This window comes from Diadema antillarum, unplaced genomic scaffold, assembly GCF_040938485.1.
Source record: "Diadema antillarum isolate AM-2024a unplaced genomic scaffold, OU_Dant_1.0 seq00000657_RagTag, whole genome shotgun sequence".
Taxonomy (NCBI): domain Eukaryota; kingdom Metazoa; phylum Echinodermata; class Echinoidea; order Diadematoida; family Diadematidae; genus Diadema; species Diadema antillarum.
Window position 1 is genome coordinate 954,164 of NW_027271569.1, and position 144,179 is coordinate 1,098,342.

At 39.4% G+C, this 144,179-nt stretch overlaps 4 protein-coding genes across 7 annotated transcripts; 1 reads left to right on the forward strand and 3 right to left on the reverse strand.

Annotated features, from left to right (window-relative positions):
- Positions 1–15,640: 15,640 nt before the first annotated feature.
- LOC139736590 (hydroxyacyl-thioester dehydratase type 2, mitochondrial-like) lies at positions 15,641–22,742 on the reverse strand. Its single transcript, XM_071647336.1, has 5 exons — positions 22,738–22,742; positions 20,052–20,228; positions 17,994–18,076; positions 16,580–16,680; positions 15,641–15,917 (listed from the first exon to the last, which is right to left on the reverse strand). Exons 1-5 carry the CDS (start codon positions 22,740–22,742, stop codon positions 15,837–15,839), a joined length of 447 nt encoding a protein of 148 aa, XP_071503437.1. The 3' UTR covers positions 15,641–15,836.
- Positions 22,743–27,058: 4,316 nt separating this feature from the next.
- LOC139736605 (uncharacterized) lies at positions 27,059–35,941 on the forward strand. The gene is made up of 3 exons (XM_071647352.1): positions 27,059–28,269; positions 33,615–33,791; positions 34,748–35,941. The coding sequence occupies exons 1-3, from the start codon at positions 27,412–27,414 to the stop codon at positions 35,666–35,668; spliced, it is 1,956 nt and encodes a 651-aa protein (XP_071503453.1). The 5' UTR covers positions 27,059–27,411; the 3' UTR covers positions 35,669–35,941.
- Positions 35,942–39,141: 3,200 nt separating this feature from the next.
- Positions 39,142–120,610, reverse strand: LOC139736595 (alpha-actinin-like). 4 transcript variants are annotated; one of them, XR_011711267.1, is made up of 23 exons: positions 120,455–120,610; positions 119,633–119,979; positions 82,496–82,730; positions 81,207–81,293; positions 75,890–75,977; positions 71,587–71,665; positions 63,844–63,925; positions 61,950–62,035; positions 59,004–59,096; positions 57,965–58,042; positions 55,761–55,916; positions 55,074–55,150; positions 53,986–54,115; positions 52,606–52,697; positions 51,890–51,998; positions 50,990–51,130; positions 49,787–49,945; positions 48,771–48,855; positions 46,695–46,948; positions 45,642–45,788; positions 44,093–44,332; positions 39,900–43,356; positions 39,142–39,311 (listed from the first exon to the last, which is right to left on the reverse strand). XR_011711267.1 is itself a non-coding variant. In XM_071647340.1 (22 exons), the coding sequence occupies exons 2-22, from the start codon at positions 119,750–119,752 to the stop codon at positions 43,198–43,200; spliced, it is 2,697 nt and encodes an 898-aa protein (XP_071503441.1). In that variant the 5' UTR covers positions 119,753–119,979; positions 120,455–120,610; the 3' UTR covers positions 39,142–43,197. The 4 variants fall into 4 exon arrangements, 3 of the variants coding, with proteins under 3 accessions (XP_071503441.1, XP_071503443.1, XP_071503442.1); XM_071647340.1 differs by having other exon boundaries at positions 39,142–43,356; XM_071647342.1 differs by lacking the exon at positions 75,890–75,977 and adding an exon at positions 76,480–76,567 and having other exon boundaries at positions 39,142–43,356.
- Positions 120,611–131,677: 11,067 nt separating this feature from the next.
- LOC139736606 (uncharacterized) lies at positions 131,678–140,449 on the reverse strand (the record flags this gene model as incomplete). The annotated part of the gene is made up of 7 exons (XM_071647353.1): positions 131,678–133,394; positions 134,525–134,643; positions 135,215–135,281; positions 136,165–136,378; positions 137,127–137,256; positions 137,930–138,069; positions 140,265–140,449. Coding segments are annotated over 7 exons (2,394 nt in total), but the record flags the coding sequence as incomplete, so codon positions are not given.
- Between the last annotated feature and the right edge of the window lie 3,730 nt (positions 140,450–144,179).

Consider the following 144,179-nt stretch of genomic DNA (forward strand, 5'->3'; position numbering starts at 1 on the left):
AACTACGCGCTATAGATACTGTCAGGTGCGGACCAACTGCGGAGAGCTCCGCGGAGTAAATTTGTTTCCCCTCAAGTCAAGCCGCAGAAGTTCCCCCGTACGGTATGACAAGGCATGAATGAAAATTGCAAACATTCTTGTTCGCCCGCTGAAAATCTTCTACGTGCTGGAAACTACTTCCTCGCCACAAGCCCGCGTAGCTTGCCCGGAATGGTGTGACACGGCCTTTAGACACGATGTACAGCCCATCATAGATCATCGTGGTGTAAGACAAGACGTATCGGCATCAAAGCAAGATGTACAGCCCATCACAGATCATCGTGGTGTAAGACAAAATGTATCGGCATCAAGACAAGATGTACAGCCCACCACAGATCTTCGTGTGTAAGACAAGATGAACAGCCCATCACAGATCATCGTGGTGTAAGACAAGATGTATCGGCTTCAAGACAAGATGTACAGCCCATCACAGATCATCGTGGTGTAAGACAAGACGTATCGGCTTCAAGACAAGATGAACAGCCCATCACAGATCAACGTGGTGTAAGACAAGACGTATCGGCATCAAGACAAGATATACAGCCCGTCACAGATCATCGTGGTGTAAGACAAGACGTCCAAAATCTCGAAACGTTGTTGTGAAAAGATGCAGAAACAGAGGGGAGGAATATGTAACTGAAAAAAACGAGCAAGAAAATACCAGCAAAGGAAAAATGCCCCTTTCTCTACAAGCTGCTTGACCTGTAAGATTCGAAATCTCAGTTGTGATAAAGTTACACTAGATCAACGTAAATACATACGAAAGTCATTCTACGAATTAGCCGACCTTCAGAAACAAAGAGACTGGATATCATGACACGTTGATATTTCGAGTACCAATGACAGCAGGTTTTCGTACTTCCTCCCTGCAAGCGATGATCCTTTATAGAGACGAAGAGTGTGTAAAAAACGGTTCCTATCTACACTGGGCATAGCTATCGTCAAGTTCGCACAGTTATTGCCAAGAAACGACCCTGCGGAATCATGGAAGAAGAAGGCAGAGGCAGAGGGGCATCTCTTAAAGCTAGAGACAAAAAAAAAACACAACAACTCAGAGATGAAGCCATTGCTTACATTAACAGGTACCCAAGAGTCGATTCACATTACTGTAGATCATCTACATCACGTCAATATCTATCTTGCGACCTGAATGCTTCCATCATGTACCGCATGTACAAGAAGGATCATCCAAACGGTGCGTCGTACTCGTTCTACAGATCTATGCTGGACATGCAAAAGTTGAAGTTCCACCCTAAGAAGGAGTTATGTGGGTTATGTGACGCCTATACGCGCGGTTCACCAACTGAAAAGGAAACACTCGAAGGAGAATATCGTCAGCACATTACGGAGAAGGAAAAGGCCAGCAAAGGACACAGCTGAGAGAGAACCTGAATTCTGCGCTGCTGTTTTCGACTTGCAGCAGGTGCTTTACCTTCCGCAGTCAGCAAGATCCGAGCTATTCAACAAGAGACGTTTAGCGAACTATAACTTTACGATCTACAACTTAGGGACGAAGGAAGGTACATGCTTTTTCAGTCATGAAGGTCAAACCAAGAGAGGGGCTTGCGAGGTAGCATCGCATGTTCATTCTTTTCTACTTCAACAAGAGGTCAAAGGAGTAAAGGAAGTAGAGTTGCTTGCAGATGAATGTACGGGCCAGAACAAAAATTCAGTTGTTTCAGCCATGATGTTGTACACGATCAGCAAATCAAGCTCCTTGCAGAGGATAACCCTCCATTTCTTCGAAACCAATCATGGGCAGTCGGGGGGAGACGTGATGCACAGTGTCATCGAGCGACGAATGAAACAACAAAGCGAAATCTTCTTGCCTGCACAGCTAGCCACCCTGTGTAGGATGGCTAAAGACAAGCCTCCATCGTACAAGGTCATTCCAATCACGTCAAAAGATGTGACTGACTGGAAAACCTACAGCGCTCAGAAAGGCATTTTCAGAGAGCGATCATCTGAGGATGGTCTTATCATCGACTGGACAAAATTCAAATCAATTTGTGTCATTCAAGGTCACGATGAGAGCATTTTTTCAGGTACTCCCACACGGATGACTCCTTCCACAGAATAAGGATTGATGGGACAAGACGAAGCACACCTACTGATGTAGAACCACATTGCTTGTATGAGGGTGGCCCTCCCAAAATCTCCCAAAGCAAATCGTCGCTCGTTTCACGAAGTGACCGGAGAGGCAAAAAATGAGGATTTTTGTGAATTTGAGATAATGACATATTGTGATTATACTGACGTATATCTACAACCACACAAGTCATGAAATCGTAATTCTGCTTTATTACGTAATTCCAGACGTGATGACATACCATTTTCTTCAATCATCTCGAAATATCCTTTTCACGAAGTGACTGCTCAGTCGCGTAGCCACAGCTGTCAGTTCGTGAAAAGATTCACGCAGACAAGACTACTTTTCGCCTCCACGAAATGACTGCTCTGTTGATATAAGCCAGAAGGCGCAAGTCTACCGGCGGAAGGAAAGTTTGGGTAAAGATTTATACTTTGAAAAAAAAAAATAGATGTTTTATTGGAAGACTTAATTATAGATAGTTAAATATACATTTTTTGTTATCCCACAATAATTGGACTCTATATACTGGAAGGGAGAAATATTCACGTCTATATAACCTGAAACAGCTTCCCTTTAATCTAGGCACAATGTTCGGTCCCATTCATTCGATTTCATGTTTGTTATCTAACCATCATTCTATAGGCCTATATGAATAAAACTTGATTAGTCTCAAATCGACAAATGAACTTCAGGTTTCAGTATGTCTTTAATCTCATTTACAGAGGTGGATTTGATTTGTAGATATTTCAATCCAGGTAAACTTGTATGACACGGGTAAGAGAGTTCTAACTTGGTTAGACCTAATTTAGATCTAACTTAGATTTGAAGTTACTGTGGTAGGCCTATATCCCGTGTAAAATGGTGCCATGGTATCCAAGGTAATTTGACCAAATTACCACCAAATCTTGCAAAGTACCATCAAATTACCATGATTTGGTCATAATTTGGTCAAATTACTATCAAATTAACATGGGTACTTTGGACTATGGTACTTTTTACAAGGGTTAACCGTACCATAAAGTCCAAAGTCAAATAAAGACAAAGTAGATCTAACGTTACATCTGGTTTAGACAAGATTCTAGCTTTAGGTTAGTCTGGAGTGGTAACGGTTGGAATTCAAATGTGGACTAACCCCTCCAGACTAAGCTAAAGCTGGATTCTAATCTAGATTGAATCTAGAATCTAGATTGAACGTTGAATTGAATTAGATTCTACATGCTGTAGACCAGAACCCGCCTTCTTTAAACAGTTCCTTATTTAACTTAGGCACGTAAAAATGTGGATATCGCTTGAAGTTGAACATCTGGTAAAAATGACTGTTAATGCACAATTGCACAAGCTCAGTATACTACAGGATGTTTGAAGTTTTAATCATTATTTTCCCCTTTTAATTTAAATCAGATCCAACATTAACATGAGTCTACAGAGCCTGGTGCCATTCCTTATGCTTTTATAGTTCTTGCAGTCCTAGGAATAAAGGCTTACACATTTATGTAGAATATTTAAGACATTGAATAGCAAGCTATTATGCTAAATCCCACTACTGCAGGCTTGAGGCTTTCTATGTGTATTCGAAAGTGAGAGCAGTCATCTCAGAAGTTGCCCTGCCACGGATATCTTAATCTTTATTCTGTTTCCTGAATAATCTATTCAATTTGATTTGAAAATATGATTCAGTCAGGACTTGCGTAGTACCAGCAAGTGGTTGTCTTAACTATTATCAAACAGCAAGGTGTCCTTGGATGTAAAAAAAAAAAAAAAAAAAAAAAATCAGACTGGGGGTGTAAGGGGGAGGGGGTGGTTCTTCAGATGATACGAAATATAGCTCGGGTCTATTACTATTAAAAATATCCAGGAGGGTGACTGCTAATGTAAAGTACTCTCTTGAAATGCGGAATCATGTTATGATAATATAGCCTTCAACAGAGTGTAATTCAATCATTAATACAATCATTTCAAAATATCAAAACAAATGTACTCCTTTTATGTTCCACAGTTTCGACTTTAGAGGCAGTCTAGCTTGTGACATGACGCCAAAAAGAAAATGCAAGAAAAAACACGGCGAGATATACGATTCACTGTGTGAAAGTGTAATCTCTTAACTTTCATTGTCATTTTTAGGCAGAATTGCAACATGTATCATAACCTTTATGAACGGCGACGACTTCAGTAAAATGTGAACTTTCATAGGAGATTGCATGATTCAGGTTTTGGTCATATTGGTAAATCTGTATGTGTCTTCTTGGATTCTCCAAGTAAATGGGAAAATATGTTATGTAGTGGATCAGTTTAAGTATCGGTGCTGTGATAGGGAACAATGAAATGAGGAGAATCTTTGACAGATTATACGAATCACAGTTTATAAAATTATTTACATGTCGGATGAACTTCATTAAATGCAGTACAGTTGTACTTTACTATTATAGAAATAAGATGATTACTTTTTCACCCATTCGAATAATCAGTGCTGACATGTTTCCTTCTTCATTTGTGTGTGTTCAGTTTAGATTCACAATCATTAAGATCCTGACACAGACGTGCTGGTTGAGTGGGCACTGGGTGGACAAAATGTTGTGGCTGACAAAGATCTGGAATGGGAAGGGAATCTGCATAAACGCAGCTTTGTCATGAGATGGGAGGGCGTTCCTTGGTACGGCCTAGTCAAGGACTACGAGTACGATTCTGAAGACGAAGATGAAGAACAGGATTCATCAGATGATAAACTGCCCCTGTCCGTGTTGATCACTAGAGGAAAAGGTTAGATGTTTCATTTTGCTCAACCGACCAAAATTTCCATCTAACACCACCAAAAACTATAATGTTTTTCATTATCACGCAGTTTGTAACGTTTTACATTAAATATGTTCTTACTTTGCCTGTATGAAAATTTTACTTCATATCCTACCTTTTAAGGCTGTATTTCTGCGAAAAGAATCGGTGTATTATGTTCTATTTTTACTTTTGTTTAAGTTGTTATGTTTATGAGTTTTGTTCATTATATATTTCATTTTATATATTTATAATATATATATTATATATATATATATATATATATTATATTTTAGTTCATGTAATGTTCTTTTATAGAATAAAATTATTTCACAATTCTTTTTTTTAGGTCTTCTATTTTCTGTTTCTGTTTTTGTTTCCCATATGAAGAGACTACGTCAGAGCCAAGTCAGAAGGCCCCAGAAGGACCGATGAGATGTAACAACTTCCTGTGCGAGCGAGAAGTTTGGTCTGCAGCTTGTCACAAATGCTTCTGCTATTTATGCTTCGACCATGCAGAGCTGAATGACGACTGCATGTTACAAAATGTTGCTTTTGTTATTAATCAGGTTAATAATGTGAGTGAAATGTCAACAACAAACACATGTACATCAAGGCAACTTTCTCCTAACAGGAAACAACGGTTTTGATAGTTGTTTTGAAAATAAGAGAAATAAAGCTGTTGCTTATTTAGTAAGTGATTCATTTGTTGCTTATTGTACGATGAGATTGATATCCAACTTGCAGAAAATTACATAACCAATTTGAATGCATCTTACACTCGTCATCTACTACTTCAAGAATACTAATAAATGTGAAACTAATATGCTTCTCCGTGTTTCCAACACGTAAAGGTTTATCTCAAACCAGCCCTGTAACTAGTCATGTATTTTGTAGGTTTAGAAAAATATTTCACTGCCTGACTTTGATAAGATTAGATGGGCAAACAAAACTCATTGCCTTGTTGAATAACTATTAATCAAAATGTCATGTCTTGGACTAGTGTATTTTTTTTTCTTTCTTTCTCCTTTGTTGTGCAAGTTTATTCTGATTCAATATAGTATTATAGTATTATATCGTATTATTAAATGTCATCTTTTATTTGAACATTTTGAATAATTTTCCTGTATCTGCAGTGGAATTCTTTTACAATGCTCAGTGTATCTGTCAATATTTTCAAATCTTTGAACTGCTTATGAACCTGTCGGTCACCAGTGGTAGTCGAATAATATTTCCTTGTATTGGGGGCAATATGACAGTATGATCTATTTGAATGGAGGTGTGTCATAATGGAATGTTTGAATAGGACAACGGAAATCATACAAGTGACATCGATCTTTAAAGAAGTAGTTGGATGCAGAGAAAGAGAAATAAGAGAGAGAGAGAGAGAGAGAAGGAGAGAGAAAGAAAGAGAGAGATAGAAGAAAGATAGATGCGAAAGTAATAGGAGCATGTTTGATGTAAAAAAAAGTGAAGGAAGGAGAAGGGGAGGGTAATGAACAAGGGAGAAATTTGAATAAGCACAAGCTGCAAAAAAGCTGCAAGAACATATTAACATAAATCAACCCCCGTCATTCTTTAAAGAAAAATTCACACCAAAATAAGAAGGTTGGCGAGTTGTTACGCGTAGAAACCAGCGGATGAATATTGTCTATGTCCCCTCACTCCGGGACGTAGATAGGGGGGGGGGGGGAGGATTCCCCCCCCCCTACTTTCTGAAGTGTATGCACATGCGTGTGTATATAAATATGTATCAATTGAGAATCATCCCCCCGGTATGAGGACCTATCTACACAAATGCCCTCGCTTTCTCCACCTCTACCTCTTTACTGAGCAGCATTTCCGGATAAACATCTGAAATTGAATTTCTGATCTGGTTTTCTTTTTCCTCTCTCAACAGATCTGTCCTCCCTCTCTCTCCTACCACTCTCCCTCTCTCTCTCTTCCCAACCCTCTATCCATACCTCTCCCTCTTTCTGCCTCTTTCGCATCTCTTTCTCTTTTCCTTTCTTTCCCTCCTCTGCATGCTTACACTCGTACTCCTCTAGTTTTCTTTTTCCTTCTCTATTGATCCCCTTTCTCTCCTTTATATTTTTAACTCTCTTCAGCGCTGAATGTTCTTTTAATAAACCGAACGAAAGAATGAAGTATTGACTGCTAATTTATTCTTGTTTATTTGGATTTTTAAAATGTATGTATATATTTACAGGTACGTCTCAGTGATGTAAGTTCGTCCCCCCCCCCCCCCCCCCACCGTGGACATAAAAGTACATGCGCGACCATAAACCATGTAGAGCGGTCACTTCGTGAAAAATTCTCCCAGCGCACTGTTGCATTATGGGCGTTTCACGAAGTGACCGCTATGTTCATAGTGAGTTTTTACAGGTTCATGTTGACAGGTCTTCATAGTAGAATGATCAGTAGATGCTGAACTGTTAACTGCTCCTTTGTTTCTCTGCAGTATAAAAATAATTAAATTCTAGGCTCATTTAAAAAATGAAAGTGCTGTTTTTGTACGTGTGGGTATCATTAGCACGTGTGCGCCTCTAAGTCGTATAGAGCTATAACTTCGTGAAAAATTCTTCCAGCGCGCTGTTGCATTATAAGCGTTTCACGAAGTGACCGCTATTTCATAGTTCATTTTCTGAATTTTTACTGGTTCATGTTGACAGGTTTTAAACAGAAGGATCAGTAGATGCTGAACTGTTAACTGCCCCTTTGTTTCTCTGTAGTATAATAACAATTAAATTCTAGACTCATTTATATAATGAAAGTGCTGTTTCTATACGTGTGGATATCATTAGCACGTGTGCGCCCATGAGCCGTATAGAGCGGTCACTTCGTGAAAAGTTCGCTCAGCGTGAAGTTGCATTATGAGCGTTTCCGAAGTGACCGCTGTGTTTAGTGATTATTTGTGAAAGAAATACTCACTCTTCCACAATAAAGTATTGAGCATATGAAACTGCAGAATATTCCGAATTTCATTATTAAAACAATTTACATATTTTGAGGCTAAACGTAACTGATTTTATAAGTTGAATATTCAAAAGCGATTTTTCTCAAGAAGTTGGTTTTACGCATAATTTATAAAGCGCTCAGCGGTCACTTCATGAAACGAGCGACGAAAATATGCAGATTTGCTGGATCTGTGCTCTGGGCGTACCCCCGTCATCAGTCACCCAGATTATTACGCCTTTTTCAGGCAGCTTCCACACAAAGCAGATGGAACTCGTACAGCAGCACATAAACTTATGGTTTAACCATCATGAAATCAAATTTCCGTTACAGTTAATCTCAGAGTTTATGACTAAACACTTCTCTTTAGATTATTATGTTGTTAATCTTCAACTGGAAAATTATTATCATCATAACACAGTTTATTTAGTCATATACAATGTATGTTTTGTCATTAGATCATGTTGGCTGCAGTACAGTCATATTTCGCCCATTTTTTTTTTCACCCTGCACAGGTCATGCAAGTGGTAATCATAGTGTAAATGACCTGAATTGCCTGGCGAACATGAAGCTAAATTTCAGTTACAATTATTCTCACAGTTTGTAAGCGAATATTTCTTCTAAGTTATTGTATGCGTAATATGATATGAGAAACATCTTTAACCAAGTTTTGAGAGTTAATAATGTTTTGAAATCATACATGTTATGGCACTGATTTTCGTTCCTGTAATGTTTTCATGTTATACTTCCTAATGCCCTCATTGAGCCTCAGCAATGTATACAATACGAATATGTTTTCGAAAGTTTTTTATGTGTCGCATATGTTTTCAGTGATGTACTATTTCAACTCGTTAATTGACAGTGATTAAGAAGAATATTCCTTGTCACGCAGATCAAAAAAAAAAGAAAAAAAAAGAAAAGAAGAAAATGTCATGAGAAACCTCTATGAGACTGGTATGAAAACGGGAAAGCCCATGTGAAATGACATGCACATAAGTGTAACTGAGTGTACGTTTGCATATTGACCGTGCAGAATTGCTGTTTTGTCAGATTGTTTCCATTTATTATTTGAATTGCATTTAGAAACGTTCTATTCCTGTAATTTTGTATTGTATTACGCTCTATTGCTTTGTATACAATAAGGAGACTCTTTTTTCTTAGGATAGTGTATATGGGTTACCAGCTAACGAGGTTCAACAGCATAAGAGACAAAGATCAAAGTTAGGAGCAAACTCAATTTAATAAATTAAGGTGATACCTTCTTTTGTACCTTGTCACTAAAGACATGCTGAAAATGTTGTGTTACAATTTGAATCTGAGAAAACATCGAGTTGGGAAAATATTCCTTTGATACTAGAACAACTCTTTGACAATATCCTAATAGCCTCAATTGTCGTTTGCTGTTAATGTTCATGGCTTGGATATTGTTTTTAATATTCAAATCACTTTCGAAACAAAAGGTCAACCAGGCTGAATACAATTATCCAAGGGTTCCTGCAGGATAAGAGGGTTAAGCTTGTAGATCTAATAATCACCGGATGAATTCATAGACAAGGACTATTAAGAAAATGTGCTGGCACTGACTTACCAATTACTAATTCACGAATCTTTGACTGCCATCATTTTTTTTTTTGCGTATTTTTCGACTCTCACTTTCACATTTTCTGAAACTGTGGTGTGCATATGTATACAGCGTGTCCCACAAAAAAAAAAAATGCTAATGGCACTCTAAATGAGTATAATTTGAAAATTACCAAATCATATTGCATATGATTTTATGATTGCAAACTAGCATTCATTTTATACAACTGGCTTAAATTTTATGCGATATGGTTCTTTGAACACAGAGATATGAGCCTTCATTCAGCATTCATCAGAAAAGCTCTCATTCCAAGTTTCGTTATTACATTGATTAAGTACATAGTCCAATCACGTGTGGAACGTTGTTTCTCCTGCAACTTTGTCGGGGTTCTTAAATGAGGTTTTGCCTCACGTGGTCCATGTGAATGTTTTCTTGTGTTCGAACTATTACTCTTCTCCCCGAACGATCTCCTTGTTAAGGTTTTTGTTTTCCCGATCCCCCCGTCACTGTACAGGCATGCTAACCTGGAAACATTAAACTGCAAATTACTTGAATATGAGACCATTCTGAAGCAAATTTTTTATATATAATGTACTCTTAAATGAATCCCACAAGGATTGGAACAATCTTCCCCCATCCAGCATTCCCACTGATTCCCACTGATCAGTTACTAGCCATCCCCTTTAAGGATGGATTATGAAAAAAGATAATGTTCGTTCATGGCCTTTCAATGTCTTGATTCAAGCAACTGACAATGTCGTTTGTTAATTACCTGTCAAATTACATTCATTCATATTCATTATGTGCTTGAATATCAAATATTTTAAATTGCTGTGTTCACCAACAAAAATGTAATATCTCACTTACAATAAACTTTAAGAATAAAGTCAAATATGAAGATATCCAACACTTGCCTGTAGAATGATTTGTGATGGTGTTATGTTTTTGCAAAACCCCTGAATATCCCTCTGATATAGACATTGTTGTTGAAGTAGACTTAGAAAATTGAGTTTATTGAGCGTTATAATTTGAAATACATGTATCAAATACACTGTATGATGAAAAAAAAGATACTACACATCATGGAATACGATAACAATAAGATAGATAAAAAGAGTGAGAAAGACAGTGAGAGAGAAGACTTTGTGGTTAAAACATAGAGACTGTGTATGTGAAGCAAAGAATTAGACCTGATGTACATGATATACAGCTAGAATTTATGTCTCTTCATTGGCATAAAAAAACTGAGGGAGGGAGCAATCATTGCCAGTGAAGAAAATAACTGTACTTTTGAAAGCAGGATATCATTCAGACGGGTGGAGGTTCAGGTGTGAGTTTCTTCAATTTGTCTCCCTCTACTAATCAAGATTGCAACTGCTGACCTATAGATTAACAAACCAGTGCAGTTTATGTAATCTGAAAACAAGGCAATCGCCAAATTGTGTCTCGCCCATTCGCGTATAAGGAATTAATATTTTTATAACTCCCAGAAGTTAATTGACCTGCTTATGACCTTTGACCTTGTGGTGACCTTCAACACCCTAAGGGACATTTACCATCCAAGTTTGGTCACAAACGGACATAGGGATCAAAAGTTATGAGCCACAATCAAAATGCGCCCTAAAAACATAACATTGGGCCCTAAAAGTTCGTTGACCCCTGTCTGTAACCTTTGACCTTGTGGTTACCTTCAACTTCCCAAGAGACATCTACCATCACCCAAGTTTAATTGCCATTGTAGCAACATGTGCTGAGTTACGTGTGATAAGAGAGTCTTGTAAGTAAACTTTAAAGTATGACCTCAAATGACCTTTGACCTTATCATGTGACCTCTTACGGCACCATAACATGAAGGTACCCCCAGTGCATCCATCACCCAAGTTTGATTGCCATTGTAGCAACATGTGTTGAGTTACGTGTGATAAGAGAGTCTTGCAAGTAAACTTTAACGTATGACCTCAAATGACCTTTGACCTTATCCTGTGACCTCCAACGGCACCATAACATGAAGGTACCCCCAGTGCATCTATGACCCAAGTTAGGTTGTAATCCAAGCAACTTATGTGAAGTTATTTGTCAAAAGAGAGTCTTGCAGGTAAAGTTTAACATAAAAAGAGAGTCTTGCACACTCTTTAATATATGACCTCAAATGACCTTTGACATCATCACATGACCTCCGACAACACCATAATATGAAGATACCCCTAGTGCTTCTATCACCCAAGTGTGGCTGCCATTGCTGTAACAGTTGCCAAGTTATGCATCATAAGAGAGTCTTGCAGGTAAACTTTAACATTTGTGACGGACGACGGACGAAGGACGGACGACGGACGACGGACGGACGACGGACGGACGCCATTTGGATCCCTTAGTCTCGCCTTCACCTCCAGTGGGCGAGACAATAACTAGAAATGTCGCTAAGGCGACTGGTATGCCTCCGCCATAATGCATGATTCTCCTAATAGGTCTATAGTACATGTGGACAATGTGTGATTACATTTTCACAAAATCGGCAAAACACTAAAATGACAAGTTTGTCACAATTGTGTTGAATGTTCACCTTCCTTGACCTAGGTTTAATTGGATGAATAGGAGAGCATGTATTTGAGGATTTAAGGACTTAAACCTGACTTTGACCCATTCATAAGTTTATGCATTGAGTAATTTTCACGGTATGGAGAAAAAGTGCAATTTCTGTATTGAAAAGTACATTGTATACCATTTTCATCCGGCCAATGACCATGACATTCATAAGATAATCACTGTCAGGCAGAACATGCATTTGGTATGTAGAAAGTTTCAAGAAAACTTGAGCCACTTCCGAGATATGGAAGAAAAAGTTAGTTCAGCACTTTCCCTTGATCTTTGACCTTTTGACCTTTGAGGCAAAAAAAAAAAAAAGAGGAGAAAGTTTCCAGAGAATCTCTATTAGGTTATACATGCATACACCAAGTGTAAAAAAAAAATAATAATCCTGCTGGCATTGCATAAATGAGGGAAATAGTAAAATTTTGAAGTGTTGCCCTTGACCTTTGACCCCATGAACCCTAAATTCTCTAGATAATCACTGCCAGTCAGTACATGTATATATACTATGTTCCATGAAGATACCTTGAATAATTCCCAAGTTACGGAGAAAAAAGTGAAGTTTTAATATTTTTAGTTGACCTTTGAACTTTGACCTCATGACCCTAAACTTTCACCAGAGAATCTTAATTGGGTAATACATGTTTACACTAAGTTTCAAGAAAATATCTTCAGGCATTGCATAGATATGGTGGAAATAGTGAAATTTTACGTATTTGACCTTGACCTTTTGACCTTTGACCTTGAGCATGTGCACCCAAAAGTTGATAGGCACAACTTCACCCCCTAATACACATACATGCCAAGTTTCATTAGGATACCTCTAAAGGTTTTTTAGTTATGCTGTCCACAAAATTCATTACGTACGGAAGGACGGACGGACGGACGGACGGACAACCAGAAAACATAATGCCTCCGGCACCACTTCGTGGCGGAGGCATTAAAAAAAAAAACAAACAAACATGTCGGGAAAAAAAAAAAAACAGTAGAGGTAGACATTGAAGAAACTCACGGGATAAACTATAGTTTTTTGTTGTTGTTTTTGCCATTGACATCAACTTAAAGAGCAGTACACTGTCCGTTTAATGCATGGATTTCTTGGTAATGATAATTCTTTGAACAAGTTGGTGTTGACAAGAGAGAGAGAGAGAGAGAGAGAGAGAGAGAGAGACGGTAAGTAATACATAAATTATAACTGATAAATCGCACCTACGAGTGTAGGGTGTTTGTTGTGCGCGCATGTAATGAGCCTCTTCGTGGAATCAATTCAGTCAAACGGATCTGGACCATGTTTTATGAAGATTTAGAATCGATTATAAAGTTGGTTTCAATCAAAAGTCTATGGCAGCTAGCTGTGTGTTAATGAAATTTAAAATCATGGATTATATCTTTTGATAAAACAGGGCCTAGGAGTACAATGCGTTTACAAAATGGCACAATGTTTATCATGTTTGTGACTTCCCGATATTATTATATGTTCTTAATCCCCTTGTTGTGAAACCGTCATGTTGGGGAAAGTTGTTATCTTTTTTAATTAAGTTTGTGACATCATGAATGGCAATATAATGCAAGAAAACCTATAAAAAGAAGAGATCACGAATTATACCTTGGAAAATTTCTTTTGTGCTTGCGTCTGCAATGCACACACCATGCACGCATCCCAATGTGCCACTTCGTGGACAAAATCGAACTGCGGTTTACGCGCATGATTTATTCCACGAACTGACATATTGTTTCCTGCCTCGCGCTCGCAACATTTCACCCTCATTATTCAAAATTGGCATGTGACTGTAAAGGGGAAGTTCTCCCCTTTCCGTTCATGTATACTTTATCATGGTTAATTACAGAAACCCACTCGATTTCAAAAATGGTAAAACTTTGTATGCGTTTTTCTCGAAACGCGGTTTTCATCAACCAAATCTCGGGGTGTCAACGACGAAATGTCATAACACGACAACCACAATGTCAAAATTACCACAAATGTCATAACACGTTAACCACAAATGTCAAAATCTCGTAGAATGCCCACAGATGACACGCGCATAGGCATAGATCCACGGGCAACTTACGTACATTTGTACTTCAAGCGGGTCAACTGCCTGTGACTTGTGGCAATTACGGGCCTCCTTGGTGTTCTGCATGGACCTCTGCTGGCAATTTCTGCGACTTACGCGAAAAAAAAAAAAGTTTTGGTCATGCTCAAAACTTGGCTGCGGGTAAATCGGATTTGCGTGGACACTTCCGTGCAACTACGAGCGAGATTCGTGCTAGGTATACTGTCAGATGCGGGCCAACTGCAGGTAATTCTGACGCGTTGTGACATTCGCGGGTAATAATGTAGGATTAATCTTCATCCACCTACCAAGTTTCATCCAAATAAACAGACAAACGGACAGACAAACAAACGTTGATCAAATTATAATCAGATTCGCTTTTTTTTTTCATTATTATAATCCAAGCAATGAGTTTTGACATTTGTGGTTGACGCGTTATGACATTTGCAGTAAAAATGGTAATTTTGTCAGTAGTGGTTGACGAGTTATGACACTTGTGGTAATTTTGACATTAGTGCGCGATTTTGACATTTGTGGGCTCTACCCAGTGTGACGTGCGTGCAGCAGACAAGGCGAAATGTCCCGTGAAAAGAAGGCTTGCCTGGTATGCTTTGCAGCAAGACATGCATAGTAAGCACATATTGAGGGAAGCGGGGTTTACAGCAAGAAGCCGCACTACATATATTTCGCAATTTTTCGGGAGTCCCTCATTTCAGTTTTTCAACTAGTAACTTTTCATTTCCGAATGTCTGTGTTGCTGGACGCTGAGCGAAAGAAGTATAATATATATATATATTTTTTTTCCCGCGTGATTTCATGTTTCTAGACTACAACAACGCATTGCTGGTGAAAAAGAATATTATGGATTTGCACGAAGCATGCACGGATGCTTCAAAATTCTAAACATTTTAACGCATGACTACTTGTAGACAAAACTGATTATATATACCATCACCAAAAGACATCTACACGATGTTTCGTGAATTCAAGGTGATAAACTTTTACGTACAGTGTAAAGATCATATTAACATACAACATTTCGGTTTTGAGATATTGCATTATTGCTTCGTGTCTTCAGTCACCATTGACCATTAAAACGCACATCTAATACTCTTGTCGTAGGAACCACGCTTTTTAATCTCATAAACAAGTAAAAAATAATGTTATACACCTGCACTTGTGGAGGCTACAATTTTGCAGTTAAACAAAAAAGGTTTTACCTCCTACTCTTTATACTGATCATAACGAATTGTGGTGCAATGACTATCTTGTTTGAATTCAAGTCATGCAACTTTGATTATGCGATCACTGTAAGTCAAGTCCACTATTAAATTGAAACAACAACAATAGCAAAAAAAAAGATGTAAAGAATGTGAAAATTGTACTGGAATTGCTAGTACGGACAGCTTTTGGCAAAAAGAAGTTCCACAATAGTGTGTTTTTTGGTTTTTTTTTTTTTTACTTTTTAATTGACGGACCTGCATCTATTCAGATGATATCAAATACATGCGTACAGTAAATAGGCATTTCCAATAATCCAAGCTTTCCTACTGAGCATCCTATTTCAGCAAAGGTGCAAGAGAAATATTGAACCAAATTCAATAAAGCTTTGAAATATTCCACTTTCCCTACTGCCAAAAAGACTGACACAAAATAGGCTCATCTTAATGTCATTCTCGATCGATATTGCTACATTTTTGGCCTCAAAATTTTGTGACAAATTTGATATGAATAATGTCTATGCAGGCAGTATCTCATCTCACGTTCCATCTTCAGTAGTTCCTTTCCTTCTCAGTGCAGACTTTGGAGCGAGCAGAGTAGCGGCTCCTTTCATGACGATCTGCATGTTGAAGGAAGAGATGCCTCGATTAGATAGGAGAAACCCCTCTCAACGTTCATGGTCACACAAGACTTTCTCATTTCATATTGGAAGACAAGGTGATATTATCATAAAGCAACTGGATGCAAATGAAAGTTGCTTTGTATGAACGTTTATGCTGTGTGAAAGGATATGACAGTTCATATAACACAGGGAAACAATGTTATCTCTACTATGTAAGCCATTAATTTACTAATAACACGTACCTGGTACGTCTGGTTGCAAATTAGTTTTCCCTTTGTTGTCTCTTTCACTTGCAGGTAGAATAGACGTGAATAGAACAAACGATAATTATACAATGACTTAAGAACATTTACAAGAAATAAACTCACTTGGTTGTGTGTGTGTGTTGTTGTGATTAGCAACTGGCCACTGCTTTTCATTACGTTAGCTCATTTCGATTATAGTACAATTTTGTATTTTGCAACAAATCCCAGATTACTGTACACATTGCAGTGAAAAGAATAGCAGATAGGCAGTTTCTAATATGCTATACACCTTTGCATATTTGTTCAGAATATTAAGACTACATTTGTACTTACTGTTAGATTATTGAGTTGCCATGGCAACTATTTTAGATCCTAATTCGAGACATTATGACAGAACTTAGTCGAGTACATTACCTCATCCCTTTCTGGCACCCGACAAGTGATGGCGCAATTCACTAAAAGACTTCTGATTTCAGTGACTGTCGCTTCTGCTGTGATTTCTTCTCCAATGAAGGCTGAAGGTGCAAATGAAATTTTCAAGTGTTTTACTGGCACTGAATAATCTAGTGCATTTCCACAATCCATTAGATTTCTTTAGAAAATGGCAAAGAAATTACACGAATAATCAGAATGATAATAATCAATAGAATATAAAGAGAAGAGGGCATGAAAAGACATTCGACTTAGGAGATTGTTTGACTTATGCAAGGTCAACTTAAGCAAGGTTGACTGTAATAATAATAATAATAATAATGATAACAAAAATAATAGTGATAATAATAATAATGATAATAATAACGAAATATCATCATGAATTATGTTTTAAAGTGTTCTTAAAGGGGAAATCCTGTCCAAAAATAAGTTAGTCTGACAAAAAAAGAGTAAAATCTTACGAGTTCAACGGTAAAAATTTGACTGAGGTTGGATGAAAAATAAGGAAGTTATGAAATTTTGAAGTTTTGCTTATTTCTGCAAAACAGTTCTTGTACAGTGCATATGAATATGCAAATGAGTGAGCTGACCACATCATAACCTCACAATTTACCATTGATCGTGTACTAAAAATGACAAAAATTCAGTGTTTCTGTTATTGAAGTCTGAAACATGTTGTTATTCCTGGTTGAATAACTTCAGAGTAGTGATCAGTTAGATATAATTATCCGGATTTGAGCATCGGGCATAACTGCATTTGAATGAAAAACTGGAAATTTCAAGATTTTATGTACAAACTACTAGTATATGGCAAGTTGTGAGGGAATGACATGCTCACTTTGCCATATGCATATTCATATTGACCGTTCAAGAACTGTTTCCTCAAAAATTAGCGAAACTTCAAAATGTCATAACTTTCGTATTTTTCATCCGATTTCGATCAAAATTTTACCGTTGAACTTGTAATATTTTACCCTTATCAGACTATTTTATATTTGAACTGGATTTCTCCTTTAAAATGCAAAGCACTTACACACACCACTTTTTAGTGCATGGAAAATACATGCACATTCTCGGCTCTCTAATCATTCATAGCTTTTATTCATACAGCCAAAGAAGTAAATCAATTTTTGTGATATACTGTTCATGTTACAGATGAATCTACAAGAATGTTAATTGTTAGATGATAATATCATGCAGATCTAGATATATTACCATTTTTTAAAGCTCAAAATTCTGTAGGCAAGGTGAAAATGAATAAAGAACATGTTTCACAGACGCAGTTCCCTATGATTCCTGCAGTTAAAGCATTTTCAAACCTCTGTTTACACTTTCCTTTCCTTTTTTTTTTTTTTAAAAGCAAGAGTTTCTCCATTATCTCATTTCAATTTCTCACCTGGCTTTGGAAATTCACAGGATAATGACACAACAACGGTTCCATGTCCTGGAAGTTTTGTCCCAAGCACCGAGGATGCTAACCTAGTGTTAAACGTAGTTATATATAGTTTGCAAAAGTGAACTGAAGGACAAAATTGAACTCTCAGAGGAGCTGCCATGGCAAACAAAAAAGATCAAACAGCAAATCAGAAAAAAAAAGAAGATAAAAAAAGGCAAGAAATGAGAAGAGTCTTTGGTAAATTATCAGCATAGCTATCTTGTGTTTGGTTTATCACTTCACAAAGTGCTATGGTCATGGTGAACTGCAGATAAATAAAAGTACTGGACGAGGGCCGTGGCAGTGTTATTACAGGGATGATATTGAGGTTTTTTGAAAAAATCAGAAATCAAAATTTTTGGGTGATTTTGATACATGAAAATAAGCACAACGGTGTACAGACTTGTGAGGAAAAAAAAAAATCTAAAATCAGATTTAAATCTACAGAATCTTATTCTGAAGTACTGTAGTGTAAAATTAATTGACCTCATTCCTTTTATCAAGAAATCTGAAATTCTGTCTGTGGCTAAGCAAATGTACAATGCTATGGTGCATAAGAATGCACTACTTAGTCACCTCATGATCTGTAGGTCACTGCCAAATGCGAGCATTTAACATTCAATGAACAAAAATATGTGTATGGGACGAGTTTGCACCACAGACAGTGTATATTGTTTAATATCTCCATGGGAGAAAAAAAATGTGTATTTGAAAGGTATCTCAAGTGATTTTCACAGTTTGCAAAAGGGTGCCTATTTGCGGCAGGGGCAGTTTCATTCAAAAACAGCTAAAGAGCGTCAAGTGTGCTTAGTCTCACTTAAAAACAAAAGCTGACGTTACTCACAAGTGTTTATGGGAAGTGAGGGTACTCTAACACCTGTATGGGCCTTTTGATCAACAAATGAAACAGCCCCTGCTACAAATAAGCACCCTGTCACAAACAGGGATGATTACTCTACACAAAATCCATTGCATCATGTTTGGAGAGCAATAACTAATGATTTGATTTGTGAGAAAGTGGGAAGAACTCACAAGTAGAGGAGACAAATTTGATTTTTCAGTTCATACAGAACCATCTGACACCTTCTGACATTTCACCTTACGTTACACTTAGCAGTGTAATGTCTGTGACATCCTGGAGTTTAAACAATAGAAAATTCATTTAAATTTATGAATTGTCATGCAAATTGACCAATGAAATTGCAATTTCTTCTTGACTACTAGAGTAATGCAAGTGAACATGGTGAAAAAAAAAATGTATTGTCTAATTGCAGTGCATTGCATTGACCATTGCATAATTGGGTAAAATATATCAAAGCAATTATTACAGCTAATGCACTGAACAATCATGCAGCTAACATAGTAGGGCCTAATGCCTAATGTGCTAAAAGTGAATCAATCAGCCCAGGCACTTCACCTTGTACTCTTAAACAAGTCACGTCTGCCCATTCATTACAGTTTTCTGCAGCCCTGCAAAACATAAACCCTTGTAATAAGAACCTACAAACACAAGCTTGTAGACCTAGTCCTTTAATAGATGACAATGACGTTGATGCCAATGGTGTTGTTATTGTATTCATCAGTAATCTTCCAATAATATATCAGTAATCTACCAGATAATGCAATCTGTATCTATTTCTGCTATGACTTTAATATTTTCATGAAGAAGCATGTACAAATCTTCTAGGAATATCATGACAAGGCCAAAAGTATTGGCAGGTAGGCGATTGATGACCACGAGAAGTGATCACGAGAGGTGATCAGCTTGGGCACAGAATTCCATGGACCCCTGGCCCCTGATGCGTGTCGACGAAATGATTTCAGTCCACCCACTGCTGATCATGTTGTTAGGCCTGATGACACAAGCTAGAGAGGGCTCTAGTGCCTCTACACCAGTCCATGCACACTCTGTCTGTATTGAAATGGCGGACGACATTATGATTGCTCTTCATCTACAACAATTGATGTCAACGTACAACGGATTTAAAGTCATCAGAGTGCAGAAAAAGTTGCGTTTACCCCGTTAAAAGGACGCCATGGACAACGCGTTGACCATAGCGCGTTGCTGTTGCGTACTGTGCGTCGATGTGCAGTGGATTTGTGTCCCCGGAGATCTGGGCGAATGCTCCCACCTCATCCTCGCCGAACGTTTTCGATGTTGACGCAGAGTCACCTTCCTGAAAATACAGTCGACGTCTAACCCCACACAAATGCCGAATGGCGACTTTTAAATGACATTCTGATGCAAGTAAAACTGGTCGAAAAGAACTAAGCATATTCCGTTGTTATACAATCAGCTGTTCTTGTCAAAAGTAATTTGGTTTGTATCTCTTGATGATGGTAGACGTATCTCACCTCTGCCTACGGCTTACGTACCTGGTCAGCGTGGCATGGCCACCGTGTAGTGCGTGCATCAGCATGCAGTTATCAAACGGCACGGCAGCAGACAATATTAGTATGGTAGCGTCCAACACAAAAACAAAAAAGAAATCCACAGTGGCTTGAATAGGCCAACGCTACAATAACTTCGTCGTGTCACTGGCATACCTTCAGTCCTGAGATATGTAGCGACCCATTTCAAGAGCACGATACATCAATCGCAAGACTTAACGTGTAGCGGCAAAAACAAACAAACAAACAAACAAATAAATAAAAAATCAATAAATAAATTGAAATAAACTCGCTTATCAGTCGTGAGTTGTTGGCATAACCGCCGTGCAGTTGTTGTAACTTGCACAAAGTATAATCTCCAACACCAGTCCCTTCCTCCACCAAAAAAAGAAAGAAAAAAAAATGAAATTACAATGTACTAATAAAAACAAAAGAAGACGCCCTTCTCAAAAGCCACAAAAGTTCCTCCATGGTTGCCACTTATAGAAAAACACAGGTGATTGAGTGCAGTTTAGAAAAATTCCACCGACGCCGGTGAACATCACCGTATAATGTGTGACTTGGTGTACATGTATATTCATGTGATCATAAGGGAACTTGAAAATATCATTACAATGGGCCATCGAATCTAACCTGTTCGCAACGACCACCTGTCTATAACGAACATCATTATCTCGGACGGTGTTTCCTTTGAGAAGTCGTTGTAGACAGGTTTGACGTACTGTAGATAAATTTATATTCGTATGAAGTGTATGTTTTGTGTGCTGTGTTGGCTGATTATTCCATATGATATAGTGAACGTGAATGAAGTATGTAATTATTATCTTATGTATGTACTTAGATTATTTCTAGATACTTTGATTTCACATGCAGTGTTTATACTTATAATTATACACACTGCATGTGAAATCAAAGTGTCTAGAAATAATTTCAAAATTCATAGCTTTGCGAATAACTTTGGCTAAATATCACATGTATTGTTTGACTACAGCAAGCATTAGAAAACCTTAGCTCTTTATCTGTTCATTTCATGTCCTATCGTTATCTTCAAGCATGCTGAGATCCTTGAGAGTTATGCATATGCTTATTCTTAATAATAATTGTTTAAATAAATGTACACTGCACAAAGTCCGGTGTTAAATAGTGAACACCGAGCTGGTGTTAAATTTTCGGTACTCATTTATGGTGTTGAATTAACACCTCCGGGTGTCATTTCCAAATTTTAAACTGTTTTTTGAAGAGTTTCTTAGTAACTGCACTTCTTGTTGATTTTTAATTTAAACAAGACGATCAAGAATTTTACATTAAAATACTAGATTTTTTTAAAAATGTGAAAATAAATTTACACCAAAGTAACACCAGCTGGTGTGGTCTCTTACTGAAGCTGGATGGGTGTTAAACCATTGATATTAACACCAACAAATATCAAATCAACACCATGTGGTGTCATTTTTGAATTAACACAAGTACAGTGTCAAAATAACACCAGGTACAGTGTCAAATTAACACCACGAAGTGTCAGGTGAACACTTTTCAACACCATCACAGTGCATTTTTAACACCTGTGGGTGTGGTCCTCTATTGAAGTTTGATCGGTGTTAGATTTAACACCCGTGGTGTTAAATCTAACACCGATGTTTTTACAGTGTACGGTACACACAGAAGACAAAAATTTGAAATCACTTGCCCATCATCACGGCGTCATTATGAAAATGCAGTATTTCCTTGTAAGAATAAAGAATAAAGTGAGAAGCACTTTTCCAACTAATTATTGCAACTTCTCATAGCAATATTAGGCCTCCTCGTGGAGCGCAATTTTATGATTATCTAAACATAAATCAAAACTACTCAATAACCATGATAACAGATATATGGAAGAAATTCACGACAAATTGATGAAAATATTCACATACATATCATCAACACAAAACTTCTCTATTAACAGACGTAAACAATCTTATTCAGTTCAGCACAAATTACATCGATATCAAGTATGTTAAGGGAAGTATTGCTCCATCTTTTTACTTGTTTACGGGCGTTCGAAATTATAGGAGATCATGATATGACTATATTGTTTTCATCCGAGTTTCTTTGGTCAAATTCAAACTCAATATCTTATTTTATTTTTTCCGATTAGTATAACAAAATATATTACTAGTTTCCCCGATATTCTTCGGAAACACAACGGTATACTAGTGACTCGTTTATCCAGCGTTGATGGGTCACGTGTATTACCTGATTAGCATGAAAAGGAATAATGTTGTATTCAGTATTCTTATTCAAGATGCCAATGAAAAGTCCCCTGAAATCCTACCTCATGTTCACTTTCATTGACGTAAATAGGTTCTTCCATCTCAAATTCAAGAATATTATTCATATTTTTATTTCGTTTATCACCGAGTTTTAATTTTGCTGTTTATATTATATACCAACCATTGCCAACTAAGCTCCACCCTAAACAACAACAAAAACAACAATAATAATAATAATAATAATAATAATAATATTAATAACAGCAACAACAACAACTACCTCACCATTAGTGAAGTTTTTGACACTAAAATCAGCTAGAATAGAGTACACTATCCATCAGTGACAGCACGTTATCGATGACCAGGTTTCATACAATACCATTCCAAACCTTTTCATAAAATAGACTCGATTCCGGAACATTTCAAACTTCACAGCAATCACAGTGCTAATTTTAATTGAAGGCTCGAAGGTTTTATTTCCTGAGGCCTATCTTCTTTTCTTTTCTTTCTTTTCTTTTTTTTTTTTAGTTTTCCGCTATTGTTTATAGTCAACGTGATATTAATATTGTATGACGTTGCGAAGCAAATTTTAAACTTACCATATAAGGATTGTTAACGATGTCATGGAAAGTGAGAATTGTTTTCTCCAGAGATGATGCAATGTCGGGGTGCAGTAATAATGAAAACGTTAAAAGATTAAGACCTTAGTGACAAAATCAATTTGTTGATCAGGTCCTGACCTCCGATGTGAAGACTTATGGGGAAGGGTTGGCTGGGGTGGGAGGCTGGGCAGACCCTCCTTCAAACTCACAGGCACACTTTTAGCAACCCCCTCCCCCAACAAAACAAAATAAAGCAAAAAAAAAAAAAACCAAAAACAAAACAAAAAACAAAAAAAAAGCAAAACAAAAACAACAACAACAACAAAAAGGGAAGAAGGAAAACTAAAAAGCACATGAGAAGCCATAACTTTCGAGGGTTCCGCCGGCGCCGCGGCAATTCTGCGATTCTTTCAATGGGGTGTGGGTGGGGCCGGGGTAGAAGGGAGCATTGACTCTTGATCTTTGACCCAACCAACCAAACACGAGCACCCCTTCCCCTCCCACACACACACACATATTATGTTTTTTTGTACAGTGTATATCATACGGACTTGCTGAAAAACAGCCTAACTTTTACCCGTGTTTAAATAAAACAAACAACAAAACAACAACAACACAGCAAAGTTCCTCAGCTCCTATGTTCACATCAATAGAAGTAAGCTTGGAGTATGAGTTCAAAGGACCTTTAAGGTGTGTTAGATGGAGGCACAACACATTTTTCATGGTTTAATACTGAAACCACTTCTTGATAATAAGTATAATGATTATAGAATTTATTTAAATGAATGAATTGAATGAGATATATGTAATATGTATTATGAATATAATGGTAATTATTTTATTTTTCTGCAACAAGTAATGCAAAACATTTATGTTTCATGTTATTTGTAAGCTGTGACGTATATGTTCAATGAATTGTTATCTGTTTGTATCTCTTGTGTGTAACGCTGGTGGAAGGCGCATTTCCATATTCGCATTGTGGACAATAAAGCAATCAATTCAATTCCATTCCATTGATGCTGCGCGCAAGCTACTTTGGTATGCTAGTGTTTTCATGACTGTGTTCATACACGTGAGTGTGTGTGTGTGATAGTGAGTGTCAGGGGCGGTGTGTGTGCGTGTACGTATGTGTGTGTGTGTGTGTGGGGGGGGGGGGGGGGGGTGTTTCCGAGAGGGGGAGAGACGGATAGAATGAGACTGGGAAAGAGGAGTAGGTAATGAAGAGAGAGAGAGAGACAGAATTAGGGGAGAAAAAGAAAGGGAGACGGAGACGGATAGAAAGGGAGAGCGAGCGAGAGCGTGTCTTCCGTTGAACGACACGGCTTTTCGCATTTCACCCATGCCTAACAGACAGAGAACGATATTGGCTTGAGGTCGTAAAGAAGAAGCAGAACAACAACAACAACAACAAGAACAAGAAAAGGGTGTTTTGTGATAATTATGTACGAGGTCGTTGTCCTACAGGGCAATATCTGCATGGTCCCCATTTTATTCTTTTAAAAACTTGCTATGATAGCAACTCTCGCTGGAATGGCAATTGTCATGGTAATGACAAGAATCCAACTTCTTGATTAGCTGTTGCTTTTAAAAGTTGCCATTCCAGCAAGAGTTGCCATCCTAACATCTTTTATAAAATGGGGCCCCTGAACGGACTTTTTGGCAATGCAAAATATAGGAATCCGCATGTTTTTCTCATAAATTTTGATCCACTGCACGCGTGTACTTGCCGACGACACAAACTACATACGCATCGTCATTGTTCAAATTAAAAAAAAGTAACTGCACCTAATCAAAATGTCATTACTTTTAAAACGGAAAGGTTTTGAGGAGAACATTTATTAGCAGGGGTGTTCTTACACTTTTTGACTAACTTCTTTGTAAAATAAAAATGAGAGTGATCTGTTGAGTCATGCATGAGTAAGCACACACTCAAGGCAAAAATTAAGGTCAATTTTCAAAAGTCACGAGAGTCGAGGGATCTGTGAAACAAGATTTGATAACTTCTGCTTTTGCTGTATAATATGTTTAAATGCTGTTGTTCTATCATCCATCGTTTGACACCATCTCACCTATATATCCTGACACTTTCTTTTTTACAGTTGGATAAACTCTATTTTGGGCAAAATGGCCGTGTTCAACCCTCCTAAAACTGCAAAATCCTTTCAGTTCATTGAAAGAATTGACACCAGATATTGTTACCAACATTGTATCAGCACATGCTATATGTGAACATAAAAGGTAGTCGATGTGTTGTGGTTGAGTGAGCACATCTCAGATGAATCAATGAATTTTATAATGTACCGTTGAAATGACACAAGTAGTGTAGGAACACCACTTTCTAATGATTTGTTGAGTCATGTATGCATTGCTCAATTTCATTTTCTTCAAAAAGTTACACCATCTTGATTAGAGAAAGTTACTTTTTGTGTATAGATATGAGAACGACTAGCTCTGCCATGAAAATGAAAAAAAAAGTGCACACACTGCAAAGAGTCCGGTGTTAAATATAAAACACCGAGCTCGTTTTAAATTTCCAGAGCTCATTTATGGTGTTAGACTAACACCTCCGGTGTCGTTTCAAAGTATAAAATTGTTTCTTAATAGTTTCTTAGTTACGGTTCTTCTTGTTGATTTAGAACTTCAACAAGACGATCAAAGAATTTTTCGATAAAGACTTGATTTTTGAAAAAAGGTGCAAACACATTTACACCACAGTAACACCAGTTGGTGTGGTCTACCATTGACATTAACACCAGCAATATCAAATCAACACCATGCGGTGTCATTGTTGAATTAACACCAGCGCAGTGTCAAAAATATCACAAGATACAGTGTCAAATTAGCACCACGAAGTGCCAGGTAAACACTTTTCAACACCATCACAACATACTTTCTACACCTGTGGGTGTGGTCCTGTATTGACACTTGATCCGTGTTAGATTTATCTGACCCATGGTGTTATATCTAACACCGATGTTTTTGCAGTGCATGCATACAAAGTATATCTTTATATCTACAATCATCTCCACCTCTCTCCCTACTTTCACTCCCTCACTCTCTCTCCATAAATGAATGAATGAATAGATGAATAAATGAATGAATAGATAAACAAGTATATATATATATATATATATATATATCATAATAATAATAATAAATAAAAGTATCTACAAGCATGTACATACAGTGTGTTCAATCCTGAATGAATAGAGCTACACAAACGGACATACAGACAGACTATAGAGTGCGAGATAAAAAAGGAGTTTTATTCACTTTTATGCCCTCCGTATACTCACCCTAAACTCCGAGGAGAAAATCATTCATATACAGATCATAATGATAAATATAGTCTTACATTACGTGTATGAATCTATGAAGACAAAAAAAAAAAATGTCGAAAAAAAGATGAGAAAAAAAAAAGATCGAGGAAGCACATTCAACACTAGCTGCCAGCTTATAACGAAGATTTAAATTCTAAAGTCATCTAGTTTTGACAAAATTATGACGTCTCCTAAACAAAGCAAAACGGATTCCACCACTCTCGGCTAAATTCCAACATAATCATCGGCGAGTAACGTCATTAATCATTAATATGGCTGCTCCATCGATCGATGCTAAGTGGCGGGACGTGTGGATTTCACCGCGGAATCTATGTTGGGCAGAGTTCAAAGTACCATGCGACCAACGTGTCCAGAGCTAGCTCATTCATAAGAGTCGTGAGATGCTCGACATATGGTCGTCTGCGCTTGACGTCATTCTCCGGTAGTATGCACGACAAGACTGCTCGTCTGTCTTTCTGCCTTCCTACTCACTTCACGCTTCGACCTACTTTAGACAGTCGAGAAGAATCTGAGCGCGCACATGTAGCCTATCCGATTCATCGTCGTGATACCGGACTCACACGGGGATATGACATCAAAATGTTGAGGGATATGCCTTCATGCAGCCGCTGTGGACGTTAGATGAATATCATCGATATTCCCCGTGCAGGAATGCTAGCTACAAACTTGTCGCTTCCTAGCCGCAGGGTTCACATATTCCGTACACTTATCGCACCGCCCGCTGATATGATACCACCGCACAGATAAAAGCGTTGAAACATTTTTTTTCTGGAGACGACGCGGCCCAGCGAGTATGGACGTAACTTTGACAGCTGTCAAAACCGCCATGGTGCGACAGCGGACTCGTACGGAGTCATCTAGTTTCTCTGACTACGAGGTACCCACTGTCGAACAGGCAGGATGTCACTTTCATCGTCTTCCAGAGGAGCTTGTGGCCCGAATCTTCGGCTTCCTGCACCCAATCAATGACGGACTGCCCATGTATGCAGGGGTCTGTCGGAAATGGCGCAAGGTTCTCCAAGAAACATCAGCCCTCTGGAGGGAACTCGACATCCAGCCGGACGACTATGGCCCCAGACACTACGCAACTCTGTGCACCATCTTCACTGTGTACGGCACACACGTGCAGAAACTGACTTGGATGCCGGGCACGCGTGTCTACGAATCAGTCTTCCTCCTTATACCGAATCTCGTCTCCTTGACGGTGCTCAGACTACCAATCATATGGAACCGGGGCGTGGTCGACACGTTTGCTCCCCTGACCCGCCTCGAGGAACTTCAGATCAACGGAGCCTTTGAGCTCTGCGACGAGGACCTCATAGCTGCCGCCTGCAACTTCCCCGCGCTCCGTGATGTAACCCTCAACGCCTGCTGGCTTATCACTTACAAGGGTATCGAAGTGTTCCTCGAGGCCCTACCGAACCTGTCGCGGTGTAAGTTGAAGATCAATGCCGGACTACCCATCAGCGATATCCGCAGTGAGCAGGCCATGCTGAGGGGCAACCAACTGACGCGCCATCTGGAGGAAGGAGCTAGGACCGAAGCCATAACATCGCTCAGCCTCAGCTTCCTAGCTCTGGAGATGGACGAACTCTGGGCTGTGGTGAATGCTCTGCCCAGACTCAAGAAACTTGTCGTTTCGAATTGTGAGGTAAGGCTGAGTGTCAAACCCCTTCTCTTCCCTCCAGATGAAAGTGCAATTAACTGCTACAGCTCAGAGGTAAAGACTAAATCTAGCAGCCTAAAATGTAGGCTATTTCTGCTTATTATTGATACCTCCTATTTTGTTATGTGGGGAATAACATAAAACCTTTATGAATAATGTGTGCGTGTTCATGTTGAACTTTAGAATATACTATCTACAAGATCGAAATCAACGAAATATTCTGTATTTCAATATATTCAAAATGAAGGTGTCTGCTTGCTCTTGTAAAATGATTCATCGACCCTGCAAAGTGACAAATCAAATCCATACGATGCAAACTATATAGAACGCAGACAACGTCATCATAGGGTTTGACCTAATTTTAAAGAGCATGAAAAAAAAATGAATATCGAAATTTGATTGCATTGAAATGCATTGTCAAATTGGTTCTTAAGGTGAAAATGGATTGGCTGTCAAGCGAGGTTCGTTAAATCGTGAAGATTGTGGAAGCAGTCGAATTAAGTCATTTGAAAGCTGTTATCCATCCTTGGGGATCAACCTGTACTGATGGTATCTTATCTGCTCACATTGGCCTTAAACTGTAACAGCTGTCTGCCCAATTTGAGTCGTGCGATAGACTATCACGTGGAATTGTCAGGTTGAATGTCAGTTTATGCCGGAGTGTGCCTTTTTCCCTCCATTGACGTAAAACCGGCGTGCGCCCACGTATTTCCAACTTGCTATTTTCGTGAATTTTCCATCATGGACTATTCTTGGTGATTGGCGTAGTCTTCAAGTACTAGGCGCGCAATCGTATTTTGACTTGACGAATATCACATGTCATACAGTTGCGATGTAGAATATGCATCGAAATTACATCTTTCAGGCAGTAGACATATTCAAAATTGGTAAAAGCATATTCACTGTGTCTCCAAACTGAAAATAACATTCTTATAACTATAGGTTATTGTAGACTACAATACAGCTGTCAGATGCTACAGAGTGTATGGAGTTATAGACTATTTCCTTTTTGACGCCTTCAGACATAAACCGGCAAATCGAGTCCGGTGTTTTGATATTAATGTGGCCGCCACGGGGAGACGGGATTGTTTATTCACCGAAAGTAGATGTAATTTTCCGTCAATTTTTGGCCAGTAATATCATTTTCCTCCTTATTGTTGTTCTTACTTTTGTGTAGATTCAATCATAACCAAAGTGGTCCCTATGGTAATAGTGACGACTTACTGTCAAGCTATAATCGTTGCAATGAATCGAAGAGATCGTCACGTTAAAAACAACAACACATTATTTCTCTACACTCAAATTCCTCTAATGCACAGATACACATACACACACACATATACACAAACAGACAAAAGTAATGCATCAGAATTCTTCAGAATTCTTCAGCAAGCATACACGCATACATACACATACACACCATGCACGCATACTCACATAGGGCCTACATATGCACATGCACATACACACACACACACACACACACACACACGCACACACAGACAAATGCATCAGAATTCTTCATCGAAGTATGACTGCCTGTCACGTGAAAACAAGCCGCGACTATGTTCATAACGTAGCCGTGGCGTAATCAACAGGGGGGCATTTCATCAACGAGTTCGTCGGAGATTTCACCGACAAATTTGCTATCAGCCAATCAGACCAAGGATTTCATTAGCTTTTAACAGTTGTCAGTGTAAATCCTTGCGTCTGATTGACTGATAGCAAATTCGTCGGTGAAAACTCCGACGAACTCGTTGATGAAACGCCCCCCAGGAGTTGAATGCTGCGATATTAACATCTAACGTAGATGTGGAAAAGTTTTCAAGTTCAAGGAAGTCGATATTTGAAGTCTTTACGCAAGCATTCAGCATTTATCGTCACACAAACAAGAGCACCTTACTTATCGTTTCCCTGAGATGGTTTGGCACGAATACAATAATGATTGTAGTTTTATGGCCGATTTCTTCACATTGGTTTAAATTTCCTTATAGACTATAAGTAGTGAATTTATTCTGAAGTGCTATGCAGGACGATCAGCAAATGGCGGTGACGTGCTTCTCAGAACTTTACATTAGCCATCCTTTATAACAGCATTTGGATCAAAGTTCTCCGGAACTGGGAGACATAGCCTATAAACTAACCCGAAACAATATTTTGAGATTTTTTGGATAGCCTCCAAACCTATTCAACACTGATATTTTTAGTGTAAAATCTAACCCTTTAACGACTACTAGTATACTAATTCTCCCCGCCTCCTTTCACTTCTAATTTTCTTCTCCTCCTCCTCCATCTTATTTCCTTCTCTTTTTCTCTTCTCCTGCAGCTTGTCATCTTTTCTCTTCCTTCTCCTTTCTCTGCGTCATTCTCCAATCGTCTTTCTTCGCTATTCATTTTCCTCCACCTTTCATTCCTCCTCTTCGTTTAGCTCGTTTTACTCATCTTGAAATGCTTCTGCATTTCTCCATAGAGTGATGACGGCCATATTCGCTTTCTCGTCGTGACAAAAAAGGGGGAAATTATATAGGTATGTATATAGTCCAGTGTCTGCCTCGCAGGGATGAATCTGAAAGACAGCATCCAATTCACCCGCCGGTGCTGGACGGGGCTCGGAAGCGGTCCCCTGACATTGTCGCCTCGGCAACCTACCTCGGAGCGCATTGTGTGCTCAGTCTGGCGGAATGAGACATTTTAAGGTTTCCAGAGGGGTGTTTAACCCCGTTTCGCGTCCGAATTATGGAGATAATTGCGGGCAGCGATCACGCGCGAAATGTAGGCAGATCGGGCGAGGTGCATGGGTGGGGGTGGGACTGACAGGGATGGAAAAGGAAACGTTATACTAAACATGGATACAGAACTCGGCATACAGTTCACGTATGCACACAACACCCTTCATAACCACTGAAATGGTTTGATTTCCAAGCAATAATTTGATATTGTATAGCCTATTTCTAAATGTCGGTTTTAATAATCGCTTTAGACTTCCATCATCATTATGATATCATTGGTTCGCATTCTGATGGGATGATAAACTGCTATCTAGTAGTTACAATCCAGGTATTATAATAAAACGACAGATATTCAACACGTGCGTGTTTTTTTTTTCTTCTGCTGATATTGATTATCCATTCAACGATATACACTACACCGCAATCACCATGCACCTGTAAACTGATAAACCGTCAGGAGTTTCGGACAAAACTCTATTGCTTTCCATTCGGGAAGTATCTGCCAGCTGAGAACGAATGATTCAGCAATGCTTTCCAAATGCATATACATTTTTATTCCTTTTCAGTTACTATTCACTATATGCAAAACGATGATTATGTCATCATTAATTGGTATGTGTCACTATCATGTGCTGGAATATTAAAGAATTTGATCTATAAAAAAAAACATACCAAAGAACATGAAAGGAGGGGTTGATATTCTAGATGGTTGCATGACAGAAGACAAAACAAAAAGCACACGTAAACATTAACAGTACAAAAAACCGCGAGCCACATGCAGGAATTAGGTTAATGAGCTGTGCATACAGTTATGCGTACTGTCGTACAACTCTACGTGGCTTTCAATTTATGGTCATGCCAGCTTTCTCCCTGTATTATAATGATATTCAAACCTGTCATTATTTCAACCTACTTTGCAGAATCACCATCCCCCCCCCAAAAAAAAAAAAAAATCGTTACACCCATTTGTCAATCGTAATCTCCATAACTGTTGAATGACTCAACAGCGTAATGACCGCAAGGCCGTCTGTTGCACGCAATCATCGATTGCGATTGCACTCGACTCTTTTCCCCGCCCCCAGCACTCCCCCCCTCCCTTCCGCCTCCTCCTCTTTTTCCTTTTCTGCCATTCGTCCTTATACCTGTTATGAAATAAAACACAAACAGGCAAATGTTTGATCCACATCCGTTCTTGTTTACCCACTTCTTGTGCAAAAAAAAAAAAAACCCGGTGAAATTATTTCGAAGGCGATCGAGTAGATATATATCTCGATGCAAACACTCCGTGCTGACGCAAAGTCGACATGCTTATTAGGTTGATGTTTGGTCGGGAGTGAGGAGAGTGCAGTCTCCCCATGTAGGACACCATGGACCTACACTATGCCAAAATTCATCCATCATTTTCAATCGGTTGACAAACAAGACTTTTATTTCCATTTTGTTTTTATAGTGGGGGCATTGTGATAAAAAAATGGGTACATCATAGCAGGACTTAGAGTCCTAAAGGAGAGGTCTCATCAAGTTCGATTGCTATGTATGTTCGGTGGGTAGATTTATAGGCGAGATGTGTTACACAATGTCCCTCTCGACCATTGTGTAAACATAAACCAGTATCTCCCTGTTCCACTGGAGGAGTACATGTACAGTTTTCATATTGAAGAGACATGAGTCTTAATACGATTGCAATGTACTGTATTGATATCAATGTTATCATGATTATATGCCATAAGTGTTAGCATCGTTGTTATTCTTATTGTCATGAGTATCTTAAGATTCATAATTATATGCCATAAGTGTTAGCATCATTGTTATTCTTATTGTCATGAGTATCTTAAGATTTTGTCGATGGTAATGACAATAATGAATTTTACGGAATCTCATAGACCATCAATTTTTGTGGAATATAATCCCTATCAAGACAGTATTTAACCCTGCAAAATCTTTTGTTGCAAGTCAGAGCATTAATTACCAGTATGTCATAGAGAACTATGCTCTTCAAATCTGCACGTGTATGCTGCTTGACAGCACCCAGTCCTTACCTAGTGCCAGGAAGCCGACGTATCTGCAGTTGCTGCTGATATCATTGTTTCATGGCATTTTTGTGCGAAATCCTCTGATAATGAGCGCTAATGAACTGAAACATCAAATAACTTTATCTAACTTTTCACGCCACACGTGTTTAATGGCTTATAGAATTTGATAAAAGAACACCATGTGCTGAGTTCACACACTACATGCATGACATGGCGACCCCATGGCGAGAAACCTTTTTGAAGTTAATCTGTCTCCTGCTTGTATGCCATTATTATTGGCTGAACGTTATGCCGATTTGCCAGAATGTGATTTCAAAATTATGGTATTATGGTTTTAAATGTAACTTTTATTTTTCACTTTCAGCACAGGTGCATCCTTTTCACCCCTCTAAGGCAAACATAAGGAATACAGGCAAGCGAAGCATTAAGAGCATGGAAAAGTCTTTTTCCCCTTTTAGTTTGAAAGAATGACAATGGGTAATACTTCCTGTTGTTCAGTGGCTGTTTGCTTGTCTTTAGAGCTATCATCTATTCTATACTGATATGCTATTACACATTCTCTCTGCAGAGGCTGCATGGTGTGCGCATTCATTCGACTTCCTTGCAGAAGATAGCCGCCTTCAACCTGTGGTCAGCTTTGTTCGTCAGCATCACGGCTCCGGCACTGCGCATGCTCCATCTTGACGACGGTCTGGAATCGAACGAGCACTTGGAAGTGTTTGCCGCGAAGCTGCGTGTCCTTGAGGTAGGCCTATAACATTCCACAGCCATGGGCACAAATTGCCGTTTATGCCTGGTGTTTTTTTTTTCACCCTCTACATAAACAACGGCAGTCTTTAAAATGATTCGCTATTTCGGGATGCCTAATATATGTGGCGTGTCAGCATCCATTTCTCACTGTCGAGCGCGCAATGGTGATATTTGTACAGATGACTCATTTTTCAAATTTAAGTGCACAGTAGATATCCTCATTGTACGGCGCCAGAAGCGGATCTTATCACACCACCGAAACGCCGAACTCGAGCAGTTGTTTAGATTTAGATAAGGGTAATTGACAATCGGTAAACAAGTGCTTTAATAGGTAAATAATTCTGAATACCAGGCATACTCAAACCTCGGTGATTTATGAGGAATTACACCACAGGCTGTGGGTGACAAGGAACAGAAAAATCTTCTTGTTCCATCTCTTACGGAACTGCCTACAAAAAGATAAGCAGAATCCTGGCTAGAAAGTCCGAACACGTGTTTGTAGATGTTTAGGAATTTATAACTCTTTTCAGTGAGATTCGCGGGACATTACACCAAGGTCAGTATAATAACATTAGATAAAATCTTTATGTCGCACTTCAGTGGCAATAATAATATGTAAGCCCTTGGGTATAATACTAGCCACTTTCTGTGCTACAACAGTATACCATTAGATTTGCCTTCTTAATCGATCGTCAGTTTCCATCCATTTCATATGAGGCGAAGAGTGTCACTCAACGTGCAGGGAGAATAGATTCAATCACAAGCTATCAGCTGTAGATATAAACCCACTGTCAAAGCATTTGAAGTCACAGATGTATTCCACCATAACTCTTGTTTGAAATACTGTTCGTGGATACTGAGATTCATTGCACCCAGATATATCTCAAAATGAAAGGCGATACCTCGTCGTGAAATAAAAACAATAATTTACCTTGTTTTGTGTGTTTCCAGGTTGACGGTGGAGGTGTATTGCGGACAATCAACGTCCAAAGTAACCGCCTAGCTACCCTCCAACTCCGCAACTGCGATGTCCTGGACTCTCGGAGTTTGTACAACCTTCTGGCGGAAAACTCGACCATCGCTACACTCCTCGTCGGTAACGTAGCCGTCACTGAGATGACCATAGACTCCACGTCGTGCCCGAACCTTAGGATGGTGTGCCTTATGCACGGCTTCAGCAGCCATGTCCTCACGATCCGCTGCCCTACGCTACAGTGTCTCCACACGGAGGACGAGATGGAACTGATGTCTCTGAGACAGCTGATCGTTGCTGCGGACCACCTGAAGTACCTCTGCTTGACCGGATGTCCGGTCCTCCAGAACCTGTTGGTGCAGTGCGAGAGTCTAGACGAGTTGGAATTCAACATGTGCAGCGATGAGCGTGTGTATTTGCGTTCGTGTGTGATTCAGGCTGCACGGTTCATCGGCAGGGTTCGGCTCTTCGACTGTGCCATAGCAACGATGGTGTACTCCGCGCCCAAAATATCCATCCTCATCCTATATCGCTGCATGATTGGAGACTACACGCTCAAATCCATGTTGAACGCGTGCCCCAATATTGCGCACCTGAGCCTCGAGAAGTGCCGAACTATCAAGACCGTATCTATTCCAGAGCAGGCCTCGTTACTGCGGTATCTAAACCTGTTCGGTTGCTCACAGCTGCAGCACGTTACTGTAGACAGCGAGTGCATCCTGGCTTTGAATGTTGGACAGTGTACAGGACTGAGCCTTGTGTTCCAGGGTAAAGAGATGGATCTTTCCGACACGAAGGCGGGACTCCCTGACACTGGACCCACAACCTTCGTGCTTCCGCATGAGAACGTGAGATGGAGCCACGATGCGACGCCACACATGTTTGTGGAAGCATTATGATGTTTCTTTGCCGTGAAGATCGCCAGGTTATCTATCAAAGGCACTGTCTAAACAGTTATCAAGAGCGTATTTTTGCACTTAAATACAGCCAGACGGGGGTGCTTGTGAGCACATACCATATCAACATGTAGACGACAGCACCTACTCTGGAAACAATAGTAAATTGTACTTCCCATGGCACACTAACTCATCAAACATTGATGTGTTATGAGCTGCTCAGTGCATGAAGTTAAACTTATTATATGAGAATGACCTTTCAATCAATGCTTTAAATGTGTGTCCACCTAAAAAGAAAAAAGGGAGGGGCGGGGGAGGGCGAGGTTTTTTTTCTTTTGATTATAATAAGTCTCACAAATATATAATCAGAACAAGTAATGTCAGATTCACATACTTTACACACATTGTACAGACACACATAATTACACACACACACACACACACACACACATATATTTATATATATATATATAATATATATATATATATATGTATATAATAATAATATATATATTTATATATATCTATATATATATATATAATAATAATAATAATAATAATATATATATATATATATATATATATATATATATATATACCATCCGAACATATTGAATTATGTTCGCGTTGGAAACAATTTAAAACAGTGTATTTGCATTGGGTGCTAGCTAATCCATAATCTTGGTATGTTTTTCGCGGATCATAGGTAAAATGCACAAATTGAGTGTTTGCTCTATTGTAGGACCAACCTTCTCATTGTCGAGCGAGTTCAACACACTTGCGGTTTTCTTACGACTCATTAATTATTGTACACACCTTTGCTTGAAATACGATATGTAGGCCTATATCCGAGCCATCCTAGCCACGCATGCTGCAGAGCAAAACGTATTCCCCACCCCCCCCCCCCCCCCCCAAAAAAAAAGGTGAACAGATAAAAAGCAAAACACCCGCATTTTCGGGACGTGTGTGTGTGTGTGTGTGTGTGTGTGTGTGTGTGTGTGTGTGTGTTGTATCTGTGTCTGTTTGTTTGTCTGTCCGTCTGTGAGAGCGTGAGTGACTAGGCATTGGTGCCGTCTGTTTAATGCTTATCGCACGAGAAGCTATGTTAGCACATCTAAAAGATTTGTCAACCTCATCCAAAAGCGCACAACATTGAGAGCCGGATTTACACGACGAGCAGCAATAATCTAAATCAGTAGATGTTGGTGATACTCCGCGCGGAGAGACATTTATGAACACCGAATGATTATTTTGATGACAGTTTAAAATAGCATTTTGCATTGGAGCGTAACCTCGCGCGCACAAGAGAATAATAGTGAGTGGTTGGGATTACAACGACGTGGCGCTTATGAAATGACGTCAGCAGAGTGCTATTTCTAGGAAATGACGAACAGGTGTCAACAACTGTTCTGAATCCTCAAACGGTAAACAAAATCTACACGCAAGTCATGCACTCGTCGATGGTATTATGCACTCGCCACTTTTAGACACGCACACATTGACAATCGAGGGACCAAAATATGCGCTTTTTTTTTATTTGTTCGTGGAGTGCAATGCGATTTCAGATGTTCAGTGTGGACGCATTTGGGAAGTGCTGACGTGTTTGGTTAGAAGTCTCATCTTATGACTAATGTTATTGCGGTTTTTCCTTCCGTCAATGCAATCGCTCTGGAACTCAAATCATGATAAATGCAAATCGTAGAGTACTTTGTAAGATTTGATCCTTCTGTATGATAAACAAAAATATATTATTTTTGATAGACTAGTATTCTGCTTGTTTTCCTTGATGACAGCAAATAATTACGGAATTGAACGTTTGAGAAATAAAGAAAAGCGTTTTATAAACAAATGTGTTTACTGCTAATGGCTTGATTGACTATTTATTCATATTAATTCTGGAGACAAATTGTAATATCATGCTCTGTCATTAATAGAGGGTAATTTCAGATATTGTTGTTGGACAAAATCATGTTTCCAATATACTAGTACACCGTAATAAAGCAAAGACCAAACTATCAACCAGGGCCCTGTTTTATGAAGAGTTAAAATTGATTATATAGTTGATTTCAACTGTAAGTCTATGGCAGCCTGTGTAGTAAGGATATTTATAATCGATTTTATCTTTTGATAAAACGGGGCCCAGGCTACACAATGCAGACAAAGACAATATAGCTTATCTGTGTCTCTCCCTCTGTGTATATATGTAGGTATATTTTCATGTCTACACACGCACACACAATATATATATATATGTATATATATATATATATATATATATATATATATATATATATATATATATACATGTGTATATATGGAGGTATATTTTCATTTCTACACATGCACACACACACACATATATATATATATATATATATACATATATTTATATATGTGTGTGTGTGTGTGTTCCTATAGCTGGATAGATGTAGATGAAGATACATAATTATGTAAATGGTACAGCCTACACACTGCTCTGCTGATTTAACAAAGTTATCTTTATGACTATTCTGTATTGGATGTGGGGGGAAAATGTATATACATTGCATATTAGTGTACCATTTCATCACCTGCACATGATGCTGTGTACCATCTGGCCTCTTTCCAGGTCATATAATGCTGGTTAAGCTCTCAGCTTTAGTAAAATGATCCCTAAGAGCTTGTGGAAAATGAAATCCATGCCTTGAAAACTATGGGGACCTTCTTTCTGGAAGAGATATTAAACCACGCACCAGTCGGCACCCCGGAGTTGGCACTACCACTACAACTACCATAATTACTACAGTGGAAACTCGATATAAGATCTGATATTACAAAATACCTCACACAACAAACAAATTATTCCGGTCCCAATGAATCTATTTCTTTTGTTTTGTATTGTTTGGTGTTTCTTTTCACTACTGATATAACAAAATATCTGATATAAAGAACAAATTGTTTTGGTCCAAAGGATCTCATTATACTGAGTTTTCAGTGTACAATCAACCTCAATACAGCAAGACCAACATTACCACAAACATCACCATCTCAATCACTTGGAGAGTTTGATTGTAAAACATATTAAGCGCCATTTTCAAACGCTGTAATGCAAGTCCATCATCAGATAGAACAAAATAAACCTTCCCAATGATACATCACTTGTTGCATAACAAGGAATATTCTTGAATTTATGACTAAAAATATCCCATATTCTATCATCTTCTGGATTTCGTAGCAGATTTAATTGCAAATATCTCAAATTGACAAGAATGGAGTTAAGTCGTTTTGCAATCAGACTTTTCACTCATTTTATCTCGCATCCGTCACTGCCTCTACTGGCATGGCACAACTAACACCAACCCGTAATAGAATCATATCATCTAAATGTGACAACACAGCATCATCAGAACATCCATCACCACCACTGGCACCATTGGTCAACACCGCCATTACAAGCTACTGCCCCCACAGAATACGATAAACAAGCAGTCATGTCGTGTGAGGGGGACCAGATCTTTATTTGTTCCCGAATTGCATAGGCCGGGCTCGAACGGTTTTAAAGTAGCATCAATCTGCACGTTGCTGCATCATTACACTGTTCTCCTCTGCGCGGAGTTCCAGCGAAACGTCTCAAACAGACCACTGCTCTTCTCAACGGGAGCCGTATCTAGATGAAGTCCCATATAGCACTTTGTAATAAAGCTTTGCAGCAGAGTTATCTGTGAGTATCTATATATCATTCTTTTTGAAGCGTTTTTTTTTTTAACTTTCTTCTTTTTTAAAGGTAGTTATGTTCCATGGAGGGAAAAAAAAAGTAAAGGCTGGAGGGATACTAAATGACAACCCAATGACAAATAAAGCCTCCATACATTACAAAAAAACACATGGTGATGATCAGTTAATGAGGCCAATTTGCACAAAGTAAAACAATTTACAGTACAAAAATTAACACAAACTCGAGACACCAAGCGTGTTTTTCAGACAATTGTTAATCTTATCATTCGAAACTGTGACATACACATGAAATCTCCGACACTGCATGATTTCAAGGCAATGGAGTCGTGAAATTTACAAAAATTTGGAGTTACAATTCTCGACAAATTAACTACCAGTCTTTGGGTGTTCCAATACTTTATTGAAAGCCAGCACCTTTTCCCTCCAACAGTTCCACACATCACGAAAAGATAAATGAAAACGATATATAAACATTACATGTTTCTGCTTTGCCATAACATAATGTATCTGCTTTACTTACCACCACCACCTTTTGAAGAAAAGTACTTGATGGTGAACAAAGTAGTGCAACTGCAGAGAGCCAAACCGAAGAAAAAAAATCAGTTCCTCCTAAAATCCCACCAGGAAATGCCTCACGTGAGAATTATATCGGTTTGGTGGCTCCAGTATGTACACATGTGAATAAAATCATCTAGCTATATGACTACGTCTGGACAAAATAGAGTCTAATATGTTAGGTGAACAGATGTGAATCTTAGTGCGACACAAAGAAGGATTGCATGCAATTTGGGATTAACCGTTACGGTTGAAATCACATGCTATACAAACAGAAGGGGGGCATTTACAATGTTCCCCATTTACAAATCTACGACAGCGGTGTAATGTTCTATCCGACTAGAACTATCCAGATTACATTTATTCCCCCTTTTTCTACTCTTTGTCCTCTCAAGACTGAAGTGGATATTATCCGTAGTTTAATACGTACTACAAGTGTGCTAAATGCCCTCTAGATATGCACTGTCGACATGCTGAAGAAAGTGACTGAATAAAAAGAGAAAGAGAAAAAAAAAAATCACATTCCAGCTTCAGTGATCACCATTTATTAGTTGTCATGAACTATCCCCTATTACGTGACGGTGGCAAATGCATTCAACTTTTCCACCATCCGCAGCTGAGAATTCCACCCCGATTCCCGGAGGGGGGGGGGGGGGGGGGGGCTTTCCTCTATAAAAGCTGCAGGATTGTGACCAAATAGGGCTGATCCATTCTCCTCATCAGACAAGAAGAGAATACCACCTCCACCACTCTGAAACAACATCTGGATGGTTCAGAACTTCCGTCTGCAACCTGCATCGAACAGCAATCCTAAACTATCACGCTTCGATACATGACAAACCATTCACAACTTCCAAGTGTCACTCCTCGCACAGTAGCATGTTGGATTATTTTTCAGCACATATGAGAGGACAACTTTGAACTAGGACTTTACACAGAGAATGCGGTACTTTCCAATATACTCAGACCATCACATATAAATATGCTACTCGAGAAAGCAAGAAAGAAATCAAATTCTATCACACAAGCTACATTAAAAAAAGAAGAAGAAAAGATCAGTTATGACTACCTGGAAGCATTCCATATCCATACACATTATTCATCTGTCTTTGTATACGAAACAAATCAACTATACAATTAAAGGTCTTTGTAAAACATTTGTGATTTTTCAACACCATACCTACAAAAAAACAACCAAACTTTACAGGAATCACAAAAATAAAATATGCAAACATGACAAATTCATGACAACACAGGTAATCCACAATGAATCAAAAGAACTCACAATATTAAAGTATTCCGTAGTTATCCTAACCCATTAAATGGTTCAGATGTGATGGGAGAGCCCCACCCTGGGCTCCTCTGAAAATTTGCAATTTCATCAGTTCAATTTTATTTTATTCCTTTTCTCCAAAAACTGTGCAATTACAGTGAATTGGGTAATTCCATCACAATATTGCAGACTATAGAAAATATCTTGAAAATATACAAAAATATGTTTGAAACAAGTCTCCATTCACGTCAGAAGCTTCCAATCAGAGCATGTATCAGCGACGTTCTCGGGTCAATTACGATATACTGATGGCGCCTAGAGTCACCACGATCTTGTGAAGACTGATGATTCCTAATCTACCATCACCACACAGACCCATGGGAGAGTCAGAGTCAGTTAAAAACAAATCCTTAGCAACAGTCTGCCATAAGGTGTGACTCCTTGAAATGAGGCTAATCAGTAGATCAAGCAAAAAAAAAAAAAAAAAAAATTCACAGTTTTTCTATCCAACGCCACATCATTCAAAATTTTCACAAGAAGCGGACAGTGCGCAACAGCCATGCTCGTATTTGGTTTGGAGAAAAAAAAAGAAAGAATAACCAAGACAGGTTTTAGGCATATCTAACTGCCTATCACTTGCCAAGAACATTCAAAATCAAGATTTTCCTAATTGTTAGAGCAGCTCCTAAGTGATAAGACATAGTGCTTTCATCATTGTCACAACATATCTTTATCAAAGCGTGTCTCTCGAGTTCTGTATTGTAAATGACTTTGGCCACAAATTGGTGCCCCTTCAGCGAGCTATCACAGTGCCTGATTTCATCGATCACGAACAAGGCACAATTTGGCATGTTTTGGTTGACATATCATTGATGTGCAAATTACCTTAGCTACCATGGTACATGGGCTGCCAAAACCTGCGATCCATTCAATCATCTGAATGTAATTTCAACAGAAAAAAAAAGAACAGTTCATTTACAGGGTTCCCACAGCGACAACTTCAAATTTCCATCTAAGACCATCTTTTAAACAATATCAACAATACTTGTTGTTCTCCTATATGATATACCAACCACTACGGCAATGCTGTGTAGAAGTTGCAAAACAGCCAGGGAAAATAATGAACATATGTCTTAAAGGTATTTACACTTGTTGACAGTACATAGGAACAATGGTTGGTTATCTATGATGCATAATTTCTATCTAAATGAAAGAAAAAATAAGAACAACAGCCAGACCTACACACTATTTAGACTCTTGAAACAACCTTTTACTTTGCAAAGACCACCACACATGCTAGTTTTTCCTTTCAATCTCATTTGCAATTTTGAGTTTTTTTTTAAGGTCAAGCAAAGCGTAACTTCCTTTGAAAGCCTGGAGAGCGAATAGATCCCCAGAAGCTCCAAGAAACACACAGCAAAAACAATCCACAAGGAAAAGAAAGAATCAGTAAAAGGAAATAATGCCTTTCTAATGTAATCGATGACACCGATATTCACAGGCTCAGTGGCTCCAGCCAGCCTGTGCATACGATGTATGGGCAGAGAAACTGACGGAGGATTTATACACGAAAGGAGGAAAGGGGATGAAAAGAAAGAACTTAATCAATTGCTGTAATCTGACAAGACACAAATTAGCATAGAATAGTCATGTGACCTTCACAATAATAAAAAAAAAAAAATACACTGCCTATTTGATTATTGCGTCTTCACAAACGTTTCCAGTCACATCAAATATATTCCATGATGAGTTTTTACAGTTTTACTATTTTTTTGTTTTGTTTTTGGTGTGGCTTCAAAAATTCATGATTGAAAAAAAAAATAAATAAAAAACTGAACAAAAAAAAAAAAATAATTTTCGTCTTTCCCTCTATAAAATACCATCTCCCAGTTAGTTGGAGCTCTCTGCTTCTTTCTTTCTTTCTTTCTTTTGTTTTGTCAATTCCTCACTACTGAACAGTGTAAGAGATAGAGAGATGCCAGGCCGGTTCTCAGAGCTCGCTCTGTCCATAGAGGGCTGAGGAGAAGGACAAGTAGTCGAGGGCTCCTGGCTCGGCGTTGGGACCCTTGTAGGGGGCCATGCGGGCGATGCAGTACTCGGCCTGCTCGGGGGGAAGCTCGCGGCGGAGTTCTTCTGCCAGGATGTAAGGCTGTACGGAGAGACAAGAGGTTACCAGACAAACTTCTGAACAAAAAAATTATTTCAACAAAAACGTCAAACTAAACTAGTGCAATATTTGCAGGAAAAAGGGATGTAAATGAGAATTTCTGTCAAAGCAGGTGCAGTCACAGTACATGGAAACTATACCGAATATTAATTGCTTTATATTGTTTGGGCAGTGTGACCACAAGCTTCTTCAGACGTTACCAGCAAAACTTCCCGCAAAACTTCCTACACGCACCTAAGAAAGTTTCTCACTTCACGCGAAACTATGCCTAGTTTTGTATAGTGTGACTGCACGGGTGAAATTTTGAGATGCTTGAGACATGACAGTCAATCAATTCATGCTGTTTACAAATGATGTGTACTCTTTTCTGTGCTGTTGCTAATTGTAATTTTACCATTTTAGCCTTCCAGCTCATTGCTGAGTTGGAAATCTATGCTAAGAAAGCTGACAAAGTTGTGCGAATAGAACTAGAATGGCTAAAGCATCTAAAAAAAATTATTATATATATATATATATATATCAAATCCCATCTGATCCTTCCAGCTAGAAGTGGGGTGGGTAAGAAATCTATTACATAGTGTGACAAAGTTTTGAGAAGGCCCACTTTCAAACTTGTTCTCAAAAAATCAACTGAATATGGAGAATAAAGTCCCTTTAGGCGTCAAGCTTGGGCCCCTGGGCGGTGCAAAGGGGAAAGAGATTTAGCAAGTATCCCCACCTTGTTGTTGGCCAGGACCTTGAAGGAGTCAACCACCTGCTCGACGGTGTCGGCGTCGCTCAGCTCCCTGGTCATGAAGTCCAGGTACGCCTGGAAGGTGACCTGGCCCATGTTGTTGGGATCCACGATGGCCATGATGCGCTGGAACTCGGCGTCGCCCTGCGGAGTCTCCCGCAGGTCGTAGCCCAGGGACACCAGGCAGGAGCGGAACTCCTTGGGCTCCAGGCGCTGGGTGTGGTTCTGGGGAATGGAAGCAGAGGAGATGGGTAAGTTTGCCTCGATGATGACACAAACCATGCACTCAGGGAGAAGTGCTGTGGCAAAGAGGACTTGGCTCTAGCCAGTAAAATAATTTCATTTTTTTTGCCACATACGTATGACGATTGACCTAGTAAAATTGGCAAGTTTTTGTAGGGGAGGGGGTAGGAGGGTTTCTATTTTCCTGAAACAATTATCCCTCACAACCACTCGTAGTTAACATTGCACTCTAGGTAGAACTGCGGTCATACCGTAAGAAAGATTAGTCAATAACATTGCAGTGATTTCAATCATTTGCCCAAAAAACAGCACACTCCAATTTCAAGCTGATTACTTGTCAGTGGTCAGACATGGCAATATAATGACTTTGTAGTTTAACACATCATTATCGCATGATGTCTGCAGAAAGATCCTTAGTATGAGAGTTCAAATGCTAAAACAAACACACACACACACACACACACAAAAGAATTTAAAAAAAAATCAATAAGGTCTGGCAGAACAGGCAGACGAATGTCACTGCTTCCATGCAACCAATCAAAAATATATTTTCTATGGTTTTCTCCCCTACACCTTGGAAGTCTACTTGCTTGCTTTTGCCAGATACCATCAATAATGCCAATAAAATCAGGGCTACAAACATTTCTTAACATCAAAGAGGTTTCCAAAGCACTATGAAAGAGATGCTCATATGCTACATGTACCTTAAAAGGCACCAATCATTTTCAAATTAGGGAGGCAGGATATGAACAATAGTATTTCATTTGTGACTGCCCAGCTCAAAACCCACAAAAAGTAGGCCAAAATGAATTTCCACTTTTCTACAGTTTAAAATGATATGTAACTTATTAAACTTGGACCATTCCAACCCATTCAAAAAGTGATTGAAATAAGAAAGAGAAATGTGCAATTTCACAGAAAAGGGAGAAGAAAGGATTTAAATATGAGGGTCACTGAGACGTGCTGTGCAGAAGCAACAATGAATGTTGTATTTCATAGTGAAAGCAGAGCCTGTCCAAAAAAAATATGATCCAGAAACACTACTAATATCTCAATCATGGTTTTGACAGTATGTAGAGATAAAGATTACCCTCCTGTGTGAGACAGGAAACTTTAGAAATTTGAGTCAGTCAACCCAAATAACATATTTGGTCTATTACAGGCAATCCTAATCTGCGACTTTCTGTGGGTTTTGAGCTGGATTTTTACATCTGTTTTCAGGGAGCTTTACAGAAAAAGAGAGAGAGAGACTAGGCAGGTCTGTGAACAGAGACTGATGTAACTCTCTTACCTTGTCAAAGTGGTTAAAAGATGCCCTGAACTCCTTCAGCTGCTCCTCCGTGATCCCCATGGAGTCGCGGGTCAGGATGTTGTTCTCGATCTCGTTGATGTACCTGCGGATGGCGGTTAGCAGCTGCTCCCAGCCCACGCGGATCGTCTGGCAAGGAAGGAAGCAAGAGGTCAGTGCAAGTAAAATCACATTGCCAAGTGAAAGCCTCACCTCTTGCAGAGCATTTACTTTCTATCACATCATGCTACTAGCACATGTATGCATGACACATAATACTGCCCTTGTTGCCTTTGATCTTCCAACTTTTTGTATGCTTGCTTTGCTTTATTTTTTTTTTTCCTCAAAAGGGTGGGGTAATGGGTTGTATGTGATAAAGCTTTACACTATCTTACACTGTCTCACTGCCATGAACACTTCCATCCATCTTATTTGTACAACTCAGAATGTGGCAAAGGTTTGTTACACCTCCCCTCTCCTAGTTTCAAAGATAAGGCCCACATGGTACAAAACGTAGGCAATTCGTATTGGTGATGTTTCACAGCACAGAACCACATGAGCAACACTTCTCCTTCAGCATATGGAAAGGGCATGGGATGAAATAGGAAGCTCGCTAAGACAATGCAACTGTCAATGCCGAGAAAACAAATGGCAGAACATGGAGGTGAATGACTGCAAGTAAAGGGGGCGAGGAGGAGGGGTTGGTGGATGGGTGCAAAATTCTGACAGGACTAACCCGCACAGAGTGGTACCATGTCTCAATAAGATACAGTCTCATGTCACAGGCGAGACGGTGAAAGGGAAGAGATTGCACATGGGTCATGCTTACAACGCAAATACCGCCCCATGTTTAACACGATTTCATGAGTTGAACAAATTAAGATTAATACATTGGCAAAAGTTTCATCCAAATCAGAACTAAAATAAGAAATTACAAGATATTAAAGTCAATGTTTTTGACAAAGAAGAAGATGATGAGGAAGAAGCAGACAAAGAAGGAGGAGATGAAAAAGACAAGAAGAGGATGAAGATGGAAAGGTAATAAGGGAGACCCACCTCCATGGTGTAACGTGTGTGGGGGTTCTCAAAGATCATGGCCTCCTGCACAGACTTGTTGATGCTCTCCAGCTCATCCATGTTACCCTTGTACTGCAGCACGTTGACTTCGTAGTCCTGGAGGGTCGTCAGCTGTGTCTCCAGGGGCACGTTGACGCCGATGGCGATGTCCATGGTGGACTGCATCTGCCGCTCGATCCAGGGCGCCACCTGGTTGGCCTTGTTGGCGAAGAGCACGCGAAGACGCTCGTGCGCTGGCCGGGGGAGAGAGTCAAGGAGTGGTGTGCGGCTGGCAAAGTAGTGTAGGAGATTGTAGGAGCTTTGACCCGAATCAGGCCGGGCCTTTTTTGGCTATGCTAAAACCGCAAGGGGGGTGGAATGAGGGGGGGGGGGGGGCAGAATTCGCCCCACCCCCATCTTTTCTACCAGTTATCTTGAAATTAATCAATGAAAGTGATTAATTGTAAAAAATAATCAGGTTTTTATGACTTTCATGGCAGAGTACTGTTTTCCATAGGAAATGTACACAAAATCACAAAATTGTGCCCATTTTGGGGTGACATGCCGTCACAAAAATGGGCGTGGCTTTGCAAAAGTACCCACGGATGTTGCGAATTCGGTCTCAAAAGTTGCACGAGACTTGAACAAAGAAAGTCAAAAAGCCTAGTGATGAGGTCTTCTCGCATTACAGAATTATAGCACGAAACATCGAGGGGGGGGGGGGGGAGGGGAGGAGCAGCCAGCCGTTTTAGGGTTAACACATAAATCTAGAAAATGTGTGCCAGTGGCGGGGAGTGCAAGTGAATGCTTGCTGTCTTGCCACTACAGCCTACAGCAGACCCGGACACTATCGACTTAGTGCATCTCACCTGTTTGGCTGAGGTCATGCCTTATTTGCACAATGAGTCAGCATTAGATGAATTCTGAATTTAATGTTTCGAGGATCTCAGATACCAGTACTTTATTTAATTTCAGCCACTCTGTATAGTCTCCAACAGGTTGAACATTTGCTATGCAGACTGAATTTCTATGCAGACTGAATTTTTATGCACTATGACTTTCAATGCAGCTTGCAAACACACAACTGACCTATAGCACTATATAAAGTGTACACCCTTACAGTTCAAACACGAATATCCTCCAATTTTTAGATCTATCAACTCAGTCATCTTATATTCACAGTAACTCAAGAATTTTAAAGTCTTTAAGTATCTCAAATCATCAATAGCCTTTTTGTCATTGCTGTGCGGGTCGCAGCAAAACTTTCTCTCTATAGGGAAAACTCCACTAATATCTACAGAAGACAATGAAAAGCTCTTAGATCAATTGTCATCTCTACTTGCTCATAGCCTAAAAGTTGGTCTCTGATGCCCAATAGCATCATGCTTACACGTACCTTTATCCCACGCGCAGAGGCCCTTGACTACTTAGCAAAATGAACTGAACAAAGTGTACTGAATCGTAATGTGCCAGATGTGGAGCGTTCAAGTGCTCCGTGGAGAAAGTGTATGTCACAAGTTATTTTAGAGGGGGTCACACATTTTGCAGCAACAGGGTAATTCACCTGGCACACTTTGACTACTTACAGATGTCCCAAACAAAGAGAATGAACTCTTTGCATTGTGACGTATGTGCATGTGACGTGCATTCTTCACATGCCAACTTCTGGCACACTTTTGGTACCCTTTCGGAGCACATCAGGAAGTGGTTCACTTTTGACTCGGTTCGGTCCGACACAGTACACTTCATAGGAGCATTAGAGCACTCCTCTGGCGCAGGTACAGTTCGGTTTGCTTCAAGAGAGCACTTGAATGCACATTAAGATGTCTCACAAAAAAACTGATCACAGACCTGTGTAACTTTTCCTGATCTAAGGTGGCATCATCAAATGTGCCACAATACACATCAACACAAGGCAATAATCCCCACAATAAAATGAAAGCACAAAGACTCCACATAAATTGACTTTTTAACCCGTTACATACTGAATTCTGAAATCCTCATAGACTTAATACTCAGGCTGCCAGGTTCCCATGTGGAACGGGTTAAAACTTGACATAGTTTAGACAAGGATACACTGTTGCTTTGTGGCCTCGCCGGTCAGTGCCTGATCTCGCTCGGGAACCAGTCGACAAAGATCGTCCCACTTCTCACTGATTTCCTGCAGCACAAGTGTCCAACAATGACAAAAATGATCAATTTTTTGAAAAGTATACAGAAATGTTTGATGGATGGGTGAAAGAGATTTTGTCCTTATTTTACATAATTATAAATGCTAGTTGTACAAACTACTTATGCTCCTTCTACCTCTGGACATTTTTAGTTTTGATTGGCAGCAACACATAGAGTGACTGCCAGTCTTGTACTGAACAATCTCACAATGATGTTCTTGTGCACTCTGCACTGTCTGAATACAAATTCTCACTCTTATTTCATATGAATTGCTCTAAATTATGCAGATTACACATATGGATAAACAGGGCTTACCATGCTACAAGTAATTTTTTCCCCAGCCCCCCAAACATGACAAAGAAAAGAACAATTCTCATTACAATGGGATTGTCAAAATCTTGGTCCTACTGCATAGTACTGTCATAAATTCATTTTTTGCATATTTATTGTTCTTAGAATTTCTCATATATTCCTTTGTTTGTTTGACTTTTTGTTTTTCGTTGTTTTTTTTAATGAAATTTGTCCGTGACAGTGTTCCTAAACAAGAAAATATGTTACTAATTGATTTTAATCAATATCAGTAAAACCCCTAAATAATCATGCTTTTATCAAATTTGACTGTAAGCGCTGCTTGCATTGAAATTGGACAAGAATTCACATTTTTGAGCAATTTTGGGTTGACATGCATGTACATATTAGTGCATAACTATGAAACCGCATGAATGGGCGTCGCAAATTTGGTGTCCATAGATGCGGGAGACTGGAAAGAAAAAAGTTGTGAAACATTGTGGCAATGCCTGTTTTGCGATGGCAATTCATCGCGAGGAATGTCAAGAGGGGCTCTGAGGCCCCCCCCCCCCCTCCCCCACCCAGGCCTAGTCAGGGTTAACAAGCACTGAGCAATCAATGTTATGTCATACCTGTACTGTAAGAGTGGTGTATGGGTTCTCCAGAGCGTCAGGCACGTCATGCGTCCGGACGGCCTTCATGATCTCCGTGGCGAGCTGCTTGATGTCGGTAAGCTCTTTCTCTGCCTGAGGCAGGGTCTGCTTGAAGGCGTCGTGGGCATCCAAAAGGTCCTGTGGGTGACAAACGATGCAGGGAGTGATTCATCATGTGGTTTATGGCTTCTTCTGCTCTTTTATTCATTTCTCAAATTACCAGACATGTATAGCTCGTGCTCAACAAGTTGCACAAATATCTCATTTTAAGCTGCTGAGGATGAGTTGATTTTGCTGTAAATACACATTTTTCCACAAACACCTGCCTCAGTATCCTAGGGACCTACAGTGTGTAGTCTTCAGCAGGTCAAAGTGGAATACAATCTGCTGTTCAAAGATGGCCTATAGTAAGAACAATGTCTCAAAAAATTCTATGGATCACTGACCACCCTTTCTTAAGTGTCATCTTTTGAAATGAAGAAACAGATTGCAGTAATCATTTCAAATTCGGCCTCTGATGTACCCTCGTGCCCCATCATTGGAAATGCCCAAATATATTGAAACTGATCAGCGGTCAATTTTCAGAGCTGATCAGCTGAACTCTCAGTATGTACACAACAGGAGATGCGTGACACCGAATGAAAGAATTCAGATATGCTTTTCCACAAGATTCTGGAAGGAAATATATTGAAAATTGTATGCAGAACAAAATAAAATGACATGATGTCCCTTCTTTTTCCAAAACTTGCAAACTCAAGAGTCTCACAACAGTATGAATCCTCTTCTTCTCCCACATGCCAAACCAGACATTTTTGGAAAAAGAGCATCAGAAATTGTACACCTTTCAAATAAAAAGGAAAAAAAAAGGAAGAGAAGAAACTAACCGACTACTTTGTAACAAAGTTTTTAGCAAATTAGCAAAGTTGGCACACACAACATAACAAAAGAGAGTATTGCTCTGCAGACAATTCTTATCTTATTTAATGTGTGACATATTGCTAACGTGTGTGTGTGTGTGTGTTACTCTAAGCCAGATCTCATAATCCAGTAATCCAATTGTGATTACAGCTGAAATGGAAATGGCCTTCAGCTCATTTTTCAAAGAGCAGTCCCATCGACTCCTCCCCCTCCCCCTCCACATCAGCATCCTCCCCCACCCGTCCACACCCCATAGGAACTCACCCTGATTTCTTCCACTGTGTGCACGATGAACATGTCCATCAGGTCCTCCCTGGCACCGTCCATCCAATTGTTGAAGGGCGCCCCCCTCTGGGCAAACTCCATGTGCATGCCATCAATCACCTCCAGGATCTTGACGATGTTCTGCGGAAAATTTGGATGTGGGCGAGGCAGACAGAGAGAGAGAGAGAGAGAGAGCATTGGTCATTTGTTCACGAGGGCAGTCTTTCTCTTGGCGGCACAACTTCATCTGATCGCAGATCAAATGTATCTACCTGTCCCGCATATTTGGAGACTCTGAGTGCGTTTTGAGTTAAAGAGATCTGAGTAATAGTTATTACTGCATGTGAGCAATGAGGAGGTAATTTGGAATAGGGCTTGGGCAGGATTCATAACAGACTGCTACACAGTGAACACTGGTAGGTGTACATTCAGATGCATTGATACTGGATAAAACGCTGTACATACCAAGCCATGTCACAAAGTGATAGGGCCTACTCATTGCACGGTACTAGCTCTTTTGTCGCGAATGGGTCTGTGGAAGACTTTAACCTGCTTTGTGTGGGTGCAAAGCTCACAGTCCCATCTTTCCATAAGCAACTACAACATTTTGACACGAAATAATTGATGGTTTGTACATTCTGCAAGGTTGCTTTGCATGACATATCAAAGTATATGCACCTGTACTAACAGCAAGTTTCAACGCATCAACAGATTCAATGCACATTTACAAAGGATTGATCATGGCATGAAAACTGCAACACTCCACACTCATCAGACATCACAACCAAGAGATCATTGCTCGAAGATCATCTGCAGAGCATGATGGACCTGAAAACCAAGATCAAGCTTTCTTGCCCCCTGCCCATTCTCCCCCCTGACAGGCCAACTCTGTATACTCACATCCAGGGCCTCTCTCCGTTTCATGGTGAGCGAGCCCAACCTGTCCCATTGTTCACAGATCATCTGACATCGCTGGTTGATTGGTTCTATGTCGTGGTACTCAAGATCACTGTGGCAGAAGAAGAGACAAGCCAAGCACATTGAGGTGCAACGTAATTTTTATACAGCAAAAACATAGTGCCTTCATTCTAATTACAGTAGCTGTATGTGTCAAATTCCCACCTGTAATATTATTGCACTCATAATACAAGTGTTGGAACTTCCTTTAGGTTCCCTGATTTTGAATCATTCCTAATGACTGAATTATTATGCTGATGTAAATACAAAGTGTAGGTATACAAGTCATGAATTCTTGTACTGTCTGACCAAAATATATATGTGTGTGTATATATATATATATATATATATATATATATATATATATATACATATACATATATATATATATATATATATATATATATATATATATATATATATATATATTTAAATTCTTTATTTGAATTTTAATAGTTCAGTGCTACAAAATTCACATTCACAAAAACAAAACAAAACATCGTACAAAGACAAACAACATTATACACAAACATAGTACAGGGATATGTCTACCTTAACTTCATGACTTATATGACCAAAAACAATTGTAATTGCTCATATTTTTCTTTCTTACACACAAGTCACATTTCAGGAGAAGACATTTTCCCCTCCAAACTCACTTCATTTCCTGAGCGATGGCTGCAATCTGCTCGACGCGGTCCTGGTGAGCTGCTAAGTCACTCTCAAAGGCTGTGTGCTTCCTCAGCATGGCCTGTTGGGAAAGAGAATGCAGACAAACTTTCATTGGCCTGGCACACGAGGGAGCCAAACACACACACACACACACACACACACCTTTACTAAGACATGATGACTCAGACTGGATTGCCCATTCTGATTTTCATTCAGGAGCCACCATGTTTTCTGCTGGCTTGACTCATTCATCTACGCTCACATACAGTTAATGAAAGCAAACATAGTTCTGCTCGGCCATGTAAACTCTTTGCTCTCGGTAGTCCATCGTCGACTGCATACACAAAGTTCCTCAGTATTGTTGGACAAGATATTGCACGAGATCCTCCTTTATCTTCCCATATCTATTATATATCTCCCTAACACATCAAAAGACACATCAGCACAAGTTCATACATTTTGAATGTACAAAAGAAAATATGATCACTAAAACAGTCACAAAGACAAGGCAGTGGAGTTTTGACAGTTGATAGTTGGAAGGGTTGACAAGGCAAATTGGAGGAGTTGTGAGGCTTGTTACCTCCTCCGAAGGAGTATGTTTTCATTACTGTTGGTTTGTTTGTTTGTTTGTTTGTTTGTTTGTCTGGGTGCAAAATAACTTCAAAAGTTGTGAACAGATTTGGATGAATCTTGCAGGAAAGGTTGAGAATGACACAAGTAACAGCTGGCATTGATGGCTTTAACCTAAGGTTTCTATACTGGGAATTCGGGCAATTTTCAGCATGCATACGTATGGGCAGAAATCACTGATCTCTCCGGAAGAACAAGATCATTGGTGGAAAATAGCAGCTTGGCCGAGGTATGCATTCTCAGAGTGCTCCTCTAGTTTTGATATGTGTTACATCTCAGTTTAGCCTCAACATTTCCTTCCACTGAAAAAAAAAAATCAACTTTTAGAAAAAAAGTTGAAATGAAAGTGAAATACAGTGTTCACAATTAATAATATCAATCATCATATCCTTTATTAAAGAAATCCTGTGCGCTGACTGGTCTACATAGTGTCACGTGACTAAACATAGCAATCTGCACCCCTCAGAAAATAGTGCTTCTCTTGTCTCTTCAACTAGAGGCTCTCAGTGCATGGTAGATTTGTTTATGCTCGTTCAAATGAGGCATCTCAACAGCAAAAAATAAATCAATCAATAAACAAACAATCAAAGAAACAAATAATTAAATAAAAATAAAAAATTAAATAAATAAATAAAGACAACAAGAAGGTTGTATTTCATCATTCAATCCTTCCCTGTCATAGAAGAGATCATGTGTGCCTGACCCAAAGTGAGGGGGCAAAGGGTATGTCCACTCACCCTGAGGTCATTCAGTCGCATTCCCTTGAAGTTGTTGTCCTGGAGGATCTCCTCCTTGCCGGTAGCCCAGGCCTCGTGGATTTCACACTTGTGCTTGAACTTCTTGGCAAGGTGGTCCAACCTCTCCAATCTGTGAGACAAAAAGAGAACATTGCAGAGTTTGGCAAGACTTAAAGGTTTTTTTTACCATTGGGAGCGGTGATTTACCAAAAAATTGTTTAAGTTATCACATTTGAAGCATATGTGTAGGTTAGGTGTATCACAAAACATCCTACCATATAAAAATTTTGCAATAAAGCCTAAAATATAAGGAAATGTCACTCTTTTGCTCACTGAACCATAACTGTGGACGGTTTAGTCTTGAAAATATTTTATAATAACTACTGTTAAAATAACTATTTTGTATATATCAATACTTAACAATGATGATATTGATTAACTTTTTTTTACACTGGTTGTTTCTATCCCTAACTCACATTTTAGAACTATTTTGAAGCACTAAAGCTGGGTTTTTATTTTATCTGCAAATGGTGTATAATGCCTTTAAGCACCAAATAAGTGCAATCAATGACTGCTTCTGGCTCCGTATCAGTGGGCGACGGTGGTTGTAGTGTTTGAGGCAAAATTTTTGCTGAGCAACTGCATTGACAGATATCAGTGCACACCCTTTCTAGCCTCCAGTGCAAAATTCATCAGGCAAGAAGGTCTTGATCAAGTGTTGGCGACTGCACATTTAATTTTACATTCAGTCCAGTATTTGGCTATGATTGCATAGTCTAATGCAAGCAAAAATATATTTCTTTCATGAAAATGTATCATCAACAATAGGTATAAATAGTAGTTCATGATCTTTTGAGGAAAAAATCTCATACAAGTATACAATTAAAAAAAAAAAAATAAGAAAAATTAAGATGTCAGTGGCTTCTTGAAGGAGCATTCACTTCACATATGGTGCAACAGATGAAACAGACCTACCAAATGAGATAAAGACACAGCTAAGACACTGAGCATTCAAGCAACACAGTCAGGACAACTGTGTCAATGATTAAGGTAAACCCCTTTGCTGTCTGAGACTATAGCCCACTTACCTCCTCATACCGGCCAGTAACCAATCTTCAAAACCTTTCTCTGAATGCTCCAGACCCTTCCATGCTTTGTTGATATCCTGTCGTCGTCATGGAAACACCACACAAAAGAGAGAACATGTTTTCATTTCTTCTGATGTTGCTGCTTTTTTTTTTTAACATTAGAAGCAGAAAGTGCAAACATCCAAAAGGCATTTAGAGCCTTATTCCACAGCACCAGAATCAACTATTAGTAACAGCTCTTCCTCATTTTTCTTTGTTTTGTTTCTGAATGGTTGGTAGAATTGTTGTTTGGAGTCTTTCCTGATAAATCACTTCATGAACAAATCAACAAATGTTATCACTATGCTAATCATAGCGATTTGAAAAATTGCTCCAGGCTGAATGACTGAAGCCATCTGGTAACTATGGTATATGTAATCAATGCAACAACAACAAAAATTGAACTAAAACAGTATTCAGAACATGACACTCAGTTCACATATAGCTTATTTCTATTCACTCAAATGAAAGCATGCACACTCTTAAAAAGTCTCTTAACTCTTGTGTCATCCAAAGCTATTTCTTGCCTTGCATCTCCAACTATTACATAAGACATTTGTAGGCATTTCATTTTGCATTTGTTCTCTTTCTACACTGATTTTATTTTATTTTCTTTTCTACTCTTAATATCTTCCTAGAGTAGCTTACCGAGACAAGTTTGCCATTGCTGGGCATGTACGGAGGTCGGTTGCTGAGCTGCAGTTTGGTTTGAAGTGTGTTGAAGTTCGTCTCCAGGCGGGCCTTGTCCTCTGCCTTGGGCGGCTTTTCCTTGGCCCGGTACAGGCGGAAATCGTCCAGTTTTTTCTGCATAGATATACACATAACAGAGTTTTTTGTGGCTGTTGTTCATCTTCTTCCTAAGAAGGTGCGCAGCTGCAAACAGTTGCACAGATTTTGAGGTTTTACGGTCAAGAACAGATACAGGAATTAGTACATAAGTCTGTGGATACCACTTACTGACACCAGGGCTCGACACTAACGGTGGCCCGGTGGCCTGGGGCCACCAAAAATGAAAGTCGGGCCACCAAACTTCAAAAAAGTTAAAATTTGGTGGCCCGCCTCGGGCCCTCAAAATTTTGTGAAAAGTAGGGGCCTATGTCAATAAATTCGTAACTTTTTGTGCCGGAAATGCATAAATGCATGCAGTGAGTGTGTGACTCATTAAAAAAAACCAGGACTTTTAATTTTTTTTTATTGTTTTTTTGGGGGGCCACCTCTCTCGGGCCACCAAAAATTTAAAAATTGATGATTTTGGTGGCCCCATCGGGCCACAAAAAAAAAGTTAGTGTGGAGCCCTGCTGACACTCATGCTATGCACTAACAACCGGGGTACCATGGGGACTGTCAGAAAAATGGTGTGTACACACTTTGTCATCTGAACATCTCAATGGTACGAACTGCCTAGAATGGCATCATCTACAGCATACACTTCCATACCAAATGTAGAATTGTGCCGATACACTGACGATGGTTCAAGACATCACAAGTTGACATGTTTAATACACAAAAAACAAAAACAAGTAGAGCTATCTGCAGATCCACAATACACAAAACTAATTTTGTCTCTACTTCCAGAATGTACAAGTTCCAAATTTCCTGAATCACTATCAAAATCTGTGATACACAAAGATATTTTCACTAGAGAATACACAATATCAATGTTTCTAAAATTCAGATTATACTAAGGGTAAGTGATCTTCCTTTAATTATATTCTTTAGTTTCCATACTGTATTTTTTCAAAACACATACATTTCTACCACACAAGTTATTACATTGATAGCAAAACCACTTCACTAAGATGAGTGGAATATTTCACAAGGGGGGGGGGGGGGGGGTGGGTGGGAAGTGGACAGAACATAGACGTTGATATCATACATCACAAAGTGGCAAGAAATATTCTTACTGCGTCAACTTACTTGAGTTACCACTTTATGGCACAGAGTGACAATTTCACACTAGTGTGTAATGATATAATTCCAAAACCAATCATATCACAGCATTTGGGAGAAATTGAAAGGAATGAAAACAGAAGAGTGAACATCTACTTTCTTCAGAATCAAACCGAAGAGATGAGAAAGAGAAAGTGATTCCCAAAGTGGGGCTACATTTCCATTCAATTCTAAATCATTGCGACATCATTAAAATGCACATTTGTTCTGAAATTTTAGCAGACTTTTGTCCAGTGCAAAAATTCTAAGCATAAAACACACAATAGAAAAAACAAAACCCCAAAACAAATACAGTTCCTCTAACAGCCATAGATTTCAAGAGGAAAAAATATATCAGCATCAATGACACTCTGACCATACAAAATTTGTGGCTGCATATAGCAATGTGATAAAACAGACGCAACCATGAAATTAGAAAAGATTACATATGATCAATGAGGGGGAAACAAGTAAACTGTCATAACCTTGTTTGTTGCCATGGTAACAAGTAAAATGCAGAAAGAATGGGATGTCATCACTGGAAACAGTTTACAGTGTATCTAAATTATAAGATGGATTATAATGAGGTATAAAAATTGCTAACTTCCCCTGCCATTAATATGATGAGTTTTTTATTTGTTTGTTTATTTGTTTTTCATGTTGCTCTTCAATTCTGTTTCTATTTCCTTTTCAATTTGTGCTTTTGTTTCTGTTTTTGGTATTATTGCTGATTTAGTTATTAAACATAGGTCTGCCTTCTTACCAGCAAATGGTTACGTATGCATGATATGTTGCTAGACAGTTCAGATTCAAAGATTCAGGATGAGAACATATCTCTCCCGACATTCAGTCCTAAGTGGACCACCTCTACACAGATCAAGCTAGCATGGCTGCCTGATGTACCGGAGGACTCTTTTCCTCACCTGCATTTCTGGTAGAGTGTTTTCCTTGAGCGTCCTGTCTTCCAGCCAGGGCTTTTTCCTTTCAATCCAATCAAGCAGCTGTCAAGGAACATGATATGATGTTGTAAGAAAGAGAACACAAAGGGGACAATAATTATTATAAACATGACAGAGCCTTTCAAAATTGACTCATCATTTAAGGAAGTTCATGGTAACAACTGAATGATTGGTATATGCTTTTCTTTCACAGTACTTGTCTTTGCTGCTATTTTCTTTTTCTTCTTTTTTTTTCTTTTCTTTTTTCACCTGGCAATAGACTCCATGTTAGGGCAGAGAATTCATTGCTTACACAATATGGCCAGTCATGAAGATTTAGCATGAAAATCTCTCAATTATATGATCGTCTTGCAAAACCCACTTTACGATCTCCACATATTGCCATTGAGTGCAGAAGTGTCTTGGTGTTGAGCGGACAAGTTTATGTACTGTAGATGCACACTTGCTGGCATTCACAAAAGGTAAGATTGACAGAACTTTAAACCTGCTGTATGTATCAACAGAGATAGAAAGCCCATCTTCTAATCCCCAAACTGGAATTATCCTCTGAACAAAATTTGCAAACACTGATGAAAGCAAGGACAAAAATTGCTTGTACAATGAGGAGTACAGCTAAGGAGGAAATTTGCTGCTGAAGAATGATAGACAGAAGGAGAATATTAGACAAAGACTCTCTGCAGAAAAAAATAAAAATAAACAAAATAATGGTAATAATATAATAAAATAGAGTGAATATTAAGAACATGATTATGCCTACTAGCATGTATTATATGCTGAGCAATCTTAATTATAAAAAAAGAAAATGAAATGACAGCCATCTAGAAATCACCATCAATTAAGGTTATCCCCTCAACTGCGAGGGACTTTGACATCAGCAGTCTCACAAACAATTCAGCATGCAGAACGCAATGATGTCTGTAATAACAAGGTAAATATGACATTTATAAAAAAGGGAGAAAAAATAATATGCAGAATATACGGAAAAACAGGCTTTCACACTTACATCACTGGCTAGCTTCTCATACTCGTCCATAAGGCGTTCATTCCCTTGGTTGATTGCCAGAACCTTGCTGATACGACCGGCTGCGTTCTCTGCCTGCAAGAGGAAACGAAAAAAAAGTTGGTCTCAGATCCTCAGTCCAAACAAACTCTTCTGAGTGCAGGTACTCGCCATCATCAGAACTTTCCTCTGTTCACTGTTCAGTTTGACTTAAAATTTAAAGAAGAGTCCTTTTTCAATTACCCTTATGGTAAAAACACCATGTAGTTAAGGGCTCTTGTAATCTTTTTTTTCAGGGATTATACTCCAGTTGATAAAAACCAGAATACTTAATATTTCACTCTCCTTTCCAGTTTTATGAAGGGGTAAACAATCTGTACGGTTCTGAGGACGCTACGGCAGCAGATTTAGCTCTTACGTACTGATTCCCATAGACATGAACACTGAAGATAAAAGTGCATATTGACATGGAGTATCCAAAAATGAATTCCACACACAAATCGATAGAATGTTCAACAGGAGAACATTTTGCATATCAGCACAATGTCTACTACTCCACTTTCAATGGCAAGGCAATCTTTGCTGACTCGACAAACCTTCAAACCTTCCGAAGTCCAGCAGAGGTCCACACATCACTTTCCTGTATTCTACATTTGTGTGGAGGTTTTTGTAATTTTTTTTTTAACAACACGACAGACGATAGATATTTCCAATGATATATCCCATTCAGACCAGCACACAAAATACACCGTCTTTCCTGAAGCTACTTTGGGAATGAAAATGGCATGGCAGGTCAAGTTTCTCGCAACATTGCGAGAAGACGGCGAGCTTCTTGGTAGCTCCCGTAAGGAAAACCACTCACTGCATCTCTGGACCCAGCTGCCTCGGGGACAGACAGAGCGTCAAAACTTGATGGACCAACGCAGAATTCATTTCACTTTTCACACGGTTCACACCCTCACGGGCGTGAAATCATCCGTGGACTTGACTTCATTAAAATTTCATGTGGCTATCGCTTGGACTGAGCGGGAACCATTTTGGCAGCTGTTCCATCAAGTTGCTTCTTTCTTTAATCACTTTCACAAATTGATACAATGTGCAGATAAAAATGCATTAGCATTCAAAGAAGCTACTTCCATTTGCAAAAAAGAAAATAAACAAAACTAGAAATGTCGCTACGGCGACTGATGCCTCCGCCATAATGCATGATTCTCCCAATAGGTGTATAGTACAATGTCTTCACAATGTGTGATGACAGTTTCACATAACTGGCAAAATATCGAAATAACAGGTTTATCAGAAATATCTTGAATGTTCACTTTCCACGAACTGGGTTTGCTATAATTGTCTATTAAAGAGTGCAGGTACACATATTTGGGGAATTGGAAATTTTTACTTGACTTCTGACCGACCTTATTATAAGTTTATGCTTTGAGTATAATTTTCAAAATATGAAGAAAGAGTGTAATTACCAGTACAAAATATATATATTTTTTTCATTTAAACCTAACCTTTGACCTTTGACCTTCTGGCTGGAAATTTCCAAGAGAATCTCCATTAAGTAATACATGTACATATATTAAATTTTAAAACTAATAATGCAATCATTGCATATACTAGTACAGGCGTATATGAGGGAAATAGTAACATTTTGAGAAGTTGACCTTGACCTTTGACCCCTGACTATTGACCCATGACCCCTAAATTCCCTAGATAATCCCTGCCAGTCAGTACATGCATATGTACCAAGTTCAATGAAGATACATTGAACCATTTGTGAGAAAAGTGATATTGCAACATTTTCACCTAACCTTTGACCTTTTGACCTTTGACCTTATGATATGAAACTCTCTCTGGAGAATCTTTATGCAGTAGTACATGTCTACACTAAGTTTCAAGAAAATAACTGCAGGCATTGCATAGATATGGGGGAAATAGCAACATTTTTAGCATTTGACCTTGACCTTTTGACCTTTGACCTCTTGTCAATGTCACTAAAATCTACTCAACTAATTGTCCCATCATACATCATCCTTGGACCAAGTTTGGTGAAAGCTGCTTCATCCAGTTTTGAGTTATCACGTAAACAGATAAATTTTAGGATTTGACCTTGATCTTTGACCTTTGACCTCTGTCCGATTTCACTGAAAAACTAATCAAGTAATTGTCCCATCATACATCATCCTCCAACAAAGTTTGGTGAAATTTGCTCCATACAGTCTTGAGTTATCGCATAAACGGATAAATTTCATGATTTGACCTTGACCTTTGACCTTTGACCTTTAGCCGATTTCACCTAAAATCTAATCAAATCATTGCCCCATCATACTTCATACTTGGACCAAGTTTGGTAAAATTCCAGTAAACATTACTCAAGTTATCGCGTAAACGAAAGCGGACGGACGTACGTACGGACGGACGGACGGACAACCCGAAAACATAATGCCTCCGGCACCACTATGTGGCGGAGGCATAAAAACGGTTGCGCATCCAAAGAACATAGCTAATGAGTTGATAGATGGAAGAATTACACTCTTGAAAAGTTGGATAATTTCTTCTCTAACAGTTTTCTCTTTTACTTAATGCATCATGTAGGATTTTATCATACCACCTTCATTTTCTTTTCTTTTTTAAGCATGTGCACTGACCATATACACCACCCCTTCGAACAAGATTGAAATTTCAGTTCTATCTTGGTTTCATTACTGAGAAATTCTTTCCCGAATATCTTATTACCTTGTTATTTTAGAAAGTTTTACACGTTTTCAATAGCCCGTCATTCTTTCGTCTTTTTCTCAAGTGGCAAGCCTAATCTTTCAGTTCTCTCATGTTCCGTTGACGATTTCTTGAATCACTGAAGAGCGCAATCCGCTCTCAATCCCCACCCCCCCCCCAAAAAAAAAATACAATTTTAATCAAGTTTGCCTTCCACTAGTTTTTCCCTCTCACCTTCTGAGCTCCAGAGAAGGCATGGTAGTAGGCAGACACATAGGTCATGATGGACTTGTCATCAGGCCTTGCAGTGTTGATCAAGTCTGTACGAAAGCAAAAGATATCCAAAATACTGGCATTACCACATTTGAAATGGTCATTGCCTGTTCACACAAATTTACACAAACACACACTTTGTGTCTTGAATTCACAGAAGAAACCAAGTCAGGTGTATTATGCATCCATACCTCACATTATTATCAAAGAATAATGCACAAACTCGTATTTATAGCAGACTATTGTTTCAGGTTGCATTTGGCATTCTGAAGCATTCCATACGGTAATCAATTCTGTGAGAGTAAGAAAGTAAGAAGTTACAAGCCCAAGTAAACTTTGGGTTATGAGACAGTATTGCACAAGTACCAAAAGCTACAAAATATTAGTGTCCCAGAGTGTATTTTGCAAGCTACATAGTGCTTAGACAGATATGGGATTTGTGGGGTCTGTATCTACTATAAATTTTGATTTTGATTACTTGTCAGTGTGATTTGTCACATTTCTCGTCATCTACAGTAAGGTGAAACAGTGTGAGATACTTTATGTATCTTACCTGCTTTAAAGGAAAAGGGAGTTTCGTCTTTTTGACATATGGGTTGATTTCAAATGTTTACGGGTCTTTATCATCCATGTCAATACTGAACCACACATCTATCTTCCATAAAGAGGAAAATTTTAAATAAAAATGTGTCCAGTGACTCCAATATGGTTCAAAGTAATCGCACACCACAGGGCAATCTCTACAGCTAAACACTTTCATGTCACACCATACATCCTATACGGCACTATGGTTACGTTCCCCAATCGGAAGGAAGCAGATCAGCATCGTTGGAAGACTGTAATGGCATTAGGGGTCAATATCAAAATTGAATTTGGTGGAACATGTGTAATGATATTACCTCAGTACATGTGTTCCGCTTGGAATTGAATTACAAGCACGCTTCAAAGAATAATTGGATTCAACCCACATACAGCAGTGACTCCAAACATAAAAAAAAAATGGCTTAATGCCATTTAAAAAAATAAAAAAAATGAGGGAAGGAAATAAATAATAAATACTCTCAGATGATTAAACAGGCTCTTCCTCTTATACTGGCCAAGAAATCAAATGGAGACAATTAAGGATGTCCTCTCTTCGAAAAGGCAGGCTTAAAGTGTTACACACTTCTTTCAACTTTACTTCCATCTGCTTTTAAGGCGGAGATTTGGTTGTTGTCGTTGTCCAAGGAGGAAGCCATAATTTTCATTCAACTTCCAGCAGAATATTCTCAAATAGGAGTGAAGTCCTTTAATACGTTGCCATGACCAGGCTTTTAAAATCATCACATGCCCAGAGGCCATTAAGAATAAAAAGTAAAACTTATGCCTACAATATAACCAATCTACAGTGCGCAAAGGAAACCTTGCCAAACTGCACCCTACATGTGCATTCCAAAGATAAAAATTGAGAGAATCAGGAACATACTTCAGCTATCACATTTAGAGGTAGAATGCGCAAAACAATTGTTCAATGCCCAAATGTAAGACCTGAAGAAGTATGGAAGTACCTTTCTAATATTTTAAACCACGGTCACTGCTCACCTGAATTCACATGGGTGCTCACATTTATGGTAACTAATCCAGGAATATCTGATTTATGTAGAATTTCTTCATTTTGCTGAGCAAAGTTTGTAAAACAAATCACCATTGGAATATTATTTTACACAATACTAAGAACAAGAAAATCTATAAAAATAATAATTGCAATAATGACAATAATGACAATAATAATAATTCTGATAAATGAAATAGACAAAAAACTCAACATTGTATTAAAATCAGTTTCCTTCCCATATAAAAGGGGCTAGTTACTCACCCTCTGGGTCCAACATTCGTGGGATATCCAGGTGCTTCTCAGCAACGGAGAAGGCCAGTTCCAGATTGTGATAGGGGTCATCCTGTGAAGAAGGGGGTTGGGGCAAGGCATTGGTAGAGGAGGGGGGTGAGTGAAGGGGAGGCAAGGGGGAGGCATGTGAAACACCTTGTAAAGTTCTTGGGGGACACTTCTCTCTTTTTTTTCTTTTTTTTTTGGGGGGGGGGGGGGGCAACATAGGCCCAATACGAAATGCCACAGCAGAGAGATGGTGCGTATCAAGCAAGAGATGCCCTCCACCGCCGTCCACGCGAAAACAGACGATTAAGCACGTGCATTAAGTGAAGGAGAAGGCACCCTGCACAGTTTACTGCACAACATTGCTCTCAACAAATGCACTCACATGCATCCACATACGAAAGATTCAGACATTGAGACAGACTCGCATGAACACATGCGGACAGACATGCACATACACAGATATACCACTCCTCCACACAAATTCACCACTACACACAATAATGATTTGTGGGTTTGTTTTTGTTCACACTCCAAAATGAGTAATTATGCAAGAGTGACAACAAAAAAGGGCAATCAAGGGTTTTGAATCATAGTTTCTCTTCAATGCCATGTTAGAACTATCTCATGGTCAGTCAATAGTGCCATCTTTAAAATTTGTCATATTTCTTCAGACTCACCTATTAGATGCTTTTAGTCTCCCAAATAAAAAAAAAAAAGAAGATACATGTATTCTGAATACAGAGGAATAGTTTGAGGTGTTAGCCAATCATTCGTCATTCCCACACCCTACCCTCCTCCCCCCCCCCCCCGTTTCTTTTTTTTTTCCTTTTTTTCCTTGAACTTCTCTGCTAATGTCTTGCTGTGTGCCACTATCTCTAGCTACCCCTGTGTCAGCCCATGACTTTAAGATCAATTGACCTACCATACTTGGGTGTTATACCAGGAAATGTCAATCACATAAAGTAATTATTTCCCACATTATTAGGTCTTTGTTTGACATATTTTTTTTCCTAAGTACCACTTCATAACAATTCACTGCACCTGAGCTACCCTTTCAACCAATCAAATTAAAAAATATATTTTAAAAAAATCAAAGATATATCAACTAAAGATGTGGCAATCAAATTCTGCTTCTCCAAGTTTAAAATGTCATTAAGGCTGGGGCAAGGTCTCGTTTGTGTTTCATTTGGATTGATTTTTCACACGCCCACTGCACGGAGAGCGGACTGATTCATAGTTGCCCCCGGGCCGTGTTTCACCAGGGTCTCGCTGGATCCCTCCTCTCAGCTCTACCCCCGTAACACAGGCCTTGCCATTGAATGGCAGAGACCAGAGAGAGAGAGAGAGAGAGGAGAGAAGAGAGGATTCCGGTGTCTGGGGCAAGCCAGAAGAATGTCCGGTATGGTAACTTCAGCCATAACCTCATCCCTGGAGCTCTCACCTACGCACTAGCAGACGGCTTGGAAGCAGCATGGACCGAGACTGACTGTATCCCTCATCCTTAATGCTCTACTTGTCTCTAAACTAAAAATGCAGCAGTCCCTCTACTCTCCTCACCCCATCGCCCCCCCCCCCCCCCCAAATGATCATCATTTTTTCACCGTTCAATTCTCTTTCTCAACTGAACTTTGTAGTGGGAAATTCTGCTCAAATGTATATCCACGAACTGGAAAGGAAAAACACGGAAAGTCATATTTCAGTTCCCTCTATATTGCAGATGGGACTCTTCCGGGATGTATGGGAGGATATGAATATGCAGCATTATCTCGGTGTTATCTCAGAAGAATGAGGAAGGTGTGTGGTTAAAAGTTGGGACAAACTCACGATCCAATTTTCTCTACTTCATGTGTCATGTTTGGTTGATGAATGACGGCCTGAAGATTATCAAGCATCCCTTTCGGTCTCCACCTCTAAATATGGCAGTCGGACCATGGGATTGTGGGATGTGGGGGAGAGCTACGTAGTGCCTCTGTCTATAAGTTCATCAGACACACTTATGCTTTCATAAAAGTCATTTTTATGTCTCCATCTCATAAAGGTATGGACGAATGTCAATAGTTGATGTGGGTTCTTGCTGCAAACCAATGGCTACATATCAGTCATCCAATATTACTTGTAACCCTCAATAGACACTCAAAAGTTCACTGGTATCCAGTCTACACCAAAGAAGAAGGAAATGCGTTGGTATCCCTGTCATAATCCCGACATCTCTTAAATCAAAAGTAGTACCTCTAAGATGACGCTCTTTCCACAAATGTTGCCCCCCCCCCCCTTCTTCCCCTTTACAGTTTTGCTCGAATTTGGCTGTGACATTACAGCACGTCATCCCAACCACACTGCCTTCCCATTAACCCCTCGGATGGGACGACACACGACACTGGTCTAAGCCCGGCCGAGATGGGAGATTAACACCAACGATACCTCTGCACGTGATGATGCGCTCCATCTATCACTACCATCATCATCCGGCCCATCTCTAAACTGAACTTTAAGCGCAGACGATTACGGTGGTTGACCCAGCCTAGAAGTTTGGCCTTTCGTGACATTTCATCAATGACATCAAGGACAGTAGTGATGTAATATCCTCTCCTTCACATACAATGTCTTGTCAATGAGTGTTTTACAAAACAAACTAAAGCCCCCCCCCCCCCATCAAAAAGGGAAAAAATAGAAAACAAAAAACACAGCTCTACTTCAATAACATTGCATCAGTAACAGTTTATGAATGAAATGAATCTCTCATATCCCCTATGTTCTCAAAGGGGACGGGGCATGAAGTGGCTATTTTTTTTCTTTTTTAACTCTACATGCCAAACTTGGGTGTATCAATGCTGACATTTTCGGTGTATGACAAAATTTACCTTTCTTTATAGTGACTGGTTAAGAAGAAAATCAGGCAATTTGCCTTTGGGAAATCTAGTTTTATTGTATATGAGGCTAAGAAAGTGTATCTTTGTGTCTTTGTTCTGTCTGTGTCTATGTCATCATCGCATCCTTCATCTCTTCAGTTCTCATCTCTCCTTCCCCGATCATCCCCCTCTCCGTAAAAAAAAACCCCATACCCCACCACGCCCCAGCACTGCTCATCTTCCTATGAGGTTGATACCAGGCTGACCTGGTTTTTCCTGGAAACGAGACGGCCGCAACTGGTCTCCTACTTAAGGCTCCACCTTTCACAGATTCATATCGTATACATTTTAATAAGGACATGGTATCAGTTAAAGGATGTCGATCGGCAGATATCATGGTTCTTCAATTGAATCAATCTTCGTTTGCTGCCCACCATGACACATTCGAAATTCACAACTAGCACAGACACAGGATTGCCAGAATGGAACCGCCCATCAGCAAATACATGTGTGTGCACGGTGAAGATAAGAAGGTTGGCCGAAAGAAGTCTGCAACAGCTTGATGGTCTTTTCCGCTTTTAAGCACCTGTTTTGTGTGTATTTTTCTGAACCATTACTGGGATTCCTGAATTTATTCAAATTGCCAACCCTCACAATACGGTCCCTTTCATTATATTTTCTGTCCTCCTTATTCGGTAGGATTCTGTGAATAAAATGGCAATGTCATTTTGAAATTTCATGTGAAAATAATGATAGTAATGGCTTGTGCTCAGAGAACAAGTATGTCTTTCGTATTTCATAGAAATCTCAAGTTTCCAAAATTCCAAATATACAAAATGGCATTTGATCACTGTGGAACTGGAATATGACTCAATATTTGAAAAGTGAGAGTATCAGTTCATTCTCCTTTCATTTCTTCTTAATGACTGAAGTACGAATCATACATGTCCATGCAGGACTGAAGAAATCCAAATTACATCAGATGATGGTAAGGCACAGTCAGATACAATGTAGTTTGTTTGACACATGAGCCATCATTCTAATCTGTCACACATTTTCCTCTTAGGAACATGGCCATATCTAACATATAAGGGCTAGCACCTCTAATACTGGATTCTGACTTGTCATGAGCTAAATAGCATTTGCCCAACTGTTTGTCCCATGCTGCCTGAGATACACCTTAAAAAAGGACAATATGACTTTCCGCTCATACTTCTCTTCACATACGAGTGCAATGAACTGCTGCCAGTCATTTTTCTGTCACTTTCAACAATCAAAAAAATAAAAATAAAAATAAAAATCCCCCTTTATCATATCTCCAAAAACATTCCATAGAAATATTTTGCTCTCCACAAGTATTGTGTTGTCAAATGCAGATTAAAATGGAAGCTAGTGTAGTCACATACAGAATTTGGTAAATTTAATTGATGTAATGTAGATCAACAGTAGTGTGCGAGAGTAGTGACTAATATTCTGCTTCATTGATAAGCCCAAGCCGCGGTTTTCATTTGCTGGACACTCTGGCCCTTGGGAGAAAAAAGTGCAATGCAATGTCAGGAATTTTTACCATGCAACTTATATTGCATTTCGCTTGGTCACCGCGCACATGCACAAGGCTTAGACGTCATGTGCCTTTAATATCTCGTCCCAGCGCAAATATAGTTCATCCATATCAGTATGATCTGAAATGCATGCATGCCCACACACACACACACACACACACACACACACACACACACACACACACACACACACACACACACATACACACACACACACAATATATGTACCCACACAGCAGTGTGGGCAAATACACTTTTCATACATGCACATGCACACATACACACAGGGATGGGATAGAAAGGGTGCCACGAGACGACAGGCCTGGGGGTAAGTAGAATCAACATAGGGTCGCCCATATCGCCTGCCGTTCGGGCCGACTCAAAAGACACGGGGCAGGGGGAATTCCTCGCATTCCTTTGAGGCATGGTGACTGGGGTAAATGGTGGGGGTGGGGGGTAAGGATGGGGGGTGTGGGGGTTTGGATAAGCTTGGAGCCTCATATAGACAAGGCATTGGACAATGACAGGGGAAGAAGGACAATCTAGACGGAGACCTCTTTGATTGTCTAGCACAGTTACTTGAGGGAGGAAAATTGACTTGAGAGGGCGACATAAAGAAATCATCACTTCAAGACTTGATTGGTAGAGGCCTCCTGTCACCCCACTTTTTTTCCATCCCCCCCCCCCCCAGTTTGCCTTGACACAAACTTGCAAAAGTTGGCTGTAAACCATTCATAGCAGTTACAATGGTTCTTCAAAGCCATTTCAAAATCAAATGTCAGTCAGAGATGTTCCATCAAGGGGGGGGGGGGGGGGTTATCATGTTGGAGAAAAAGCTACTTTAATAACTTTACCCCCTAATCCAAACCCCAACCACCTTTCCCCCCTCAAAAAACATGATATCAATTTGTAATACTAATCCAAATTAAGAATTATTTGCACTAATTGTTATTTTTGAAGCCATTTTGGAGACGAATTTGTCTCCATCATTTTGCCCACTCCCTAACACAACCAACAACCATCAGATACAAATGGTTTGATGGCATTTTATCTCATACATCTTTATAACAGTTTTAAAATATTACTGTATAGCACTGTACTCACTCATGTTCAAATTTTTCATAAGTACTTGAAATAGCAAACAGGTTAAATGTCTGGATAATCCAAAGTAAGCATTTGTATTTCCACAATTGCCCGATATGCCACGTTTCATTAAGGAAAGGAGATTTTCAATCCAGAATATAATTTTCTTCTTTCTGTCTTTTTTTTTTTTTTGGGGGGGGGGGGGGGGGGGGGTGTCCTGCTTGCCCCATCAGGCATGTGTGATGCATAGTGGTAGCATCGAGCTAAAAGGTGCAGACTTCTCTTTCACATGATGCAGATGCATGATACAAAGTTTCCCGGGAAGGGGGGAGGGACCGCGCACCCTAAAGAACCGAATGTAAGATTTCCATGCCCCATCATGCCATGCTATGTGGTAGAACTGGGCACCGTACATCCTGTCACACCAAGCTCCTGAGGGGGGGCTACACTATATCCGTTTCTTCTCCTCTTCCCCTCAAACCTCCTCAAACAAACAGTGGGAATCTCCTCCTAAGTGATGATGGTTGTATGCGATGGGTACATTCAACGGGTACAAGGTACAAGATGCTGACGAGAACCACACGAATCATGCACAGCACCGCAAAATTGTGATGCGTGCTCACATGCAATGGATGAAACCATGCAAATAAACTTTTTGTACCCCTATGCCTTCCACTTTATATCAAATCCATGTTTAAAACATTGTAAATGTCAATATTTCTAATTTGGACTACATTATGTTTGTTGCTATGGCAAATATGTAAATGAGCAATCTATGCATCTGCAGTATTATAGTAAGGATGTTTAAGATAACTTATTGACAGTCTACTGACAGTATTCACTGGGAAGATTTGAAAATGATCATAATGTTGGCTGGACTCTTCAAAACTTCTTAGATATCTACACAAAATCACAATGATTTCATATCTTTGAGAGGCCTTTAAACTCAGTAATATGCTGATATAGGAATTAGAGGGCTAGTGATTTAGACTGATAAAATTAGATGAAAAATAACACAGGACAGGGTGGGTTACAGCTGATGAAATGTTTGAGGTAGAATCTGAGGTATTAATCAAAAGTTTTTATCATTCCAGAGAACCCAGGAAACCATTAGGAAAGAAGTATATGAATGGAGATAATGACAAAAAAAAAAAGTTGTATGCAATGAAGAGATTAGTTCAAACCTTAACTCCAGATCAAAGAAAACATTGGGAAATGCTGAAGTGTTTGTATGATTACTTAAAGACCAAACTTTGATGATCAGCTAAGTTCATTTCAAAGAGAATAAAAGAATGAGAATCATTTATTTGTAGATGGTTACAATGAGGTAAAATGGATAAAAGATGGCCAGATATACTAGTAAGCTACATTATTATGTGAACTCATATTTGTAAAACTTATTAAGAGTGATGATATCCAAATAATGGAACTGCTGCAAAACCAATATGTCACCATGCTCAGCCGGATCCTTCAGTAACAGCTGAAAATATTTCTCTAACGTGATAAAAGCAGGTGTTAGAAAAATATTCTCGGCAAGATTACTAGACGGATTCCGGTCAAACCATGATGACCATTTCTGTATTGCAGAAAATCCATCTTTGCGGATTGTGATGGAGAAGATACCAGTGTGAACACACCCAAAAGGAGGTTGAGGAGAAGAGGAAAAGTCTGAACAACCCATACAGCCACAAAATTGCAGCCACTAGGTCACGGACTTGAAAAGCCTAATATGGTGGGGAGTAACAATATTGGCCTTCCACCGAGATTCAGCCAGCTTGTCACAGGTAAAATCTGTCTGTAGTTTACCAGTTGAAGAAGTTGAAAATTTTACTTCCAAGCTTCCCTTTCTCTTATTTTCTTTTTTTTAATTTTATTTTGTGATGCACATCATCAAAGGTAATGCATCGAATCACAACTGTTTTCTATATCTTGTTTTATGACCGGAAAATAAACTTGCACGTTTTGAGGAAACCAGAATACGGAGATTGAGAATGGATGCATGCCGCCCCATCGCGACCATGTTTCCATATGATTGTCACATCCAGAAATGTACCAGCGAAAAGAAAAGCTACAAATCGGTAAGAAAATGATGTAACCTGCGGAGGCCAGAAGAGTGGCTAGGGCAGAGAGAGAGAGCAAGAGGCACCCAGGAGGAATTAGTGATGACAGGTTGTGCGGTGTTAAGACCAGCGAGCCGTTTGCGCCCGATGAGGGACGGATATCCTACATACCTTCCTTAGTTTGCTGTAGTCCAGCAGCTCAGGGCGATGTCTGTGGATGAGGGCACAGAATCCAAGACCATCCTTCCAGCTGTAACAGGGCATCAATGGGCATGTGAAGATATAGGCACCAGTGGCAGATGGGGTTAACAAAAGGGGGTAAGGAGACCGGAAGTTGTAATGGTAAGGGGGGGGGGGGGAAGTGGTGGAGGTTGGGATTGGAATGATGGAGAAGGCAGTGGCATATTGATTTTGAAAAAATAAGTTTTAGAACATGTTGGACAAATGTATGTAAGTATGTTTGTAGGTTTTGGTGTGTTTTGTTTTTATTTTTGGTGAATATGAGAATGTGTGTGTATGTGTGCACAAGGACAAAACAGATATTCCAAGATGTTATGATACACCAAGAAGCAGAAGTCATTGGTAAAGGCAAGAGTCAATATGTGTCGTTTCAAGAAGCAGGGGGGGGGGGGGGGAGATATTCAACATCGGGGAAGATCATTTAGCGAGGGCAAAAAGGGAAGCAAGAGACAAAAAAGAAGAAGAAAAGATCAGGACAGTAAGAAAGCAAGAAAAGAGGAAGGACACCACAGTTGATGACAAGGAAGGAAATTACAGGAACATAGGGGAGAAAAGAACAATAAAAGATTATTACAGAGAGGAAGAAATTGCACGTCGGTCTCTCCAGACATACGATAACAATGAAACCACGAAGATCCCAAACATACAATAACAATGAAACCATGAAGATCCTGTGAACACTAACCTCACCTACTAACATCATAATTCTTTCCATGGCGGGTCAACAATGTAAACCAAGTGGCATTTACTAGATTTTCTACACATTAAAGCACAGATGTACATTGATACCTACGATTCTCTAATCCCTATTGAAGATACTCGAAACTGAATCATGGAAGAAACACACGTAGGAAAATTACTTTACAGTATTCGACTCACATTTCATTAAATGCCTGAGCTATGGAATAACCAATATTCAACTGAACACTTACAAAACATGTCATTAATTAAACTCCATTGTCACGCTTTAATGTTAAATCCAATCCCGAGGCCTGGATATGGTAGGCAATACTGACCAACAGTAATTACAAATCTATCACTTTTAGGTAAACATTCACATATATCTGCTTTATAAAGGGGAATACACAATCATGTCAATGTATTGTAATGCATGTCATAGAATTCATGATAACTGCCAATACTAATACATTTTGTAGGAATTTCTACTTCCATTTTATCACGGGACTCTAAACTCAGTTCCTTTTTTAGCATTGCTTTGACTTTACCAACAGATTTATAAAAGTGGATCATTGATATTGTACACAAAAATACCCACATCATACAACATATGCAACATACACGTCATCGTAAAGCAATGATAGGCAATATGTCTGTCACAAATACAACATACCCCTCCCACTAAACAGAATCTACAAGTGTACCAAGGGTATTCACGAATCAAACCCCTGTACAGTAAAACACTGCAAGAAAGATACACATATCTTCTTTCCTTGCTTACACACATAAACACACACACACACCACTCACAAACACACAAGGCCTTTTTAAATTGCTCGCCTAACTTCCTCAATTAAAGGCCACTTTTAATTGCCAATTAAATAAACCTGAAGGGCCCAAATGCACCATCACCCCTTGATATGAGCAAGTACCATTATAATTATACCCCCTCTGCCATTGAGTCCTTGTCAAAAAGCCATCGTTTCTTCCGCACTGCCATAATAATCACTTTGTATTCATGGCAATAAACGGCCTAAATGACCATACAATGCCGCTTGTGTGTGTTTTCCGGTCTCTTTGGCATGTAATTGTGGTTTTTGAAGAGCCACGTCAAGTTGTCTCAGCATTTGTGGCCAATGTCACTGCTCAAAGCAATCTTCAAGATTTTCCAGTCTGATTATGACTGGTATTTAAACCAAACTTTAAATCTTGCCTGTTCAGGTGTCAAGATGACCCCCACCTCTCCCAAGAGACATCATAGGAAGACCAACAAACACACAGCTTCAAATAGCAGGGCACTCACACAATTAAGTTTTGATATGATGACACATGCCTTCTACATTCCTCTACTAAATGTATATGATTGTGACATTACATACATGTTAATGGCAAGCACATTTTTTTTTTCTTATTCTTTCTCATCTTTGGAGGTTACATGGAATATCTATAAGGCCAAAAAACTGCACAGTACAGATTCGATAACATCAAAGTTTATCTCTATCCTACCATGATATTCTACCATCCCTTTCCCCTTGCTGCAACTGCGCCCCCTTCCATTCAATGCATGCCAATCATGGCGCATCAGGAATTGATCACTTTCAGATCGCGGGTCAAATTGAGGTCATAATTGTCACTGACCAGTGGTGGACAGGCTTGGCCTATTTCTGGGGTCACTATGACTCATTAAACCTCGAAGGCCCGCTTCCCCCCTGGTCATTTTCAGTCCATCCCATCGCTGAAGGTCTCACAAAGGAGAATCAAGAGCTTGGAGTTCAGGTAGCAGTCCATGTCATTAATACATTGGCATATCACAGCCTACAAATTACTCTTTTTTGTTAAAGATGGGGAAATTATAGCCAATGATCACTTGACTTTATTGATTTAATGGTCTTCACGAATTCAAGCTTAAAATACATACATGTATAGTGCTCAAAACAATTCTCTTTCTATGAGCTTTTGTACACTGTTGTTCTTGGAAAAGTCTCTAGAGTTTTTGTAAAAGTTGGCAGTTATCTGTTAATTATTTCTTACAAGTTCTTACATTTTGCAAACTATTGACAAATACATGCCTCCAGTTTTAGTACAGTATACTGTAACTTGCATACAAATGTGCATGTCTTTTCTTCTTTTCAAGGATTATCATATGGACTATAGAAAAGCATGCACAACACTGATAAATATGCATGACTTTTTTTTTTGTTCTCATATTTCAGAACAATTTGTAGCACATAAATGGGCATGCCATGAGAGTGTAAAAAGAGTATAATTGAAAATGGTGCATTTCCTCAAAAAAACAAACAAACATTGAATAATGTGCCATTCTTTGTTAGTATTATACTAGTACTGTCATTACTGGACTGTTGACTTGGTGTGAAAACATACAGGAACAGTACACCAAAGAACGTTCACTTCCCTAATGACATACAAAGTGGCAACCTCAAAAAACATGAACAATGTTATCACAGATCTCGGTTACCAGATGGCAGTCTAAAACACACTCTAAATGGGAAATAATGCTATCACATATAAACTCCATGTTTCAATGAGTTATTTCTTGAAAACCAACTGTGCAATTCTCACTCTAGTCATCGCCTATGATCATAGATAGATTTTTACAGACATCAAAAACAAAAAGCACATTGTCTAAAGACCAACCACTTGGGCTAGTAAGAAGTGACCTTCCATCTAACTACATAAGAGTGAGGAATCAACATGCTAAAAATGATGATCTCTGCACCTCTGTCTATTTTTTTCATGGTGCTTGTTTTGTATGGATACCAAATTATGTTTTCTAATAGATGTGACGGTGTTAGTTGAGTGAAGGCCCGAGAATAATTTCTACAGTAAATCTAGATTAGGTCACTGCTTTCACATTCATATAGATGCATTCCTGTCGGAAAAAAATGTCCCCCAAGAGTTTGAGAAATGAGGCAGGACCGTTTACCTGGTTGCATGCAAAATCTCGTTTAGGAGTCCACATGGAAATGACGGGAAAATCATAGCATGTAAACTGCAACGATTAATGTATTGAATCTCCCTTCAACTTCGCTGAATGAATCTATTCCCTAATCCACTGCACTTCTGGTATTTACTCCCCTTGAATATGATACGCAATATATTGTAAGTGTCCTTTAAATCAAGCGAATACTATCCATAGACCAAATTACTTCATATGATAAACTAAAACTCAGTCGGCACCGAATTGACAGGTTAGTTTTGACTAATAATGCATTTGCAATATATTGCATGAGATATAAATGGCTACAGATGGGAAAAATAAAAACAGATCAATAAACTGTGTTTCAAACTCTGGAAATATTTGAATAGTTTTGATTTAAACAGTACCATGCACAGAATGTCTATTACAGCAGAAAATAATATTGCATCAACTGAATATGATGTACAGTTTTTCTTGATACAATATTTGAGGAAGAAGATTGGGCAAACAAAAAAGAAGAACCAAATAAAAAAAAAAAAGCAGAAGTAATTTCTGACAATTTCATAATTTGTTTGTTTGTTTTTTTCTTCTTTGTTATATTTTGCTCATTTCAGTCACCTCATGTGAAAATCCCTGATGTTGACGTTCTTGTAAGGGCTGGTCTTACGCTGGCACCATAGCAACAAACCATCTTTTGCGGTAAACTCTGTACGAGAAACAACACAAACTTGAAAAATCCAACGTGGAGGGGCAGATACATGCACAGGCAGAAAAAAAAAATGGATGCATGCTCCATAACACGGGGTATCCCTCCACTGGGGTGTGGGGACCACGAAGAAAGGGGAAAATTGGGGGGGGGGGGGGGGATGGGGAGGAAGAAAAGAACACCTTCCATTCTCCTTTCTGTCGACTTGAAAGCTTACCTGTGCACTAGTGCTTGGGTGCTGAAGCCACTTCCATAGAAGATGGAGGGTCTTTATGCCTGGGATGCGTTTGCAGTGCTTGCTTTTACCAACCGGCCACAAGTTGATTTTGCTTGTAGCATGCCTTATTTGACAGGGTATGTCCAGAACCATTTCAGGCCTTAGCATTCAATAGCAAGAGGAAACATATTTGTTTCACTTGGGGTTTTTTGGTTTTTTTTTTTAAAGTCTTGTTTTTGTTTTTCCTCACAAGCTATAAGGTTTGTGGAGGATGTTCTGCATTACCTTCTGCTAAAGTCGTCTATGTGGACATTCTTGTACGGTTCTGTCTTGCGCTGGCACCAAAGCAGCAGGCCGCTTTTTGCACTGTTATCTACAGGGAATGGTTGACAAAACAAAAGACGAGCCATGCCATGCGTTAGTACAGCACTACACTAACGACATGCCTACATGCAAGTGGAGTCGTGTATGCGTAAAGAGATCTTTGACGAGTGGAAATGGCTGCAAAGACTAAGGAAGGATCGATGACAGGATGATGGGTGAAAAACAGATGAATGACACACAGACAGAAGTGTGCTAAGAGAGAAAAAAAAAATGTGGTAAATGAGAACAAGAAAATGAGCACACAAGAAACAAGCAAGCTAAGACTAAGGACCAGATGAGATTGTCTTCAACACACACTCCCTACACTTCAACGTCATCTGAAAAAAAAAATGAAAAAAAAATGGGGGTCTCTACTTGCTTGACCCATGATTTCACAGCAACGGTTTCACCTGGTACGCACACCACTACTGTCTACGCTTTAGTCCTTTACCTATTGTGGAAGTTTGCGATGTGGACGTTTCTGTAGGGAGCTGTCTTGCGCTGGCACCACAGCAAAAGGCCGTCCTTGGCAGTGTGATCTAGATGTGGCCACAGAGAGTGGACACGAGTTGTGCATAGAGAAAGCCAAAGGGGCTACTGGGCAGCCTGGCTGACCACTGGCGCCACTGTGACAAGACCAGACCAGACTAGCCCAGCCTAGAGGTCAAGGTGTTAGTGCACGTCAATTCAGCACTACCAAGCCAAAATCTAGTCCAGTCCATGAGGTTAGTTTAGTTTCTGCTGTTGTTTTGTTCGTTTGTTTGTTTGTTTTTAGGATGTCTTCTTGCATTTCATGCTGTTTGGGCCAATCACATTCAACTGAGTAATATGAAAACTAGATACATGGCATGTGCACTGCATTAAAACTGATTTGTAGCATTCCCTACACATAGTGCTTCAGTACTTCAGTGCTTCAGACAGCCAAAAACTGAATGAATGGATGATGCATTCAGAATCCATGTGAATGACACCAAGCAGGCACACACGTATTAAATAGCCTTCCTACAAGCTCAGGTGGAAAAGGAACAAAATACCAGTACAAAAACACGGATTATCCCTAAAATTGATCTGTGTGTTATTAGTGACAATATAGAATTTAGTCTTAATCAGGATTGTCCCATGCCCTTCCCAAGTTTGTTTACCACACTGGCATAGCTTGAATCATCGCTGATTCATAATCGAATCAGTACTGTTTTAGTCATCAGCCTCAAAATCAATTACGCTGAAACCTTTTGCATCTTAACTTGAACGGTCGAATTTGAAATCCAAGGTGGAGAAAAAAAGGTAAAAATCATGGCCTATTTAAGGCAAATTTGTGGGGGCATCAAAGTTCCATGTACATGATTGTGAAACAAGTCTTGCTAATATTGGTGAAATCGTGGGGGGGGGGGGGGGGGAGGAGGGTGGCCAGATTATATCCATGTGACATTCAATGCTCAATAACATGAGTCAAATTTCCTTCCACAATACCATAACTTTGACCACTTAGAAAGTGGGAGATACCGCATCTTATATCACAGTGAGATAAAACAGACAATCTCTCAAAAATGAAAGTGGATGGGAAAATATAACAACTGAGTAGTGATGCACAAATGGGAATACAGGATATGAAATGCCACTTTGACTGCTTAGGTTGCAGATGTTGTTTTTTTTTCCTTGAAAGAAAATTGAAAACATGCACCAAAAGCTTATTAATAGAATAAACAAAAATCATATCCAATTAGCCATGAAAAGAAAAAAAAAAAAAGAAAAACATGCCAGATAAACAGGTACTCCAGACAAAAAGGAACCAACAGTGTGAAATGCATTCGTCTTTGCTTCAAAACAACATGATAGTTTTAGCAAAGAGAAAAAGCTTTTCGGCCCACTCGCAGAAGCATGCCTTGTCGGAGAGCACAGAAAAGTCAAGGTGAACATACGAAAGCCTTTGAGGCGTGTAAGCATTTAAAGAACTGTGCCAGGTGAAACACAAAATCATACGTGGACTCATACGGTTGCGTCATGAGATATCAAATCATTGCAAACAGGCAGAGTGGAACCTCTTTCTATGCTGACAGGTGGCACTGGAATCTACTCTTCAAAAAGTGATGTAATCAATTGCATCACATGACAAAAAAACAAAACAAACCAAAAACTGTTCACATTCCAGACCAACCACACATTTTTCGGAATTGAGCCCCCAAAATGGGGCATGTTTCACGAAGTGTTTTTTTTAATGGATGATTGCAACATTCAGTGAGTGTAGCTACAGTGTCAACAGCCAAATGATAAAAGCGAACATGGTTGTAACAAAATTCAGGTTGCAACGAAGTAAAAATTCACGCCGCAACATTATCCGCTCTATGTTTTTTAATGTTTATTTGTTCGGTTATAATGAAATTTCAATATAACGAAAGAAAACTGCTGGTCCCAAGGACTTTGTAATAATGGGAGTCCACTGTGGCTGCTGTGAATACCTATTTTTTGTCACAGGGAAGTCTGTTTCTGAATACATGTAGCTGCAGCTTTGTATCGTCCAGGCAGTCAATAAGTTGGAAAACTTAGTTCCAGCCTGGTTGACTGGGCTTACTTGGAAATCAAAGAGAGAGAACAGCTTTACCACTCATCCCAACTCGTTGTTCAGCTCTGACCGACAAGTGGACAATCACCACTACTGGACAGAGGGGCGATGTTAATGCCTCCATCATCGGTCAGTGGTAGAGAAGGGACACTGAGGAGCTGTAAGACTGTTCTCTCTCTCTGGTTTAGGCCATCTCTCGTTTCTTCTTCCACGAATTCAGCCCAACAGGGTGCTTGACCGATGTGGTGATTGGTTGGATGTGGGGAAAGTTTTTGCTTTTTCCATTGTGTACTTCATTCTCTTTTTTTTTTTTCTCTCCCTTTGAGCACAGTAAAATGGTTTACAAAGTAAATACTTCCATAATTTGGGTTCTCTGGCATAGGGTCACTTCATTTTTCTTTACATCATGTTCACTCAAGGCCTGAAATCGTACATGCGGCTGAGGATGTCTCAACTTCTGCGTTCTTACTTTGTATTTTCATAATGCAGAAATGTCAGCGAGTACCACCTGTCAGCACTCTCCAGCTTGGTACAATATTAGGCAAAACGTGCACATTTTGATCTCTTTTCATTCATTCAGGCAGGCAATTCCAGTAAAATATCTGCTTCTATACAGACAAAATCAATTTCCTTCACTTTTACTGATTAAGGAAATTCCTTCATAAAAAAAGAAGGAAGAAAAGATTAATTATTAGACAGTAACAGGTATGTCAGGGGCAGGTGGAGGAAAGAATTCATGACAGAATTCATCTGGTCCTCTACAGAGAGAAAGAGAAAGCAGAAGACATCTTTGCAGCCATCTTATCAAAAAATATCTGTTTTCTCACCATCCTTAAAAACCATACAGAAGTACAGCCAATGATTGAATCATTAAATCAAAACAAGATACTTTAACAAAGCATATTTCATTAAACCCTTTTACAGCCATACATTCACCGGAAAATGCATGTCCATCCTAGATCTGATATGAAAATTCCTTTGTAGCAAACTGACATGTTCTCATTCTTCTGCATGAGTTCACTATCATAACAGAGAACATCACTCATAATTGCAACACCCTGGACACTGTTTCATTATATTTTTCAGCATCTATTGAGACATTGAAAGAAGTAGCCACAGAGTAACTGACCTGAACCACTTGAACTTTGGTTATCTCTCTCTTTATCTCCTGGGGTTTTTTTTTCTTCTTTGATCGGTTTCATTATAAAATTTTTCTGCATCTTATTCATTGGGAATTTATGCCTCGTCGAAAATCTGATTCTACTTGAAACCGTCAAGCCTTCCTGCTCATAAGTAGTTCGGCAATGCAGCAATTTTGTAATTTATTTAACTTAGATGATGAACAATTCTTTCTTTAATTTAAAATGCATATTTAGCAATAAGTCTTCATTTTGTTCCTCAAGGTTGACTGTTTTTCACAAATTAAGTTATGGGGAATATGCTGTCAAATCAACTCGAGCAATATGAAATAAATTTTGCTTGAAAGTATGTGGCTGGCTTTCACAGTGCATAGCGAACCTATTCTACCCCATTCAAATATCACATCGTAGAGCTTAAAAGTGCAATGCCACTATCTATTCGAGTTGACTTTAGTGAACTTCAGAGTCAAATTGAAGGAAACGCAAACAAAATGGTAGAAAGGTCAGTACAATCAAACATATGATAAGATAGCCAAGGGATCTTCAGGTCCCACATGCTACATGTACCAGCAACAACAATATCAGCTGAAATTGCTTAAGTATGAACAAAAAACAGGATTCTTCAAAGATATTTTTGGGTGCAAATCATGGAAGAGTATTTATGACACGCATGACCTCCAAGAATTTGCAAGGGCGGTGATGACCAATGTTCTCGTTTCATGTGATCAAGGGTATGAAGAGTTCCATAATTTTCTTGATTTATGTCATTCTTGAACGAAACACAGCCATCTTGTTTGTTAGAATTCTCTACTATTCATCGAAGGCAACTAAAACGTGATGTGGCAATGCACTTCTAAGCTCCAAGCCTTAAAAAGAAAAAAAAAAAGGAAAGAGGGGTGTGACTTCAGGGCGTAGTCAGGTATAGGGCAAGGGGCAAGGCTATCTCCCACCTTCTATTGTGATGTCCTGGATGGCGAATCGCAGGATGATGGTCCAGATCATACCAAGGATCATTTTCATGTTCTTATCCACGATTTCTGAATTTGGAAAACAGAAACAGAAACACACATGCACATACACATACACATAATACATAAAAAAATAACATTTCAAGTTGCATTTAATACAAGTGAGATCATAAATTCTGGAACACAATGCACTATAATTGAGGGGGAGGAGGAAGAATCCTTGCATTGGCGAGACCATGTTGTCAGTGATTATTTCTTAAAGTCTTTTGAAATTCCAATAAAAACAAGAATATTTGATCCAAAAAAAAAGATATTTTGTCAGGCATTAGAAACTCATGTATACTGGTGTTACCTGTCTGCTGAGTAACATTTTCAACAGTTTACTTCTCACTGCCCTTGTTCCGTATCAATCCTGTGTAAACTGCATAGCAATGCTTGATGCTGATAAGTGTGACAACATCTTGCATTATCTGTGGTGCCTACGTCAAAAGATACCGTTTAAGGTTTTATTTGCGGTCTTCAAAAATCCACTTCCACTGATGTACAGTATATCTCACTTTGCCCTCTTGGATTGTAACCTTTGTGCTGTACTCATATTGCATACCTTGTTTTGGATATGCACATCACGTGTTTGTATTCTTTTTAACCCGTTACGGACGAGTCCGGAGTATACTCGGGCAGGCGTCTAGATGGGAAATGCGTGTTTGTAGCAAAATCAGCCCATCCTCAAAAGGACTAATATTTTGTGGATGTGAAATGACTAGGTTTTGAAATGAATCGGATTAGAATGACTCTCTAGTATACACACATAGGCCTTTCCACTCCTCATGGGAGTGTTTTTCAGCGGTCATAGGCGTACAGAATGCATACCTGATAGGTTTGGGGGCCTGAAGGTGTGTAATCAATCTACTGCAATTCCACCAATTTAATATCATCTATAAGACATATAAGGAGCTTATTCTTCATTCAAGGGGACTATATCCTTGCCAACTTTCATTGCAATGGGGCAAGATTACTACCTACTGGTACTGACAAACTAAACCACAGCTAGGGCATATATTTCTAGTTTTGTAGTCACAATGTAGCTCTTTGAACTTTTGTCTTTTTTGACAAGAATTTCACAAAAGATACTAATATAATTATAGATGAAATATTATTTAGGCCATTTTAGAAGACCACCAGTTTAATATCTTTCCTTTTCTGTTTTCAAAATAGTTTGTCCAAACAGAATTTGTGTGTGCCAAGAAAGATGGGGACCTTGTGGGGATTACCTTCAGCACCAATTGACACCAGCTGCACCCCCTTGGAAGCGATGAAATCCAGACCCTTGTTGACGTTGGCAATCATGTGGAAGCGCATCTTACCACGCTCAGGCTGGGGCAGTCTTTCATTTGAAATCACCTCAAGCAGGGTCATCAGCTTCAGGCCATTGCAGAGGTCCTCGTCGATTTCGTCGATCTGGGTGTTGGCCTTTCGCAGGTGGGAGTTGCACCATGCTGTGAATGTCTGGGGGTTGCGAAATGAGGGAGGAGAGGGGCAGGGCGGGGCAGGGCGGGGCAAGGTGGAGAGAAGATAAAAGAGACATGATGGGGAGATTCTCCATTAGACGACACGACAGAGTTTGGGAAAGATACTGCATACAGCAACAGAAGGCTGAACTATTGTAATCTCCTCAGCATGCCATGATATGCAGATTGCTGGACAGAATGAGAGATGAACAAACCAGAGATTGAGGGAAACCATCTAAGATGCCAAGCGAAAAATCATATTTTAAAGGAATATGGTTGTGGGAAGAAGAGATTACAAGATTACACGAAGGCACTATCTATATCACACTCTTCCAAATTTGTAAATCAAACAACACGCTTACACGATGTTTAGTTTTTTTTTTTTCTTATAACTTTAAATCTTTGAAGAGCTCTTGTTTTATCAACTGTACTAAATCTAAATTCCTTGCATATGTGATTGCCTGTTGAGTGTGTGTTCAAGAAACAAAGGAAATATAAATTATAAATGAAACAAACTGCATATAAAGTACCACTTTCACCTTACTCACATGTTCTTCCAAATGCTTAATATTTCAAATGTCAAATATCTAACTTATAATAAATGTAAACAAAGACAAAATAGCCAAATTTACCATTGGGCAGGTTATGCCATCACAAGAAAGCACACTTTCAAATCATGATTTTAAATTGTTATCTATTTGTTTCAAAGAAAAAGCATTCCACACATCAAAACTAATAAAATAAGCCCTGCTGCAGGTTTTGCCTTTTCTCCCCTTTGAAATATACCTCACACAAATGGGTTTTACGATGTACCTTTCATGGAAAAGGTACCGCAAAAATCAAAACAAACAATAAAAATTCCTCACGTTCAGTTTTCCATACTTCTCAAAAAGTTCCCACACTTTATTTGTATATGAGGTCCTGTCCTATGGTGTGGCCTTGACATTCCAGACTTGCAAAAAGAAAAGTACAATTAATGACATGCTTGCTATTTACAAAAAGTAATGAGTCATCGATCTACTAGATGCTGAAAAAATACACAAATTAATAGTTTTTCTTAATTTTTTAAGTGACTAATATTTTTTTGGAAATACCAGTCTGAGTTTTTTTTCTTTTTATTTCTTGGAATTTATGACAATACATCCTCAAATTATCTTACAGTGCTCAGTTTTATGTGGAGCAAAAACACTACAAGTCATGCACAAAGCATTTGCCAAACATTTTGGTCAAGGGCAAATACCAGCTTTGCCAGTGCTAACAAAACAGAAATCTACAAACATTGTATGTGGTTTCTACAAGGTGAGCACATTCCCCAAGGAAGAGGCACCTTGGCACAGGAAGTACAATAAAAATTCCCTGTATCTATTACATCCAAAGTTTACTCCCACACCATTGTTAATTTGGCTGTAATAAATCTACAGTATAGTTATAACATCAAACTCTAACTTTGATGCGGAACAGAACTTTCATGCCACAACTTTTCTGCAGATATTGTACAACATTCCCAGGTACTACAATGAGACAGGATATTACAGGATATTGGTACATGTACCTGTTTACAAAAAAATTGAGACTATATCCTAAAAGAACTTCAGATTAAACTCCTTGGAGTGGCACTAGAACAGATTTTCCCATGCAACATCATGGTCACAAGACAGCACTGACCATTTCCAAAGGCATGACCAAACTGGCAAAAGATTGCAAAGTATAAGATTGCAAAGTCTTTGCGATCTTTTGTCGTGCATCAACACTGGCAGCCAAACTTCTCGATCTTTGAATCGAGAAGTTTGGGTTATTAGTGCGTGTCTGCAAGAAAGAAGAAAGAGCTCACCGTCTGATGACTAGTGAAAGTGACCTAAAGTGGCCTAAAGTGGTCACAAGAATTGTGCATGCTGATTCAACAACACATTGATGGCCGTGATTGATTGGTTTTAATTCAGATTTTTGTCATTGTCTTGAAATTCTTTCACTGTCTTTTTGCTGTCAAAACGAAACATATTTGTAGTTTCTGCTACTGACTACATCAAAGTCCTCCAAATTTTTACAGCCGGAACACTTGGTAGTCCTATCCTACATACCTACACCTACATACAAGATTAAATCCTCTTTCCTCTTTTTCGAGAAGCAGGAAACATTGGCTTATCTCTAACACGGATGACCCCTATTTACATCCTGCCCCCACAGCAGGTGACTTCATCTCACTGCCACAATGCAGTTTTGTTGTGAATAGAGCTGAACCCAACCTTTAATGCACAAAGAACACAAACCACAGAGTTTTAAAGAAGATGATCCATGCTCCATCCATACATGCACAAAAGCAACTCATTGCCTCCCCTCTTTTTTTTTTCTCCTTCTTTCATTCTCAAGGGATTTCCTGCTGCCTTTGCTTCTGTCAAGAAATGACATTTGGAGGTGGTAAAGGTCTATGAACTTCCCCTCATCTTTGTTCAATTTTTTTCTTTCCAGCTTATAGGGGAAATCCAGTCCAAATATAAGTTAGTCTGATAAGAAAGAGTAAAATACTACGAGTTCAACGGTATAAATTTGATTGAAATCGGATGAAAAATAAGGAAGTTAAGACATTTTGAAGTTTGCTAATTTCTGCAAAACAATTCTTGTACAGTGGATATGAATATGCAAATGAGTGAGCTAACCATGTCATACCCTCACAATTTTCCACTGATTGTGTACAAAAAACGATGAAAATTCAGTGTTTCGGTCGCTGAAGTCTGAAACATGATGTCATGCCTGGTTGAATAACTTTAGAATTGTGATCAGTTAGATATTTGATGATTTGAACCTCGGGCATAATTTCGTTAAGATGAAAAACTGGAAATTTCAAAATTTTATGTACAAACTACAATTGTATATGTATGGTAAGTTGTGAGGGGATGACATGCTCACTTTGCCATTTGCATATTCATTTTGACTGTTCAAGAACTGTTTCCCCCACGATTATCAAACTTATATTTGGACTGGATTACCCCTTTAAAGGGACTGTTTATTGCTTTCTTGTTTTACATATGGGCCAAGTTGAACCAGCAAGTTGGACAAGTTGAAGATATTATTGCCAAACAGCAATCACCATAGAGAATCAATAGGATATTTACCAGTGACAAGATCTCAGCAAGATTTTAGTGCTCATTGCCACAAATAAACAGGGACGACAAGGTCACCCATAATCTAGAACCCAAAAAGTGTCTCTTTCAAAAGCATAGTATTAGTAACACTCTCATAAGAGTACTAATATGCTTCTTGTGATAAAAAGAACATTTATCAGTTACTCCACTGCAACGCAGCAAATGCATTAATACAAAATGTCTGTAGGAGTTGAAAAGATATCAAGCACACATATATATCTCCTATTGACATCTTCCCATTGGAGCTGTACAACTATGTATCCCTAATACATCTCTACACTAAAACATGGCGTGTTATATCAAGAGGTTCTCCAACAAAGAACCTTCTGACAGTGTGCATTGAACTGGAGGAGGTAAACTGTAATGCTCTTTGCCCCCTCTATACACTTCATATTATTTGTTGAATGCAATTATTTCTTTTTAGCAGGATGGAATTCTCCCTATAGCATGTAAATGTAAACATTTCGTCACAAGCAGATGGGACCATACACTGGAAGTACGCTCCGCGCAAAGGAATGTGGTGATCTTACGCATCCACATGCAACACCCACCTACACGATGTAGGTCAACTGGGTCACACTTTCAATATTCACTTAGTATGCACTTCTGGTAATGCAGAATGTATACTGTGCAGTAGGCATAGGCAGAGCATATAATGCAGTAATTTTTCCCCTCTTATCACTAAACATTGTCACTCCACTAATAGAAATGCATTTAATTTTTCAGAGCTTTTAACTTCATATTTCTTTGCCATCACATGACAATTATCAGAAAATCTAAAAAACTGTGGTAATTAAGAGTTATGGAGATGGTGTTCCATGTTTAACATATAATGATGTATCTAGTCATATTACTGTACAGCTCGTGTGGGGCACCGGCACAGCGCTGTTGACACATTGTCACAGAAATTAAAAAGCGTTGCAGTCGTTTCAGTTTTTACAGTTTATATGCAATACAGAGAATTCAACGGCTAGAGCTTCTCATGAGCCACTACATCATATCAAGATGAGACAATGAACATTAATTGTCAACCAAGCAAGAGAAACAAGGTCTATTGTGTGCCTTCATTGACAATGCACATTTGTAAAGTTTGCAAACTGTTATAAAGTAATACAACAGTTTCGATACAAGTACGGTACAATGTACAATGTAGTAAGGGTGGTGTAATTGGTTCAATAAAACCCTACAATGAAAGTAAAGCGAAACTATCCTTCCATGTTAAAGCTACACACTGGTTTGAAACTTGACCATAAAAGACTGTAAATCTTCCTATTTCTTACATACTCTCTACACTGTATACAGTATCACATAAAGGAACATCACTGAAATCAACTCAGTATGTACCATTCTACATTAACTAAAATTGACGATTTTTTTTCTATCTTAACCCTTTAATGGTATATTTAAGCACTTGCAGATCTACACCAAAGTCTTGACATCCATAAATGAACAGAGGGAACTTGTCCACTTGATCATTTAAAAAAATGTTCAATCAGGTTATCAAGATTTCAAACCTATCCAAACAATATTTGCTCCATATTATTATCATGATCTTTGTGGCTGCAACAGAAATTGATCAGTTAAGACAGGTATACAAGAAACCTGGCAAACCACCAAGGACTGTATTTTGTGCTTGGCATCATGGTGTGGAGGCAAACACCTAAATGTGTACAATAAGCTGCTGCAGCATTATACGTACGCATGTCCGCAATTTTACAGGAACGGGAAGAGCATGGTGGGGAAACGAAAAGGTCGCAACGTCAGGGAACAGCCCAGCAGAATGTCTGGCTGGTTTTCCTGCACTTGGAGGGAGACCAAAACAATAAAGCTTTTGTTTTGTTTCTCCATATTTTGCTTTTCTGCTCATTCTGTGTAGTCTCTCCCCCCCCCCCCCCCCCCCCCCCCCCCCCCAGTGTCCCCACTACAAACGCTTGGGGGTGAAAACCAAGATCACCTCCTACACTCAAAGCTATTAAAGCCCTGTTATTACTTTTGGGGGTAACAAGTCATTTTGTTAGGAACTGGCAATGTTGCTTTGAATGGTTTGATCATACTAACATCCATATTCCAAACCACACAAGACCAAGCTCAATTGGAGCTTTGATGTATTTACTGGCAGAAGGCCTTATCTACTATCAAAAGGGAATAACATAAATGTGGGCACTTGGGGAAGGAATAACAACTTTTTTGTCATTCACAAGTACCACTTAAAGGGGAAGGCTAGTAACTGATCAGTGGGAATCAGTGGAAATGCTGGGAGATGATTGTTCCAATCCTTATGGGATTCATTCAAGAGTACATTATATATCTATTGTTGTGTGAAAATTATTTGCTTCAGAATGGTCTCATATTCAAGTAATGTGCAGTTTAATGTTTCCAGGTAAGCGTCCCTGGTCAGTGACGGGGCATTTCCACTGATTCCCACTGATCAGTTACTAGCCTTCCCCTTTAAGCAATTAAGCTATTTAAATATTGGCACCAAAAGAATTCTATCTCAACAGAACCTGAACATGATGCTTTCATTTCCTTAAATACTATTATCAGAACACTACATGGATGGTTGCTGTATAGTCTGGTCACACCATGCTGAAAATGACAGAAACATTATTCTAAAGAACAGCTCATCTACAGGAAGTGCAATCTGTCAAAGACATACTTCTGGTCAGATTACCATGTGTCTTATTTAAACCTGTGCAAGATGAAGAAAAAGAGAACATTCCCCATAACAGTATCTTTTCTCATTTTGTTTGGTCATTTAACTGGAAACAATGATCCTCGGCTGGCCATGTTTTTGTTGTTGTTGTTTTTTTATTAGTTATTTTTGTTTTGTTTTTTAATTTCATTCTTTTAACCATGACTGCAATTGGGGAGGAAAACAAACAAATGGGTGGTTTTCCAAACTCTCCATTTGTCAAAATCATTGCAAAAGCATTTTCACAATTTTATACAAATTAAATGCAAATTGCAATTATACAGTTACAGTGGCTCACGAAGACACACTCTCATATTCTGAATTAATGTAATTGCTGGGTTTATAACTGTTTGATTTTGAATTAAAAACTGCTTGTGACAAAATGTTTACATTTACATGCGATAGGGAGAATTTCATCCTGCTAAAAACTTTCAGAATCACACATCAAATGATCTGACAAGCTCTTAAGAACTGTTGATAAGATACAGAAGCTGGGGTTATGAATTTGAATTGATATCTATCTAATCTAATTTTATCACCATCTGCTGCACGCAAAACCTGCCAAAGTGCCTTTAAAGGCAAGCTCCCTTGACTGATGGAATTACATAGCTTCATGCATGCCTGGCAAGAATACTCAAACCTTATTCACACTGCTCCACTGCTCAACTGCACACTGTCAAACATTGTCAACACATATGCATCAACTTGGGCCCAGGAAAAGAGGTAGCAACCCTGAGGTCATGGGGGGGGGGGGGATGGAACGCTCCGGTGTTGAGGAAATATAGGTTAATGGCAAACATTCAAGCCACATTTACATCGGTTCATTTCTTCCCAAAGCACAGCCATCTTAGTCAGAATGCTCCACTCACAGTGAACCTGACTGACAAGAGCCCTTACAAAAGTGTTGTTTCTCCACAGACATGCCCTTGCGCCAAGAGCAAATGAAGTAAATAAAAACAAAATAAACGTTGCTTCGAGCGTCAATGAAAATGTGCTGGTGGAAATTTGAACTCCACGTGGCCTTGTTTCTCTGTCTTAATGTCTCCAGGTGTAAGAGAGCAACGAAAGGATGATAAGCAAAACTCCAGACCAAAACAACAGTTATGGAAAGATTGTATCCAATATCTTTGAACAAACAAACTTGCCAGCCCACTGAAGATCAAATTTAATGATTCATCGAAATGTCATATACAAGAGCCACAGAGCGTGACAGCACTGCATGTCTACAGGCATTATACGGCAAACACACTTTTGATTGGTCTGGGGCCAAGAACATGCTGCTTGACCAAATGTCATAATCAGAATGCAGCATAAAATACAGAATAACAGACCAGTTATTGTTATCTACATCAACAACAACAAAAGCAAACAACAAAATTGTACACACCTTTACCCGAAGGATTGACTCTACAGCCAGAAAGTTTACAGGACAGCCAAACATCCTGTCAAAGTCTTCCTTACAAAATAAACTCCTGAATGATATCTTACTGCCTAACCTAAGGGATCATCAGGTACAGTTTGTAGGCTAAAAGATTTCATGTGAGCTCAACTTCTCTAGTACAATAATGTACACATGTTGTATGTCAAAGACCAGATACATTCACTATGAGCTGTCTTGCCACGAAGTAGCAAACCATTATCAAATGGTAGTGCTTATCCCCCCCCCCCTCATAATAATGATAATCGTATTTGAAAAATCCTGTCCACCCCTAATGGCAATGAAAACCAATGATGTGCACATTATATGGCTAGAACTTACAAAGGCTTTCTTTTCCAAGGGTATCTATGGTTTCCCAAAGCATTTTTGAATGCACAATCGCAAACAGTTTTAGCAAACAGCCACATGTGACCAAATTCACTTTAAAACACTGATGGCAATGCCCCTGTGACCAAAGACAACATGAGGCTTTATCAATGAAGGACATCATGAAACGCTGAAATCAGGTGACTACTGAAAACAGTGGGAGGCTCTAAATCCAGTACAGACGTGAAATTCTTATACAGTGTATGAAGCCATCACTTGACTTTTAAAAGCCCTCAGTCAGGCATTGGACAAGATTTTGAAAGAAGAGAATGAGTCACTGAAGCTGCAAATAATGACATGTTATCATACTGTAAGGCCTATTTGGAATATTGTGACGTTGACAAATGTGTGATGTTTGAGCTGCCAAGTCACACTGCAAGGCAAAATCACAAGCATTTTGCCACTGTTGTGCTCATGGAAGAACTGGTACTGCAGCTTGCTGCACACAACAGCGATAGCCTGCACAGCTGGTTTCCAGTGTGGCCATAGGGCGGAATCCAAAATAACAAGTGGAAATCACATGATGAAATTCAGCCATTTTCTGCAGTGACTGTTCTTGAATGATACAAGTCATTAGCTGCATCCACACTTACAGAGAAATGGCATGGTATTTTGCACAGAATTTCAACATTTTTGCAGGAAATACGCATGCAAGAATTGAGTTTTGCAGGAAATACGCATGCAAGAATTGAGTGTCAAGCAAGTCACAAAATGCCATCCTTCGTACAGCAGTGTGTTTCCTGCATTGACCTGACATACTTCCTGTGTTCTCCCCGTGTTCTACTTGCAAATACGGCCTACATGATGTGAAGGCGTATCACATATAATACTTCTATATTCATGTACTTTGGTATAAGCATACATTGTGAAAATGCAAGCTGGACCAACCAGAAAATAAAAATTCAATCACTGGAGAATGTTGAAACAAAGTTCCTAATTTCATTGTGGCGTATGAGCAGTGCTTACCTCGGAAATGTGTACTTTTGGGTCAGAAATAATATGGTATTTTGTGAATGAGAATTATATCAAGTGAATTACCACAGTACTCATTACTGTGGCATTTTGCCAATGATAATGGTGCCAACTAATTACTGTGGAATTTAATACCACAGTAATTCCAATTTCCAATGCGAATGCACTTAGTATTTAAAAGCAAACTTCACTCAAAGTTAGAAAATGTGCACTCTGGTGTTTCCTGGCAGTGTCTTGCCTTGCATCTGGCACAGCTGCCAAGAAACTGTCACTGAAAAGTTGCATCAGTTCATTGTTACGCTTCAGCCCTTATAGTGTGAGTGGCCCAATGATGCAACTTTGGATAACTGGATAGTGACTTTATGACAACTTGAAATTCTTTCTCTTTATATTGTACCTTTACCACTTCCTTAAAACATAAATCAATCATATGATGATTAATTTGACTGTAGAGCTCTAAGCCTAACCCTTGAATTCTCAGATGGCTCAAGTTATGCACGAAATTAAATAAACTCTATTATTAAAAACCCATGCCCACTCAGTCATTATTTTGGAGCATTACAAATAACAACCATGATTCCATATTCAAACTAGAAAAGCACTCTGAGAGCGCAGACTTCTGCCAAGCAGCTACTTTCCAACAATGATCTTGCTCTTCCCAAAGATATTTTTCTCCTTTCCACCACTGGGGAAAAGCTCTTTGGCCTCTTCCATAGAGATCAGTGATTTCCATCCATAGGTATACATGCTGAAAAATCGCCCAATTTCCCAATATAGAAGCCTTTGTTACGTCATAAACCCTCAGCTGCGCGGCGCGCCTCGCCCTAGCAGAAACTAGAGTACGCACTTTAATGCGCGTTTGAAAACCTCAAAATGCGCAGCTTGAACTCCAAGTTCATTGACCCTAACTGTAAAAATATCAAAAATCCTTCATAAATTCCCAAAAAATTCTTGGATCACTACCAAAATTTTATCATTTGTTACTTCTGTCATTCTCAACCTTTCCTGTAAGTTTCATCCAAATCCGTTCACTACTTTTTGAGTTATTTTGCACAAGGACAAACAAACAAACAAACAAACAAATAAACCAACGGTAACGAAAACATAACCTCCTCCCTTGGCGGAGGTAATTATTTAACGAATATCATAAGCGGCGACAGCAATGAACAGAATGATACACATTTGACACCCTCCCTATTTCAAATGATATCATCTAAACCTCCAAGTTTACAATGCATCTATAGATGTATAGTATGTGACTGAGTGCTTGCAAGCAAAACCAGAAGTGAGCATATTAAAACTAAAGTGGTCCTAAGCTGGTTATCAATGCGATCTTGTCCATCGCACATCAAATTTCAGGGTAAGCATACACTTGAGACCTTCAAATCATCTCAACTTATTATCATAGCATGACAATCACTCCAAGTATTATCACATGGTACTCTCATGGTCAACTATTTCTTTTTTAATCCAACAACCATTATGAGGCCTTCTAATTTCCTTTTCAAAGCCCTGAAACTCTAAACTGATCGTTACAATAGTAGAGAACTAATACTTACTTATGTATGGCTCAAAGATTCATGCACGTGTGATATAACTGCACCCTTTTCAAGCAAGCTGCTGCACACTATTGCACAGCTTTATTGAATTGAAATTTGAATGCGTAGAGTACATGTATCATGAAACCTAATGATAATAATTGGGTAATATAGGTAAGGTGTAAAATTTGTATTTGTTAGCATTCCATATCCCCAAAGGTTTCAGAAGATGACAAAGTCAAAAAAAAAAAGAACTAGAAATGTCGCTATGGCGACTGATGCCTCCGCCATAATGCATGATTCTCCCAATAGGCGTATAGTACAATGTCTTCACAATGTGTGATCCATGACAGTTTCACATAACTGGCAAAATATTGAAATGACAGGTTTGTCAGAAATGTCTTGAACTGGGTTTGCTTTAATTTTCTAAGAGTGCAGGTACACATATTTGGGGAATTGAGAATTTTTACTTGAATTCTGACAGACCTTTTTATAAGTTTATGCATTGAGTAATTTCCAAGGTATGAAGAAAGAGTGTAATGACGGTACAAAATGGATGTTTTGTTTTGTTTTTTGTTTTTTTTGGGGGGGAGGGGGGCATTGAAACCTGGCCTTTGACCCTTAACCTTTGACCTTTGACCTTCCGGCTGGAAATTTCCAAGAGAATCTCCATTAGGTAATGCACGTAATAAGTTTTGAAACTAATAATGCAAGCATTGTATATATACTAGTATATGAGTGAAATAGGGAGAGGGAGAGGGAATTTTGAGGAGTTGACCTTGACCTTTGACCCCAGACTATTGACCCACGACCCCTAAATTCCCTAGATAATCCCTGCCAGTCAGTACATGCGTATGTACCAAGTTCCATGAAGATACATTGAACCATTTGCGACAAAAGTGATATTGCAACATTTTCACCTAACCTTTGACCTTTTGACCTTTGACCTTATGACATGAAACTCTCTCTGGAGAGTCTTTACGCAGTAGTACATGTCCACACCAAGTTTCAAGAAAATACCTTTGGGCATTGCATAGATATGGGGGAAATTGCAACATTTGTAGCATTTGACCTTGACCTTTTGACCTTTGACCTCTTGCCAATGTCACTAAAATCATATCAACTAATTCTCCCATCATACATCATCCTTGGACCAAGTTTGGTGAAAACTGCTTCATCCAGTTTTGAGTTATCACATAAACAGATAAATTTTAGGATTTGACCTTGATCTTTGACCTTTGACCTCTGCCCGATTTCACTGAAAAACTAATCAAGTAATTGTCCCATCATACATCATCCTCCAACAAAGTTTGGTGAAATTTACTCCATCCAGTCTTGAGTTATAGCGTAAACGGATACAATTTCATGATTTGACCTTGACCTTTGACCTTTGACCTTCAGCCGATTTCACCCAAAATCTAATCAAATAATTGCCCCATCATACTTCGTACTTGGACCAAGTTTGGTAAAATTCCAATAAATATTACTCAAGTAATCGCGTAAACGAAAGCGGACGGACGGACGTACGGACGTACGGACGTACGGACGGACGGACAACCCGAAAACATAATGCCTCCGGCACCACTTCGTGGCGGAGGCATAAAAAGAAACTTGAACAAAGATAATGAGGATACACCCTCACAGTGGCTTAAGTTATTTCCTATTGCCTCGCCATATCTAAGCTAAACAATTCCTCTTTATACCCAAGAAATGACTGGCAGACAGAGAGTTGACAAAGCATCTCGGTACTTCCGCAAATGACCTCTGACCCCAAAGCAACAGTACTGTCTCGCTGTCTGTCTGTTCCTCTGTTACAGAATGCAGGTGTACATACACTGTGTGTTTTAAAGGGAAGCATCATTCCACTGGAGAAGCAGATATCAAACTGAAGCATTTGGCAGAGCAGCCTTTATAAGCGATAAGAATATAAATAAAAAATGAGGGGCATCTCGACAAAAATAACTTGATTTCGGCATGAAAGAATGACATCTTTGACAAACATCTCCAAGAGTTCAATCAAGGTCAGATTAGAATAAAAAGGGTAGAAATTCAGAGTTCGTACAGGACAAACTGATCCTAAAGAGGTAGGGCTTGCACAATCAGCCTAAATCTACCTTTGCATGCATGCACTTTTTTTACGGGAAATTCACATTGAAAGGTCATAAAAGCCTGGCTGGCAATGTGTAAACAAGCCATGCCATCTGATAAGCTCTTGTTAGTCAGTTTCATAATAATTTTTTTTTGTTTTATGCAAGCATACATCTACTTACATTGTGATGAGCAATTGATCATGTGCAATATTCCTGCTTTCTGCAATACCTACATGTGGAACGTCATTTGGATGTGTTTGTTGCTGCTAGGCTGTTCATACTTAAAACACAAACCTCAGGCCAACCACGGGCGTTACCACGCAAGGCTTTTATGAAGGATACATTCATACCCAATAAAAGACATCCAAAAACCTGGTAGTTGATCAGAACAAATGGACCAGCTATAAACTGGGTGTATATTCAATCATCATGCATACTTCCTGAACCCAGGAGCAATAACCCCAATGATTGGGGCCTTTCTTTGCCAGGGTTACAAAAACTAGCAACAGCGATATAAATGCCGGCTTTACCCAGCATTTTAAAAAGTTTTGCCAAGATGTCAACTCTGCACAATGCAACTATGCACAAAAATACCTAGATATGGCAAACTAAAAAAAACAACAACTTTGAACTTCCTTTTTTTGGATCAAGCCATCAAGTCTGTGATGGTAAAACCAGACCGCAGTTTGCAGACCACATCAGCATCGACTCCTGTGACTCGAAATACAAATAGAAAAGGCTTGCCCTCTCATGAAGAAGGCATCTCCACGGCGACGTCCGAGACACCTCCAAACTGACAACTTATTCACCTGGAAGTCGCAGGGACTTCTCTGCAACATCGTCTCAGTTGCAGAGATATTTCAGCGTTATCTCCACATCATCCCCAGTAGGTCACCATGATTCTCTGTAAGGTTGCAGAGATATCTCATACCCCTTTCGGGTAATCGTGGATGCGGATAATAGGAGCACTAAGTCGTAAAATTTTGATTACATGAACGGGAGAGGAGTAAAAAAGTGCGCATTATTTTGATGCTGCTATTATCCCCTTTATTGCAGCATGAGGAGTTGATCGAGAATACATGAACGCGTTTTACGACTTATGCGCACTAACATTCCACAGTTCGGTCAAAGGTCACTCGATTTCCCGCACAACCGCTGATTGCTGAGCTTGAGCGAGAGCTGTGCATACACGTGAGTATATATCACAGGAAACATTACGTCATTATAGAGGCGTGCGCAGTAACCATGACAAATACTCCCGTCTTTCGCACCGTTATATGAACGGGCGCTCGTAAAAGTAGTGCGCACTTCATGGGATATATGAACGCGATTTTGATTACTTCATCCGCATTATTTGGATGCAGATAATTGAACCGTGATTACCTGAAAGGGGTATCAGAGATGAAGCAGACAAAATAAGACTCTGCAACATGGCTGCAACTAAGGGGACCCATGGCGATCGACCAGGGACAGCCGAATAGGTTGTCACTTTTGGCAACCAGCGGGACTCGAGTCACCATCCCACTTTACTACCACTAATACATGTGGAGTTCTCTAAATACACAAGCCACTCGTATGGGGTACATAAAAATAGCAGAGGGACCCCCACTGAATGCAGTGAATGAGAAAACTAATTACTCTATAGTAATACTACGTTAAAGGAGACTCCCAAACATTCCAGGCACTCTGGGATTTCAAGCCTTTGGGGGGGGGGGGGGTATAGTAATGGGATTAAATCAAATGGATTAGCTCTGATTAACCTCACTCTGCCAAGCCTGGCATGGGGAGGGGGGAAAAGATACTGTATTTGCAACAGAAGCCATTAGCTATCAGGTAAACTCGGACTCCCCTTGTCATACTCTAGTTGGTGGCATCAAAAACAAATACAAAGTAAGAGATTTTTTTTTTTTTTAAAGAAATGAGACTGAAGTATCTTTGATGATCCCCTTTATTGTGAATCTATATAAGCCCAATTCATTTATGTAACATAATACACTGAATGTAAAAAACAATACAGACATATTACCTCTGCTAGTTCTGCCATTACACTCATTACCACTGTGATGAGAAATGTATTTTACATTATACATTGTATATGATAACACTGATGAAAGAGGGAAATTGTTGTTACTCGGATAAAATGGAAAGGGATTTTGTGACAAGTTTCAAATAACAGAAAATTTCATTGTGACATTGGAATCCCCACATAATAGCTGGTTCAGAGGTTAATATCCCTGAGTGTTGTTTGTCTTTTGAAACCACAACACACACACACAGTGTGAGAAAACATTTCCATATAAGGCATTGAAAGTTGTGGTGACCAATTCTCATTTGCATGCATCTCATTTGCATGTAAACACATCTATTCTTGCTCAAACACAATAGAATTTGGTCACTGAATGATGTGGGCTGGGAGGGAGGGGTGTTCTTCCTACTCAGCTTTTATGATCCATGTAACCAACACAGATACATGTGTCATCCACAGTATCAATTCCTGCCAGCAAAAGGCAAGGGTGAAAACTTGTTTTGTGACTTCAGCATTTTGTTCGAAAGGTTGGGTAGAACACAGAAACCACATCCTGCTCATATTACACAACATCCCATGTCCCATTGTGGAAGAGAAACAGCAGATTTTTTCTTGCGCTAGAGGAAACAATTACTGTAGGAGAGAAGGATGGGTCTTTTGTTATGATGTTACGCACAACGTAGGAATTTGATTTGTGCCACCATCGCAAACATACCAGTAAATTCCTTCATTTTTCAACTCAACTAATGACCCCATATTGAGTTGTGAATTCCACTCACATATTTTAAAAGCCACGAATGTTCAAATAAGCCCATGGCCAAGAGAATTGTCTATATGTAGTTTTCTTTACCCCTATAATAAATCAGATATGATATCAAGAGATGAAATTACTTAAATAATGCCACTGATTATTTTCATCATACATTAATGGTATCATAGAGAATTTCCTCAAATAGCACTAGTAATACAACAAGACTATAGCATTCCTCTGAAGTATTTACATAGCAAACTGAGAGTGCCATCAAATGCAATGAAATAGATATTGTTGCCACTGTCTCTACATTCTGCTACTCAGACAGGGGGGGGGGGGGGAGTGATGTGAAACTAGGCAATATTTCTGCTTGGTTTACTTTTCACAGGAACTAAACTCTGCATGCGTCCAAAAGGTAGGAGCCACAAGCATACCGCTTGCGTATGCGTTCTAATGGAAACTTGGCATGAGTCACTGCATCATTTCAGACTCTGCAAGACAGGGAAATTCTTGGGAAAACAGAAAGTCTGATTACCCCATTAGAGAAAATATACTACACAGCAGGCAATGGACTCGGGCAATCTGATTTGTAAAGGAGCCTCAGATATTCCTTCTTATCAAACAAATATTTTTGAATGGCATATTGGAAGATTTTGAAATCTACCAGACATCTAAAATAATCTGAAGCATTTTTCAGATGCAAGTTGTGTATTCCAATGTACACACTAGAATCTTTTCATATTTTCCCACAGGGAAACTACTCTCATCTGATTATCGTTACTTTTGTCGTCTTTTCAATTACTCGAGGGAAAATAATTTGAGGCTGTTGGCAGCACTGAGACTTTCCCACATTATACTTAAGTCTACTTGCATCACATCGAGGTCTGTACATTTGCTTAATTGGATTGACCACACTGATAAAACACATTGGAGCCTTACCAAAGCAGAAGAGAGACAGAGCCTGCAGTGCTTTTTGATTCTTTGTACAATTTGTTTAGGTCGGTGTGCAGTGCGGTGTGTCAGCTCTGTAGCCGAGAAACGTTTTGTGATGGAAGAACACCTCTCTGTGTCTCCTTGTCTACGACATCATTCATGCATCCTCATCGTCTTAACGCTTCACTATTCCTTCGACTTCACTTACACAGGGTAAATGGGGGTGGGGGAGTGTCTTCAATGGCAGACGGTTGCTCCATCAGACATTCTGCTGAAATCAAAAAGGCATTAGAGTCTGCATGCGTGAAACTAAGCATGGCAGGAAATAATTCATGAAATTTGTTTTCTAAAATTAAACAAATGATGCCTCATCAAACTCTTATAAACAAACTGATTCACATCATTGCCCACATCCAGGACAAGCTTCTGCCTTCTCATGATTTTGAGAACATGTTGCAGTGGCTGTGCGACACTGGTACATTTCTGTTGACAGTGTACGGAGAGCAGGTCGATCCTGTCAGCTTGCAGAATGCTGAATTCTATGCTCCTTGAAGAGGATTATGTCTAGAGATGTCTCATCCGACCGCATAGATGGAGGGAGCCTTGGCAACCAAAGCAAGAGGTGGTTTAGTTGTGGTTTCTGCCATCCCCCACAGGGCCTGTCTCAGGCCAGACAGTCACTGTCTTGGTCCTCTCGCTGGCTTCAGGGGGACACTCTCCACCTCTTCCGCACACACGTACGCCCTGGGCAGTTCTGATAGTGTGAACAGCATTTGCTCTGCTGCCATCACCTATTCCTGTATGGTGCTTTAGATATGTGGTCTTCCACATCAGCACCTCAAGCTTTAGGTTCTTTATTTTCTGTTTCGCTAGTGTGTGTGTGTGTGTGTGTGTTTTACGCCCATGTCAGAACAAAATTAATAAGTTTCTTTTCCTGTTACAGTGGTGAGAGTTATAAGCTGTTTATAGCACTCTCACTCAGTGCATGGATGATATCCATTCAGTGAGTCACATATCTGAGAATAACTTTTGTTAATATCCCACCAACCGATACGACTACGTGGTATACGCCTCATACCCGTGTGAGTGGGCATTGTACAAAAATCATCCCCTTTAGATGAACCTTGAAACTGTATGGAATGTATACGTAAATACAGATAAGCAACTTTTGGACTATTCCACAATGGCTTGGGGTGGATCACTATGCTAGCATCCATATGTTTTGCTAATTATAGGCCTACATCTATGATTTTCTAAATATGCTGCTTTGGATAGTCGTCACGTGGCGATACACCCAAATTTTAATCTGCCAAATTATAGAATATTGTAACAAAGTAGGCCTACTCTTGATCATGTCATACACACAAACTTTGAATGAAAAGTATCACTGACTTTATCTTCTTTATCTCGTTTTAAAAACATTTGTATACCCATGTACGCTGCGCGATGGAGTCACTCTTCTCACAAACTATCACATACAACTATTGTTCTGACCCGGAACCAACAACTACTAAGTTGACAGTCTGAAGTCTGAAGTGCAACAGTCTGAAGTGCCCCCACGTGCACGTCTCCGGTCTACAGTTCACCTGGGGCTTTTCCCCCCATCCTGTGTTCAGGACGGGGTGAGGTGGGGTGGGGCAAATTGGCCCATGATCAATGCCGATCACCCGATGACATAATCGGGTGACTCACCCCAGACATTGTCAAGTTGTGGGGGGAGAGAGAGAGAGCGCATATGATCGAGGAAACCTTTCACTTCCTGCACAGGAACCGCTTTCACCGAAGAAAACTGGAAAAAAAAAAATCATTACTTTTCTCGCCCCAACACTCTCTCTCTCCCTCTGACTCACTCTCTCTTGCCCTGTCTCAATGAGTTTTGACAACTCTTGGCAACCTCAATCAAGTAATGGCACACATCAAATAATTTTATGAGGATAGAGGATATCACTTAGAAGCAAGCTTGCATTAATGATTTAGACAGTTTTAAGAAGGTTGAGAGGGGAGAGAGAGGGGGGGGGGGGGGGGAGAGTTGCGCCAATCACTACAGGTAATAATTATGTTAATCCAACATGCTGTATGTACAGTACTTGCTGGGAATGAGCACGTCTATCACCGAGTAGGGAGAAGAGTGAAACAGGCGACATCATGGAAGAGAGGGGAAAAAAAGGGGAGTAAAATAGCACCAGCAACCAATTCAAATGACCAATGAGTGGACTCGCACCATGAATGTACTTAATGACATTAAGGCTCAGCTCAACCTGCGTAACAATGCATACCAAGGAGTATCATGCAGGACGTGATTATGTAAAGAGAGCTTTCTTGCTGTTGTTTGGAAAAATCCAAGGATATCACTTTGCTGAAGAATGCTTTATTTTTTTTTCTTTTCTCCCAGCTTACTTGTTCCTGCGGATGAATGCCCTTCTCACTCACAAACTACACCATTCAGTTCTGTCTGCTGAAAGCCCTGCTCTGTGAGAGAAGTGTGACGACGTAGCTGCACCGAGATCGTACATGCAGATACGTTTTGCAGCATGGAGTGCCATTCCTCAACACAATTAGGAATGACAGTTGTGCAGTGTGTGGCACTCCCTTGGAATAGAACCGCATTGTACCGTGCTGTACCTTGGTGTCCACACACTGAGACTACAGCTCTAGATTAGCCATTGCTTCACATCCTTTGCTTAGAAGCCACTTTACAGGTCTCACTAGCATGTAGAATAATTTGCCATCAAAGAGACATTATACATATTTGTAAAAAATGCAAACAGACAAATTATAGCAAATACATGAGAGAATGGATGATATCTCTTTCGTATTTCTTTTCTCAGTAAACCAACTTGTCTCACTATACGTTTGATATTCCTGAATATTCATACAGGGAGGTTTTTCAGCTCAAACTCAGCTAAGAGGTCCATATAGAAAGGCTATGGTCTTTGAAACTACAAAAAAAACAAACAAACAAACAAACAAAACTGCATGTGTTCGCTAAATCCACACCAAAACAAATATTGTCTAGCCTCCAAATGAGGTGCATTTTATAGTGAGATTCCCTTCTAATCAAACGCCTTACCCATTCTCACCAGATAAGTACAGCTCGTGTTCAAAATAATTGCCCCCCCCCCCCCCCTCCATTTAGTTCAGTATATTTGGCATGACAGAGCGATGAGGCACGGGTGTTTGACCTGTTCTGTACACGGTGCGGTGCAACTCATTGTGCATACTCATCCCCATAGTAACAAGATTTTGAAAATCACCCCAGGTGCAAGAGGTAGTGTCTGGAAATAGTGATGACATCATAAAGTTTATAAACAAACATGTGACATGAGTTGTCTACTTTGCAAGAGACTAATTACTGTGTCAATATAGGATAGAGAGAAACTTATAAGAACACAAGGTACGGCAAATGCTTTACTCATTACAAATGTAATGTAACACATTTAATTTCAAATACTAATTCTTCTCAAGCGACAACTACTTTGAGACAAACAAGTCCATCACAGACTGGGGAGGTCTCAAAACAGGGTGTATTTTCATCAGCATTTATAACTGTGTCTCTCACTGACTATCATACAATGTATGGAAGTTTGAAATGTAGGTCCGTTTTTTGTTTTTTTATGAAAAAACAACACATGGGTAGCATTTGGGAAAACATTACAACTGGTAGTCTCATGGATTCTCACGGATTGCAGGATCGGAAAAGGGGGTTGGTGAAGGAGGAGTAGCAGCGTATATCCCAGTACTGTTTTGAGATCTCAATATCTTATCAGTAAAACATAAAAAAAACTACTACTATTTACAAACACAATTCGCTCCGATTTGCTACTGTGCATTCAACTACAGTGTATATTAAGGCAAGTCAAATTCAAGGTATTTCTGTTTCCAGTGTATTTGGGCTGCAAGGTAAACCAACTGATCTATCTATGTACAACTGTAACTATGTGTATCTATCTATCTGATCCCCTACAAGCGATCACTTTTTCCCTCCACGGGTACAACCTTTATTCACGGGAGCATCACTGGAATGACAACGACATGAACTGGTGCATATTTGCAAGAACGCAATGCCCACAACCTGAAGAGATCCAAATATTTCAGGGTAAACATAGTAGACCAAAGATTAATGCCCGTGATAACCCTAATCAAACACGTTTTAGTCAAACAGAGCAGTATGCACAGGTAGGACAACTGCCCTCTTGGCAAAGTCATCCAGATCCAACGGCATCCTATTCATTCCTTGGACTATAGAACTGCTTCATTACTGCTTCAGTGAGCTTAGCGCAGGCATTGATCCAAATATCAATGCACTATCATTGATTAAACTAGGGCCCTCCCCCTTCTATGCCATAAAACGCTACCAAAGGGTACATATCCAGGTATGCAGTGTGTAAAGAGTGGGAGGAGGCGCAGAATTGATCCACTCTCCTAAAAACTACATTACAGTTTGACAAGCCTCTCTAGTCATTTATACATGCAACTCTGAAATCCGTGTTGATGAATGATACATGATACAGGCTGAAGTATCAAGTAGACATTGCTATTCATTTTTTTTTTCTTCTCCAAAACGGATTGTTACCAGCAACAATGTTCTGTTGAATTTGATGTTTGATTTAAAAATAACTGGGACAATAATGCCAAATTGGCATTACACAATTCACAGACTGTGTTAAATAATGTCACTGCCCATCCTTTCACATATTTTTTGAAGTTCCCTTTTTGGAAAGCATTCCTTCATTTATGTTCAAATGTCACCTGGTGAAAACGTACAACTCTTATACAGTCTAAATTCCCAGCACGCTGTGATCTATTGCATATTTCAACAAATTCCACATCTGACAGCACCTAAAACAAGAAACGGCATAAGTGTCTACACCGAGAAACAGCACTGCTGTTCCACTTATGATCCGGCATGAAGGGCTTATTTGGGGATGCAATTAATACTTTAGCCCGGATATCCAACTACATCTCATGTTAAGACCAGACAGCAATTCCTGTCCATGGCTTGATCTCAGCATGTGGTAGTGCAGAGAACATTGCACAGTATATCACAAGACACTGGGAACAGCCGGGTGTATGAGTAATCGAAGCACAGACGCACATATCAATGTGTCTCTCTCTCCTTCACTGCGTCTCTTCAATGGGGGCCAGTGACGAGAACACAAGGTTCCATTCAAATACCAGAGATGTCACTTCAAATAACCTTTATAACCCAGCACAAGAATTCCGTCCATCCCGAAAGCAAATACAAGCGCCAAGGAGGGGCTTGGAGCCTCGTCCACATCGCACCGCTATGATTGCTCGTCTTTTATCGCGGGTGTCAACACAGTTTCTCTTAAGACAGCAGCCCGACACGCATACTACTCAGCAGCAGGCATCCCGACGGTTTGATAAAAAGTGTTTATGAAATGGCAATAAAGATGACATACCCCAAGTGCTCTAGTCTTACTCTACCAACAATGTGAAATTCCATCAGCTAAGGGGCAAGTCCAAGATAACGCGCACGTTACGTATGGGACATTCAGAGACTTTTATGACCTGAAAAATAGTGTTAATGGCCTTTGATCATATTGAACTTCATCATGGTGATTGATATCTAGGAGAAGTATAATCATGTAAAAAATTGAGAAAAATGACCTTGACAATTATATTCTAGAAGAGAAAATACGTGCCGTTACGTATGGGACCAGAAAAATTTTGTTTTTTGGAACATTTTTTTCAACCTCAAAACTCTCTGAAAGTATATCATTCTGCAACTTGTAACTCACTGTGATGAAAGTCACAACACTCAAGATTATCACAGGTAAGTTTCATGTCATTAGGCAAAAAGCTCTAATTACAGGTACTAATTAAAGACAGACATGACGTGTTACGTATGGGACAGTTACGTATGGGACAGTTTGTCCCCCATTCATTTAGTGTGTGAAGAACCATGTTTACGGGTATTTTGCATAATTATTGAAGTAAAATCAGTTGAAACTACTCAAATACTGATCCAGATTGTCAAGGAAACAATATTCCCCAAATATTCACCATCATAATCATATTCAATCATATTTTTGTATTTTTATGACCAACCTGGGTATGCATGCCCTTTGTACCCCATTCGTTTAGTGTGTGGAGAACCATGTTTATGGGTATTTTGCAAAATAATTTTGCAAAATACCCATTTAAACAAATTTTTGCATAATTATTGAGGTGGAATCAGTTGAAATTACTCAAATACTGATCCAGATTGACAAGGGAACAATATTCCCCAGATATATTTACCATCATAATCACATTCAATCATATTGTATATTTTTTATGACCAACCCGAGTATGTATGCCCTATTTTTATCAGGATAGTTACTACTGAAAAATTGAATAGTTTAAAGTGTTTACTTGCATTGATGAAGGGCAGTTTGCCATTTAGTTTCAATAAAAAACAACTTGACACAAGAAATATTAAGTTTAATAAATAAGCAATACCTGCTGTGTGGAACCCCAGTGATCGAGTAGACATATAATGTCTGTCTAGCTGTCAGGTCATTGATTCGAGTCACAACTCAGTATGTATACCCATGAATTTTGTTGTGGCTACTACTGAAAACTTAATAAAGACAATTTGTGTATCACTTGCAATAAAAAAAAAATCATTTTACTTTTTTTTTCTTCTATATATATCACAACCATTTCAAATTGGATCTCCATCACATAAACTTTGAATTCCTCTAGTCTTTGGATTTTATGCTCTTAAGTAATTCATATAATTGGTTTCCAATCATCTCTTTAAATGTTGAAAACTGAATCCCCATTTCTACAAAAAAGTATACCATCCCTTTAATGCTGATTTTTCATTGTGTATTTTGCCATTTTCCCCTCCCCCTTTCTGAAAATTGTTCAGTCAAGTTCATGTATTGTTTCAAGTGTCTATAACTCAAAAAGTAGCCACAATGTTGGGATGCTTTCTTCAGGATGATTGACCATTTGTGTACTGAGAGACCTTCCCAGCTAGCTACATGCATTCACATGCAATATGTATGAGGATGTCCCATACGTAACGCATTTGTCCCATACGTAACATTATTTCAATGCCTAATAAAAAATATTTATTTTACTTTTTTTTCCTTTTTTCTCTGGTATTTAATTTCTCTAAACAACAAATTAGAACTTTCCAAAAGGGCATTAAAATAACCTTAGCAATTTCAGAAAAAACCTAAAAAAAATGACCTCATTTTGTTACGTATGGGACATCTCATGATAGGACACGAGCTAATTTGCATAATCATTTGCATAATCCCCAAATTTTCATACCAAGTTAAACTATGTGATGAACTTCTTATGTCCACATATCAATCGAATATTATTTGCTTTCCTTTGAATTAATATGAATTTTTATAAATGTCCCATACGTAACGCTGTGTTTCACATTTATGCAAATTAAGCCCTTAAAATTTGCATAAATTTACATAATATCATTTTTTCCTTCACGGAAATCAAAACTTCAACTCATAAGCTTCAAAATGATACCAAACATGTCAATATTGAGCAAAGATGAAATTTTGCCTTCTGAGGGGACCTTATCTTGGACTTGCCCTAATATAATAGGAGTTGAGAAGTCAGCGGTATTTAAACCTACGCTGCAAGGCATTAAAAACGAGTTACGCTCCAAATTATGTTTGCAATCAAATGCTTTAATCAAACCTGACTTCATATCAACCAATCACATCAAAGCATTTGCATACCAAACTTAAATGCTATTTCTGATCACTAACAAATGTTAACATCTGCATCTGGGCTATTCATCCATACTAATAGGACAAGTTCACCTTCATAAACATAAGGATTCAGAGAATGCAGCAATATTAGTAGAACACATCAGTTAAAGTTTGAGGAAAATTGGACAATCAATGCAAAAGTTATGAATTTTTAAAATTTTTGTGTTGGAACAGCTGGATGAGGAGACTACTAAGGCTCGTGATGTCATATGAGTACAACAGTATAGAGAAAATGTAAAGAAAATTCAACATATTTTCACTTTTTTTCGCATAATAAGAGTACATGTACTTGACTTGCCTCTTTCTAAAGGCAATGGCAATAATATTACCCATAACATATGTCAGTAACAAGTCAAGGGAATGTGTACTTTTTTCAAAAGATGAAATTTTGTGAAATTCTCTTTATATTTTCCTTATATTGTTGTACGCATGTGACATCATACAACAAAGTAGTCTTCTCATCCAGCGATGACAGCACAAAAACTTCAAAAATTCATAACTTTTGAACGGATAGTCCGATTTTCCTCAAACTTTCAATGATGTGTTCTACTAGTATTGCTACAATCTCTCAATCCTTATGTTAATGAAGGTGAACTTGTCCTTATACGCAATGAATATATACACTGTACCATATTTATCCACTTGGTCATCCAGTATCATGCATTATGCCATGTCTGAGCTGAAATGTGTGGTTTAAAATAAATTTTCAGATAAGGAACACACATGACAGTTTATGGATTGGTCTGCTCAGCCCTCAACAACATGATATGTATGCAGTTAATCACTGCAACAGAGTGATCCTAATGAGCACCTTGCATATATTTTATCTCATCCACACATCATGTACCATGCAGTTTTGCAAGAGACAACAGCTGAACAAACTAAACCACGAGATGTGACAGACTTTTGACTGATTTTGCCAAACGCCCAGGATGCATACAAATGACAGTTCAGTCACAGAGACTTTACTCTAGATTTCCAACCTAGATCCTATTTCGATACTACCTGTACACCTAAAGTACACAAAAAATGGCTATGTTGGCTTGTGTCACCTACAACTGAGAGACATTTCATCCCTCTGATCATAATCTAGCGACCTAGAACGCAACGACACCACTAATGCACCTCTCCTTGCACTTCCCATCTCGCCCTAAAAAAAGGCCAGACTCTCCGAAGAAGAGAGAAAGTAAGCTGGGTGTTTCTCGCTCCCTATCCACTTTGCCGTGACAATGGGAATCACATGTGGAAGGAAATGGTGCTGACTCGTGTCCTGTTTTACAGAATGGCACAGCTCTCGAAGAGGGGTTTCAGACTATTTAGAAATCTCGTTTGAAATCGAGTCTCTGAATTGCACTCGTGATTAGGCTAATAAGTTCAAGTCACTCGGACACTGAAATGCACCTTCTTGGCAAATGCTCACTGCAAATGATAATCCCTACAGCAGCTGCACTACAAGCTCCAACGGCCTGTCAATTATGGGCAACTGTCAATGTGCTTACGTGCTGGAGAACATACAAGTACAACATAGAAGTATATCCACATACACTGGTAGAACTGAATAACGAAAGAGAATATGCTCAACCTCCTTTTGTTATACTCAAGTTGAAGAGGTCAAACCGTTATGACTGCAAACACATTCAGATGTACCACAAATCTAGCACTTGGTCAGCAGATAAAGACCTCTTGACAGCGACTAGCCATGCGCTATGAAGAGACGTGTTTGGGAGAAAACTGATTTCTGGTATGCTGTTACATTTACAAATATATTTTGATTAGCGTGAACCAAGTTTCTGTGGTTCATTTACAGGTCTGAAACTCTTTGTGGATTGACTTACAAGTCATTGTAGTGTGACAGGTCTCAAATGCATTACAAACATAGACAAAGGAGAAACTCGTACATGATCCATACACTTCCCATGAAACATGACAGTGCGCGAGGTCTGACGCTGCCATACGATTAACATATATCAGGATGTTGTCTGAATGCTCTCATATCAAAATGTCTGATATCCGAACGATTTATGGGTGTATGATATTTCAGTGTGTCTGAAAGTAGCCCTAGAAAGCAACATAACCAATGACAGAATCATATGACATATCTGTATACAAACTGTACCGAACAAAGGAACCTGCCACACTCAAGAGTTGGGCCTTCTCCCAAAGAAAGATTACCCTTTTAAATCAATCAGTTTTTGGCAACAAAAAAAGTGCTATAAAAATCGCATTCATCAGTCACACCGGGTGCCTGAGTATTACGGGCACATCCATTTCACATTCTTTCTTGGTGAGCGCCTCCTATTCACCCAGGACCCCATACACAAGAAGGGTTCTAGAAATCTCTGCCAAATTGGCCAGGTAGGTGTGTCTTTCTATTCTCTGTCTTCACAGTCAACTGAATCCCCTGAGCTCCGCGCCAGTTCATCCAAGCATGGCCATCTCCAACATACCAGAGGACAATTCATCCTCAGTTATTTTTTTTTCTTCAGTGTAACATTCCTTTCATTCTACCCTGGGTAAACAATGGGGTGAAGACAACAATAGTTAGGACGCTTAAAGGCACGGGATGGATTAACAATGGCTTGTTCTGAGGCGAGCCAGGGATTTGTTGACAACTCTGCCGCTGTTTGAAGATCTCGATAATGTTGTTTTTACTCAACAGCCATTCAATGGCGACAACCTGCAAACTTCCAAAACCTACAGCGGCCACAGGCTTCATTGCATGAGTGAAAAGCAGTATCCAAATGACCGTCTGGTATCAGACTTTATACTGCTCTCAATGTGTGAGGTATTAAAGGACTGTTTGTCGTTGGCATAATACTGCACAGAGTCTGGCCCACTAGTACAAAAGCCAAATAGGGACAGCTCTTTGTTCTGTAGGATAATTTATAGACATAGAGACAGTCTAAAGTATCCAGATTGTGAGTTCATTTCATTTGGGGAAGGGGAGGGGGGTGGGGGGAGTGATTGCCAAATCCAAGACTTATCTGACCAACAATATCATGGGTAAACAAATTCCAGACACAGAAAAAAAAAAATACAGAATTCAGTGCAAATAAGAATTAACAGTTCATTGCCGCGGCAGCCTGGCAAAAAAAACCCAAACAAACAAAAACAAAAACAAAACAAAAACAAAACAAAAAGGAGATTGTTCTAAATCATAGGCTACATGCTGGATTTATGTTGACACAGAGTGTAGACCCCCTGCCAGAAATGCTTCAGTATTTTACACTTAGGCTTATTTTCGTTTCTTCTTTTGAAAAGGAAGCATGTTTGCAATGTCTGACAAATCAACAATTGACATTTGCTGTACTGTACTGTATTGTACAGTTCTTTGTGTCCCTGGATATTTTTATAGAAACAAGGCAAGTGAAGTACAATGTGAAATTTGTAGAGCTGGTACTTTCAAATTCATACTACACAATGCAATGGAAAGCAAAACACCTTCCATTAAACAATTCCGCATGTAATAACCACCCATCCCAACTGATGAAAAACAGCAAGATCAAATGAACTCACTTCCTGGTCACTAAACTGTCACATCAAACGTGTACTGGTATCAGCATGGTACACCTCACTGATGCGGGTACGTATCAATTATCCAATCTTCGAAACAAACGACCTCAAGACAGCAGGACAAGTTTCAGCCTATTCGGGACGCTGAAATCTGCACACATAATGGCGTGACTTACAACATACACACGTACATACATTGTACAGTATCATTTACAAACTCAGCCACAGGCTTCGAGACGGACTGACAGACGAGGATGTTCCCTGAGGATACTGAACGATTTCATGGATAAACCACTACCTGCATATAATATCTCACAAACTGCTACCAAACAAGCTATATCCTTCTTGCGATATGCTCTTTACAGGAAATTTTACATTCATCACAAGGTGCTGTGTTGTAAATGGAAGACTTTCTGCATTGACAAGGGCACTCTATCTTTATAAGGAACACTTACAGCGTAACTTGTGCTTAGCACTACATTATGTGTCACAACAGTCCATGCCTTTGAGCCAGTTGAGAAAAAAAAAAAATCACAAATTGAATAGTATGACAGCACAGTCAGCACAAGTGCAATGGACAAGCACAAAATGTGCACGCTTTCTATTTCGCGCCAGTTTCATGTTGAACGAAATGGTAGTAAAATTTTCATTTTTACAATTGTATTGGACATCTCACTCAACTTTCATGGAATTGTTGCAGCTTACAATACTTGCTCTCTCTCTCTCTCTATGAAAATACCAATAAATAAATTTCTTCTTAATCTATAACAGCAATCTACATTGTGAGTCAAACATTCAATATTTCATTCATTTACTTCATCTCCTTAAAATGATGTAACCATATTTAGCTCATTTGTATGTTGTTGGGTTTTTTTTCTTGAGGCAAATTTGTGCTGATTTTCCTTGATGACTCAAGCCAGCCTCCAGAGAATGGCCCACTTTGAAATGATTCTGATCACTTTCCTTTTCAAGTTGCAATTAGAAATGGCAGGTAATAAAGATGATCATAAAATCTGTCAAATGACATCAAGAAAGGCATTACAAGGGAAATACAAGCCCATAAAAACTAAATTTGTAGTACCTTTGTAGCCTCTATGGTAAAGTGCATGATTCGTGGGACCCTACAGATCTCATCCGCTAAAGGGAATGCTATTGACTGTGACAATCTTTTGTGTGTTTGCGTGTCCACAAAGTTCCAATAAGGACTTCACGCTGACATCAAGATGTCACTAGAGAAGTAAAGGGGCCATTAAAATGGGGCCATTAGAATGGTTGTCAATTATCAAAAGATTGTTTTGACTTCCATCTCTTGGTGGGATTAAACATGACTCTGTGGTTGTATGTGGGAAATACTGACTCAATTTTGTTCAAAGCCAGCGTCGACTCATTACATTCGCTGGTGATTCAGGTGGTGGTGGGGGGGAGGGCTGGCCTGGAATTCATTGATTAAGATCCACCGTACAATGTGTTAGCCCTTGGCTTGGCAGGGCTACAGCAAAGCTCACAAAGAGCTGCTTGATGGTAACAATGTTCCCTATTCAGAGATTAACCACCAAATCAAAGCAGTGAGTGGGTCCATGGCCGAAACTCAAAAAGGAAACCAATCACACGAAGACTTTACGTGACACATCTTTACACATGCAGGGCAAGCAAAGTATCCGATTGTAAGTATGCAATGTACTAAAATCTTTTTGCGTCAGTCGAGAATGCAAACCTGTTTTTGTCAATTGACGCACCAGCAATGAAAGTTTCATTGCTCACCATGATGGGTCAATATGATACAGTATATCATGCATCACAAATTAAAATGAGTGAAGGAGCAGCTGCATCATGCTATAGCTCAGCGCTCCTGAAATGCAATTCCTTAAGCATAATGTGTTCTACAACTTACAAGTACCTTGTGTACTATGTACAGTACCTTAACTAAAGACTTCTCAAAGTCAAGAGTCACTACATACTGCTAACACAGCATTATTAAATCCACTTTAACCCGTTGAGGATGAGTCCCGAGTATGCACTCGGGCAGTTGTCTATGGCAAATGTGTGTTGTAGCAAAATCAAACCGTCCTCAACGGGTTAACATAATAAATGACTCACACTAGACATCTGATTTTAAAGCCCATCATTCTTATTTGTGTGTGTGTGTGTGTGTGTGTGTGTCAATCAAGTCAGCTCAGCTGAATCCTCATACCCCCCTCAACCAGGAGGAACTCAATATATGGTTTGCGGTAGACTCAAACTACAATCTTTACAGGAGTGCGGTCAGGGTTGGACATACAAAAGTTGCCATGGCAACATTGCATGCCACTGCAGGTGCAGGCTTTCTACACAAGTAATTCAACTTCACTTCATAAGCCATGCCAACACTTCATATATTCAGTTTCCAGTGTCCAACAAGCACATGGCTCTAGCTCACTTACTTACAGTAGGAATGTCATTTGAAATGGAAATTCCATCACAGAAAATGCATTCCCATCATGAAATTCAATTACAAGGCTAGGTATGAATGCTTGCAAATGTGTTTTGTGGTTAATAGTCATCAGTCACACCGAGCCACTTCCCAACTTAAAGTTGCTGCATCTTTGGTTGTATGCGGTAGAGCTGATGACCCTAAAGTACTGAATTCCATGAGATATACACTCATTTCAAAGGGACAGCTACAAATGGCATGTAACAACTACACTCAGAAATCCTTGATTAGGAATTACTTCTCCAATTTAATTTCCTACAGAGTCTAGAATAGCTTTACCAAGGGTGCTCTTAATTTCAAAATGCTGTAGAACTAGAAGTAATATTACCATGAGCTCTCCGTACACTATGAATTCAAATACTGTGAGCCCAGATGTACCATACTGGTACTTAACATTCAATTAAAAATCTATTTTGGGGTTTGTTTGTTGTTGTTTTTGTTGTTGTTGTTTTTTGTTGTAATTCTTATCTTGCCCCATTTGTATCACTTGTTTGCTGGGTAATGAGGTCTCAACACAGGAATTTTCCTAAGAGAATTCCAGAGAGAACTCCACATCCATGTAATGCGACAGGGCTCAAACTGTGCCCTGTGAATTTTGATCACACGCCCTTTAACGAGAGCCACCTGGACCAGTGGCAGACCACTCCCCCCCCCCCCCCCCCTCCCCTCCAATGTCATCCCTCCCTCCACCCGTCTCTTCCTCTCCAGTCTCCCCCCTTTCACCCACACACAGCCCTGAAGCATTCCGGGAGCCCTCTCGGGTTGCCTGCAGGGGTAACATCCGACTCTCGCCAAGGAACGTACTCAGGAACCAGAAGGTCTGAGAAAGAAGACCCCACGAATGCCGGCATTGCCCACTGCACGACCAGAGATGCCATTTTAGGTCAATGACCAAGTGTGGAGGCTATCTTCATTCCAGAAAATTAATGTTGATTATCGGTTATCTACTCAAGTCATACCACTATCAATTGTTGTATTTATATATGATATGATGCAGCACTACAGGATCTGAGAGGTGATGCACTGGACAATTCCCCCCACATATTCTACTTTAAAAAAAAAGAAACAAAAAAAAAAAACAGATGTACTATGCCTTTAAGCATTTCTTTCTTGAAACAATGTGACATCAGTATCTTTTATACTGAAAATGTCTTAAATATTGGGAGGGGTTCTTCTTATGCCATCAATTATAGTTGTATTTATGTACGTAAATACTTTATTTTTATGTTCTTTGATTACTTTCTTGCCCACTTTCATTAACCAGACAGGAAGGTTTGATTTTCACTGGATGCACTGCCACACATGGCATTCTACTTCCTTTGACACCACCAGAGGTCGTGACCTCGATATTACTCAATGACTCTGGGGATCAGCGTCTGGCTCATTACCGCTTGTTAGCTTAAACTTCCCCCACTTCCCTCTCATAACATGCTAATGAGACAGAGCTAAACAAGAAGAACGGATGGCTGAATTACATTCAACATTGGCATGATTCCAGTACAGAAACTCGTACATTTGCATACACCTTTGTATGCCTGCACAACGAGTCTCACATTCTGACAGTATGAGGGACTGAATGACAGAAGTCTTCTTTTTAAATAGCATTTCTCATTTACATATCTTGTTTTAAACCATCGATTCACATAAAGGTGGGGGATGGCACAACTCTTTAGATACACCCATTCTTAAATCTAAAATGTAGGTCCTATCTACATACAAAGTGTACCTACTGCCCTGAATCTTTTGACTTGGATAAAAGACACACTTTGGTTATTTGTCTAAAGTCTATAGATTGTACTTGGTAAGGAAGATTTATCCACAATTTAGTCTGATTGGCTACGTGTAATGAGATGCCTGAAACAGTGAAAGCTCATGATGCTTAAAAGTCATGCAGCTGTTTTGTATTGGTCTCATGTGCCAAATAATACTTTCAGGCCTATTCACTGGCCCATTCAAAAGCCAGTGATTGCTGACATTTTGATTCAAATTTCCTCCCCATTTTAAAGTAAAATAAGAATGGCAAGCTCTACACATTTCTGACTAAAGTTGAAGACTGAGTGTTTTCTTTAGTACCAAATATCATTATCATTGCATACTGAAGAATGACACATCATAAGTGGTTGAATTTGTTAGATTCACATCTTCCATCATAATGCACTTTGTCATTAGTTTATTTGCCATAAATCAACTCCTCGCCACAGTTTTGGATTGCTGACTTTATATCTAAAAATATGTGGGGGGGGGGGGGGGGGGGACCAAGGTAGAAATGAGCGATCTCAAATGAATCTAAAACTCACTTGAAATGTTCGTAGATCTAGGCATCCCCGAATATTCTATATTCACTCAAAAAAAGAAGAAGGAAATACCTTGATCAATGCCACTGTGATTCATGCAAATTTTGACTTCCATGAAATATGACTTCATGACTCAAATAGGCTTGTAATATTGTTTGCCCAGATGCACCACTGCCAGACAATGGGCTTACCCTATCTGGCTGCACCAACCCATCGCAGTCCCACCCAGCAAAATGTAGGAACAGCCTGAAGCAAATTATGGAAATGATATTTTTTTTTTTTTTTTCTTTTTTTTTTGGGGGGGGGGGGGGGGGGAAGGGGAGGGGGTGTGATGGATGAGTTTGAGGAGTATCATGATCCAATTGTGATATTTGGTGCAGCCCCAATACAGCAGCAGCAAGCTCCTACTAGCTAACGAGCTTACCTGTCTAATACTGGATATGTGATTCATTCATTTGCTTTGCGTGATTTGTAATGCATTCCCCAAGCCCGAGGGGGCCTTTGTGATGGTTCTTTCTTTGTCACATCAAGGGGATTGATTTCTCTGCTGATCATGGTCCCATCTGCTGCACACCATCATGGAAATGTGATTTGCCTGTCAGCGGTATGACTTCGCCAGGCAGCTGAAAGCGAACGTATTCCCGTGGCCGGTCAAGATGAGGAACGTGTCCAAGGTCTGTCCCTATACAGGACAGTTGGGCAGTCAGGACAGCTCTTGAAAAGTTTGACACTTGGCAGTTGACTAAATGTAAATAAATGACCCTTACAGTCTCATGTCCACAGATATCACTTTCGCTGTACGTGACAAATGTTATCTACACGATCCAGTTTTGATTACGAGCCAGAAACCTTTTTTATGCTTAATTCACAATTATTCATATTACCAGCTATAGTCTGGCATAAATTGAGGACATTTATGAGAAGTTTATTGGAAACTAGGAGATATTTCCTGAAGATAGTCCTTAACAGGTCATACGTAGATTAATAATCCATAACATTTACTGCCACTGCCCAATGTTCCCATCTTTAACTTTACAAGACGTATCTTCACACCACATGAATTTAATACTGACTTGCTCTGAAGGGCTACTTCTTGAATACTGGGAAGTATTATGACATTTCCATTATAAACAGCAGGAAAATAGGTTGAAAGGTCAAGCACAATGTAAATGAAAGAGGGCAACGCCCTTTCAATGTCCCTCCATGACCTCCTACGCGATACCCTGATCAGGTTTTCATGGCCATTGGTATTCCACATACATATACACTCCCACTGGTCATCAATGTTGGCAGTGAGTCACTTGGGCAACAATGAGGGGGATTCATCATAATTAAAAGGTGATGACACTCCCATCTTCCTTGTCTTGTTGACAGTGTCCTAAACAAAAGGTCATTTGTTGCTGGGCAAATTTACTTTCCACTCAGCTATAAACAGAATCATTGTACTTGTACTTATTATGGGTGACAGCTTTCTACTAAGTACAATGTTTTGTTTTGTTTTTTGGTTTGTGTGTGTGTGTGTGTGTGTGTGTGTGTGTGTGTGTGTGTGCACTTACCCATGGTGGAAAACGAGGACACACAGAGAACCGAGGACGTCCTCACTTTGCAGACCATTCCAAACGGTCTGCTTTTGCATTTAGGGGTACATGTTTGTAGGTCCTCGATTAGCAGTATTGTGATAAGTCCTCGGTTGGATGGTATAATATATGAATGAGTCCTCGGTTGACAAGAGTCCTAATACACACAGGTCCTCAGTTATGTGGTAAAATTCTTGTGGGTAAAACAGGTCCTCCGTTTCCACCATAGACGGGTATGTGTGTGTGTGTGTGTGTGTGTGTGTGTGTGTGTGTGTGTGTGTGTGTGTGTGTGTGTGTATTGAAAGCAACCCTGGTTAAAGCTTGCAAATGCTGTACACCTTCTCTTTTGTACAGATCCCACACCAGATTATGAGCTACTGACAGGCAACTGGTCATGATTTTTCCAGTGCAGCAATGGTTAATATGCCCAAAAATAATATAACAAAAAAAATAATAATGAATAAAATAAAACTGTCTAAATCAATGCTTGTATACACTGCAGCATATACCTGCAGCATGTCTTTATTTTTCAGGAATCAAACTTTGATCTTATTGCACTTTGGTTTTATCACTGTTTGTTAAAGGTAGCCTACATGTATGTAAAAGAAATAAATAGCTGGATTCTGAATAACATAAACTGTACATAATAGATGAGTAGAAATCCCACACAGGTAATGGACGGCCCAGATTAAAAGGACAGAGACAGTTCAAAAGTTTTCTGAGCTGATCTCATATCTGATCACTTTAGTGCCAGGTAGATTGTGCCTTCTACTCTGTAGAATCTGTACATCTGGTCAAAGAAACCACATCTTACATTGTTAGGGATTCTAGAGGCAAGGTGTACTTTAACATACCGGTACATGTTTGTATTGATCAGTCAGTATCCATGAATTTGTACTAGACCATAATTGAACCTTTCCCTCATTTAAGATGCATCCTGGCCAATGTGAGCAGAAGGCAATCCAGGGGTTTGGGGGCCACACACTATTATGACCTCACAATAGGTTACAGAAATGCATTCTGACATATTTCAGCTTCCCAATGATGTCACTGCCAAAAAACTTTGGCTATGAATAATGAAATTATTGGTCATAAATATTGCCAGATGCCGCCAGAATTAGCACATTACTGATTCGCTACCCACTTGCTACTCCCAAATTTTGTTCTCTCCATCACCTTCTCAGTTGGAACAATTAGAGAGGGAGAAAAATAGAAAACAACAAACAACAAACGAACTTATAGCAAACACTGAGGGGAAATAACCGCATTCGTCCCACATGTCAGGAGACTCACAGAAGACAGCTATATCCTAACAATGCATCACTTTTGCTAGCTAATTTCAGCACAACATTTGCCTATATGCCAGGTGTACGCATGTGTAGCAAGGGAATCCTGAATTGGTAGGAAATTTGTTTTTTCTGCTTGCACTGGACAATGGTAATTGTAGCAATTATTAATGGCTGGAGTTGCATAATCATGACACTGTAGAGAAGATGAAGCATGTGAGAATATAATTTTGTAAACTTCAAATATCAATTGAAGTCATTTTGAGGTCAAAATGGTGATGGTCGACAGCCACACACATGACAGTATATAGCCAGAATGCAACCGGCTGGAAACAGCCACATAAACATGCAATATAAGTACATCACACACCACCATTTACAAAGAAAACAACCTAAATTTTCTTCTATTATAGACAAGTTTATTTTTATTAAAATGGTTTCCACTTCATCACACTGTCTTTTCTCCTTGCTTTTCTATTCTTGTCACAAACATACATTGTCTGTTTGATTTTTTTTTTTCTTTCAAGTTTCCATCTGATTCTGAGTAAGCTAAGGTAAAGCTTTTGGTATGTCGGTTCATTTCAAGATCAACAGCCGGCCAGCAGTGCCTGCCCGTACTGCGGCTAGCCCTACCATGCATATTATTTTAGCCTGTACACTAACACATATAGTACAAGTACTAAAAGCAAATGGCTGGGTTATCTTCTCGAGAATATGCATGCACACATTTGCATTTACTATGATTTCGCTCTCTAGCTGCGTGCTGCAATCTGATCGACAATAACAGCTCAAGCCAAGCGACCAAAGACAAGGATTTAAAAGTCACAAGTTTGTGGCTGTATTTGTGGCTGCATTCAGCCAATTGGGCTAAAAGATCCTCTTTGGACACAACCGCACATAAATGAAGTTGTAGGCCTACACATACAATGTACGTACTGCACAATGCTGTAAGTTTAAGATTCCAGGAAAGAACATATAACGCAAGCTACCTATAATTTGACCACAACACAGTCCAAAATTTGACCGCCTGCTAGATTCTACACGTAAATATAGAAACATACTCTATGTGTTTCTGTGCTTGGTATTGGTCGAACCTTGGAACGGGAGGTCGAACCTCGGCGCAGTGCCAGTGCGGACAAATCTGTAAAATGTATCTTATTGTAAGCTTTGCCAATTTGATGTTAAATAAGTTCCTGGCATTTATTTTGTTTCATTCACTCAAAATTTCCCTTTTGCATTTCTTCTAAGGCACTCTCTTTTACTTTATCTTAGTCATGTCATGTCATTTGTATCCTATAACTTCTTTTTCTTTTCTCTCTCGCAGCCTAGAACTTGAAAATCTAAATTCAACTGGGTCTCTGGACTCCAAAACTAGGCACAGAACCTTGTTTAGTTACATCTAGTATGTCAGTCATGTAACGTTAGAATCTATTGTTAGTAGGCAGTGGTAGGGCCTATTGAATTTATAGATTCGGACTAGACTTTCTACAGCTACAGTTATGACATGGAAGTGGAAGCTTGATCAAGCATAGTCTGGTCTCTGAAGAAGGTGAGTCTAGATTTCTACATCTACTCTCATTTCAGAATGCCGTACCAACATGACCAAGTACAAAGTAAGGTCTGTCTAGTACGTAGTAGACCTACCCCTGTAACTATAGTACTTAGTAGGCATGTTCAGCAACACGACTAATCACCGCTTGCACTGGGTGGAGCGTATGTTGTTATGACTCTAACGTTAGCAGGGAAAGTATAAAGGCTGAAGCACTTGATCTTTGATCGGTGGATATCGGCACTTCATGCTTCACGTGAATAGAAAATAAAAAGTTCGTGAAAACGCATTGATGCAATACACTTTCTCAGAGTCGTACTTTCACGACTCGTAAATCAAAGGCATGAAAACTAACTTTAGTAATACTAACAGTTAGACTAGCGTGTTACAATTCCAATTCAGCTAGAACACCTTTTTCTAGACCCTCCCTCCTACAACGGCAAAATGCGCGTGTTTTACGTACTAAAGTTATGCCACTACATTCGCGTGCATTGTATTTGGAAACACCTACCTTTTTCTGTTGCCTCTCCCAGGCGGGATCTAATACTTCCTGACGGTCCCATTCTTCCTCCTGCTTCATGTATTCATCTTCATCCATAAAAATAGCATTGGGCTGTCCGTAACTCGCCATTTTGCCGGTGGTTGCAAGAAATATCCTCTACAGAACTACCGTTCGGACAAAAACCGGTGATCGTCGCTACCTCTACGTACGAAGACCACAACGGCGGCGCGCACCGTACCGATTTTCGATTAGTTAGTTGCAAAAGGTCACTCACTGTTGATAGTCGACCCGGCCCCGCCAAGTGTACCATGTGACCCGGAAGTAAGTACGGAGAATTTACGCTGGTTAGAAATGTCCTGAAAGAGATGAATTTCACAATTTTATTGACAATTTAAACATCTGAAATAAAAAAATACTAAACAGACAAAGATTGGATTCACAGTTGGTTTATCAAAAGTTAAAAGTCTAGAGAGAAAAGTATATAAATTTAGGCCAATCTCCCAAATCGTGATAAAAAAGACTCCTTGAAAGTGAAATTTCAATTCGTCTTTCCTTGGTATTGTCTTCGCTCTTGTTATGCAGTTTTGAAATAACCGATAAACCATCCAATCAAATAAATGTACCATGTACCAAAACGAACATCGAAATAAATGATCGAATAATTCACTATGCAGGCAGGTGAACTAGAAGGCATCGGAGCTGCTTCCATAACACTTCCACAAAATCAGTATAATCCCTCGATCCACTATTCGTAAATCCGAGTGGGCTAAATTTTCTAGCAACAAATCCCACAAAGTAGTCCACAGTATCCAATCCAATCAAACTATTTACCTTATACAATGTTTAATGTTCTTGATACAGCACTCGAGCAGAATTTTCTTGCAAATAAGAATCACCTGGACATACCCTACAGCGGAGCGGACGACTATGCCAGCCAGTTACCGGCTGAATAGGAGAACCGCCCCGAGAAGGGTGCGTACTGTAACGTTAGTACTCCTATCAGCGCACGTCGGCTAACGGGTGCAGCAGCTACGAGTGACGGCAGACGATATTCTCCCAACCTATCGGTACTCGGTTAATATGTAATTCAAGAGCCTTATTTGGCGAGCTCGTTTAATCCCGTAAGCCCAGTGTGTAACTGCAGTGACTTCGCATTCCGAACCTTTCATAGTACACCCGGATGGAATGCAGTAGTCCCTATGTGTTTGGTCAGCCAGCTAGCACCGTGTTCGAGCGAGGTTCGGAGACCGTCGATGCTCACGGCTGTTCACCGGAGCTGTTATATTGAACACAGATCTAAATCATGTATCTAACATTTTGAATACCTGAAGATAGTGATCGCATCGGCATGAATGGGGGAAATGTAAAGACTACCACAACACTCTGCCTCAGTTAATGCGGCAGTGCATGGGCCTGAACTGACTGACTACTGGTTGAACCCATCTCGTTTGCTAAGTTTGAGGGGCGAAATGAATAAAGTTGATCCGAAATCAAAATGATCAGACAAAATATAGGCTTACAGTCACTTTATCGGCCACACTCCTACAATTGCATGAGGAACATAAGCGACAAGACACCTTGGTCAGAAATATATCAATATACGCATGTGCGCGCAATCCTGACTCGTCCAACTATCTAGCAGTAGACAAGGTGGTATCAAATTTCAGGCGAAAAGTGGGCGGAGTCGCTCCACATGGCTTCCACAGATCTCTACACGGAGATATCAGTGCATGGCTTCCGTGAACACTGCAAGCAGAGCTCCGTAAGAGAGGCATTTTACCAGGGCGCCATCTCTATGTCAACAACAGCACATCTTCGTGATTCGTCGGATCTCACAAACTTTGTAACTATTAGTTTCGGTAGTGTGTACGTGCAGTCAAATTTCAACGAAAGATAATACCATGTTAACTAAAAGTGAATTATCAAAACAACTCACAACTCTTGGCCCCACATTCTCCGAGGCAGATTCAGTTTAAACCGGTTTAAAGTTTTTACATCATCCGTGCAACTAAGAACTTTGTATTTGAAGAGTTTGTTTGCAAAAACCGATAAGTCCATTTTTTAAGATTTTGAAGTACGGTTCCTGTCATACAGTACAAAATAATACCTTTAAAATGATATATTGGTCACTACATATAAAGGTACGTTTTTGAAGTTATGGTCAAAAGAAGCAAACATTTTCTTATTATTGTCTGTATTTTTCTTGACCTTTAATCGCAAATATCTTCATTTGGCAAATATGGACTTATCGGTTTTTGCAAACAAACTCTTTATTTTTTTATATGATTTTGCTCAGAAATCACATTCTATTTCAATATCGCGAACGATTTTTCAGTATCGAATGGATGAATTCACAGACAAACAAAAGAGCGAAGCATGATGCTGTAAAGTAAGGAAATCATACTTGAAACATTTTAGGGGCAAGACAAATGTTACGTCCACAAAAACGTCGCGCCATGATGTGAGTCAAATTGTGTAACTTTATATCGCCACCCATCCGCCCCTCAAAAAGGTATTTATACAGTATACAGGCAGCAATGATTATGGCGCCGCGGAAGGGGAAAGGCTGGGCCACCCTCCCTCCACCCTCACACACACACAAACACGCACAATTTTTTGGCTTCTAAAAAAGAAAAAAAAATGGTAAAACCAGTGACCCTCGGAAAATTCGAAGATTCTTCTCAACGAAGGCGGGCGGGGGGGGGGGGCTATTGTGCATTGATTCCCCCCAAACACACGCACACACGCACAAACAAACACAAACAAACAAACAACGTAAAACACTTTACGTGGCCCCTTGATTTGATACAGTTTGGTAAATAAAAAGAAGATCAGAGTTCAAATCTGGCACAATTCCTTTTGACCCCCATAATATCTAGCAGTAAGAGGGCGGGCGGGAGGGGGGGGGGGCTATTGTGCATTGATTCCCCCCCCCCCAAAAAAAAAAGAAAAAAACAAACAAACAAACAAACAAACAACAACAACAAAACCAAAAAAAAAAAAACAACCCACACACATACAAACACAAACAAACAACGTAAAACACTTTGCGTGGCCCCTTGATACATTTTGGTAAATAAAAAGAAGATCAGAGTTCAAATCTGGCACAATTTCTTTTGACCCCTATAATATCTGGCACTAAGAGTTCAACTTTTGAATTACATTGACTATTAACCATTGTTATAGTGCAAATACACGCAATATGTATACCCACAGGTTATGACATATAGTACCGCTCATGCTATACTGATGCTACAAATTAATTACTTAGTAATTACTTAATAATTAACAAAACCCAGCATAAGCTTCAAAACTTTGGTGTACTTATAACATATTCTTCACTTCGATACAAAGCAACTGCATTATCATAGACAGGACAAAGTCCCGATACTTGCGATGAGCTTTGCCCCCATTGTTTATAACAGGGGTACTGTCTTTCCCTTTTGTCTCTGATGTTTCTTGTATACATATGGTTTTGCCTTTGTGTTTTCTTGAGGTGTCTTGTCTTACAAGTCTTATATTGTTTTGGTTCATCGCATGTAGACTTCCTTAAAATATATTCTCTTAATAACATTTAGTTGTTGTTTTTTTCAACTTTCATTTTTCTTTCTATGTATATAGTTATTTATATGAACCATTTTCCATCTTTTTAGGGTTTCACAATCAACTAGTAGGCCTATAATGCTTTTTTCCTCGAACCATACATGGATTACGTCTTACTAATTTCAAGGACCTGTACAACAATCATAAGGGAATAGGATGTCTTGTATCGTCCAATTTTATTTTTGTTAATGTAATCTCTGTAATGAATGTGCACAGCCGTTTAAATCTGATGAAAAAATGATAGATGAAAAGTAATTCAAATAGTTGTAATCAGGGGCTGTGGAACTGTAATGGGGGGCTGAACACAACCTTTGGCTCTTACAGAGGAAACAAAAACAAACAAAACATGAGGTATTGAGTAACTTTTTGATGGTTCCAGTCCACCCCAAAATTCTTCCCATCGGGAGGGGTAATGAGGAAGTATGCCTTTGATTTCACCACGAGCACTACCCTTATATATATATATATATATATATATATATATATATTTTTTTTTTTTTTTTTTTACTTTACCTTATACCCCCTCTTTTCCCTCTCCCTCCCTCTCCACCCCCTCTCTCTTATAGTTTTCCCACATGGTAAATCTGGGGGTTAGGCATATCCACTGTTGACGAGATATACTGTAGCATTTGAAAGCTTACAATACCCGGTTCAAAATTTGTCCAACTCCAAAATCTCATCTTGAGACCTTTTCTGGGTTTTAGACGCAGGCTTCAAAAATAACGATGAAATGATAGTTGAACTACATTTACTGGACCCCTCTTTAATCGTGTAGACCCCGAGGCTGTTATCAAATCAACAATCATTAGGCCTTTTTCTTTTTTACTTCTCAGTGTGCATATAACACCACAACTATGATATTTATATTGACTTTATCTACCATGCTGTTTGTTTGTTTGATTTGACTATACATGCATTATCTATTAAACACGGATACCTGAACTATACAAAATATCAAGCCATAACTTGGTTGCTCAACTTCGAATCCGAATGGGCTTATTATTATTATTATTATTATTATAATTATAATTACTATTATTATTATTATTATTATTATTATTATTATTATTATTATTATTATTATTATCATCATTATCATTATTATCATTATTGTCATTATCATTATTATCATTATTATCATCATCATCATCATTGAGAAAATGACGAATTAAAAAGGGAAGAGGATAAAAAGTCAAAAAATCTATATGGATGTCAACAATGAGTGATCAACGATTGATGATGGAATGATGAGCGATGGGCAGATGATAGATGAATAACAGGGAAGAAAGGAACAAAGGGAACAGTGTGACAAAATGATATGCAACAAACAACAGACATAACTAACTTATAAAGCAATCTCAAACAGCTCATATTCAGCTCACCACTCACACAAAATGTGACCACAAGCTAGGATTCATTCTAAGTATACTCCTCCCACTAGCTCCACCTGTCTCTTTCATCTGTTCCTTCCAATCTGCCTCTTTTCCCTCTTCCCTCTTTTCCCTCTTCCCTTTCCTTCCTTTCCCCATGCTGTACCCTCTTCCATCTTCCTGTTCACATTCCTCCTCATCGATGAAAACAAGGAAAAGTAGAAATTACGCGGTGCGTAATATATGTCCCCGCCGGAAGTAGCATTTTGTAGCAAAATGTGCAATATAAGTCAAAAATCAAGGTCAAAGGTCAAAGAAGTCAAAGGTCAAAATTCTGTGTAGAAGTTTTGAAGCCCTCACCTAGTGCCATCACATAAAGCAAATGGAATCGAAATCGGGTTAGAAATGGAGGAGTAGCATTTTGTAGCAAAATGTACAATATAGGTCAAAAATCAAGGTCAAAGGTCGAAGAAGTAAAAGGTCAACATTCTGTGTAGAAGTTTTGAAGCCCTCACCTAGTGCCATCACATAAAGCAAACGGAATCGAAATCGGGTTAGAAATGGCGAAGGAGTAGCATTTTGTAGCAAAATGTACAATATAGGTAAAAAATCAAGGTCAAAGGTCAAAGAAGGCAAACATCAAAATTCTGTGTAGAAGTTTTGAAGCCCTCACCTAGTGCCATCACATAAAGCAAACGGAATCGAAATCGGGTTAGAAATGGCGGAGTAGCATTTTGTAGCAAAATGTACAATATAGGTCAAAGGTCAAGGTCAAAGGTCACGACTGAAATTCTGTGTAGAAGTTTCAAAGCTCCCATGTAGTGCTATCATATAAAGCAAACAGAATCAAAATTGGCTCATAAATGACAGAGAAGTAGCAAATTGAACATTTTGATCACACACGGACGCACACACGGATGGACGCACGGACGGACGCACGGAAGGACGGACGCACAGACACACACACGTACGGAGCCCGTTTCATAGTCCCCTGCTCGAACTCGTTCGGCGGGGACAATAATGTCAACATTGTCCACATTACATTCAGGCACTTAGTAAAATTATATACAATAAATTGGATACCTTTTGTACTATATTATACCATCAATATAACTCACACAAGCATGCAACTCCATACAACATATCAGTCAAGCACTAGTGGAAATGATTCAAGTCTTCACAGTTTGCACATAATTTCTTTTTCCTCCTCCTCCACTCCTTTTTCACCCTCTTCTATTCTCCTTCCATTCCTTTTCTATTTTCTTCATATTTTGCTCTATTCTTTTTCTCTATCTCTCTGTAATATCTCTCATCATCATCAATGAATATACGTAGTATTATAATATTGTATGTCCTATATGGATGCAGTAGTTATTGCTTGTGGATTGTGGCAATCCAAAAGCAATACCTATCTGAACCCCAATAGTTGTTCCTGCACAAACACACACACACATACACACACACGCACACGCACACACACACAACAGATGGCAACAACAATCACAGTGTGCACACTATCTTGAAGGCATCATAGCAATTTTGTACAAGTAATCAAACTCATTATCAAAAAAAGTCACAGTACATACAGAAGCCCAGATTTATTGATGCTGGATTAAGAAGGTGGCAATGATTTCTGCTAAGCACAAGAGCATCATGGTGAGAAAAAGTGAGAAGTTCATTTCACACAATGAAAATATCTACACAACAGAGCAAACCTGTGCGACATAGCAAACCTGTAAGACATACTCCTTACGCAGCCGAGGAGCAGTGCCAATAACAGTACACATAGCTGTTTGTATGAAGTGCTCTTCCAACACTTGGTGGTGGTAAAAACATTTTGCTTTGTAAAATTGGTGCATTACAGTACTTCTGCCATCAGAGTACACTGTAGAACTCACGCCTACATGATCATGGTGCACACTGGGAGGTCAAATCACATTAATAATTTCCGCTTCCCATGGAGTACCCATTCAAACAACTCGGAAGTAGCCTGACATAACTTGGTGATGAAGCCTGTCAGCCTTTGGCCCTCACGCTGGCGGGGATGGGGGAAGGGGAGGGACTCCTTCATCTGAACCCACAGTTATATCTTCCTTTAATTGAAGTATGGAATGCCATGTGAGTTAAAACCTCAACAAATATATTTTTGATAAGCAACTCTAAAAAAAAAATGTGTAAGATAAGCAAATAAATATTTTTGTTGTCCATACAGAGGGAGAGAGAGAAAAAAAAAGTTAAATTCATAAAGGTTAACAAGTCTTCTCAAACACCTTCCAACTTTTCCAATAATGCGATGTTCTACGCGAGTGCTTCTCAGCAATTTTTTAGAAGAATTAACACCTTTTCTCATTTCTATCACATACAAAAGCTATTCATTAAGAGCAAATTTTCAATTTGATCACTACTTGCCTGAGGCCAAATCATGTCTAAAATCAAGAACTACTATATGTGTACATCATGAAATCAAGAAGAAAAGTATGCAAAAATACCAGAGGATACAAATGCCTAAGTAATGCTGAATTGGCCAGGCTAGAATCCATACCATTAAAACACTATTGGGTACAAAATAAAAGATGATCTGTGTATACATCAAATATTTCCACAATTATCACTTCACTGCTTCAGAGAGGATTCAGCAGTAGGCCTACATTGTAGTAGAATTTTTACAGATGTACATTACGGACACCATTTAAAAATTGTCCATACGTGCCATATAATGCAACTGCATTTGTATGAGTGTGAGTGTGTGTGCATGCGTATGTGTGTGTGTATGATGGCAAGATAGTAAAACAATGCATGCTTCAGCATAACACTGAAGAAAAAAAAAATGCTGAGATATGCAGGCCTGGAAGCACAAACGTACACTTGGGAGGGAGAGCAGCTTAGTGGCTTGGCGTACTGCATGCGAGACAAAATTTACCGTCTATTTCAGTGTGGGGCTACAAGCAGTCATTTATACAACACAAAGCAGTAAATGTACTGGCAGCCCTTAAACTAAAATACTAATACATGTTTATGCAAAAATCATCGTATGGGAGCAAGTAACATTCATGAAATTTAGACCCTTACAGTACCAAATACTATGTAGAGTATCTTACAAGAAGAAATAGTACACAATGGCCCTTCAAAACAGGTTAAGCAACATTATCAGTTGGGTGCGATTTGTGACACTGATACCTTCATGCTTAAAGTCGGAATACTCGGACACATTCTTGTGTGTATGCTGTATGTTGACATGGAGTAACCAAACAAAAGAAAACAAGGCTGCAGCAACTGGGACATGATCATTTGACATGGCTATTGTGAAGACACTCTTGGGCTTACCAGCTTCCCTGCTTGGAGTTTTGTTTTATTATTGTTTTTCTGGTAATTTCTGGTTTAGTTCTTGCACTTGGAGAAAATGACCATGACTGCAGTAACATTATAGTTATCATTTAAATCTTATGTAATGACCCCTTTTCAAAGCTGAGTTATATGATACCAATCAGAAGTTAGACAAGACAAAATATTTCAAAAATGACTTTTAACAGTGTCTTAGAAGAACATTTTACCTTTTTTCCATTATATTCTGCAGTTTGAATATCACAAGGCTAATAACTTATGATAACGCAATGCCTTAGAAATAATCCTTGCTGTCAGCACTGTGTGAAATGAACAACAAGCCAAAAGTGTGAATGTGTGTCGATATTAGCAATTGCTTCCTGCACAATTGCAACATTACAAAACAGTAACATCACTGACACATGAATAAAAGGACTTCTGAAAGAAAAAGAGAGAGAGAGAGAGAACATAGAGAAAAACATAAAAAAGGCTGAGGAATCAGTGCGAAGCTTAGAAATACCTTTACCTTTCAACTGCATGTTTACAGAACACATACACAATTGTAGCATAGTTAATACAGGCAGAAGGCATACATGTGTAGGTACAGTGTAAATTGGCAGTGGAATTAAGATGAAGTTTTTCAAAATCTACAAAAGCCATGAACATGAATAGACGCCTTCCATAAAAACAACAACCAAAATACAAAAATCAAACAAGCCCCCCCCCCTCCCCCCCCCCCCCCGAAAAAAAAAAGAAAGAAAGGGGGAAAAAAAATCAGCACTGTTAGTATGGATGGTGGTATTTTATGAAAGCCATGTATCTCCACACAATTACATCATCTTGATACTGATTTAGTACAGTGCTTACCTGCAAATCAAGTACTTAAGCAGTAACCTGACAGATGTATGTGCAACAAAATCTATTCAATATAGGTGTATGTCTTTTACGTTCGTGTAATTCATATGCCATAGTTAATCAACAAAAGACTTGGGCCACACTTTGATTTACACACTACTAGTGTCTGGTATCAATGCCTCAGTTATGACAAAATCAGGCCAATAATGGAGAGGTAAATTTTCCTGACCTCAGCAGCTACTTCCTAAAATCTGCCTGATAAACCGTAGATTGTGCAGTCTTAAGGGTACCACCCAGGCAAGGACTTTGTCTAACCCTACAGATACGCCATTCATTGTGCCTTATTTCCGCTGAATTTTCCCCAAGTATACTCGGGGAAGGTGTCTATGGGAAATGCGCATTATAGCAAAATCAGCTCGTCCTCAGTGGGTTAAAATGCACAAACACACAAACGTCGTGCACAGAATTGATAATCCAATGGTACTCGAAAAACTCAGTAAGCATCATTAAATATTTCTTGGTTTTTCTCTTCACAGAAATCACAGGCATGCCATAGATATTTCACTGGCCCATGTTTTCAAAGGAAAAATAAACAAACAAAAGTCTTCCTTTGCCTGAAGGTCCCATTTAAGAGTTGCCATTCAATTGCAGTCTTGTCTCTGGGTGTCACAGTGCTTGCCCAACCAGATGCAAAGATTTCAGTAGCATTTAACAATTTGTCAGAAAAAAAAAATCTGACAAAAATGCTTCATGAAATGCCCCCTATAATCCTAGGTAGGAGGAAGTAAACTACCAACAGAGAAGACATGGGGTGAGGGAGTTGCAAAGAAATTCAGTCCAAGTGAAACCCACGAAGGTGTCCTGTTAGCAAACTACAACAATTACCATAATACCATTTCAAATGGCATAACTTCAACAACAAAAAACAACAAAAACAAGCTTCTAGTTATCGTGACAACCAGCATGTACTCTAAACCAGTCTCAAACGAGTGTGAAAGTGTGCACCTGGTTCCAACTCAGATCAAACCAAAGACTGTGGCATCATCACTTCGGTACTCTATTCCCCAAAGCTTCCTCGATCCCTACAGACGTACAGCTTATAAATTATCTACCCTGCAGGGTGATTGATGTTGAAGTTAATCCACTCCATGATTTTGCAGCACCCTTCATGAATTTGACTTATCATGCACATATAAAAAGGAAAATTAACAATGGATGACTTTTTGAGAAACATCACAGTTACCTCTAGATGTCTACATCAAAGTAATAATCCCCTTCCTCTCAATTTTAAGCACTGTCATTGAACAATTTGACAGCAAGCATTCACTTGAAATTGTGCGTTGACAAACAATTAGTATCCGATTCAATACTAAGCATGAAATTTCCCTCTCCCAGCCTGTCACTTGTAGTGCATATCCAGATGTGACTCTGTCAAACTTGAAGGGTGGGAGACACCATAAAACAATGTATTCAATGATTTGATGCCATGATGCCACGGCGTCAGTGTTAAACCTTGACACTAACTATGGAGGTGTTCTATTTTCCTGAAATGAAGAAATGCCACTTTCACACTGAGACACCATATTTTGAAGTGCAGCTTGCGCAAAGTTTTGAACAGCTTTGCCTCTACAGAGTGTTTATGGCATGTTAAATGTCAAAACAGATTTTGATTTGTCCACTGATTCAAGTAAATGAGATTCATATAAAAGAAACTAATTTACAAAATGCAAATACCAAGGTACACAAACTTCAGGTAGACATATGAATGATGCACATTCATAATACACCATGGATAGCTTTGAAATAAGGTGACGATTGAATCAGATGCATGCAATCACTTTGCCCACAAATGTATGCGAAAAAGTGCTTTGACACAACTGTGACATTTGTGTTTACTCAGTCTACAATTGTGAAAATGTATTCATTTTTTTCATCAGAGAATCAGGTACATTGTTAACTTATGATCTATTAGCTACTGGAAAAAAGACATGTCATGTGCATTATCAAATCTCATTTTACCACACATACACACATACCTGTGGATGAGTAGATTTAAACAGAGGGTCCATACTCTTGAAATATAAACATACAACTGCATAAAGTAGATTTTCACTTACATCAGGATATAGTAAGCATATACACATGGCGGTGATAAATCATGGAGCTTTTATAAACTGGACATTAACTAGTCGTAGTTTATACGGTGAAAATGCAGGATCTGCTCTGAGCTATAGAGTTTTTGTCCTGAATTTTTGCTCCTTCTAATTTGCAGGGGTGTATTCCAGAGTACTTGGAAAAAACCGGACAGTTACGAAAAAAAAGTCTGAAGTGCATTGAAATGTAAACATTTCAAATCATTTGAAGTACCTAAAAGTCTGAAAAGTGGGTTTTGGGCAGAGTAGAGAAAAAAGAAATCAGATTAAATTCTGAACTCTCATATCCTTGGATTTGTTAACATGTCCTAGCAAGTTAGTCATGATCACCAGTGGCTACGAGTGAATGCTTCCTACTTGTAATTTAATGTCGCTCCAAGTTAGGTTTGCTTCTCTGGTTAAGTCTGTTGTTCAACATTAGCTGATTGAAGCGGAATCTATTCTTGTTGGTACACTGAATGGAATTTAAAAAAAAAGTTGTAATGTAAAGGAATCATCTCACATGGCATTGTATTCATAAATAAAAATAAATTCTTCTTAATGGTTCTGCATATTTGATTTAGTTTTGCTCATTTTTTTTTCTCTTTGTATTTATCAGTGATTTAGTTTTGCTCATTTTTTCTCTTTGTATTCTTTTAAATCACTTTGATTAGACAAGTCATGGGGGGGGGGGGGACAAGATGAATTCTTGAATGCTTTGAAATTGAACACAAGTAACTGCTTCTCACACTTCTCATTCGGTACTTTATATTGTCAGGCATTTTTCACATTATTGGAAGCATTGGTCGCTTGGCGAAACCAGGAAAATGCACATATATGTTGAGACTCATGAAATATTGATATAGCGTCAACAAGCCTTTGGCAATACTACTTAAGATTTTCACACATGGCACTTCTGTTTTATATTGCTCAGCACTTCCACATCACCTCCTAGTCACTGTCACTATCGTTATGCCTCGAGTAGCAGTTCGTGCTGCGATAATGTCGCTTTTTGCCGGAACTATTAACTTTGAACTTTTTGAAACCATTTTTGCTTGCAGCCCCGTCTTTGGTACTGTTTGACGCAGTACTCTCGGCATCATGCTTCCCTTTGCCGCTATCAGTGCTGCAACAGGCTGCAGACATTCTCACAGGCTGGCTTCTGCTTCCATTCGATGTACTGGGATAACCTTGGTGTCCCTTGGGATCGGGGTGCTTGATTTTGCTCTTAGCTTTGCTTTTAGTGCCAGCTGTTTGCACCTGGCCAGCAGTTCTCTGCGCATGGCTCCCTGCACCCGATGTACGGTTTTGGACAGCTGAATTTGTCGAGTCAATGGTTATTTCAGGGAACCCATTCTGCACATGTCTTGGTGAGTTTGATGGTGAGGAGTGACTTGAAGCTACAGAAGCTAGTCTCCCCATCGCTGTACTAGAGTTTGTAGAGGAATCTCTTTGAGTACTCCTAGAAGAAGGGGGAGAATATGGCCCAGACACAGGAGAAATAAAAGAGCTGGAGACGTCCTCCAATGCCATTATTCTGTGTCGTCTCAAGGAAGCAGCCCTTTGCCGGGCTGAATCTGTTCTCTGCCGCAGCTGTCCAACGAGAGCGAGGAATTGCTCATTGTCTTCTGAAAGGCTTGAATCGCTCTCACTCCCTTCAGTGATGCGCTCTTTCATGACACGACTGAATGCGAGCCTTTGCTGTATGCTGGCCAACCTGTCCTTCTCTGCTTGCGAATGCACAGTGCCTGCAGACTTTCCCCTCACGCCCAGGTCTTTTCCCTTCTTGCTCTTTTGTCGCATGATGCGCCGCAGCAAGCGACTCCGATACCTCATCACCAGAAAGTCCTCTGACTCATCACTACTGCTGGAGGAGTCTGTAGTACTTCTGCTCCTCGTTCTCCCCCTCTCTCTTCGGCTGCTGCCATCTGAAACATGGCTAGTTTGACTTGTGCTACATCTGTCCTGAGCATCTGAGGCACTGGCCTTACTCTTCTTGAGATGATCACCCTTTCCACCTGCACTGCATCCTGTTGCATCACTGCCAGCACTCATCAGCCTCTCCTCCACCTGGCTCTTTGGCATCGCTTTGTTTACTGCCCCTTGTGAGCTCCCCTGGCGGAAGAGATCGCTGTCACTGTCACTCTCCATGCCCAGTTCTGGGGGTAGCAAGGATGGCATCACTGGACCATCCGCATCAGAGCTGTTGGCGTCACTATGATCACGCACGAAATGCAGGTACAGGCTATCGGGGCTGAGAGCACTGTCGTCAGACGAATCACTGCTAAAGCTGTGATCGACTTCCCTCTGGATGAAGGAATCAAAGAAGGCTAGCATCCTCGGGTCTTCTTCCTTTGATTTGTCAGAGTAGTCATGTGATAAAGCCGAACCAGAGCTGATCATGAGGTTAAAGTACTGCTGGCGAGTGTACATCTTCCTTGGAGATTCATTTCCATCCGACATCCCTGGCATCTTGATGGCACTCCACAACTACAGCGAATAAGCAAGACAGAGAGGAGAGTACAATTAATATGTGCCTATTTCTAAAATAGTAAATTTAGTGCTCTGTGAATCTTGATGCCCCATTATCCATCAATTGCTCTTACAATCTCCATTATATATGGCAAAGTTCAAAGAGAGTAATCTGACTGCCGCACACTCGACTCGGATGGCTCCACTGCTCATGCAATCACAATATCTGCCATGTAAACATGGCCCACATCTACAATTTTATGAAATTCACTGATCTTAACGACAGACCAGAAAGTGACCTCTAATGCTTTCTGTATGAATTAACCTTATGGAATATATTGCCAGAAAAGGCATTTTAGCTTAATTTTAGTGGTCTTTAGTTCAAGCCTATATCCTCTCCCCTCGTCATTTCATGCAACTAATCAATCATTCATTTCTAATCTACTTGCCAAGTAATATGACTACAGTATACTTCTTGGTGGAGGTCTGGAGAAGAAAATTACACTTTTGACCTAAGTAGAGTGACCCTTGGTCTTGACTTCCTACCATCATCACATACAGTATGCAAATAACTGTCATCTTATTTCTGTGCTGTCCATCAATGTACGTCACCACTAGACATTCCTAACTGAAGTTTTTGGCTGGAAATTACATTTGTTGCAAAATGTGCATTGATCTCCGATTTTCTTGAACCATTCATCACTCTCATGGTCATGTAGATGACTGTAGATTCACTTTTACCCTCCCTACGAAATCTTACTACCTTCGGACTGCACAACTGGCCATTCCAAGATGGAGTTACAGCCCAAACATGTCTCGTTACAGTTCAGTAACCGTTGACATTTGAGGTACGTAACGTATGAATAGCAATGCCCTGCAATGTTCCTTGTGATGCAACCTAATACTAGCAGACACTTCAGTTGATACTCATTATAGATAATGTGTACATGTTCTTTTTTTTTTACATGGTCACAGGACATGCATCCAATGAAACAGTATCATCTTCATACCCTCATGATTAAAAATATGATTATTATTATCATCATCATTACAATAATCATCATCAATATTCTTATCATTATGGCTGTGTTTACCAACATCATCACAACCATCATCGTCATCAATATAAAGTCCACTACTGACAATACCTTGATGACTTTCTCAACGCCCGAGGATGCAATGAGGAAGGTCCCTGGACTGAACCTGACTTGGTTGACAATCTGCCTGTGACCTCTCAGAACCATATGGGCCTCATTCACATGTTGAACTGCATGGAGATAACATAAACAATGACATCTCTGTGACATATACCCTTCATCTACATTCACTAGTCTCCTTAATGTGTCAACTCAAGCCTCATGTGTACACACACACACACACACACACACACACACACACACACAAAAGTTTGTTTATTCTTTTGACATATCAAATATCACTCTAAAATACTATAATATTGATAGTATCATTTGAGTTGTACTAATATAAAGATTCTAGTTGAAAACTGATTTTTTTTTTTTTTAAGGTTGAGATATACAAAGTTTTGATACTCATTGATGACCATAGAAAAGTATTGCAATGAGTAAAGTACTGCAATGACCTCTGAATTCTTTTCAGAAAATGGTTGTTCATGGATGAAAAATCATCATGAATGACATCCTGGAATCATAGTGCTATCACATTTTTTTTTTCTTTCTTGAGCAATTCAAATAAGTAAATCAAAGTCATACACAACAAATGATTACTTTCAGACTACAAAAATCATTTCTCCAAAGTGCTCAATGCATTGATAACATTGGGCAGATACCTTCGCATTCACATGAAACTTATGAACTTACTTTCTTCACTTGGATCTGGAACTCTCCAAATGTACAGGTTGAAGTCATCGGAGCCGGACAAAACATACTAGGAAAAAAAGCAAAAGAAGACAGCTGACGTTATTCCATTAAGTCCTAGGGATATTTTCCTGCAGAAATTATCATCTTGTCATCACATTTGATATTTCACTACATATCTTATATTGGACAAAGATTAGATGGAACTGGCTAAATTCATTACACCTTCAGAAATCCAAATCAATTAAAAAGTTTTACCAATATAAAAGAAAAACAGGAACTTCCATATTTTGTGTGGTCAAGAATCAGCAATAAAATAAAACAATAAAGATGCTTTTGAAGATCCTGCCACTGAGACAATTAATTGTACACGAACGACAAAAGGCTAAAAAACCAATACATTTTGTATTCTACCCTATGAAAATCTTAATGATGAATAGTAAAGAGAGATTAAATATTTTTCCAAAGGTAGCAGAGCAGTGGGAAAATATTGCGTCGAGGGGAAAATATAACTCCCAAGGAACTGTCAAGAGTTACACTACAACGACAGACAGGGAAATATATTATGGTCTACATAAATACAATCACTTCATTCTAGCCCCATCAGCAGCCAGTCAATGTCTTGAATTATATTACATGGTGCAGTGTCATTGCTCGCAATGTAATGATCTTGATCCTCGCTGCATTAGCCACATGTTTACATTATGACAAATCACAGACCAGTATTTATGTAGACCATTAAATATCATACCATAAATAGCAAGCATATTACACTCCAATATATCATAATTGGCCCCACTGTATGCTGGACTCATTGTTATCCAATCACATCATGACTTAAAATGCTATTATGCTGTTGCTATAGTTGCTGGTATTTCTATGAAATGATTCAGGTGAAATAAAAAATAAAAAAATGAAGGAAAGAATGACATGAACTTGTAAAAGGTTACTACCTGATCTCTGTCTCCACCAAAGCAGCAGCTCTTCATTGTGCAGGAGTTGTAGTAACCCTCGTGGTTGAACTCCACCGCAGGGACAGGGCTGTGGATGTCATAGAGTACGGCTGGCAGTCGGCGCCTGAGGGCCAGGAGCTGAGTCCCCAGCTGATTAAAGCGCACGCTCATGGCATTCATCTGGGTGTAGGCACTTCCATACTTCATCAAGCAGCTGAGAAAATTTGGTTACAGAAAGAAGAAAGACAGATGACTACATAAATCATGGTGATATTAAAGGGAGAAAAAAATCAAATAACTTGCACCAAAGTTTCATTTGTAAAGCAACAGCCATATTTCTGCTCTGAACTTTTTGGCAAATAAATGTGAGAGAACTGGTATGTTATCTTTAATTCTTTCCATACTATTGTCTGCTTGTTACAGATTACATTAGCTGAACAATCAACCTCCAAAGCATTAACAGCAGGTCTTCAAATACAAAATATATTATCAAGGCATAAATATGTTTATGCTATAATCTTGCGTTGATGTTTGAATGGCAATATCATAAGTGTTTACAACATGATTGAGAACTACAGCAACAGAATGAGAAATAAGTCAAATCCTTATTATCCACATTCAAGAGAACTAAATTACATTTTCCACCTCTGTGATGTTATAATTCACATTTCTGTTATGGAAAGCAATGATTTTGTAATTGTTTTACACATTTAATTTGCAATATATGTTCTACAATTAAAACACTTCAGAATATCAAGTGTAAAGCCTTACAGTATTGATCTCACATGTTAAGACTCATTACTCTCCCATGGAATAAACACAACATTGCACGGGTATAATGCAAATATTAATCTACCTCTATGAACCATGTTTAATCGAGCACCTTTCTAAAATTGAATCCTTTTTGAAGCAAAATAGAAATGACATTGGTGTACATAAAACAAACTCAATGTTCTACTCACCTTCTTGGAGCTCTCACATCCCAGAGAGCAATTCCTTCTTTGGCATTTGCAGTAGCTAGAAACCTTGGCTCTTGTGGGTGGTATACCACAGCATGAAATGCAGTCACATAGTTGGCTAAGACAAATGGCTCTGTCACAAAGAAACAGGGAAAGAAACAAGTAATGGTGTAAAACCCTATCCATCATAAGAAATTACAAATGTACATGTTTGTTTCAGGCATTAAATTCCTGTCAAAAGATGTTTCTCTAAGAAGTAGACTGACCACAAAAGATTGGAAGACAGAAAAGTCTTTCCTTTTTTTCCTAAAAAGGATCTCAAGTTCTTTCTCCTTATTTGGTTCGCTGCTGTGACCTTTCCGCACATCAGACTCAGGAAGGCATCTTCCTACAACATGTCAATTCACCCAACCACATGATGGACTCAATGTCAATTGTAATAATAGAATCCATTTCCCAACAGATGTTCCTGAAACACACAAACATGTTTGAATCATTGCTTATTTGTTGACTTATTTTTTTCTTAATTTGTGATGACTGCATCATGACTTCTACAATCACCAACGCTATGATTACTAATACTATAACCGCATTTAATCAAAATATCCATGAATCATATCCTGTCTTTAGCATATGAGGCTAAAGTGTGATATCACCCTTCCTCGACATCACTATCTTGATAGACATAGTCCATTCAATGAGCTATAAGGATCTTCCATTCCAATCTATATCTTATCTTTGGATCAGTGAGCTGATGATTGCTGGCAAGTCAAATAAAAAAATCTGGCTTTGCTGCCTGAACACACCTTGGTGACTTGGAGCACGGATGTCCCACAGCTGTATCCGCCCATCAGCACAGGCACTGGCATAGATGTTATCATTCCGTGGATCTACTGCCAGCCCGTACACTGCATCCTCATGTAGGAAAACATCTATGGCATCACCCCTGCAAAAACAAACCACAAAAGCACACTTCAATTAATCCTTTGTCTATTTCATTAACTGATCAAGACATCTGACTGAACACTTTCTTCGCTGGAAGGCGCAGCTATCAACATGTAGAAACTAACTGCAAATGAATAAAGATTACTTAATCCCCTTAATCCCTATTGTGTTGCCATGATCTTTCTGTTGAAATGAGGTACATTGCTATTCTCAAGTGGGCTGGCTAACTAACCATTCGGTCAAGTTTTGAGGAATTAAATGAATGCCGATGAACAAGCATAGCAAGAGTACAACTCATACAAAGGAATACATAAGGTGTCATCACTTTGGGCCCCCACACTTTTTTCAACCTGGAAGTACGTAAGTGGCACTCAAATAGAAATAGATAGAGATCTTGAAGTATGGCGGCGGTAAGGTTATGTGTTTTCTGTGAAGACCTTTTTTTGATAACACACGGAAATGGGAGGGGAGAGAATGATCTGAGGACCTTTTTCTTTTCTTTTTTTTTTGCTTGTCAGCTGAAGAAACCCGGAAGTGCACGGGGAGAGATGAACTGAGTCGAGGCCCTTTTTTTTTCTTTTTTTTTTGCTTGTTAGCTCATGAAACCCGGAAGTGGGCCCCCACACTTTTGAAAACACTGCGCCGGCCCTGCAACTGTAGTGTATGTATATGTGTCAGGGCACGTAATGGAGTAATTTACCTCCGATGACATCATACTCATATAAAAGCAGGGTTAGCTGGCTCTGTTGATATTGTGTTTCCCATTAAAAACAACAAGGCAAAATAGCCACAGAGAGGATGTTCTGATGAATAGAAAATGTGTTCATGCAATCAATCCTATACTTAGAGTACACTTGTAAGTCAATAAAAAAACAAACAAGGCAAGTGCCGAATTGTGTCTCGCCCATTCGCGTACAAGGAATTAATATTTTTTATAATTCTCAGAAGTTAATTGACCTGCTTATGACCTTTGACCTTGTGGTGACCTTCAACACCCCAAGGGACATTTACCATCCAAGTGTGGTCACAAACGGACAAAGGGATCAAAAGTAATGAGCCATAATCGAAACGCGCCATAAAAACTTAACATTGGGCCCTAAAAATTTGTTGACCCCTTTCTGTGACCTTTGACCTTGTGATGACCTTTAACTCCCAAAGGGACATCTACCATCCACATTTGGTCACAAACGGACATAGGGATCAAAAGTTATGAGCCACAATCAAAACGCGCCCTAAAAACATAACATTGGGCCCTAAAAGTTTGTTGACCCCTGTCTGTGACCTTTGACCTTGTGACGACCTTCACCTCCCCAAGGGACATCTTCCATCCAAGTTTGGTCACAAACAGACAAAGGGATCAAAAGTTATGAGCCATAAACGAAATGCGCCCTAAAAACTTAACACTGGGGCCCCAAAAGTTCGTTGACCCCTGTCTGTGACCTTTGGCCTTGTGGTAACCTTCAACTTCCCAAGAGACATCTACCATCACCCAAGTTTGATTGCCATTGTAGCAACATGTGCTGAGTTATGTGTGATAAGATAGTCTTGCAAGTAAACTTTAATGTATGACCTCAAATGACCTTTGACCTTATCATGTGACCTCTTACGGCACCATAACATGACGGTACCCCCAGTGCATCCATCACCCAAGTTTGATTGCCATTGTAGCAACATGCGTCGAGTTACGTGTGATAAGAGAGTCTTGAAAGTAAACTTTAACATATGACCTAAAATGACGTTTGACCTTATCCTGTGACCTCCAACGGCACCGTAACATGAAGGTACCCCCAGTGCATCTATGACCCAAGTTAGGTTGTAATCCAAGCAACTTATGTGAAGTTATTTGTCAAAAGAGAGTCTTGCAGGTAAACGTTAACATAGAAATGAGTCTTTTACTCTTTAATATATGACCTCAAATGACCTTTGACATCATCACATGACCTCCGACAACACCATAACATGAAGATACCCCTAGTGCTTCTATCGCCCAAGTGTGGCTGCCATTGCTGTAACAGTTGCCAAGTTATGCATCATAAGAGTCTTGCAGGTAAACTTTAACATTTGTGACGGACAACGGACGGACACCATTTGGATCCCTTAGTCTCGCCTTCCCCTCCGGTGGGCGAGACAAAAACGATAAACAAACAAACAAACAAACAAAATCCTTGCAGTTACCACTAAACATTGTACACTTACCGCCTTGTATCATGGACCAACACTTGATCATCATTGCCACCAGAGAATATCTTCCCATTTTCATTGTCAAAAGCCATGCAGAAGATGTTGGAGTGGTGTTCACCCTTCATGCTGTTGGGCTCATAGCGGGAGTCTAATGCTTTGTTGATATTCCACAGCAGGACACGTCTGTCATCACCACCTAGGGATAAGGAGATACCATAACAAAAATAATTTTGATATTACTCAAGATATGAAGAGCTGTGATGATGTTTGATAACTATTCTATTTCATGTTCCTAACATGCACATCTAAACTTCAAATGATGATAAATTATGTATTCTAGAGTCCAACTGATGTCGAAACTTGGTTAGAACATTCAGAGAACGCAGGGGCAAGAAATTCTCAATTGGTACAAAATAAATCTGTAAATGTTTGTGATATTAGTACAAGTCTCTTGGAGCAAATATCAAATGTATTTTACATGTAGAAGTCAGTGGCAAGATTGCTATTGTGGACAAGCATCTGATATTAACCTGAAAATAGGGTTGTGCTGCACTCAAACAGAATTTTATCTGTACCATAATTTTTTTTTCTTTCATAAGATAGCTCGATGGCTGACTTTTATTATTACTTTTATTACTTTTTATAAAGGGGGGGGGGTTGGGGCCGGTATGCAAGGGACCGTAGCGACCGAGCCCGAGCGAGCGGAGCGAGCGAGGGGGGGAGGGTGTGGGAGGGGGGTGTCCCCCCTCCCACAGAAGGGAGAATTTTTGAAAATCTGTGTGTGAAAATGGCGTTTTCTTGTATCTAAAACACCACTATTTTTGGTATAGAGGTCATTGCCAAATTAACCCCCCCATGAAAATTTGTAAAATTTAGTTGCATTTTCCTGCAATGTAAGGCCAGTTGACAACACAGATACATTGTACAAAGAATTGGGGACCTTGGAATAAGCACTGTCAGCCTAATACTTTTATTATGAACAGCTTGTCACTGATACTGGCAAATCTCAAATAGAAAAAAATAAAATTACAAGTTTAAAAAAAAAGATAAGATAAAAAAAAAAAATGGTCCCCGGATTTTTTTTTTTTTTTTTTTTTTTTTTTTTTTTTTGGGGGGGGGGGGGTTGCAACCCCCCCAACCCCCCTCTAGATCCGCTTCTGGCTGATGGCAATTTGTAAACACCCACATTTTGCTAGTAGGGGGCAAAGGTTTTGTTGTGTCTGCAAGATCACACAGGTTCTCTATGACAGTACTTGGTCGTAAACTTTCTCCACCCCCCCCCCCCCCAAAAAAAAGAAATAGCTGGTTTCTCCTATTTTCAAAGACGCCAGTTAGACAACAGTTAAAATGGGTGTCCTGGTAGCATCTGAGAGAACATTAATCCCCCCCCCCCAAAAAAAAAAAAAAAAAAAAAACCAACCCCCCCCCCAAAAAAAAAACAACAACAACACACACACACACAAAAAACCAGCCAATCATAAGGTTGTATTGCACTGGTCCAAGTTTCATGGATGTAACCATGTTCTGCATGGGGACCATAGTGTGTTTTGCATGGGCCTGTCCTTCTACAATGTTGCCAGCTTCTATACTGTTTTCTGTACTGTTGCCCTGTGTCAAAATGTAGGAGCTCAAAGTAAACAAGAGACCCGCGGGTCTAGCGCTCACCTGAGTATCGCAAGTTCACCTTTCACGCAGTCACTAATCTAAATTATTCACAGCTCTACCAAAATTTGATGAGGCATTCTCAAGTGGAAGATGAAAATGTACAATAAGGGCCCAATTTTTTCAAGATTCCTTAATTTGGGGGAATTGGGGCCCCCTGGGGCCCTCTGGGTGGGGCATGGTGCCCAGTTTGATAAATTGAGATCCTGACCACCTAGGGATGCTACCTGCCAAGTTTGACAAAAATCCATCATGAGGTTTTCAGGAAGAAGATGAAAATGTACAATTCAGGCCTCCATTTGGACCCTTCCAACCACCCCCCCCCCCCCACCCCCAAGAGGGGCACCCCTGGATCTCCTATGAACAAACTTGAAACTACAGTCATTACTGTACTCACTCATAGTATTATCTCAGCTCTATAACTTCTGATTCTAGAGAAGATTTATAAAGATTCCTTCATTTGGGGGGTTTGGGCCCCCTGGGGGCCCCCTGGGCGGGGCATGGTGCCCATTTTAACAAATTGAGATCCTAACCCCCTAGGGATGCTACCTGCCAAGTTTGGTGAAAATGGGTCATGGGGTTCTCAAGAAGAAGATAAAAATGTACAATTTAGGCCCCATTAGGACCCCTCCTCACCCCCACCCCCCCCCCCCCCCCCTGGGTCCAAAGGGGGGCACCCCTGATTCTGCCATGAACAAACTTGAAACTACAGTCATCAATGTGCTAACTCATAGTATTAACCTAGCTCTATCACTTCTGGTTCTAGAGAAGAAGATTTTTGCGGATTCCTTAATTTTGGGGGGTTTGGGCCCCCTGGGGGCCCCCTGGGTGGGTCATGGTGCCCATTTTAACAAATGGAGTTCCTAACCCCCTAAGGATGCTACCTGCCAAGTTTGGTGAAAATGGGTCATGGAGTTCTCAAGAAGAAGATGAAAATGTACAATTTAGGCCCCATTAGAACCCTTCCCCACCCCCCTCCCCTGGGTCCCAAGGGGGGCACCCCTGATTCTGCCATGAACAAACTTGAAACTACAGTCATCAATGTACTAACTCATATTATTAACTTAGCTCTATCACTTCTGGTTCTAGAGAAGAAGATTTTTACAGATTCCTTAATTTTTGGGGGTTTGGGCCCCCCTGGGGGCCCCCTGGGTGGGGCATGGTGCCCATTTTAACAAATTGAGTTCCTAACCCCCTAGGGATGCTACCTGCCAAGTTTGATGAAAATCGGTCTTGGGGTTTTCAAGAAGAAGATGAAAATGTAAAAAGTTTACGCACGACGCACGACGGACGACGCACGACGGACGACGGACGACGGACGACGGACGACGGACGACGGACGCCGGACGAAGGGCGATCGCAATAGCTCACTTGAGCCTTTGGCTCAGGTGAGCTAAAAAGCAATAGCACTGATACCAACAATGAACAAGAAGTGAAAGTGAGATATTGCAGCACAGCAAAGCAATGGGGTCAGGAGGAGGAGGTGGGGAGGGAAGAAGGAACAATGTTTGTGTACGTAAGGTAGGGAGCATCTGCATGTTTACATCATAATATCATACCGTTTCAATCAAGAGGATATTCTAAATTAGCATGCACTTACAGACTTATTAATGCCTTATTAATGTCTTAAAAGGCATTAAAATGAAACTAAAGCATATTTTTCCACTAGTTAGTTTTCAAAAGTTATTACCTCCGCCAAGGGAGGAGATTATGTTTTTGTTACCGTTGGTTTGTGTGTTCGTTTGTCCGTGTGCAAAATAACTCAAAAAGTAGTTAACGGATTGTGATGAAACTTGCAGGAAAGGTTGAGAATGACACAAGTAACAAACAATTAAATTTTGGTAGTGATCCGAGAATTTTTTGGGAATTTATGAAGGATTTTTGATATTTTGGCAGGTAGGGTCAATGAACTTGGGAGTTCAGACTGCACGTATTTGAGGTTTGCATGCGTGCACTAAAGTGCGTGCTTCAGTTTCTGCTAGGGCGAGGCACGCCGTGCAGCTGAGGGTTTATGATGTAACAAAGGCTTCTATATTGGGAAATTGGGCGACCTTCAGCACACAATGCTATAAGTACGTGGAAATCACTGATATCTCTATGGAAGAACAAGATCAGTGGTGGAAATGAGCTGCATGCTTAACTTGGCGGAGGTCTGCTCTCTCAGAGTGCTTTTCTAGTTATAATAGTGTTAATTGTTAGGCAATGTCCAAGTGTTAGTATTCTAATACATAGCCAATTATAAGGTTTACAAAGTTATAAGGTATCTCG

Bases quoted from the DNA above. Each gene is read 5' to 3' on its own strand.
- LOC139736595 (XM_071647340.1), bottom strand. From the start codon at position 119,752: ATGGCGAGTTACGGACAGCCCAATGCTATTTTTATGGATGAAGATGAA. The intron at 54,116-55,073 runs GTAAGTGGGCTA...TTTGTCTCACAG, and splicing joins TTACTGGCCGGTATGAGGAG to ATTGGAGAGGTTGGACCACC. The intron at 45,789-46,694 runs GTGGGTCTCCCT...CTTCCTTGCCAG, and splicing joins ACACACGTTACACCATGGAG to ACGATCCGCGTGGGCTGGGA.
- LOC139736605 (XM_071647352.1), top strand. From the start codon at position 27,412: ATGGACGTAACTTTGACAGCTGTCAAAACCGCCATGGTGCGACAGCGG. The intron at 28,270-33,614 runs GTAAGGCTGAGT...TTCTCTCTGCAG, and splicing joins TTGTCGTTTCGAATTGTGAG to AGGCTGCATGGTGTGCGCAT. The intron at 33,792-34,747 runs GTAGGCCTATAA...GTGTGTTTCCAG, and splicing joins CGAAGCTGCGTGTCCTTGAG to GTTGACGGTGGAGGTGTATT.
- LOC139736590 (XM_071647336.1), bottom strand. The intron at 18,077-20,051 runs GTAAACGCAACT...GTTTAACACTAG, and splicing joins CATGGCGTCCTTTTAACGGG to GTTAGCATCCTCGGTGCTTG. The intron at 15,918-16,579 runs GTAATGTACTCG...TTCAACATGCAG, and splicing joins GGGTGCCAGAAAGGGATGAG to ATCGTCATGAAAGGAGCCGC.